The sequence below is a fragment of the Phoxinus phoxinus genome (genome assembly GCF_949152265.1).
Source record: "Phoxinus phoxinus genome assembly, chromosome: 1".
In the NCBI taxonomy this organism is placed as follows: Eukaryota; Metazoa; Chordata; class Actinopteri; order Cypriniformes; family Leuciscidae; genus Phoxinus; species Phoxinus phoxinus.
In genome coordinates, this window is record NC_136876.1 from 48,880,057 (window position 1) to 49,011,044 (window position 130,988).

At 38.3% G+C, this 130,988-nt stretch overlaps 6 protein-coding genes across 10 annotated transcripts; 2 read left to right on the forward strand and 4 right to left on the reverse strand.

Annotated features, from left to right (window-relative positions):
• Positions 1-23,373: 23,373 nt before the first annotated feature.
• cenpx (centromere protein X) lies at positions 23,374-31,892 on the reverse strand. The gene is made up of 5 exons (XM_079622582.1): positions 31,170-31,892; positions 30,967-31,018; positions 26,922-26,975; positions 26,749-26,837; positions 23,374-23,550 (listed from the first exon to the last, which is right to left on the reverse strand). The coding sequence occupies exons 1-5, from the start codon at positions 31,203-31,205 to the stop codon at positions 23,536-23,538; spliced, it is 246 nt and encodes an 81-aa protein (XP_079478708.1). The 5' UTR covers positions 31,206-31,892; the 3' UTR covers positions 23,374-23,535.
• A 412-nt stretch (positions 31,893-32,304) lies between these two features.
• On the reverse strand, positions 32,305-36,223 carry LOC306994337 (uncharacterized protein). The gene is made up of 5 exons (XM_079604748.1): positions 36,143-36,223; positions 35,901-35,969; positions 35,242-35,337; positions 33,561-33,707; positions 32,305-32,816 (listed from the first exon to the last, which is right to left on the reverse strand). Exons 1-5 carry the CDS (start codon positions 36,149-36,151, stop codon positions 32,751-32,753), a joined length of 387 nt encoding a protein of 128 aa, XP_079460874.1. The 5' UTR covers positions 36,152-36,223; the 3' UTR covers positions 32,305-32,750.
• A 386-nt stretch (positions 36,224-36,609) lies between these two features.
• Positions 36,610-66,619, reverse strand: tmc6a (transmembrane channel-like 6a). The gene is made up of 20 exons (XM_079604734.1): positions 66,503-66,619; positions 62,292-62,396; positions 62,069-62,206; positions 60,590-60,733; positions 58,294-58,402; positions 58,056-58,143; positions 51,874-52,146; positions 50,613-50,779; positions 50,385-50,529; positions 47,098-47,265; positions 45,285-45,424; positions 44,092-44,176; positions 42,388-42,485; positions 42,221-42,316; positions 42,060-42,135; positions 40,735-40,868; positions 38,808-38,984; positions 38,633-38,711; positions 37,597-37,663; positions 36,610-37,483 (listed from the first exon to the last, which is right to left on the reverse strand). The coding sequence occupies exons 2-19, from the start codon at positions 62,383-62,385 to the stop codon at positions 37,598-37,600; spliced, it is 2,277 nt and encodes a 758-aa protein (XP_079460860.1). The 5' UTR covers positions 62,386-62,396; positions 66,503-66,619; the 3' UTR covers positions 36,610-37,483; position 37,597.
• A 1,785-nt stretch (positions 66,620-68,404) lies between these two features.
• syngr2a (synaptogyrin 2a) lies at positions 68,405-76,054 on the forward strand. Its single transcript, XM_079606632.1, has 4 exons — positions 68,405-68,664; positions 70,673-70,910; positions 74,270-74,403; positions 75,546-76,054. The coding sequence occupies exons 1-4, from the start codon at positions 68,566-68,568 to the stop codon at positions 75,738-75,740; spliced, it is 666 nt and encodes a 221-aa protein (XP_079462758.1). The 5' UTR covers positions 68,405-68,565; the 3' UTR covers positions 75,741-76,054.
• Positions 76,055-77,454: 1,400 nt separating this feature from the next.
• Positions 77,455-92,675, forward strand: cant1a (calcium activated nucleotidase 1a). 5 transcript variants are annotated; one of them, XR_013798758.1, is made up of 5 exons: positions 77,455-77,672; positions 83,084-83,734; positions 85,241-85,444; positions 86,569-88,188; positions 89,590-92,672. XR_013798758.1 is itself a non-coding variant. In XM_079622263.1 (4 exons), the coding sequence occupies exons 1-4, from the start codon at positions 77,471-77,473 to the stop codon at positions 86,937-86,939; spliced, it is 1,428 nt and encodes a 475-aa protein (XP_079478389.1). In that variant the 5' UTR covers positions 77,455-77,470; the 3' UTR covers positions 86,940-92,674. The 5 variants fall into 5 exon arrangements, 3 of the variants coding, with proteins under 3 accessions (XP_079478389.1, XP_079478390.1, XP_079478391.1); XR_013798759.1 differs by lacking the exon at positions 77,455-77,672 and adding an exon at positions 79,558-79,682; XM_079622263.1 differs by having other exon boundaries at positions 86,569-92,674.
• A 13,748-nt stretch (positions 92,676-106,423) lies between these two features.
• On the reverse strand, positions 106,424-110,152 carry LOC307007134 (galectin-3-binding protein A-like). Its single transcript, XM_079628833.1, has 5 exons — positions 109,996-110,152; positions 109,520-109,726; positions 109,298-109,429; positions 108,941-109,202; positions 106,424-107,708 (listed from the first exon to the last, which is right to left on the reverse strand). Exons 1-5 carry the CDS (start codon positions 110,066-110,068, stop codon positions 106,634-106,636), a joined length of 1,749 nt encoding a protein of 582 aa, XP_079484959.1. The 5' UTR covers positions 110,069-110,152; the 3' UTR covers positions 106,424-106,633.
• Positions 110,153-130,988: the final 20,836 nt, after the last annotated feature.

Consider the following 130,988-nt stretch of genomic DNA (forward strand, 5'->3'; position numbering starts at 1 on the left):
AAGACAATGAGTAGCTACAGAATATCCAGGTATACGTTTATTTGTCTATGGGAGTCACCGTGTGATGTATAGCATTGGTGTGTCTTAAAGAGGTGGCCATTCTGAACTGAGCTAGGCTGTGATGTTTCATGATAGACTAATTTAAATGTAGGCTTTTAAGACAATGACAACTTTGTGTGAGACCGAAATTATGCCTTGTGTTCTCGCATGAATTGGCAGGTGGGGAAGAGAAATGAATGGCAGGTCAAGTAAAAAGGTTGTGGATGGAGACTTATTAGTAGTATTTTAACCACAAGGTGATCAGGGCTTGGAGGAGAATCTAAAGAAGAGCATTGGGCATCCGTATGGTAAGCCCAGACAGTTCTTGTAATATGATTCACAAAAGAGAGCCTTAGGTCATCTAGAGTAACACACCTCAAGACATCCATCTGCTGAGATTGAGATTTTATAAGTAAGTCTCTTAGGGGCGGAAGAGGAGCTTGAGATGATGAGTATACATCCAAATGAATATGTTCAAGAGTTATGCAGAAATCCTAAGCGATAACATAGATGTAGAAAAAGGAGGTGAAAGCTAAGTTGAGGGTTGAGGGTCATGAGGGATAAGGCTAGTGCGCTTTTGGACTGAGGAGAGAGGTCTTAATGCGGGGGTGTCCAAACCTGCTCCTGGAAGGCCACCCTCCAGCTCCAACACACCTTCCTGGAAGTTTGCATCTAGAGACCTTGATTGGTTCAGGTGTGTTTAACTGGGGTCAGAACTACAGCCCTCCAAGAGCAGAGTTAGACACTCCTGTAGTAATGACCAACTTTAAAGCATGAATGACATGCTCACTGCATTTAAAGCATGAATGACATGCTCATCAGCCTTGATAGGTTAAATTTGATTGGTTTGATTTATTGTGAAGCCAGGTGGATGCACAGAGGAAGAATGTGTTAGTCCCATGGATGCTGGAGGTAGTGGGGGGGAGGTAAAGAAGAGATGGTTGATTGGAAGAATGGTGTCATTGCTGACTGGATGCCTTAGAATTTGATTCCTGAGAGGTTTGACCAATGATCCAAACGTATTTCAGAATAAATGGAAAATCATATATTCATTCAGTTATTTTCAGATTTGTAAACATCTACTCTTTTACCTAGAGTGTGTGTACACATGCAAACTCAATGCACTTTACTCTGAGCAATGTGCATGTAACATTGGTACTCAGCGGACACATGGTGCATGAGTCCACAAGACAGACAGTTTAGTCTCCATGATGATCAAAGCCAGGAAAAGGGTGGAAACATGAGGGTGCAGAAGGAGACACACTCTTTGACTAAATGTAAACCACAAGTGAGTCAATGGCATTCTTTATAACACACAAGATGAAGGAAAGAAAAAGAAACAAAACAGGATGAAGGACACAAAACATCAAACTTACTGTACAGTAATTTGAAAAAAGGGCTGGGTTGCTCACTCTTCTGTAATTAGGCCTTTCACATTGGTTTTGGTTGAATTAAAAACAACTATTGCAACTTTGGCACAAAACTTTTTTATACGTCTCTTCAGCTTGTGGTGAGGGATGAAAGGAGAATCTCCAGACCAAGTTCTCCTGAAAAGTCCATCCGACATAAAGCAAAGGATGCAGGCAGGGGAGCCTTTTAGGCCTTTGTCTTTTGTGTCTCTTGACTCTTGAATCAAATCAACATTCTCTATTATTTTTCCCATTATCCCATATTTATCCCATATATTGTTGACTTTCTTTATCAACAGTTACTTCTCCAAAGAGAACCCAATTGGCTCACCCTAACTCCACATTCTTTAAGGTAATGTTAATGTTGGGCAAAATATATAATTTTGCTTCAAGGCAACAGAATTGTTTGTTCATATGTTAAAGTAAATTCAGACTCCCTTACCTCAGAGGATCCAGCCTGGACAACTGGGACCAACCTGGAACCCGCATGCAAACCATGATGGTGGAAAAGCGCATATCTGTGTCTTTGCCTGATGTCAAGCAAACAGTTGAGCTCACATTTGTCGCTTTAATGTCATTAGTGCCGAAGCTTCTGCTGAGAGAGAATTTGGTATGACAATCATATTCAAGTATTTCACAGAGTGAAAATCTGTTGACAGTAGTTCAGACCAGGGGACTGCAAGGCATTAGCTGTGGTTCTGTGGTTTCTCCCTCAAAGTAAAGCTCCAGGGCAGCTTTCTGAGTTCAATCACAACTTGTGTGCCACTTCCAAGGGCACGTTTGAAATGACAATGATACACTGACATCAGGACCTGATTTTTTTTTTTGAAAAATGAAGCAGAAAAATAATAATGCTACAATAGGACAGAACCCACTGATTTTCTAGGAAGACTAGTTGTTCTCTAGGCTAATGGGTCCCCTTTTTTCTGGTCTTTTTACATCGTCTAGACATCCTGGTCTTCCTAATGAGGAATGATCTTCAAATGTCTTCAAAGGGATCTTATGATGTATAATTAATAACAGAAATCAGTAATTTGACAGTATATAAAACACCCAATAGATTAGGAAGCTGTTATAGCACGCCAGGATAATTTTGGGAACTTTAAATACATGGCAAAAATGTACTCACAACCTGCAAAAAAAAAACACAAAAAAAAACCTCTCAGTTCTCTAAAGCTGACTGTTCACACTGTGTATTGCAACTGTTTAGATCCGATTTGTGTGTCCCATGCCGCTCTTTCGTTTTCTGGAATATCTGCATTGGTTTCTATGGCAATTATGTTGCGTTGGTAGGTATACACCAAAAACAACAACAACAACAACATGGAGGGGTTTGGAATACATATGTTGTCTTGATGTACACTATGCGTAGCCTCCGCACTGGACTACTGCATCTTATGAGGCAGCGGCAGAAACGTAGGAGGCTGGTATGCGTGGCTTTATTCCGGGCTGTCGTCTCTACCTGTCTCAACTGTATTGTAATTTTCTCCTCGACCGGCACTTTGCAACAACACAATCTTGTTTCTGCAGCAATGTTCAGCATGTTTCCTAGAACAACGTCTGACGTTTACGCTTTACTTGGCCTGAGAAAGTGACAAACCATGTGAAATCAGGATTACAAACCTTTATTTTCTGCCATAACATGCCTTTATACACGACTTTGCCAGGTCTGTTTACCTCTTGGAACTTAGGATAGGAAACAGGGATGGAAAAAGTTTTACGGCTATTTTTAGCCCAACATTCCTCTGTTTGTGCTCTTGTCATTATACGGATCATTAGACACCAGAATCGCCTCTTTACAGACACGTGCATGTCTTGTCCACATGAATAACACGAATAATGGCCTCCTCTGCATATGGACATGTGCACGAATGCCAGTGCATGAATGTAAACGTTTGCATTGGACAATACAAAGCATGTAGACATCAAAGCCATGGACAAAATTCCTCATTCCCAAGAGTGTCTCTGTATAGGCCATAGAAGGCTGTCAGTGTCATGTTGCTGCTCTCTATGTGGGTGGTCTTCGTGAGAGCCTGTTTCATCCCTCTGTGAACATTCATTGTATCCGTTGCATGAAATGAGACACTCCTTGTCATTTATCTGCAGGGTTTGAATTTGATGGTGAGCCATGCAGATACTATTTTGCAAGGCCACTTTCACATTGTCCAATATGGGTTTGCATTTAGTGTGAGGGTGTTTTTTTGTGTGTGTTTTTTTTTTTTAAGTAAGTTTCATTTCCAGATGGCTTTTTTAAAATAGTGGATTGTTTTTCCATGCTCAAAATGTTAAGGTTAGTATATGAAATGAGTAGATATAGTAATAAAGGATTACATGAACATGCTTCGAATTGAAACGGAGTGTTAGTCAATCCACATGAAGTGGTTGACAAATGTACAGCAGGTGCACAGCAGCATCCTGAGAACTGCAATCTCTTCTGAGATGAAACCTCCTCTAGAAAAGTTAATTGGCCTTCTTAGTTTGAGCTGCTCAAAGGGAATGTGGATCATTCCTGCTCATTTCCGATGCCTGTGACCTCATCAGCGTTTGATATTGGAGAGTTGGATAATCGAGAGAGCTTTGATCTCCTTGGCTAAAAATAGAACTAACTTATCTGGTTTGTCCAATGAGGTCCTACTTCTTGCTTTGGGCAGTGTTGATGTGCGAGTAAGATAACTAAAGGACAAAGACGAAAAAAGGTGATTGAAAGACATTCACAGATGTGGCCAAAAGAGCCATCTCTTATCTTCCACCGTTCAGCTGGACTACCAGAATAATTACTTTCATCAAAGTGGATCCCTGACCGTGACACTGTCCCCAGATGCTAACCATGATTTTACATTCTAGAAGACAATAAACATCCTTGTTGATCCTGGAACAGGACTACTAATTTCATTCTACAACATAAGATACATCAGAAATACCCAGATTATATTATCCCTGATTATTTGTTATTTACTGCATGCATGGTTTTTCTGAATGTCAGCAAGCACCATTCGTTTATTTTTAGAGTGAAAACTGCACATGACAGTTCATGATTTATACCATGTTTTTGCTCAAAACTCACTTTGAGTGTTTGTAATAACTTCCTACTGCGACCTAATGTGGATTATATAGCTTTTTGTAATAAGATAAATGCTGCACCAGTTTGGTATTCTGCATGCCTTCCTTGTTATACAAATAAGTCAAGTCTCCTTTGTGTTACATGACCCGCCCTATAGGAGTCACCAAGATTAATTAATGGCTTACACAAACGTATATTACACACACAAGGACACTTTACTCGCACAAATTACCCAAGCAGAAGATGAGCATTTAAACTACATAAAGGCAATATCAAATCTAACAAACAATCAAACACACAAAATAAACTAAAATTACTTCTTTATGCAAATCAAATCTTGTTAACTACATAGCTAATCAAAAATAGCTCAACTCTGCTCAAACCCTAAGCATGTAGCGTCCTCGTAATGCAGTAGTAAACAGTGGAACAAACAATATATAAACAAAAAAAAAATAAAAGAAACAGGTATGGCCCAAAGGCCTTTCCCATTTATCTTGGCCCAATTACCAGCTCAAGCTGCCAGCTTGTATGTATGTATCTATTACTAAAACAATGGTGCTGCCATCTTGGCAAAACCTGCAATAAACCTACGCTAATAAATGGCAAATCCAAGAAAAAATCTGTAGCAACCCTTCCATCAATACAACAAGACCAAAGTACAGGAAAACACCAACTTCAACCTCTCTAAATGCTGTTGAAGAAAACACAATTAAATCATCCAAGTATAACAAAACATATTGATACCAACAGTCTCCAAAAATATGCTCCATGAGACGCTGAAAAGTGCTAGGAACATCCCACAACCCAAAATGGCATCATATTGAATTGAAAGCTGTCTTGGCCCTATCTTTTTTTAGCAACATCATCCTGACTGTAACTATTGGCGTATACCATTAAGTGCCGTAAACCATTTTGCCCCGGTTACACAGTCCAAGGGCTCTTCAAACTGCGGCAATGGAAAAGCATCTTCCCTGGTGTTTGTATTTAAAATAATTTTAAATACCCCAAATAGGGCAATATAAGCCATTATATTATATTGAGTGGCTCTGCACACTGGTGGGTTCTAGTTTTCCAGCTGAGTTACATTCTGCTTTGCTGGACGTGCACAAAAAGCTGCCTTTCAGACAGCATGTGATCGCAAATGTAGTTCTCTTTCGTGGATTATTGTGCTTAAATGGTCAAAAATATGTCAAAATGCACGTCCTGGCGAGTATCCATGCAAACACAGTCAATTATGTCTTAAAATAAATGAACGTAACAGTTGAGAAAGCAATCGGATGTGTTCCAATGTATTTGGTATCATGACAACACTACCCACAGGCACAACTCAGGTTCCTTTAAATAGGTGTCACCAAGATGTATTGAAAGGCTAGCTTACACAAAAGTAAATCACACACGAGAGGATGCTTTACTTACACAAATTACCCAAGCAGAAGACGAGCATTTAAACCACATAAAGTCAAGATCAAATCAATCAAAAATCAAACTAACAAAAGAAACCCATAATGAATTCCTTATACAAAACAAACCTAGTGAATCACAGTTAATCAAAATAAATTACATGCAAAAATAGCTCAACTGCTCAAACCCTAAGCATGTCAAGGAAAATTTCCAGATTAAAGTGGTGTTTTTGTCCTTTCTCATTCTCGTATTAAGTAATACCCCCTATAGATTACATTAACATTTCCCAAAATGAAAGCCTTCCTCTCCCTACACCACAGCTTTATTCTGAAGAGACTGTTAAGTGGTTGTTTATTTGAGCAACGATGCAATCAGAAGGCCAGTTTCTCCAAACCTCAGTAGTATCTTTTCCATTCTCCCCTACCCTTTCCCTTTCACAGTCTCTTTCCCCACCCACCTCTCTTTCTTTGAGCTTGATCATTATCCAAAGCCTCCGTGTGACCATTCCTGCCCTGGGTTCTCTTCTGATGTGGTTGACGTGATCCTGAAGTTTAAAGAATAATGAGTAGATTTCCATGATTAGGCCTCTAAAAATAAACTTGTCATCCCCTCACCGAAAGACCTGTTGGGGGCCCACTATAAGTATGTGTATTAGCACATTTATTTAATAGTAAAGTGTGCGTAGTTTAGGCTGTTAAGTTGTGGTCTGATTCATGAAATTCCACAGTCAAAAACAAAGTAAACAACATTACACATGTGGCAACAATACTGAGATGTGAATAAGAGACTCAGAACCTGTCCTCACCTTGCCATGCAAATGTAGTGATATACACTGTCAAAAAATGCTGTCAGTGGTCCCAGAATGCACAGTTGGTTGAAGTTTTGTTTTGGGATCTCTTTATGCTGTTTGAAGTTGCTGATGGCTTCATTACACTCTATTAACTCCTTGAGCAAATGACCATTTGCATGCCGACACTTTATTCAACAAGTCTCTGTTTTGTATATGTCTCCTGACTCATATCGCTCCAGGAAACTGTTAACATGGGCTTGGTCCCCTCTAAAAACAACACCTCCTCTTTTCTCCACAGTTCCACAAAGAAGAAGCGCCTTGTTTTTCAAGTGGTGGTTTTCCGAAGCCGCAGCATTTGATGTGGGCTTCCCTTAATCGCACAACACGCTCTCTAAACATGAAATGCATTAATTTTCTCCCAGACATTTTCCTGTCGCTGCTTTTGAACATTGTTGTGCAGTCTTAAAATAGAGCGAGGGACAAGACAATAAGGGAGACTCAAATGAAGTTATTATTTTTGATTGTGTGCATCTACCACTTAGTACTACAAAGGGACAGTGAACCTCTAATCCGAGATGGGACGCAAGCACTTTGTAGTCTTAATATCTTTCTTCCTTTCTGTCCACATCACTGGTTTATGGCTGCTGCGTTAGTATTAAACTAGGGCCTTGGAAAGAAGCCTACCATTAAGACAGAAATGTTGTGCTCTTTGAGGTCTGGACTTTTAATTACAAGCTGGGCCCGGATGGAGGAGCGTCTCTTTCGTCGGACTGAATAGAGGGCTTGCACAACATCGGTTGGCAACCTGGTGCCAGCGTTAGAGCGGCTGGACAACAGACAAGGATGTCTTTTACGAGGACTAGAGTCTTCCTTGAGAGATCAATGCAAATACAAATCTCAAAGATTACCATCTCTATTATACTTGGTAATTTGGGGGTTGTCATTAAAGTATTAGTGCGCTTAAAATTCATATTCTGTCATCATTTACTCACCCTTTGTTGTTCCAAACCCTATTACGTTCTTTCTTCAGTGGAACACAAAATGAGATGTTTAGCTAAATGTCCAGAGTGATCCTGCATACTCTGAAAGTGGAAAGAAGTTCATACAAGTTGTGCATTATATAAAATTTTACCTTCCTCTCTAGCTCTCAAACTTTTTTCATTGAGCTTGAAATTGTTCAACCAGCCAATTATAGATCATTCTTTTTTTCCACTCCTAGCTTGTTTCCTTTCCAGAAACCACGTTGGGAACTCTGTTTTAGATTTTAATTTGTTTTGGGGGGGGAACTCTTTAGCTGTACCCTGGATCCTTTGATGTTGTTGCCTGGGTGCTACTGGACAAAAGAGTCTCCCATCAGCTGGACTTAAGGGCAGGGGGAGCTGGTTAAGAGACAAGAGAGGACACACTGCGAAAAATAAAGAATCAAAGCAATACCTTGGGGGGGGCGGAGAACTCCATGTGAGACTAAACTATGTGTCCCATCTTAAATCTGACAAGAGGCTTGCATGATGCCTTTGTTATTTTATGCTCTTTGTTTGCTGCTTGCTTTTGTATGCAAGTGGGAGTGAGTTGTGTTTATGTATGTAGGCGTAATATACACAAATGCATTCCTACACAAAAGCAGGTGATATGAATGCGCCGCAGCTGGCGATTTGAGAGGCGCTGGCCTCCTTTCATGTCTTAGTGCTGTTCTTTGGTACAATGTTTATGACCTCTCCCACAGTAGCAGGGTGCATGCCCCTTTATTGGATGGCTTTATGTTTGTGCCCTGTGCCCCCTGGAAATAGAGCCACTTATGCCACAGCATCGCCTCACAGACCCATCATGGGGCTCATGCCTAGTGCTCCTCGCACCCCTCCCGCCTGGGGAGATAGATTTAAGAAGCTGCCTTTTAGCAGAGCTGGCATGACATTTAATTTAGTGACAACCTCATTAAACCTGGAGCCATTTCCATAGAGATCAGTTTATAGGTGTAGTTACTCGGTGTTGAATGGTAATTAAAGTCATCAGCAAAGTGCAGATATGGCCTCTCAGGGAGGACTTCAAAGAAAGATAAAGATTAAACACTATTTTGAATGTTTAGTGTTCCCAACAAAAGATATAGTATTGACAATACCCATAGTAAAACATCTCTGCAAACTACAAAGAGGTAAGGTTAGAAAAAACTTTAAACTACAGCCAACTCACATTGTCTTCTGAGGTGTGCATCCAATTGCATTTACATCTAAATGACTAATCATTTGGCACTTTAACAGTACACAAACCTATACCACTTACGGTGCTTTTACAGATTTATGGTGCAATAAAGGTCCTTTAAAAGTGGAAAAGTCTGCTAATGCTGTTAGATAAAAAAAAGGGTATGTGGTTTGCCAGGTAATTTTCCATAGTAATTAACAGATCAAAGTATGACGTTCCTCTACTCTGCAGTCCTCTCAGTGTATGCTAGTATACATTCTCTGTTTCTCCACATACTGAAGAGTAAACATTCACGAGATGTTAACAGCTGACCGAATTCCAATAAGGATTTTAACCTGCATGGTCACAATAAAGCCCAGAGTATACTTCGTTTTTTTACGCATATCCGAAGATCCACTTACGCTTAGTGCGCATGACACAAATTTCGCCACCAGAATAGTACGCACGTGTGCCGCCCAATTTTTGGAACCCCACATGAGCATTGAATTTGTTTCGCAATAATCAGTTGGTGGCTACACTGGATTGGGCCGATGTATTTACAGTTGACAAAGAGGACATAATTCTGCTTACCTCATCTCATAAATGATAGTTCATCCAAAATGCTCACATTTTTAATTGTCGTAAATACACTGTATTTTCTTTTCAACCATAAATACACAAAAATGAGATGTTAGGCAGAAGGCTACACTAAGAAAAGTCTATAAAAATAGGGTCAACGTACTGTTAATATGAAGACATTTTCTGCATTGACTTTTCACACATTGATTTCTAATTACATATTGCATACTCGCTGTTGTGTGTGTGCACTTGGATGGGTGAAATGCAGAGGACAAATTCTGAGTATGAGACACAATACTTGGCTACACGACACATCTTGATGAACCAAAGGTGATTTGAACATGAATGAAAATGAGATTCCAGAACTATGGGGGGAAGATTATCAATGAAGAATGATGTAAATTTCTGTGCATTCCTTAAACAAATCAATTGTATGACCTCAGAAGACACGTTGCATTTTGGGGTGAATTCTTCCTTAAATATGAGAGTCACTATAGGACCAAAGCACAACTCTAACTGCAGTATGCTGTCGAGAGATTAAAGTGAGGGGATCGGTGCATACAGAAGCCAATCTTTGTTATAAGTTTTTATGATCCGTGAGACTTCAAGCACTCTGTTTATCTATCTCTTCTTCTGTTACCACATTTGAGGTTTTCCCGTCTATGATCATGTCTTTCGCAGTATATGATCGACTTAAGTAGTTTATTCAGCTGTAGTTGGACAGGTCTTGTTTCCCTGTTAAATATCACGGATGCATAGAAGGGCAGGACTCTTTAGATTGCTTTGTTTTAACATTGTTTTAAGGGGCCTTGACTTCCTTTTAATATTATAGCAATATTCCCACAATCAGAAGAGATCAAGGACGATGATATAAATCTACCAAGTCAGCATGTACTCAAATTCTTAGCCTCAGAATTGATGTACATTTTTTTTTTTTGTGTGTGTGTGTGTCTTGTAGCAACACTACTCCATATGTTTATTCATAAAACTAAAGACTGTAAAAACAAAAACATGCCTTATTGACCATTACCACGGATTGCAACATATTCAGCCCAATAGGCGTTTACAAATCTGCTTCCCTGCTGTTTGTTCTTCCTAAGAAATAGTAATCAAAGATTATGCTGAACTACCTTACAAGGTCTTCTTTCTGAGTGTTTTTTCTTCAGTGTGGTATCAATCACTTTTGACTTTGATGTTATGCTCCCTAAAAGTATAAAAATGTATTTTACTTTAGAAATTAAAAACAATCTCTTAACATTTTAAGGACATTGGATGAATACGGTTTAGCTTGTATCTGGGTAATTGTTAGTATTTTAGTGTACTGGACACTCAACAACAAAATCTGGACTGGCATGGAAAGCGCCATGGTTTGAAGCCTCCACAGCTCAGTGCTCTGAGTTCCTGAGACAGGGTCATAGCTCACTGGACTACAGGGGCACTTGTGTAGGGGGAAAATTTGGCCCTTTCTTTCCGAGCAGTCGGTCATACATACAGGAAATTGTTCTCCCATTGATATCCTCTCAGAAGCTTCTTGCCAAACAAAGGTGAAGAAACACTAATTTCCAGGAGAGCAGGAGGGTTCACCAGATACATTACACTCATTTCCAAAGGGAACCTTCAAACAACCCCCATGACATGGTTGAGTAGGGCAACTACTTTTTTTGCTGTAAGGACTTGTTCAAATATACTCATCTCCTGTGCATGCTAATGTTCAAGCACTTTGATTTGGTACCTAGATCACAGTCACTGTTCCACCTCATATTGTCTTTTAGTTTCTGGTAAAGGACAGGCTGGAGTGTTGTGGAGTAACTTATTAAAGGAGTAGATCACTTTATAATTAAAATTTTCTGATCATTTTCTCACCCCCATGTCATCCAAGATGTCTTTCATTCTTCAGTCGAAAAGAATGAATGCATTTTCAATGCAATTTCAAATTCAGTGCAGATTCAAAGGGTTCTACACGATCCCAGCCGAGGAGTCTTATCTAGCCAAACCATTAGTCATTTTCTTAAAAAATTTAAATAGATACTTTTTAACCACAAATGCTCGTCTTGCATGTCCATGACTTCAAGCATTATGTAATCACATTGCGAAGGTCAAGCGGTAACCTGACGTAGGCAGAACATGTAGGGCAGGGCGAAAAACGTAACGTGTGACCTTTCCAACGTGATTACATAATGCGTGAAGTCATGGACATGCAAGAGGAGCATTTGTGGTTAAAAAGTATATAAATGTTTTTTTTCTTTTATTTAGAACATGAACGATGGTTTTACTAGATAAGACTCTTATTCATCGGCTGTAGAGCGCTTTGAAGCTGCACTGAAACTGCAATTTGGACCTTCAACCCATTGGTTCCCATTAAAGTCCACTATATGGAGAAAAATCCTGGAATTAATTTCTTTTCGACTGAAGAAAGAAAGACATGAACATCTTGGATGACGTGAGGGTAAGTAAATTATCAGGAAATATTCATTCTGAAGTGAACTAATCCTTTAAAGTAATTCACTCTCATTTCTACTGTTTTGCCATCCTGTTAATTTTAGCGAATCGGATGACCCAGACTTAAGCCCAAAGTTTGGTTTTCACATGAATGTTATAGGGAATGCGTGTGTGCTTGACATATATTTCATAATCAGCATAATATTGCGCATACAGCTCGACTTTTCTAACCGTGCGAACTCTGTACGCTCAGCTCGCACATGTGCTTTAATTAGCTGGTCCACAAGGTGGCAATACTGGCCTGGACCGTTGTTTCACTGGCACGAAATAAACTGTAGAGACAGAACAACATCATCACACTAGAGGCAATAGATGCCCGTGTCGACAGGAGTTTGTGTTGGGAGTTAGAGATACCCGCAACTAGTTAAAAAGAGTAAGAATAGATTTAAGGAGTTCACCACAAAGCTGAAGTATACTTCGGGCGTCAAGCTGATCTACTTTTTAAAATTACGAGTAGTTTGGAAAGCTTCAGTTTCAGTTATAGCTTCGGCAGAGATAGCTGTTGGGTGCCTCTCAATTTCTCAGCAGCATTCATGGATGCATGCCTGACTAACATCTGGATGTGCGCTTGACGGCTCCCCAGACAACACCACCCTCCCTCCCCCATTATGCCAATTCATGTCCTGCTCTCTGTCCCAGCATGTTGTGAGATGTTTTTCATAGCCAATAGCTAAAGTCTTTTTGTTTTATGTACAAAAAGGTGAACGCACAGGCGGCTCCTTTGAAGGCTTTGCAAATTTATTGCTGTTTTTCCAGCGGGCCGTTTTTTAAATTACAGCTCATTGAGATTGGATCTGCACTGGTGCTGTTTTTGGAGTGGGTTTACTTTTCATGTCTGGGAAGGAGTAGAACAGTCAGATCAAGGAGGACGCTGAGTATGAGGGAGGACGGGGCCTGTATACAGAGGTTATTACCGCATTTAACTATTTCCTTTCACATAGACTTGCCTCATCGGGTTATATAGCCATATAATTACACTATAGCATCATTATACCTGTGCTAATATAATTATGGGTGGGAGTACAATCTACAATCTTTTATCATGGTATGAGTAGGCTAATCATATTTTACTGTAATTATTATAATATAAGTTATCACTTGAAATTCAAATGAATAAAAAAAAAAAACATGTGGTAGACTACTGTTAGTTAGATAGTCCAGTTAATAAAACACCTAAATGCACTTTATCTCATTTAGATATCTTACTATTTGAAACTTTACCGATGCAGTTCGGCATCATTGAAAAAAACGGATTAAAGTATGGTCACATTATGTAATACGTAGTTTAAAAAAGAAGACTCAAAACAGTAAAACTTATATTATCAAGGACATATTTTTTTACTCAAAATTTTGATTGGAAAAGGTTTAACAATGCATTTTACTTTAAAATACGGTAAATGTTATGGTTTCTGGAAGAAAACTATGAAATGCTATATCATTTACAGTGGAAAAACAGTTTAAGGATATTCCCAGAAGATGAATATCCTTATATAATACCTTATATACTTAATAATATATACTTAATATAATACCTGCGTGATATCACATATGATTGTACTTCATTGAAATAGTTTTATTTCTTTGATATTTACAAAGTGATGGTAAGGGTAAGTTAATATGTACAAAGTAAGGGTGTTTTGCGTTATGCTTTGTTATTTAGTTAATGTTTATTGCATTATTTTAGTGTTGTGTGCTATCCTGATGGTGTTTTGTCTTCAGGTGTATGACCCTGTGCACATACAAACAAGTATTGTCCATTTTTTATGGACAAGATCATCGACCGTCTGCAGACATGTCAGAGTGTTTCCACAGATCAGTATTACTCAAGAACTGTTCTAACCATTATCTGACTGTTGACTTGAGAGCGAACTGCTATACTTATGGTCATCATTTAATATACTGTATACATATCGATTGTATAAAGCACTATGGGTGGCCACTGCTATTGACTTGAGAACTACTGCCATCGGATCACCACTATACTTCTGATGTGTTATATCTGTTCTACTTTATACTTCTGACATCAGAAACACATTTTGCACCCTTTCTGAAACCTTCGGCAGACAGTTCTCAGAGTGTCGAACCTGTTCATACTGTTATTAGTTCAGTGTAGTCTTGGACTATTTGGAGCGCTTGAGTTTGCAAAATCGGGATCATATGATGGATATTCTCAAGAACTGGTTCAAAAGAACAATTTGTTTGCAAACCGGACATCAGGTTTTACAAGTTGTGAAATATGCAGGCACCAATATGCCATCCAGTAAACATTATCTAAGTATTATTTTTTTTACAGTGAATTTCGGGCAACCACAGTTTTTCTTTTGTTTGTTTTTTAGCATAAATTTGATAATATAGTACTTTTTACAGTGTACTGTATAATAATTGTGCCCCTTAATAAGTTAATTTCCAGTCTGTAAAGCAGTCCTGCCTACTGATCTGCAAATTCATCTTTGCGGTTGGCACATTATTTCTGCCGTCGCATGGTAAATATCTTCATGGATGGCCATGTGTTAAACTACTCTGAACCTGTCAGATGTGCCATGTGAGTAACAGTTCTACCCTCCTACTCCCTCAAACCAACCTATTTCCAACAGCTCTGCTTTATTTCAGCTCTGATGTCAAGACAGGTTGGTAAATCACCCCTGCCGCTCACTCTTTGTTTTATTAGATTTCCTGCCACAGAGACGTAAAAGAGGTTTGAATAGCGTCTCCTTGGTCTCTTGCCATGAACAAAAAAAGAGGCCTTGCTTTTAAGTACCTAAGTTTTTCCTTCTTAACTCAACATTTTGATTCTTTTGAGGTTTTATGTCTTTCTATAATAATAAATATCTTTATATCCAATACAATTTAATTACACAACAGGTGTACGTACTAACCACAATAAGGCAAAACATTAGTCACTAATATTAATGTAGAGTGTTCACATGCCCAGTATTTCACAGCTTTTTGTGAAATAAGTTTATGGTCACCATTTGATATACAAAGCCATTTGGCGGGAGTGTGTTTTCAGCTCAGCAGGCAGATAAACATGTCGCAAGGAAAATCTCTGCTTCATTTAAAACACCTGTGAGTGGTCCAGTAAAAACAGCTAAACTCATCCTCAGTTGGTGTCTCGTGTATATGATCATTGTAAAAAGTTTGCACTGGCCTCCTTTAGGCAGACCAAGGACAGTTCATGTCAATCTAAACGTATAAAGCACCATAAAAGTATAAAAATGCAATATTCCTAGCCTTTGTGTAATGAACAGATCAAAAAGAAAATGTATTCACTGAAAATCTTCTCCTTTGTTGCAATTCTCAAATCAAATTGTGATGTTTGATGACAAGAACCAATAGCATTTGACACTATCATTTTGTAGTCCATTTCAGAGCTACAGCAGTGAAAGATGCAAAGTAAATCCGATTAACTCTTATGTATTTGTTTCACGAGTGAATAAAAAACATTTCTAAATCAGTTTGGAGAGTTTACTGTGACTTGGGATCAGTACCAGAATCAACAACTCAAATCGTCGATTCCCATCCCTAGTGAATTAAGGCTTAAATTTTGGTCATAGTGAAGCATCGTGGTTTGAGATGACTTGAGGGTGTAAATGGGGACAACTTTTCTATCTGGGTAAACTTTTCCTCCAGAATTCCTCATTTACCATAACTGTGATGCATCACCTGTAAAATAATATGAATGCAGGAAACAGTTACAATCCAACAATACAATCCACTTTCTCAAACAATGCTGCGGTAACCTTTGCTCTAACGGATGAGGTCTAACTATGGTGTGACGCCATACTGTGTCCACCACAAGCTCCCTGCGGGCTCCTAAAGAGATTTCAGTCATTAGTTGCTCCTTTTCAAATATCACCAGGCCGTCGCCCTTTCATGATCTGGAGCACATGACATTATGATGCACTAGGTCTACTAAGCTTTGGACAAGTACAGGGCCTCTGCAGTGGTGTTTTCAACCTTTGAAGGGCCTAAAAATAGAGTGCTCTGCTAACCTCCAGTCAAATCACTTCTAATTTGGGTTACCCGTCGCCCCAGTCACTCCTAACCTTCTGACGTCACTCGAGTCAATGCAGCTCTTTATTTTTAGAGGCCTTCGCAAAACTAATTGAAAGACGGGAACTTACAGGCTGGTGTTATGTAAGGGGATTACCTTGTTACTGCATGCGCCTCGGGGACTTGCTCAGTGGTTACTAGCAAAGGAAAGGGCAGAGTGCCTCCAGAAATAGCCCAGTCTACAGCCTAATTGTTCATCTCTTGTGCACTTTTTCCCCTCCTCAGCTGCAAGCCAAGGTCGGTGACCCCATCATCCACCTCGCTTGTTCCGGAAGAGTCTTTTCCGCCCCCCATGGCTTCAAGAGCACCAGCCAATAGGTAGAGCACAGCAGAGGTCCGACCTCAGCCCCAGACAAACAGCCAAGCGCCAAAAGCACTTAGCAGTGATCCCAGCAAAGTGCCCTATGTCAGAAGCTGCCAGGTATGTTCTTATTAGCACAAACACAGAGCCTGAGGCTCCCCATTGAAGCCAAGCCAGTCTTTGGAGGAAGGCCCCTCAGAGGCCAGGTCATACAGGCTTGCTTGTTGCCCCAGGTCAGGTCACAAAGGCAAACAGTGAGCTTCTCTCCAGGCATTAATATAGAAGATTTTATGTAGGTCTTTCCAAATTCATGAGATGTTTGGTCATACTGTGTTCTACACTCTGAATCAATTCAAAGGCTAATTCTACAACCACTGGAAATTGACTAGTTTCACATTCTCTTTTAAAGGGTGCGTTCACACTTTTTAGTTCGAATTCTCTTGGTCCGGACCAAAACAGAAAATAAAAAAGATCCGAAATCGCATACTTCCCTACTATACAGTAGGTGAAAAGCAGAATGTGATTAAAGTAGTATGTCAGAATTTAAAGAACTCAGTAAAGAGTAAGGGAAAAGTACCCGGATGAGCTACTTCTTCTGGTGAGATTCTAAAGTGTGCATTAGATGAACACTTTACTATCCCATGAGGCCACAGAAGAGGATTTGTGAATGACAGTGAAGCAATGTAACTGACACTGGTAATGACAACATGGTGGATGTAGTACTTCTAGATTACATTTCATACTACACACATTCATACTATATAGAACATACTTTTTTAGCAGTTGTGAAGTAATTACTTAGTCAAAATAAGCGCCTGCTCAAGAGAGTATGCGATTTCGGACACAGCCTTAGTCCTGGTTAGCATTCACACTGTCATTTTTAACATCGAACCTAAAGAACTGCTTTCATGACGTATATTTTGCAACGGAACTTGTCGATCATTCAAAACAATGCCCATATTATCATATGCTTGAACATTTGATGGTATATGATGGAGCTGACAACTCGTGAAGAGCTCATAAAATGTGTAAAGGGGTCAAAACAGGGGCAGGAATTCCTCCATCACACACACAAAGCAAGATCTGCAGTGAGGAGACGCGGTTCTGGTATGCTTCAGGTATGCTTGAGAATCTGTCCTTTTTAGGGTCACATCTTGTGACATTATATCCTGTTTTTGGTTCATTTAGATGTCGTCGGTTCGTGTTGTGTTCACATTTCAGTTGAACCGCACCAGAGTTTGTTTGGAAGCAGACTGAGACCCATATTTTTCAGGGGTCTCCGTCCACACCAGGGTTCAGATGGCAGCGTTCACACTTATTCAAACGAATCGCACTAACAGAGCAATCGCACCAGGGTTAGTTTTATTCCAACCAAACCTGCCAAGTGTGAACACACCCTAAATTATGTAAAACTAAACACATGACCTGCCAATAAAGATAGCAATTGTTGAATTGCATTTTATCTTATTTTATTTCATGATTTAGACAAGCTTCCTGCTAATGTAGAGCTTGGAATAGAAAAGAAACTGTGCTGATGCAAACCCAACTGTTTCAGACTGACATCATCCAGCAACAAAGCACACACAGTACAGCTCTTTAAAAAGTTCCACTTGCACCATATTTAGACATATCATTCATTATGTACAACACATATACATAGCTCTGCATTCCAAAATGCCTTATACACTGTTTTCTTGTTTCTTTCTTCAGCATATTTTCTTTCAAAACAAGGGGCATTAGGCAATAATACTGTCTTATGAGAAATTCTATTCAAGTTCTAGTCAAATTTATATCAGCTTATTGAGGTCTGAGTTCAGGGCGAGACCAGAGTAGGACAGAGACCTGAAGAGGACTGAATTGGAATGAATGAATCCCGGTTTCACATCAGTGACACATGAACCTCCACAGCACGCACACACACAGTGCGCACGGGTCCAGAGATTCGAAAGCACAGAGAGAAGCATATGCACGACAAAACGTATCCGCAGTATTGTAAAACTTGAGACAAGACCAAATCAAGACTGAGACCAAATGCACAGGAGTTCATGAAAATATGGTCTTGGACTCTACACAGACTCAAGACTGAGTCCTGTCTCAAAAACTACAACACTGCCATTAGTGTTGAGAGGAATGTTCTATGCTCAAGTTAAAGCAACTGTTCAAAAATTAAAACTGTCATCATTCAAATAGTGTCGGCTCTTCGATGAATTGCTTCTCTTCCTCTTTTGTAAGTCGCTTTGGATAAAAGCATCTGCTAAATGCATAAATGTAAAAACAGTGTACCTACAGTCAGTGATGATCTACAGGAAAATGTTGAAGCTATTTGTACTTCTGTCAAGACAACTCTGTGAGTGTTTGGCTTGGTAATGTGTATGACAATCTTGATATGTTTGGTTTTGGTGGAATAGATCTGCTATGCTGCTGCAGAGCAAGTACGGGACTTGCTAATGAATAGTTCAGCCACGAAACTATTCGCGTTCGGATTGGTTCACCAAACGTAATGTTCCCAGCCAACCGATTTCACATATCCATCAACATGTCCCTATATAACCTCATCGTATCAAAATAATGCACTATCGCTGCGCGCACTGCAACTTATTTTCCTACCCCTCCACCTCCCCAGCACCACCTGCCTAGATCTGCTCGGGTTAGGGGTTTCCCTCTCTCTAGCAGCAGCAACATTAGCTCCAGCAGCAGCGTAGCGAATCTAATCCGCCAAGACCAAGACATGCTGCTGCTGTACAATATACCGTACATGAATTACCCGTAGCAGATCTATACAGGTGGAGCTGGGGAAGGTGGAGGGTTTCTGAAAGCGCGCTGCACTGCTACAGCAAATGCTGATCGAGTATTTGAAGGATGTTCAGCGAGCTCATTGGCTGCTGATACAACAGGAACCAATCAGCCGTGCCCTATAGAGAACGATGTGATTGTAAGCAGATTGGGTTGAGGAGCGACCAGCCAGCGTCATCTAGAGTTTCATGAGAGAACTTTTAATATGGAGCAACCGGCTGTGAGCTCGTTGTTAGACTTCAAAAACTTGTATACTACTTTATGATGAATTGAAAGTAATTAGAAAAAGATGCATTTTATAATTATTATAATGTTAGTAATGATACAATTGCATTTGTAGATAAGACAAACACAATCAATTCACGCATACATGCATATTCTGAATTAACAACTATTCTGAATTTCAGAAGTAGATGTCTAATTTGGTAAGATCCTTTCAATGAATTTCTTGTTTTGTTTAGAAAACCATTATGAATGGCTTGTCCACTTCTCTTATCCAGGTCAAAGCACTTATCAGCTGTCTGGAGGGGAAGCATATCAGAGAAATACGGCTTGTACGTTTCTCACACAAAACTAAGAAATGGCTTCAGAAAACTGGGGGAAATTATTTACAACGTAACAACGTAGTAGTTATATTGTGTGAGAATATTTACTGTGCACATAAGCACACAACTTATTGAATGTGCAACATTAATCTTTCAGCTTCGATGCTGTGATCATGTGAAGTGGGTAAGCAAGGCAAGTCATTCAAGTCAGTATAACTTTACTTAGACAAGTAGTTGGACAATTTTAAAGCTTAATGTTTTACAGATAGCGCTTTAACAAAACCTTTTCTTCTATTGTTACTGCATTACTGTAAATTAAGTTCTTGCTTTAAGAAATGTGATGGAGGAGTTGAATTTCTTGTTTTTTAGTGGTCAACAACACCAAAAATGCTGTCGGTTAACTTGAACCTTCATCCCTCCAACTATTCCAGTTGATAATGTCTTTGCCAGAAGTGACAACCCGATCAAAATGTACTCTGCGTTATGTTTTTAATGAGATTTACGAATATATCCAAGGGACACTTTTGGGTGAAATCCCATGGAGCTACTGTAGAAGATTGATCTCCTGACTAGTCAGAATGCCACGCCGCTGTAACTCCTGCATCCATAACATCATATCTAATTCACTGCTCACAAACCACAGACCTGAAAACTGACTTATGTGTAGACCCATCTACTGCCGAATTGGAGACGGATCAGTCTCTGTCTCGCGCAGCGCTCCAGAGCTTCTCCAAAGAGTCTGGAATGGCTGTTGACACTCCCAGTCTTTAATGTAGGATCAAGAAAAGCTTTAAGTCATTACTCTTTTCAACCCACCCCTCCATTCTTGCCTTAACTACTTTCAAATGTTTAATAATGCTGCCTTCAGAGGTAATTTGTTCCACTAAGATGCACAAAGAGTTGCAATGATCACATATGCCACTAAAATGGACAGGCTACAACTTCGTTCTCTCAATAGACACATACCATGAAGATGTAGAAAGTGATCAATTTAAATGAATTTAGTGCCTTCATAACATTAAGCAATCATCATTACCAAGACTGCGGATGAGTGGTACTGAACACAAATCTGTAACGGAATCAGAAATTTGTTTTTAATCCTGCATAATTAACAGTCTTTTAGAATAATCAGTTGTTTGAAATGACTCCCAATGACTCATATAAGTAAGCAAAGCTGTTCTTGAAAGACAGAACCACCCAAGGTAATTAAAATAAGATGTTTTTGCTATTAAATGGAGCTTTTTTTCTTTTCTTTTTTTTTTTTTTACAAATGGTAAATAAGCCATATACACGGACTGATGGATCTCTTCAATGATTTCCAGCGTAAGTATTTTTCATCCGAGGTAAAAAAAAGCTGCTTGGACACGTTTGGACAAACCTTCTAAAAGAAAAAAGTTCTATGTTCACGGGAATAACGAATGCAAGATAGATAAAATAAGGGCAATTATGCTAGTGAGAAATAATTCCAATACAAAAATTTAAAAAAAAAAAATAAATACAGTAGGCCTAACATTTATCATTTACCTACTACTAAAGATTAATTACCAAGTTCGAAGTGAACTGAAGATGTTTGATTTTAGAGAGCATTTATGTTCATTCATGTATATTTTTTTTTTACAGTCTATGTTCATTAAGCACAAAAGTATGTGATTCCCACATTTTGACCAGAGATGTGCATGATTTTCTCAATTTTATAGACATATTGGCAAAACGCAATTTCTAAACTATAACATCGGTTAAAACATAAAACGGATAGTTCCAGTCCTTGATTCTGATTGGCCAGTAGCGGCTATGACCATAGACATGTATAAAGCCTTTATACATGTCTATGGCTATGACCGCTTCACTATCGGTCTTTGTCAGACACGTGGGTTTGTTGTGTGTGACGTCACCGCGCCGCCATTTTTGAGGTATCGCTACTGATTGTCCATTTACCAAAATGTTTTGGCAAGATGTTTTAGGATTCATTAGGTCTGAAATCTATAATGAATGTGGTCCATTCACACGGTCCATACAACAGCATAGGAAGGATGTGGTCCTAGGCTTTGTTGATTTTGACCAATCTAAAAAAAGGTACTTTTTATGTAATTAATCTGATCATGTTACTAGCAAAGTTCCATATCCATAAATCGAAATATCTAAATGCTAAACCTCTCTTTCTTATATTTGTGAAAGAACTTGAGTTGTCTGAGGACATAAAAAAGCCTAAAACATTATCTGTTTGTAATTTTTTTCCTTTTTTCAGTGTCAAGTAATTCTCATAATTTGTTAATGTTTAATTTATATTATTCCCCCCATTGTTTAATTTTTTTTGTATTCTGTTATGTTATTACTTGTGTATTGTTTTAAGCATAAAAAAACACCCCTAGCAACCACTCTTAGCAACGTAAACATGTTTGTTCTCATTGATATTGTTCATTGAAGCTTATAAAGTACTAGAATTGTGAGAGATCGAGTAAGCGAGTGTACCTGCATTTACAGTAGATCTAGCATTTGCCTTCAGGTCAGTCGGTCTTATGTCCGCTGCGAGATCTTGTCCTTTTAACAGTTAAGGGGTTTTCCCATGCATTTGTGCATAAAGCCAATTGCGTCTTTTCCGTGTTCACAAGTTTCGGTCCTTTCAATATAAAAGTCTTCTCTACTGACTGACTGACTCATGACAGTCCGCCATCTAATGGAGAAATAGCCTAATGTAACTTTTGTTTCTGTTCATGGTCAGGGACTATTTTTTCCAGCGGAAGGAAGGCTTTAAATAATTTTCCTTCATGAAAGTTAAAATTGATATTTGTTGCCTTTAATATTTGTATTGTGTGGGAACCGTTTTATAAAAGCAATAAGGTACTCGAGCCTAGTGCTGTATTCACGATAACCGTGTTACTTACATAGCTGAACATTTAAAAAAAAAAAGTATATTCACTAAAGAAATTAATTTTCCACACCTGTAAATCACAATTATGAAACATCCGAGTATTTTCAGGCTTTCCATTAAATCTAGACACCCCAATTTAAGCACATAGGCTTGGTATGTATCCAACATAAAAGCAATATTTTGGGTTGCTCTTACTTACAGGATCTAACCAAATCCAACATGTTGATCTTTCCTTGTGCTCTGCTTACCCAACAACAAACCCATGCAAACATCATTCACTACCGGGACCTCTCCGGCGGCAGGTTAGCGCAATTATCAGCGCAAAATGATGAAAGAGCGGGAGCCCCCTCGAGCGACTCCACGTCTTGTTTATTTACCCTCAAAATTACACCCCTCTCTCTTCCTGTGTCATGTTCCTCGGCTCCAATTTGTTTTGCTTCCACTAAAAACTGAACAACTATGCGTGTGGTCGCCATAATTTTAACAGGCTGACACTCTCTCCACACACACACACACACACACACACACACATTCCGCCCTGTTGCCCTCTCACCTCCGTGACACCTTTAACCGCAGCACTTTGCAGGACAGCGAGGGGAAGGAGGGGAACTTCAAAGTGGCCGGAGGGGGTGCTTCTTTTTCCTGCCACTTGTCATCATCTAAGGGTCTTTGCTGCCTCCCTTATTACTTTAATCAATCCCAACTGCTTGGAGAGGCTTTGATGGGGGCCGAAGCAGAGCATGCTGGGAGCACCTGCCGCTGAGCAGAGCACAGGTGGCCCGCAGAGACTCCAGGCCAGAATAACAGCGCTGTTGTTACCCACTGATTTATGCACATAAATAAACCACTAAACAATATCAACGTTCAACGGGTTGAGCACCAGTAAAATAATCATTTTATTAGTCATGCATTTCATACATGCACACAGTCAAGATAAGTGTGCTGCATTTTGTAAATATGCAAAAGTAACGTCCAGCAGAACTGGGTTGCGGCGCCATCTGCTGGTTTCTCCACAGCCAAACTAGAAGTCAAGAAGCTGCAAAAGGAAAATGAGACGTTGTGAGAAATCATGATGGTTTTGCTAGTATGCAGTCTGACAGATCGAGAGCATTTTAAGGTTTAGGAAAAGCACAGACACACGGCTAACTGTACAGAACTGTTAACGTTTATCAAAATCCAATCCGCTTTAAGAAAAACAACCGTTTTTAATGAGTCCATTGTTTGTTCAGTAATTCAAAACTAATTATGTACGTATACAGCACCGGTCAAAAGTTTGGAAACATTACAAATGTTTTGAAAGAAGTCTCTTCTGCTCAACAAGGATGCATGTATTTAATCAAAAATACAGTTAAAACAGTAATATTGTGAAATATTACACACAAAAAAAATTGTTTAGTATGTATTAAAATGTGATGTATTCCTGTGATCAAAGCTGATTTTTCAGCATCATTACTCTTCAGCGTCACATGATCCCTCAGAAATGATCAAGAGACATTTATTATTATTATCAATGTTGAAATCTGTTTTGTGTTGCTTAACAATTATGTGGAAACAATGATACCATTCAAACATGTGTGGCAAGATTTTTTAAAAAGAGAGAATATCATGCTTTCATTCATCAAGGAAGCATTAAATTGATCAAAACTGACAGTAAAGACATTTATAATCTTACAAAAGATTTATAATTAATAAATGCTTTAATACATTTAATTAAAGAAATTATAAATGCAAATAAATTCTGTTCATTTAACCTTCTATTAAAAGAATCCTGATAAAAGTATCACAATTTCCACAAAAATACTAATCAGCACAACTGTTTTCAACATTAATAATAATAATGTTTCTTGAGCATCAGATCATCATATTACTGATTTCTGAAGGATCATGTGACACTGAAGACTGGAGTTATGATGCTGAAAATACAGCTTTGATCACAGGAATACATTGTACATATATATATTACAATAGAAAACAGTTATTTTAATTTGTAATAATATTTCGCAATATTACTGTTTTTTTTTTTTACTACATTTTAATAAAATAAATGCAGGCTTGGTGAGCAGAAGATACTTTCAAAAACATTTAAAAAGAAAATATTATTTTGATGGGTACTGTGTAAATACTGCTTATAAATATATATATTTTTTAATTATTTAGATAGTCAAGTCGAGCTAATAGTGAAATATGTAAAGATTGAACCATTAATTCTTAGCAGAGGGCCAAATAACATGACCACAGTTTATTAGTATAACTAGTCAAACTTGCAACAAAAAGTCATATGATGCTATTTTAAAAGTTCATTAGTTGTCTTTATTGGTGTAATAGAATAGCTTAACATGTTCTAATGTATAAAAACAGATTGTTTTCACATAATGTACATTCTTGCAGCACCTCTATTCCCAGTCTGTCGGAAACAAGCCGATTTATACAAATCCCCTCCTTCTGAAAAGCTCAGAGTGCTCTGATTGGCCAAACACCTCAAGCGTGTTGCAAATGTAACGTCCCCCACCATAAACATGAGCTTCAGCTTCTAAAGCGTTTGTGAACACACTAGGGGTGTAACGGTACGCAAAAATCACGGTTTGGTACGTACCTCGGTTTTAAAGTCACGGTTCGGTTCATTTTCGGTACAGTAAGGGAAAGAAATGCAAAACATTAAACTGCTGGTTGTTTACTATAAACTTTTTTTTAACAATTTGTTTACACTTTTTTAAACACACTTTTTAATCAAATATAACGTTAGGCTAATAAAAAAAAAAGATATATAAAAAAATAAAGAAGAAATAAAATACTGCTGCAAAGTTCTCCACTAAATAAAATACTCTCAAACCAATATTGGCCGTGACGCTAGCTAGCGAGAGGCTGGGCTAAAGCGAGCGTGCCGTGTATGTGGTGATCTTTATTTATGCAATATTTATGTCCGAGCCCGACCCGAGAGTTAAAGTCCAATTTTTTTTTTCTCATACTAATGACACATGTACGTTTGTTTGTGTGGAAAGCCGCTTTTAACAGAAAGGCATTCGGAAATGTCCACAGATGTGCGCATCAGCGGTCTTAACACAGGCGCGCTTGCACGTGTTTCGTTGTCACAGCAACATAAACAAATTTCCGCACACAGGAAGACAGATGTTATGGTAATATTTTACATGTATTTGAATCACAAAAACGATTAATCAGATTTAATCAGTGCAACGCGGAGACTTCCGACACTTAATATGTTCGTGTGGAAACTCGGAATTGACGCATGTTCCGCACACAAAACTAGCCTAATTTACGTGAAAGATTGCATTCGGTACACATGTGCACCGTACCGTAAGTCCTGTACCGAAACGGTCCGGTACGAATACATGTACCGTTACACCCCTAGAACACACTGATCATAATAATGTTTTACCGTATCAGTTCGAACTCCAGCCAGATTCAGATGTCCTGCTCAGGAACTAACTCTGATTCCTAATATACTCGATTTTCAAAAGGCCAAACAAATCGGGTTTGCTTTCGCATCCAAACATGCAGTCTCCGATACATGGCGACAACACTTTAATTCACTGACTTCGTGCCTTCGGTCTTTGTTAATATTATGTTAATCGTATTATGTTAATATTTCACATTGGTGTCTGGATCAGTGTTCTTGGTTAAAATACAGTCTAACCAAAAATTATTCAGACACCAGATATTATTTTTTTAATAGTGTGTGCAGGACACTATAGTTCATTTATGTAAGTGAGGATAGCAAAATAAAGTAAACTGTGACATAGTATACCCAAAAAAAAATCTTCATACAGTGACTATTAGTAAAATTTATACAAATTTGGGACCACAAATGATTCAGACACTTTGACCTGAGCATGTGTTTTTTTATTTAATTGCTAATGCTCTTTTTACACACACACTGAACACAATGAAGCATTGCTTGGTCACTGGTTGATCTAAACTGGTATGATCTAATTGTGTAGTTAAATTTAACAGCTGACAGATATTCAACATAATTCATCAGTGAGACAGTCCAACAGAAGGACGGACAAAACCAGTCAAATATCAACTGATTTCATAACTCTTGTCAGATTTTCTAAACTATAGCGAATAAACTGTGATAATGTGAGAAATTTTGAAGGTGTCTGAATAAACTTTGGTTTGACCGGCACTAAAGGACAACATTAAAAAGCATCATATGACTCCTTTAAAAATAGCAATAGATCTCAAACACAAGCAAAAAAAATCAGACAAAACTCACCAACTGTGGCAGAATCTTCTCGAAGTGCTCAATGTCGACGGTGTCACAGTCTTCACTGCTGGCCTGTTTCACAGCTCTGCGCGTCGCCTCTGTAGCACACACACCATTCTCACATTAACGCTGAGAGAAACTACTGCACTGTATCAGACCGTGACCGGTGGCGTCTGTCTTACCTTCAACAAACACCTTCAGCATCTCCGTCATGAGGAGCACAGCATCACCACTGACTGCAGAAGAAAACTTCATGACTCAACGCTGATCTGAGAACAACGTTTTGTTCCTGAGTAACTAATGTTTCTGTCTTTATCCGACTCCTCACACTTATGTGAACATGGACCACAAAACCAGTCACATTGGTCAATGTTATGAAATTGAGATTTATACATCATTTGAAAGCTGAATAAAGAAGCTTTCCATTGATGTGTGGTTTGTTAGGATGGGATATGTAATATTTGGTCGAGATACAACTATTGTAAATCTGGAATCTGAGGAGCAAAAAAATGGAAACATTGAGAAAATCTCCTTTAAAGTTGTGCATTTATGTTCACGATTGTGCTGCATTCACTCACAGAAATACATGTTTTATATATTTACAGTTGGAAATTTACTAAATATCTTCATGGAACATGATCTTAATATCCTAATGATTTTTGGCATAAAAGAAAAATGTATAATTTTGACCCATACAGTGTATAGTTGGCTATTGCCACAGATATACCCGTGCGACTCGTGACTGGTTTTGTGATGCAGGGTCACATGTGCAAAGCTACAAAACTGCACCAAAAACTAGCTCAGTGAAAGTGAACTGGAACGGGAACCAGCTGCAAGTGATCATATTGCTTTAGGTGTTCAAATGTAAGGGGAGATTTCACAAATACATCAGATTAAAAACTAAACTGTACTCAGAACACTTCCTGAGAGATCATATATCATCTTATATAAAAGCCTGATTCCAACACAGAAGTAAAAAAAAAAAGAAAGAAGGTAATTGCAAAATTTATATCTCACAATCCTAAGGAAAAAAAAGTCCAAATTGCAAGTTATAAACTCACAATTTGTTTTATTTATTTATTTATCTGATGTGAGAGAATCAATTAGCTACAAATTCTGTCCTAAAAATTAAAACGTTTTTTTTTTGTGTATTTATATATACAAAATAATTATACACAATACACATACATATATTATTTAAACACAAACTTTTATTTTGGATGCGATTAATCGTTGCCCATCCCTAAAGGTTGGATATATCGATACTCGAAACCATGGTCAGCGATTGGCTGGCGGCTGCACTCTTTCATTGTCAATACAAGATCTTCACCAAAAACTCATGCATGGAAATAAATGTTGTGATTTTACATTTAGCAGACGCCTTTATCCAAAGCGACTTTAATACAGCAAACGAGTCAAACAAAGCAAGAAGTGCTCAAAACACAACGTCTCAGACATTGCTAAGAGTAGCACAAGCCAGACAAGAGAGAGATTTTGAATTTCTGGACCTTTATAATGAAACAGCCAAGCGACCAAAACAACTCAAAAGTTATAATAGATCAATAATATTTCACGATTTCTAGTATTTCTACAGGCTTTACATTTTTAATTCAACGTTGTATTTAGCAATTCACTTCATTTTAAATGTGAAGCAGATTTGTTATGTGACAACATTAACTAAAGTTTCTTTTTTACTAAGTTAACTACATCAAGCCACTCCCATAATATCGGTTCACTTTAATGCACTGCAATACAATTATTAGGTAATTATTCCATCACGAATAAATCCCTCAATGAGTAAAACTGTCTGTCTCTATGATAAGACCACACAACATTATAATATTATTTGCAAATGTATTTTTAAATCATATATTATTGTTCCTGGTTCAATAGTGTGCTCTTGTAAGAAAGTAGCCGTGGCTTTAAGCATCACCTCTGCTTAAAAAGATAATATCTAACCCGGTTTAAATGAAATAAGGATGGATTTTTTTAAACTAATCATAACTAACATTAATTTTTATTGCAGGAACAACACTCATTATGCTTTTGAATCTTAAATGTTTCCAAACCCTTTGGTCAAAAACTTGTGACTTATGTGAGTGTAAAAATAACAAATAGGGGAAATGAAACTAGACAGATGTTTAGGTTTGAAGTCTAAAGTAATCGAGAAAACAGAGCTTGCTTCTGCCTAGTAACAGAAGGGCTTGCATATGAAGAACCAATCAAATTGTAGGGAGATTATTATGTAATGCATCATGTCATTTTTGCCATGCTCCTATTCAATAAAAACTGTTGTGTTCCTGTTTACTGGTGGGATTCTCTCTGAAGTTTGTCTGAGATCCTCCGGCCGCTAGAGTATAAATATTATTGAACGGGGTCGTCGATTGTAGACTAGACCCAGATAGACTTTAGTCAGGTGCGAAAGAAGAAGAAACTCTACCACAGAGCACTTTGAGTTTGTGGACCTGTTGCTATGACAGCAACTCCAGGATGAGCTTCGAACAACCAACCAATCCTGGATCATGTCCAAATCATCAACAGTAAAATCCAGAAACCCAAGTAGGAAGAGAACACATATGTCTGCAAGATGTCTGTTAAACGGCACCTATTATGGAATTTAGAAATGTAACTTTCATGTAGTGTGTAACAGATCTAAGTGAACAAAAACATCCTGCAAAGTTTGAAATATGAAAGTGCACCGTATATAAAGTTATTGTCTTTCAAAAGTAAGAGTCGACTCAGAGTCATTTTTATGAATCGTTAGAAGACCGAAGCTTTTTCTCTGACTAGATGACGTCAACTTGTCAAGTTATTTGAATACGATACGCCCACTTATTGCGCTCCAAGGCCAGCAGGAAAACATCATGGCGACGAGACGCTGTGTTCTGAAGTGCGACTCAAAAGCAAACTTTTTTCATCTGCCCAAGGAGGAGCATTTGAAGACTAAGTGGCTACAATTCATATATACAACTATACCACAGAAGTATAGTCCGAGCCTTGTGCTTTGTTCGCGCCATTTTGAAGACAATTGCTTTTTAAATGCAATCAAACTTGGATTCGCGAGCCGCTGATATTGAAGGAAATTCAGTTCCAAGTGTATTTGCATCAGCTTCCTTCTCCGTATCACAACCTGTAAGTGTTATTAATAATTGTTGCTTTTATGTTTTATGTAGCATGCTTAATCATTATTTTGTTTGTTGTGTAAGCACCGTTTAGCTTCTAGGTCTTCAATGGCAATTGTATTGAGATATGTGAAGTGTTTGTCGTTGTTTTCGGAGTTGTCTTAAAGAATAGAGTAATACCTCGAAGTAACATAACTGCATTTTTTTTTTTTTTGTAAAAACGTTATGTTTATGCATCGGGCTAACGCAAACAAAGACTGATTGTGCTTTTACAATATGAACTCTGGGCTATGCTCGCTAACATAACATTAAATTCTTTATCTTATTTTTAGTTTTTTACTACAAACTAAAGCAGTGGACTATAATCATTATTATAACACGATTTAATTGATAAAAGCATCATTGTACTCCGTGTTAAACAATAAGTATTATCTCTGTAAACACTGCTGGGTCATCTGACCAATCAACGCAGATTACCATCGCGCAGAGGAGGGGTTTGGAAAAATGAGTCGTTGAACGAATCATTTGGGAGTCGGTGAGCAAATCAGGTAAAAATAAATGCATATTATACGACAACAAAAGGGTTTTTTGTCATTGCATGCATGTAAAACTGTTGTTGGGGACTCCCTTAACAACATTAGGAACATTTTAAATGTCATAATAGGTGCCCTTTAAACATCACTTCATCTGGATAGCATGTCAGTTTTACTGTACTCTTCTAAATCATAAACATCTTAAAGACATTTTCTAAACGTCTATTTGACATCTGACAGGAAACGTCCCAGAGACGTATTGCAGATGAGAAGAAAAATACGTCTTCCAGATGTAAACACGCACATCAAATATACGTCTCCGATGTACGTGTGCTATCAGATGTTTAGCGGGGTTTGATTTTCGTTTCATTTTCGTATTAAGTAGCAATCCTGTCCACAAAGAAAATGAAGAACAAAATGATGATGCGTTTTGACATTATGATCAAAAGACGGCGAGATTTTTATTTTTATTTTTTAATTTTGACACGCAGGGACGTTTTAAATGCATAACAGTTTCACCACATTGACTGACAGGTGAAGGTGAACCCTGCGCGTGCCCGACTGTTTCTCACCTTTGGTTTTGTCCTCCTTGAAAGAGCGCGTCAACAGTTTGGCAACAGTCTCCTAAAAAACAGAGGGATGAATGAGGAATCAATGCAACGCCGTGGCATCGTGAAAAACGCTCATGACCCAAAAGGGTTTGACTTGCTATCGTATCATGAGGTGTATGTTAAAGACCCGAAGACGTAAATAGTTAAACGTGTTGAAAATATACCTTTTTAAACGCGATTTCATTTCCCGCGTTTGCCATTCTTTCCCGCTGTCGTCATAAAGGCTCCAGGAACGTCACCGGTGGGATCGGCTTCTTCTTCTTCGTGTGCTGCTGGATGCTATATTGGATATTATGAGGCTATTGCTGCCCTCTAGCGCACGACAACTGAACGGAATCACACGTGGCCTTCAAACGTTTATGGATGTATATTTGATGGGGAAAATACATCTTACATTTTAGAGCTCCTTGGTTTGAATATCAGCGTTATCCAACTTTGCTGCTGCATTTGTAAGCCTAAATGGAAAATGGCCATGGTGTGTCTGCATGGTTGTTTAAGAAATTAAAAGCTACACTCCATCAAGTTACTTTAAAGTCAACAAACAGTTTTTCACCCGTTTTTTTAATTTATTTTAGGCTACTTGTAGGGTTCAAACTGACACAGGCTATTTGCCTTGTTTGTGTTTTGACAGGAATGTCATGAATGTTTAAAATGGTGCAGATTTTTGTAATTCAATCTGCATGTCTTATTTAACGGAAGTAAAAATAAAATAAAGATTGTTGCATTAAAATGGTCAGAATTTTACTTCTGTGACTACATTTCTAGGCTACTTAATATGGAGTATAACAACTTCTTCCTTAAAATGGGAGTCAGAGACCCTAAAATTGTCAGGATGGTTTTGCACCAATTGTGCACAGTTACTCATGCACACACCTATCTCTGACACTAGGTGGCGCTATAATATGACAATTTGCCTTTGAATCATAACTCTGGAACCCTAAGGGCGATAGAATAAGCTAAATAATTTCCCCCCAGAACAAGCAATACAAAATAACCAGTTTTTTCCACCTATATATTTTTTCTGCCATTCTGAACCTAGAAACGCACGTATGTCTTTGTTTTTAGGGTAAACTTGCAAGTGCAAATACTTTATCAACCAAATATGAACACATTTGTTTCCATGAGCAAATGATAACTGGGCTAAACAAGGTGATGCAACAAATGCCCCTTTACACTAACAGGCTCTTCAATAATTATTTATGTGGGCATAATATTATCTGAAGAGGATACTTTAATAATAGAAACTGAAACCGCTTGAAGATTTTTTTTTTTTTTAAAGACAAAACTAAGATTAACATTCTCATTTCAAGTCATTTTAATCTTCACGAATTCAGAGGAAAGTGCCATAAAAAAATACTTTTCACAGAAGCACTCATGTAGGCTATATAAAAATAACAAGTATTACACTGTTCCCATTTATATCACATTCAAACTCTAATTAAAATCTCACTCCGTTGTAAAAGCTGAAATGAACCCTCAAGTCTATATAATAGGTATATACTTTCTCAACAAAAAGACACCAAGAACTGAGGATACATTTATTCAACATCTTAGGCATACATGCCCCTTCACAGTATAGGGCATTACATAGACATTAAATCAAACAGGATTTTGACAATGAACGTATAAAATTACACAATTTACATTGATTTACATCAACATTTATTTTACATTTCTTCCAGTAAAAGGATGAGGTTTAGTGCAGATCACTCCAAACGGCCGCTGTCCTCATAGTCCTCTATAGTTCACCCACAGGTTTGGCTGAACGGAAGACGATGTTGAGGAGTAGTGAACTGGCTGTCAGACCGGTTCTGGACAAACAGAGAAATAAGTAACTTGATTCTTGGCTAGTCAATTGCACAAATAATGACCAAAAACAGCAAGAAACGCATTGAATTAAATGAGAAATTTTTAAGTAAAGACTGAAAGTCTGCTCATGACTATTCAGAGATGTACAGTCCTGCTGCCAGGTTGAGCCAATCACCATGTAACCCAGGGGCGTGGCTAGCGGGGGGGGGTGGGGGGGGTGGTGGTGGTGGTGGTGTAATGGTGTAAAGAGGCACTAAAGGCCCACCGCAATTTCCACCAATTTTCTACCCCATACTGTAACATCTACTGAGGGTTTCCAATGCAATAAACTGTACAGTGAACAGTGAACATTGTGATGCCACCGCATGGGACTACTGGTGGTTCATGACAACACTGATTGACTGATCGCACCACAAGAATATACGGTACGCAAACAGTCCCAAACCCGTCATATGACTGGCTCAACCAAAAAAAAACTGTGCTCATGAGCAATGATGGCAGCCTGCGGGCATCTGCCATTGAGATGAATGGATGTTATTGGATTGGGATGTTGGTGTCCCCTATGCCTTCTTATCTATCTTAATTACTTTAGCAGGCTCCTCTTTGTCAACCAGACTAATCAGAAATACCATGTTTGGCTGGTGACGGATATGGCTACGCTGGTCCAACATAAGCCAATCTGGACCAGAACGGAGGTCTAAGCAAGTGGTCTAGGCCTCCTCGCGACAAACAGTATTTGGACTCACTTTTGGCGTAACAATTTTGTGGACCCATATCGGAAAACCTCCGAGTCTGTGTGTCCTGTCCGCTTTGGCTGCTTCAGCTGCCTCTGGAGACGAGTATCTCACGAAGCCCACACCCTTCGGCCATCCCGACGACCTGTCGATCGTGAGCTGTTCATGGAGAAAAGTCTACAAATTAGTTGAGCTGCAAACGCATTCGTGATCCTGAATAAAGCTGAATAAATAAGCTTTCCATTGATGTATGGTTTGTTAGGATGGGATATGTAATATTTGGTCGAGATACAACTATTGAAAATCTCTAATCTGAGTATGCAAAAAAATGGAAACATTGAGAAAATCTCCTTTAAAGTTGTGCATTTATGTTCACGATTGTGCTGCATTCACTCACAAAAATACATGTTTTATATATTTACGGTAGGAAATTTACTAAATATCTTCATGGAACATGATCTTAATATCCTAATGATTTTTGGCATAAAAGGAAAATGTATAATTTTGACCCTACAGTGTATTGTTGGCTATTGCCACAGATATACCCGTGCGACTCGTGACTGGTTTTGTGGTCCAGGGTCATATTCAGACATTACAATACAGATCTTTAAAGATACAAGATAATGAAGGGAGGCAAAGTATGCTATACACTCTCTAAGAAATGCTGGGTTAAAAACAACCCAATTTTTGGCGTTTTGGCAACCCAGCACAGGGGGTCTTAGCGAACGGTCAATTCTGAGCTTTCTCCCTGGTTTCATGTCTCTTGGTTTTGGATTTCTTGCCTGTTCTGTGGATTACTCTTTTGTTGTGTTTGTTTGTATGGACTGTCTGTGTTTGACCTTGCCTGTACTTTAGATTACCCTGTTCAATAAATTCTGCATTTGGATCCTCAACCTTTGTGTCTCAGAGCAGTACGTGACGGGCAGATTTAAGTGCAGGGTAACTTTAATGATGATGGTAACAGTGCTGCCAACTATTTCATGCTCAACAAGTCTCTACATGTCTCTAGGTGATGTAATACACCACTTGTCAGACACACAGCTGGGAACAATGAAGACTAATCATCGACACAAAAAGGTACAAAGGACAACAAACATGGCAAATGAAATCAGGGACACACTAGAACATAAAAGTCCAGGGCACATGTGACGCCCGATCACAAAACCAGTCTGGAGTTGCACGGGTATATCTGTGGCAATAGCCAACTATACATTGTATGGGTCAAAATTATCGATCTTTCTTTTATGCCGAAAATCATTAGGATATTAAGATCATGTTCCATGAAGATATTTTGTAAATTTCCTACCGTAAATATATAAAACATGTATTTTTGTGAGTGAATGCAGCACAATCGTGAACATAAATGCACAACTTTAAAGCAGATTTTCTCAATGTTTCGATTTTTTTGCACCTCAGATTCCAGATTTTCAATAGTTGTATCTCGACCAAATATTGTCCTATCCTAACAAACCACACATCAATGGAAAGCTTATTTATTCAGCTTTTGATGTATAAATCTACATTAAAATTAACCCATGCGACTGGTTTTGTGGTCCAGGGTCACATATAATGGAGACAGGAGATGTTTTAGAGTCTGTGGGGAAAGTACGCATACATTGTAAAATGTTCATAACATGCCGTGTAACACCTCTGCTCTGTTCAAGAAATGCGCAGTTATAAGTAGGCTACTTACATCAGTTTCTGTAATTATCCCGAACTTTCGAAAGTGGTCGTGAAACTCAAGTTTGGTCACGTGTGGATTCAGATCTGTCACAACAATCCCATGATCCTATGAAGAAAGGTGAGATCAATCAAATGTCATCTACTTTCATCCATCCATTTTACAAACCCCGTATGTGTATGTATTACAGCATCTCAGGCAAAAATCTTAAACTCACTCTCCAAAAATACTGAAGAGTTAAAGACTTTGTAAGCCATTGTTTATGGAATGGCACTCAGATAATATCCATAACCTGAAAGTTATCATTGATTTGGCTAAAATATCACACCTATAGCCTCTGTGTCGACTGCAAAACAAATGTGATTGTGGTCCGTTTCTTCTTTCTTCTTCTTCTTTGTATTAGAGTGAGGCTCGTTTTGCCTGTCAATCATTTTGAAGGCTCAAGCTTTAGTGGTTTATGTGTTTTTCTGTTATGTTTTGTGGATTATTTCTGCCCAGTTTACTACTGTTGTTGAGTTAATATCACAGTTATTTTAATAGACATTTTATTTCATATTATTGAGTGTCCCGCTTAGTTTGAATGTGATAAATGTTCTCATAAAAGGTAATAAATAAATAAAAAAATGAATTAATGAATAAATCTATTAATTTTTAACATTTGGTCAGCTTACCCATTCTCCAGATTTGAGAAATTCCTTATGGTCTTCAGGAAGACGGATGTATAAACGTACCTCTTCCATCTAGATACAGAATGAATAATACAAGACTGAGGCAACATTTTTAAGCTTATAAACAGATGAAACATAAAACAAGCTAATTAAAATAAAACCTGCAAAATTAACCAATTAATAACGGATGCAGAAAATGTAATGTAGTGTGAAAAGGCGAAATTACAAGAGGAAAATAAACTCACGCTGCGCATATCCTCCTCAGATACCCGAACTGCTGTTGTAGTTTCAAATGGTGTGTGTTTGGAGCCAAATAATCCAAAGTAGGCTATATCTGCTTTTATAAGGATTTGAGAAACTCCTCCCACAGAACTTCAGAAGCTCGGCCAGCATGTGACACTTGTCTTACAGGTTATTAGACAAAACTTCCCCCACTGCCCAGCTTTACTACATTACCGCATAGTGTGCATTACACTCTCCTCAAGTACAATGACCTTAGCAGTCTTCGTGAAAATGAAATACCAACAAATAAATTAGTCAGATTTTATCACAGAATCGATTAAAAAGAAATGAAAAAAGCACAGCTATGTTTGTAGGAAACAAAAATACTTCATCATGGAATGCCACATTTGACCAATCAGACTCACGTATTTCAGAAAGTCGTGTGATAAACAAGATTAGTTGTTTTAAAAAAAATCAGTAATTCACAAATAATTGTCATTTACAGTTGCATTTATTGATTGATCGATCTTAAACCTCCAAAAGACCGCCGAGAGATAAACTCAAGTAAATCTCAACATACCAAAATACATTTATTTCATACTAAATATACTTCAAATCACAAATATCACTTAAGACTTACTGATATACAATTATAATTCAACTTTATTTGGAGTATTTCTTTATTGCACGATGCACATGTCTTAATATTAAACCTTAAAATGTGTGTTGTATTACTATAGTATGATCTCTGTATAATATAATTTGAAATGTAAAGTGTATACTTGCAATAGTTTCACTTTAACACAATCAAATACACTTAAGTTTATCTTTAGTTGCACCTCAGCACTGTTTCCGGATAACTAAAGTACATTAAGTACAAATTAGTTGTTACAAATTAGCAGAATTTTAGTATACCAAAAAGTACAATTGCAAGGTATTTTAATTAATTACGCATATAAATATGTAAATGTATCTGTAGTAAACTTAGCACACTCTTTTTTTTTCAAATGCAGTATGTTTTTTTCACTATAAACTAAATATTTAAAATTATCATCACATTTCTCAACCACACAAACAAATATATAGATATAGAACTAACAAAAATATTTCCATAAGCAAAAATGAACATTGTGCATTTCTAAATATGTGTATATGATTACATGGCAGTGGCACTACTAAATATCAGTGTCATTTGCTAACTCCAAAATGCAGTGGTAATCTGAGTTATGTCTGCTACATAAGTGGCACCAGTTTTTCAGGTTTTATGTTTTTGCCACAATGTATTCTTCCAAATGAGTTTTCTGTAGAATCCAGCCTTCCTGGGAAATTCAAGTAATCCGCAGGTGACTCGGTCATCGAAACACCTGTTCACAAGAAGGAAATCAACCACAAGAAAGGTTGTGTAATTTGTTTTCATCTGTCAAACATCCTGAATGCATAAGACAAATTCTGCTTTAGAGGAAGGACTGAAGCTCACCTCACCGAGCACGCGCCTCATTAAGGGCCTGTAGTTTAGCTATGAGGAACTTCTTATCCTCACCCTCCTAAGTAGACAGGAGAGATGTTGGCAAGAAATCATTAGGCTGTGAAAACCCTAACCCATGTTTAGGTATTTGAACCCAAACCACTAACCCCAAGTTTTAAAAGATCCCATACCGTTTGTATTAGAAACCTCATGCGGTTTGTATTGAGAGTGGTGTGTGTGTGTGTGTGTGTGTGTGTGTGTGTGTGTGTGTGTGTGTGTGTGTGTGTGTGTGTGTGTGTGTGTGTGTGTGTGTGTGTGTGTGTGTGTGTGTGTGTGTGTGCTACAAATTTTATAATCAAACTCATTTATTTATTTATTTTGTGAAGAAACAGCAATCACATAGCAACACCCTGACAACAACTCAGAATCAAGGCAAGCACCACTCACAATTTTCTGTATAAAAGTTGAAATGCTATTCTCATAGTGTATAGTGCGTCATTTGGGACACAGCTCTTGATTATGATTTGAACTGTCATGGTATTCAATATTACATTTAAATTCATTATATTTTAAATGTACTAAGTGCCCAAAAACATTATATTCAGTTTGCACTTAAGTATATTATTCCGTAATAAGTACTCTTGCGTAGGGCTGTAAACGATTAATCGCGATTAATCGAATCCCAAATAAAAGTTTGTGTTTACATAATATATGTGTGTGTACTGTGTATAATTATTTTGTATATATAGATACACACACACATGCATGTATAGATTTAAGGAAAAGTTGTTATTTATATATAAAATTGTTCTATTTATATATAATATAAATCATATAAAAATATATATGCAGTATAAATGCAAATATTTCTCAAATATATACATGCATGTGTGTATTTATATATACAAAATAATTATACACAATACACACACATATATTATGTAAACACAAACTTTTATTTTGGATTCGATTAATCGTGATTAATCGTTTACAGCCCTACTCTTAAGTATGCTAAACTGTACTTTTCCACAAGGGTTATAATACTCACATGGTCTATCTGTTCTTGTAACCTTACAATGATCAACTTTTGGCCATCCAAAAGTTGCATGTGAATGTATATAATGGTTCTGGAAAGGGATGGAGAGATGACAGGTTAAAAAAAAAAAGGACCCAAATCTGATTCACACTTCACCCAGGAGTCCCAATGAGCAAGGGAAACTCACAGGAACAGGCCTGCAAAAATGAAGAGGAACAAAGGGTTGTCCACCAAGTGAATGTACGCCTTGCTGAGCCAGTCCAGACTGGGATTCGAGTTCCCCAGCCCGCTGATCCACTGCTCGCCTAAGAGGAGCATGTTGTCGAAGCTCCTGAAGGGCCCACAGTGTGACGAGGGCTTGATCCTAAGAAAACAGAAGAAGCAAACAAAACACTCTGGCACTGTAATGTCTCTTTGTTATTGAAATTATTTGCTTTGTGTTCAGGACATATGGATGTGCGTGTGTGTGTGTGTGTGCGCGTGCTGAAACATTCTTCTGAATGTTTAGTGTTGAGTGAAATATCCCTTTAAAATAAAAAAAATGGACTATTTTACCAAAATGGGTGTGGGTGTGTATTAATGCTTCTTTTAATGCTTGTTTTTTCTAGATGTGTTCCTTTCCAGATTTAGCCATGTCCTGGAAACATTGCAAAAAATATGGCTGCTGGCTATTTAAATCTAGCGGGTTTGGTGTCTCGTGTCGCAAATACAATGATGCTGGTAGTGACGATCATAGATATACATAATAAAGGCTAGATGTCTTACGGCGGGCGGAGTCTCTAACGTCATCACCCGGCGGCCATCTTGTCACAGGCAAGCTTTCTGGCGGGCTCTGTGGTTCCTGATGTAAGGCGAGTGATCTGCACGAACACAAATCCTCTTATCTCGCTGAAATCTTGACGGATTTACAAACGGTTTGGTTTCTTACAAACGTTATTAACGTGGCTATAATTATGGATGCTTGAACATGTTGAAATTTAATTTTATAATTATTCATAAGTATGCAGTGTCATAACTACATCTCTGATGTTTATAACAAACCAACCCGTTTGAAAATCGGTTGGAAATTGAGCAAGTTATGGTTATTTAAAAAGTACATGCACCATTAAAACACAATGTTACGAGTGACCGAGCTGACTGTGACAAGATGGCCGCCAGGTGTGGACGTCGATCTCCATTGGCCAGCAGCGCGGACGAGACATCTAGCCTTTATCATGTATATCTATGGTGACGATTCTGTCTGACCAATCAGTGATCTGCAGTGTTTTCACGTCACATTTTAGTATCGTACCGTACCATGCAGTGGAATATTTTTTTTTCCTACTATGGAAGTCAATGGGTACAGACTACTGTCTGGTTACTGACATTCTTCAAAATATCTTTCTTTGTGTTCAGCAGAAGAAATAAATTAATACAGGTTTGAAACAACTTGAGGGTGAGTAAATGATGACAGAATTTTTATTTTAAAGTGAACTATCCCTTTAATTGACCCTTCGCAGCGAGCTTGATTGACAGGTGATCTGACCAATCATACTTCACCATCCACCATTTTGTCCGACAAAGCAGTCAGGAGAGTTAGCAGATTAACATGGGAGGATTTGAACTTGAGAAGCGGAGTGTACTGACGCCTTTCCGCGGTTAAAACAACATTCCTTCTGATGTTCATTCATGTTTATTTGATGCTATAAATGAACTAGAAGGAAGAGATGATCGGTTCACGAGCAGCTTTAACTGAGGCGACACAGCGATCTGACACACACATTAAAGAGCCACAAAACGGTATTTATTGTTTAAATTTCTGTAAAAAAAAAATGACCAAATTTGAAAGGTGAGACTTTGTTTAATACGTTTAATTACAAAAGTAACCGAAAAGTAAGCTGGTCTGTGTCTGTCAGTGTGTTGTCAGTGTCTCTCTGATCCGCGATGTATTTTTCACTGCGTGAGAACATGGTGTGGCGTGAGAGTGGCGTGGCTTGTCGGACATAGCAACAGTAACTAAGGGGGGCGGGTCTTTGCGAACGGTCACTTAAAACAAGCAAAATTATCTTCCAATTTATTGGAAATCCTTTTTTTTTTTGCAGTGAAAGTGAATGTAATATTCTAAAGAGACAAACCTCCACATTGTATATATGACACACATAAGGGCCCCGATGAAGGAGGGTAAAAACAGGAGGCTGACGAAGAGCGTGCTCATCTGAGTGGCCCTCCAGTGTTTCCTGGGTGCATGGAAGTTCTGCATCATACTGGTCTATAGAGGGGGAGACACATGCCCTTACTTGACAGAGGATATCCTAATAATATCAACAAAACATAAAATGATTACACTGTTAAAGGACCACTCCATTTTTTTGGGGGGGGGGAAATAGGCTCATTTTCCATCTCTCCTAGCAGAGTTAAACAGTTTTACCGTTTTCTAATCCATTCAGCCGATCTCCGGGTCTGGCGGTAGCACTTTTAGCATAGCTTAGCATAGATCATTGAATCTGATTAGACCGTTAGCATCTCTCTCAAAAAAATTACCAAAGAAATTCTATATTTTTCCTATTTAAAACTTTTCTGTAGTTACATCGTGTACTGACAGAAAATGAAAAGTTATGATTTTCTAGGCCGATATGACTAGGAACTATTCTCTCATTCCTGCGTAATAATCAACCGTACCAGCAGCGTAATGATATTATGCAGCGCCTGAAAATAGTCCCCAGCTCGGTAACTTCCAACGTGACCGGCACTGAGTTTGTAATATCATTGCGCCTGCAATCCTTTCTATTCACGTGAATGCCTCACTTTGCGTGTCGCAATGTTTGAACCCAGACCACTACTCAACAGGTTTTTGGTAGTTTAAGTCCATTTAGGCCTACTAAAAAAAACTCCCCCCCAAAAAATGTAAACTGAATTGAAATTGAAATATGAAAGCGCTATATAATTAATTAATTCATTCATTCATTAATTCATATAAGCCTATGTTACAAAAAAAAAACAGCATAGAAACCATAAAATAATTAGACCACTATTTACTTGCATCAAGCAACTCTGTTGTTATTTTTATAGTATAAATATAATTGTAACATTTAATTTATTGCCACACTTTAATATGTGAAACTGATGACGACACACTCGTCTGATCTTCGGCTGACAAATCAGACAAATTTCATTCCCGACCACGTGAAGAAATCGAATATTCAAGCTGTTTATTAATTTTTCTACCTCATAACGAAAATGAAAAATCAAGCTGATTTTTTTGGAAAAAAACGAGGAAAAAAAAAACCCCAAAAAGGAACTGTTTTCTCATTTTCTACTTTCAATATTAAATCAAAAAACAAATGAACGAATGATACTACATCTTTACAATTAGAGGCAATAAAGTCATTAAACTTAATCTCCTATCCTCAATGAACTGTCATCCAAATGAAGCCTAAAAAATACAAAAAAATATCTTGACCTTTTTGAAGTAGAACAAGAGAAACAGTTTCACAATCTGTACTGCAGGCAACAGCGGTGAAAACAGCACGCCGAACCTAGAACAAGAGATCGCAGAAGAGACTGTTAGTGTCGTGCCATCAGAACTAAATGTCATGTTTCTTTATGAGAAGGTGACAGTACCACACGAGCGTTTGACCATAGATGAGCTCCAGAACATCTCGTGCGATGTCAAACTCCAGTTTCCTTCTTCTCAACGTGAAGTTTCTAAGACACATCCTGAAGGGGCAGAAAGAGTCAACAACCCCAGCTAAACATCACTGCCATTATATGGGGTCGCGAGTACTTACCCCCACAGAAACTCGGCAACGATGATGTGCAGCATTGCCACTATTAGATCCATTAAAACCAAACGATAAAGCTCTTGACCAACAAATGTCTCCCAGCACTGCAAGTACACAAATGAAAAACAATCCTGCTTTATTTCATATTCAACTAATAATCACGCTCAAAATAATTCATTGGTTTGAGTATAAACTGAAATTAAACTAATTAGTTCAGTCAAATTAACTTTTATGAGTATTTAGCACTTTATTTTTCTTTCAAGTTCACAGAACTGATATATTTAAAGTAAACTGAACCGTTTCATTGTTTTGAGTTTTATGAAACTATTTATTTTAAGTTAGACGAACTTAAGTTTCACTGAAACGGCTGGGATGTCTATTTCCCAGCATGCTTTGCCGATGGCACTTGGAATGGAGAGTAACTGTTCAGTGGGAGATTTAGTAGTGATTAATGTTTTGTTATGCTAATTTAGAAGAATTTCTGTTAATGTTGGTTTTAGGATAGTTACCATCATGGTGATAAGTGGTGCATACGCTTGATTTGAGAGCAAATAAATCTTTAATACTGTGCACTCATACAGCAAATTCTTCTGTATAACCATAGACAGTATATAAACTGGACACAGCGACCCCATAGGTTTCAACGGAGAGAAATGAAGTCAATTAGAAGCACTCACTTCCTGATCGCAAGGCGAACTGCGCAGGCTCAGACTGAGCTTGACGACGTATGTGACGTGAGCAACCTGTAGGTCTTCTAGTAGCTGTGCCGAGAGAAATCTGAATCATTCCCTTCCGAATCCCGCAGAGACGGAGAGCGTGAGCATTAGCTGTCCATGAGCTAGCAGCGGGAGCAACTTTATCACTCTCTATGGGCTTCTCTCTTGACTTTATGCCTCCACGTCCTCCCGATTGCTTGCGAGCTTCTCTGCCTGTCCATACGGTAATTTTTCGACTTGTGCGACAGAGTCGCGCGGTTATGACGCAATCGTTAGCCTATTTTTACAAAAACTGCTTCTACGGGGCCATAACGTAAGATACAAGGTAATGGAGCCTTTTATACATTTTCGTGTTTCTTTAGAAATAAACAATGGACAAACGGTGTCTTTAAACGCCTCAGATGTAAAGTTATTCGCTGTCAAAGTGACGCCAAAATGAATGGGAGTCAATGGAGTGCTAACAGCAGGTGGGGGTCCGCTAGCCAATGGCGGCGCCCAGGTCGCCTTCAATGTCTTTCGGAACACTGCCCCCCTTTGTATAACATACTATAGCTAATATGGTAGCAAATTAGTATGTTAGCAGATTAGCTTTTTAAAGCTAACTAAATTTATACTAATAAAAGTGTTCACATTGAGATTACATGAACATATTAAGTTAATTGTATGAATTAGTGTACTCATACCAATTGTTCTTAACTTGAAATGTTTAAGTACAAAATAAAAATCTGCTAGTTCTGCTTACTTAAAACTTTGAATTTCATAACTTAAAAAATTTGAGGCAATTGATTGTTCTGCCAACTTTAAAATATATATATATATTAGAAGGTTTTATTTTTAATTAAATGTTCATATTCTCATAAACCCTACAAACAAATCAGCAAATGAACTGTGAGCTGCTTGATCAATATTGCTTTGAATAATTTTGTAGAAATAGTAACAACAAAGTATTACTGCATCTTTAAAAGATGTCTTCAGGTTTCATGATTTTGGTCACCTTATGGTCTTTCTTGCTGTCATCGATTCTCTGGAGCCAGTAGTAACACAACACACTAAAAATGCAGCCCTTCAACAACAGGTTCCTGTGAAAGAAGAAACCGAAAGGTTTTGACTCTAATAATAACAACATCCTGTCTTGAACTTTTGTGAACTGAACAAATATATTATTTGACATCAGTTTAGTTATTAACATATATTTAAATGACAAGCATGTCCAAAATAATGAAAACGAGATTTTATAGACATCTAGTTTCAAATGCAAGATTCTTGTACATGTAAAGTATAAAGTATTACATATTTTAGCAACATAGTAAGGTAACACGTCTTGTCTTACACATATTATGAATATCATTAAGTTTGGTGTAACGCTCAAATCCACATAAGACGAAGACGATCATAAAATTACATTACAAACTCGGCATGTCAAGCCAACATGCGAGACGAACAACCGACAATGAACAGGAAACAAAACGAAATTTAAGTGGGGCCTACAGACACAAACAAGGTAATAAATCACACACAGCTGAACCACACACACGTATAATGACGGTGACAATGTAACAAAGGAGGAGCGGGAAAATGGACAAAGGAAAACAGGAACTGAGGAAATACAAACTAAAAGTCCACGAACTAAAACAAATTTTGACATTTGGGGTTTTACCATTTGACATGCAATTATAATTTTTTTTTTTTAAGAAAAGTTTAAAAACAAACATAACTGCTTATCAGAGGCCCACACAGAAGAAAATTAATAGTTGAATAAAGTCGTTATTTTTGTTTGTTTTTGCGCACAAAAAGTATTCTCGTCGCTTGATGAACTTAAGGTTGAGCCGCTGTAGTCACTTGGACTATTTTAAACATTGTCTTTACTAACTTTCTGGGCCGGCAAGTTTCAATTACAATAGAAGCCTATGGAGGAGTGAGCCAGCTCTCAGATTTATTCAAAAATATCTGTTCCCAAAGATGACTGAAAGTCTTACGGTGTTGGAACAACATAAGGGTGAGTAATTACTGACAGAATTTTTATTTTTGGGTGAGCTAACCCTTTAAAGACAAGCAAATGAAGCATGCTAAAGTTGCTTCCTGCTGCGCTGAATGCAAAATGCTCAAAGCTCACGGCGGAATTAGACAGGAAGTGAATGAACAGTTAGTGAAAGAATGGTAAGCAAATAAGTAATTGCTGTCCCTGACCTTACAATGGACACGTAAATGTGAACACTTGGGGAGTTGTAATTTTCCCCCCTGGATAACTTGTTGAAGAAACCAGGCAGTAGATGACTGAGGCAAGACACGACCAAAGGCACGGTCAGCAAACCCTCGGGGTCGTTTTCCTGAACAGACACGGTAAAGACATGCACACACAATATATCAGATGAAGTATTCAAAAACAATATGCCAGATCATATGAAGCCCATTCTAAGGAAATGCCATTTCAGACTGAACAAAGAATTCAGAAATGCATTTTTTTTTTATGTAACTTGATGAATGGGGGAAATTCTGCACATTTGCATTTACAATTGAAAGAGTTTTATTTATTACTTATTTTGCATTGCACACTGAGCAGAGAACTTCAGTTTATCAATTGCAGTCTCATACAAATGCCTTTTTGTTTTTGTCTTTTTAATTTGCAAAGGCTAAACTAAAACACCCTGAAAACATTTTGCGTATCAGGAAGGCAACAGTAATAATAAACAAATCTTCAAGACGTGGAGTCTAGATGATATCTGAAGAAAACAGTTACGAAGAGAATGCAGTAGAAGGACCCATACACACTGTAAACCCAGATTTTGTTTCTAATTAAACTTACGAGTGATCATTACTTATTATTTTATGTTTAGTAAAAACCTGCTATCATTACTAAACAACATTAGTTGATTGTACTATTTAGCTGAAAGATTCATTGCACTAATCAGGTTTAGCAGAGATAACTTAGTATGTTTAGTTGCATAAGGAAGGGGAGGGGGCTAAAACCTGCCTGGTCACGTGAAAAGACCCGCGTCTAACGTGGCACAGGCCTTGGCAGCAGACGGTATTGAGAATTAACAGAGGTTTAGATGTTGATGAATTATTGTTTAATTTAGTCACCATAATGGTGACAAGTGTTGGCTTTAGTTGGGCCATTGACATTTGAACATTAGTTATTCTCTGGCTGCTTTAACTGTGTGTTTGAAAGGCACATTTGGTATAGCAAAAAAGCCAAGAGTAAGTAATCCAGTGACTATGACTGTGTATTGATGTTGTCATCAATAAAGATTATAAATCAGTAGCACCTCATTTCATCTAGAGTTTAATCTATTATTGTCTGGATCTTTCCATATGATTGATATGAAAGACCTGTGAATTTTTTTTTCACCAGGAAATCCAACAGAATTCTTATAATTTGAACAGTTGAAAAAAACTTTTTTTAAATGCCATGTTATTTAGTCACACATAGACATCAACAATCAGCATATGAATCTCAACAATGGTGACACTCAAATGAAAAGTTTAGTTTCAGCTTGTGTAAAAAGTTAGGGTTCCATGTTAATACAACTCAACATGTTTAGTTTCAGCTTGTGTAAAAACTTAAGTGGTATAGGGCAACGGGTTTCCACGCGATTTGCGAGTAAAGTCAACTAATTTTGGTTAAGAGTGGAAATTAACACTCAGTTAAGTGAACTTTATTGTCCAAGTACATTAAATAATCGTCAAGTTTGGTGAACTAAACAATTTAAGTCAAGTCTACATAAGCACCAAGTTAAGTAAACTTAAATATGCATGTTTTGTGAGACCCAATTACTCAATTAAATTGAGGTAACGAGTTTACTCAAATCAATTGAGTTCAATCAACTTATTAGGGTTTTCAGTGCAGCTTTTTGCAATGTAATGAAGCAGCAAACATAACTGGTGTGTGTGTGAACAGGATGTGACTAGTCTTTTCCACCATTATTTGTGTGATTTATTAAGCGTTAAGCTTCCTGTTGACTTCCTGTTGTATATTTGACACTTATGACCAGACCCTTACCATACGTCCGCCCTGCTCAATGTAACGGTGTATGTAGTAAACAGCCATCATGCAGCCAACAATGCAAAGTAGGCAAATGGACCACACTAGTAAGTGTACACTCAACCAGCCCAGTGTTGAACACAAGCTCCTCTTCTTTTTTCTGCAGCTGAGCTCTGACAGCATTTCCTAGAACACAAAAATTCAGCAGAGTGACTCAAATCTATGGTACGAGTCCACTAATTATTATGCATTGTTAAAGCGGAAGTGTGTAAATGATGCACCACTAATTGTCTCCAAACAGAATTGTCCATGTCTTCCATTGTTTGAACAAACATGGTGTCCTACTTTCCAGCAATGGTTTTGCTGATAATGTCAAGTCAGTTGTTAAAAAAAAGAAAGAAAAAAAAGTGTTGATTGTGCTACAGTGTTTAAACTTTTCAGAAAGTCTTGTGCAATGGGCTTGGAGGAAGTATTTTACATTAAACAAATGACAACAGAACTTTATACTGGTCCGTCATTGATGAAAAACTACACAACAAATGAGTAACGCAATATTAACATTCCAGTAACTACTTATTTACTAAGAAACCCTGATTAACAAATAAATAAGTAATAGCACTCTACTGAATGCATAGTTCACTATAGCTAATCAAAAACTATTTTTTTTTATAGGAAACTAAAACTACACATCACTAAAACCAGCATAAGGTTGTTGGTGGTTTCTGGGTGGTTAGTGGTTGACCGACCAGTGGGCGTTTGGCTTGAGAAGGGTTTCACTGCAGGCTGGAGATCTCAAAGCTTTCAAGGGGGGGCAGGATCTACAAACTTATAGGGAGACCTTAAACCTAACCCTAAAAGCTTGGGTACACTTCATTCTCCACATTTCCCTCCGTATGGTGTCAAGGTGCACTCCATTGAAAACCTCATTGGTTCTTGTAGAGGCTCAGACGTGCTGCGTAACACGAGAATGAACCTCAGTGGTTCTCACACGTCAAGTGAACATGCTTGTGCTTACGTTGATCATATCAAATGATATGTTATTGTGTATATGGATTTTTATGTGCCTGTTTTTTTGTTTTGTTTTTTTGTCTACACACCTCATATGGACTAATTTGAAGGCATGGAGAGTTCCTATACCCTTCATTTAAAGGGACAGACATTTTTGCTCACCCTCAAAAAGTGTCAATTTAACATGCTATATAAAATTATCTGTGGGGTATTTTGAGCTAAAACTTCACATACACACTCTGGGGACATCAGATTATTTTACATCTTGTGAAAAGGGCATTATACCACCCCTTTAATATCTTATTTTATCTTCGGTTGATTTCATAAGGCTGAAGACAGTTGTAGTTCTTGAGTTTTTCTTTCCTTCAGTGATTTTGCTTGTTAACAGCAGGTGTTCATCACTAATGCCCAATCATCACTTAAGTAATCGCTTACTGGAATGAATATCTTCTTTTAGTTTTTAAAATCTAATGAATTAATGTAATCGGTGTCCACAAATGTAATGAGTTAGCTTATCTTATAGGATTTGACTGAGTGTGATATTGTGAGCTAGCAGTAACTACAAGCGCTTAAAAGTTAATTAAAAGTTTGTAATTTCACTGCTTTTACTCAATAAAGTGAACTTTCAGCTATATAAGATATTTGAATGCAGTGTAAAGTTTAATTGTGTATTAAGAAATATCCTTGTTTTAGTTTTAATTAGATTAAAATAAGTTCAGAGTACTCATAACTATTGTTTTTTTTATGAACTTAATTGAATTGAGGTAATCGGTGTCTTCAAATGAAATGAGTTAGCTTAACTTGTTGGGTTCTACAGTGTATAAAGCAGTCAAGTCTCTTCAGAGATTAATTTAGACTAAACTATTCGATTCATATAGCCTGGGTGCCAGCCTGAACCCCGCCCACAACATTTTTTGGTCGGGAAGTTCGGTCTGGACTTGATCCGTTGAGGAGTAATTATGCTCGGCTCCCAGAAGGCTGAGCCAATCAAATTGCCAGGGCGGGCTTTAATCGATGACGGACAGATGATCTACGGTTACGTAATCACCACGTCATCGAAGAGCGGTTGGGTTGAATTGGTTTTCAACAAAGACGACTGCAGCTGGAGAATTGGGATGTTTAGATTCCGCTATCGCGTCTGTTTTAAAAGAAATCGACAGCGCATTCATTTTAAAAGACGAACAGAGAACCGTACTCAAGGCATTTGTCGATTGGAAAGATGTGTTTGCCGGCCGTCCTTCCTACGGGATACGGCAAAAGTTTAATTTATCAGCTGGCTCCGAATGTCGCTAAGAAGATGGGACGCAATGAAAACCAATGGAAGGGATGTGCTCACGATCTCTTTTCTCTGAAGCCTCAGATGAACATCTTCAGCCAGCTCTCTTTCGTCGTCTATCCATCTTTTAAAATCAGTCAAGTCACGTTGCAACTTTGTTATAAAGTTGAGACAGGGCCGACAAATGCGAGAAGATTTATTTGCTTTATTGTCGAGATCTAAGCCTAAACCGAGAACTTGTTCGTATACATACACCTTTTGTATTTCTCTCAAAAATGCTATTCGTGCTTGTAAGTACTCCGCGAATTCTTAAATTCTTTTTACAACAACGGCAAAGATTGTTTACACTCATTAATTTACTAGTTCTTCCAGCGTGCATGCAGTTGAGCTCTGTTGACAACTATGCGTTGCTCTGATTGGTTGTAGGTCTATCCAATTGAGTGCAGAGGGTTTTTTTCCCCCTGGTTCGGTTAAGACACGCCTCATAATAAAAGCCCTATGGAGCAGTATCAGACTCACATACTGACTCAGGCTACGATTCATATGGATTAATTTTGCAATTTAAAAAAAAAAAACGTTTTAAGAGTCAAATTTGTAGTTGCGTGTACTGTCAATGGAGCGACATATATATATAAATTTAATTCAAAATACAATGATCTGTGTTCCGGAGATTTAAAAAAAGTTTTACGAGTTTGGAAAGACATGAGGACGAGTAAATGATGAGAGAATTTTTATTTTTGGGTGAACTGAAGGTAAATATTAACTATTCTAAGAAACGAATATGCATCTTTAGGGGTAGATAAGGTAAAAGGTTGTGCCTTCAAGAGTCCTGCCCCAGTGATAAGCTGTTGTACCCCTAAAGGAATGATTTTGCACATTTATTTTTTCTGACAGTGCAGAATAGAACATTTTATTTAACTTTATTGTTCATACATGTCTTCAAATATCCCAACATTTGTGTATGACATACTGTAATTTAATTATTAGTGCTGTGGAGGATAAAAGTCATATTTCCACAAACCTTCAGCTGAGTGCAGATGTTCACCGCCTGCAGTTTAACAGACCTTTTCCTGCAGACGTTAAAATCCCAAGAGCAGAAAACCTTTAAAGCTAGGTTACCAGTAGTCTTCAATGTGCAGAAACTCTTTCCGAATGATTTAGACATCCTGAAAGGAAAAAGAAAATCTGATTGAATCAAGCTTACGATGTGGAAATGAATTAAAACAATGAGTACGGAAAATAGACAAACCTGTAAACAAGCAGTACACATGTGACAAACATGCCTGTCCCAATAGTAAAAATATATGCCAGGGGTATGTTGTAATTGTGAGGACATGTTTTAGTTTTATCTTGGCAATGTCCACTTGTGGAGTTGGTATAGTGGCCATAAAACATGACAGAGTTTGTGAGAATGCCCTGTTGAGAGAGAGAGAGAAAAAAAAAAGCATTCGGTAAAGAGTACAAGTAATATAAAGCAGGGCATTTATATTGGCACGGCCATTACATATTTAAAACAGTGATATCCTATACTAAACATAATCTTGACAAACTATCATTTGAAAGCTTACAATCTCTACATATTTGGTGACTGATTTTTAAAATACATTACAGAGGAGCCGTAATTTATCAATTTGCAACAAGAATATGTTCATACTCCTAAAGCGTGTTCAGACCTTTATTTTGAAATAGTGATGAACATGAAAAATCATGAAAGAATGGTAGAAGCCTCAGTTTGTTTTCATGCCAAGAGTTCAAAAGATAGCATCCCTTCAATTCTTTTAGAAAAAAAGGTCTGAAATTTGTTTTAAATATAAAGAAAGAAAAAAAGTGTTCTTTTTGTGTTTCTTAGAGGTGGAATTCATTTCAAAATCTGCTAAACTTTCAATTCTACTTCTGAATAGGATGTCTACTTCATAAATTGTATGAAAATTGTAAAAAATAATGGTTCAAATCACACAACATATGGAAATGGAGGCGCCCTTATATGGGCAGTAATGTCAACCAGTGGAAAAGTTTGGTACTGCGCCCAAACTAAATCTCACTGAAAGCTTATTTTTTTGAGATATCAACCTAAAATTTGAAACAACTTTTTCAGATTTTTGGCTTTGATTTTTTTTGCATTTTTAGAGTCCTCCGGGTTTTGAAAATATATATATTTTTATATAAAATATGAATAATACATGTTTTAACATTGTACATTTTCATAAACTCAAACTTCTATAACTTTTTTTCTGTTTAACTTTCTTAATTTATTTCACTTCTACAAAAATCTGCCAAATGTCTTCTTTAAAACAAGACCAATCTTACATCTATTCCAAAGCATTCTTGAATTACAACCATTTAAGTTCGAAATGTGCATTTTCATGTCTATTAAAAAAAAAGGTGGTGCCGCTTAAGGAGTTAAATTAACAGGGAATGTAAAAGATTTCCCTTGCCCAATGAATCATCTATACCACAGAGAATGGTGACACTAATATAAAGGACTTGCTTTTTAAAATATACATCCTCACCTTTCCAGTAAGCATCCAGAGGTAAGCGTTTTCATCTTTTGTATTCATTCCATTATCTTTTGGAGGTGGAGGTGAATTTGAGATTTGTGGTACGAGCAGGAAAAGGCCGTTGATGAGGAAGAAGAGGATGTTGTAGAGTAACAGTCTTCTGAGGAAGATGAAATAGGACAGGATCCCGGTGCCAAAGCGAGCGCCGATGTTTTTAAGCACTTTCTGCCAGAGCTGTATGGATATCTGCTGTGAGAGTCTACCTAACCAGCAACCACACAAAACCTATCAAAAAGAAGTGCACGCATGTTTTCAATATTAACCTCCAGAAATCTCAATTAAAATGTTTAAAAATGTCATTTTCAACTGTGATTTATATACAAAGAGGGTGTAAATTGGTGTCACCCTCACATTGTTAAAGCAATGAAGACACAAAACCAGTCATCCAAATGTCTTTTTTATTATTATTATTAACTATCATTTGTCTTTGTCTTTAGTATATCCTTTCAGTTTAGCATGTCCTAGTTAAGCTGCGTTTCCACCGACATTACCAGAACCTATTTGTCCCAGGAATGTTTTTCCCAGGAACTTTTTTTGCCGGTTGCTGACTGAGTTTACACCGCGGTCTAAAGTATTGGCAGAGCCCGTCTACGGAGAGCCTGGCCACTCCCTATTAAGTCCTATTGTACCGAATTTTGGTTGTAGTTCCACCAGAGTTCCACTGGGGGCGATCGCCCGAGTGCAAAATTAATAGGAGTCTATGGAGCTAGACGCTAAATTTGTCTCTTTCACCCGATTGCCGTTGAGAAATCTCAGATTTAATTGTAGGTTTTGCAAGTTCAACATGGGTTATAGGTCGAAAGTTGAATGAACGAGTGCTTATGTCCTTTTCGATTTCTTACAGGTTGAGTTGTTGTTGCCCAAAACACGCTAGCATTCTGCTAATGAACGCTGACTGGTCAGTGAAGGACTGATTACGACCAGAGATACCGCTTGATGGCATCGTGGCATCCAAAGCGGGACCAGAATGTCTTCTAGCATAAACTCTTCTAGCACGTGTGTTTACCTGTCATCTGTGTTGTGTGTTTACCTGTGTCAGCTGTGTTGTGTGTTTACCTGTCAGCTGTGTTGTGTGTTTACCTGTCAGCTGTGTTGTGTGTTTACCTGTGTCAGCTGTGTTGTGTGTTTACCTGTGTCAGCTGTGTTGTGTGTTTACCTGTGTCCGCTGTGTTGTGTGTTTACCTGTGTCAGCTGTGTTGTGTGTTTACCTGTGTCCGCTGTGTTGTGTGTTTACCTGTGTCCGCTGTGTTGTGTGTTTACCTGTGTCAGCTGTGTTGTGTGTTTACCTGTATCCGCTGTGTTGTGTGTTTACCTGTGTCCGCTGTGTTGTGTGTTTACCTGTGTCAGCTGTGTTGTGTGTTTACCTGTCAGCTGTGTTGTGTGTTTACCTGTCAGCTGTGTTGTGTGTTTACCTGTGTCAGCTGTGTTGTGTGTTTACCTGTGTCAGCTGTGTTGTGTGTTTACCTGTGTCAGCTGTGTTGTGTGTTTACCTGTCAGCTGTGTTGTGTGTTTACCTGTGTCAGCTGTGTTGTGTGTTTACCTGTGTCCGCTGTGTTGTGTGTTTACCTGTCAGCTGTGTTGTGTGTTTACCTGTGTCAGCTGTGTTGTGTGTTTACCTGTGTCAGCTGTGTTGTGTGTTTACCTGTGTCAGCTGTGTTGTGTGTTTACCTGTGTCCGCTGTGTTGTGTGTTTACCTGTGTCAGCTGTGTCGTGTGTTTACCTGTGTCAGCTGTGTCGTGTGTTTACCTGTGTCAGCTGTGTTGTGTGTTTACCTGTGTCAGCTGTGTTGTGTGTTTACCTGTGTCAGCTGTGTTGTGTGTTTACCTGTGTCAGCTGTGTTGTGTGTTTACCTGTGTCCGCTGTGTTGGGTGTTTACCTGTGTCAGCTGTGTTGTGTGTTTACCCGTGTCAGCTGTGTTGTGTGTTTACCTGTGTCAGCTGTGTTGTGTGTTTACCTGTGTCAGCTGTGTTGTGTGTTTACCTGTGTCAGCTGTGTTGTGCGTTTACCTGTGCCAGCTGTGTTGTGCGTTTACCTGTGTCAGCTGTGTTGTGTGTTTACCTGTGCCAGCTGTGTTGTGTGTTTACCTGTGTCAGCTGTGTTGTGTGTTTACCTGTGTCAGCTGTGTTGTGTGTTTACCTGTGTCCGCTGTGTTGTGTGTTTACCTGTGTCAGCTGTGTTGTGTGTTTACCTGTGTCAGCTGTGTTGTGTGTTTACCTGTGTCAGCTGTGTTGTGTGTTTACCTGTGTCAGCTGTGTTGTGTGTTTACCTGTGTCAGCTGTGTTGTGTGTTTACCTGTGTCAGCTGTGTTGTGTGTTTACCTGTGTCCGCTGTGTTGTGTGTTTACCTGTGTCCGCTGTGTTGTGTGTTTACCTGTGTCAGCTGTGTTGTGTGTTTACCTGTGTCAGCTGTGTTGTGTGTTTACCTGTGTCAGCTGTGTTGTGTGTTTACCTGTGTCAGCTGTGTTGTGTGTTTACCTGTGTCAGCTGTGTTGTGTGTTTACCTGTGTCCGCTGTGATGTGTGTTTACCTGTGTCCACTGTGTTGTGTGTTTACCTGTGTCAGCTGTGTTGTGTGTTTACCTGTGTCCGCTGTGTTGTGTGTTTACCTGTCAGCTGTGTTGTGTGTTTACCTGTCAGCTGTGTTGTGTGTTTACCTGTCAGCTGTGTTGTGTGTTTACCTGTGTCCGCTGTGATGTGTGTTTACCTGTGTCCACTGTGTTGTGTGTTTACCTGTGTCCGCTGTGTTGTGTCTTTACCTGTCAGCTGTGTTGTGTGTTTACCTGTGTCCGCTGTGTTGTGTGTTTACCTGTGTCCGCTGTGTTGTGTGTTTACCTGTGTCAGCTGTGTTGGTGTGTGTTTACCTGTGTCAGCTGTGTTGTGTGTTGTGTGTTTACCTGTGTCCGCTGTGTTGTGTGTTTACCCGTGTCCGCTGTGTTGTGTGTTTACCCGTGTCAGCTGTGTTGTGTGTTTACCCGTGTCAGCTGTGTTGTGTGTTTGTTTACCTGTGTCCGCTGTGTTGTGTGTTTACCCGTGTCAGCTGTGTTGTGTGTTTACCCGTGTCAGCTGTGTTGTGTGTTTGTTTACCTGTGTCCGCTGTGTTGTGTGTTTACCCGTGTCAGCTGTGTTGTGTGTTTACCCGTGTCAGCTGTGTTGTGTGTTTACCCGTGTCAGCTGTGTTGTGTGTTTACCCGTGTCCGCTGTGTTGTGTGTTTACCCGTGTCCGCTGTGTTGTGTGTTTACCCGTGTCAGCTGTTGTGTGTTTCCCTGTGTCCGCTGTGTTGTGTGTTTACCTGTGTCAGCTGTGTTGTGTGTTTACCTGTGTCCGCTGTGTTGTGTGTTTACCTGTGTCCGCTGTGTTGTGTGTTTACCTGTGTCCGCTGTGTTGTGTGTTTACCTGTGTCCGCTGTGTTGTGTGTTTACCTGTCAGCTGTGTTGTGTGTTTACCTGTCAGCTGTGTTGTGTGTTTACCTGTCAGCTGTGTTGTGTGTTTACCTGTGTCCGCTGTGATGTGTGTTTACCTGTGTCCACTGTGTTGTGTGTTTACCTGTGTCCGCTGTGTTGTGTCTTTACCTGTCAGCTGTGTTGTGTGTTTACCTGTGTCCGCTGTGTTGTGTGTTTACCTGTGTCCGCTGTGTTGTGTGTTTACCTGTGTCAGCTGTGTTGGTGTGTGTTTACCTGTGTCAGCTGTGTTGTGTGTTGTGTGTTTACCTGTGTCCGCTGTGTTGTGTGTTTACCCGTGTCCGCTGTGTTGTGTGTTTACCCGTGTCAGCTGTGTTGTGTGTTTACCCGTGTCAGCTGTGTTGTGTGTTTGTTTACCTGTGTCCGCTGTGTTGTGTGTTTACCCGTGTCAGCTGTGTTGTGTGTTTACCCGTGTCAGCTGTGTTGTGTGTTTGTTTACCTGTGTCCGCTGTGTTGTGTGTTTACCCGTGTCAGCTGTGTTGTGTGTTTACCCGTGTCAGCTGTGTTGTGTGTTTACCCGTGTCAGCTGTGTTGTGTGTTTACCCGTGTCCGCTGTGTTGTGTGTTTACCCGTGTCCGCTGTGTTGTGTGTTTACCCGTGTCCGCTGTGTTGTGTGTTTACCCGTGTCAGCTGTTGTGTGTTTCCCTGTGTCCGCTGTGTTGTGTGTTTACCTGTGTCAGCTGTGTTGTGTGTTTACCTGTGTCCGCTGTGTTGTGTGTTTACCTGTTTCCGCTGTGTTGTGTGTTTACCTGTGTCCGCTGTGTTGTGTGTTTACCTGTCAGCTGTGTTGTGTGTTTACCTGTGTCCGCTGTTTTGTGTGTTTACCTGTGTCCGCTGTGTTGTGTGTTTACCTGTGTCAGCTGTGTTGTGTGTTTACCTGTGTCAGCTGTGTTGTGTGTTTACCTGTGTCAGCTGTGTTGTGTGTTTACCTGTGTCAGCTGTGTTGTGTGTTTACCTGTGTCCGCTGTGTTGTGTGTTTACCTGTGTCCGCTGTGTTGTGTGTTTACCTGTGTCAGCTGTGTTGTGTGTTTACCTGTGTCCGCTGTGTTGTGTGTTTACCTGTGTCCGCTGTGTTGTGTGTTTGTTTACCTGTGTCAGTTGTGTTGTGTGTGTACCTGTGTCCGCTGTGTTGTGTGTTTACCTGTGTCCGCTGTGTTGTGTGTTTGTTTACCTGTGTCAGTTGTGTTGTGTGTGTACCTGTGTCCGCTGTGTTGTCAATGCCTCGAGAGAAAAGAAACTGCAGAGCGCTGAAAGCACCGAAGTGACTGAAGGATTGCCGTAAAGCAGCATCTCTGGTCGTACGATGTATGACGTCATTGACATGTTAAAAGACTTTTTAAAGCAAATAAGTGACTCTAAAAAAATCTAACACCCAGCAATGTGTAATTTCTTTGCATCTCCTTCCGAATACAACATTCAAATTACCAGACAAAAAAAACGATATCCTGAGAAAAGTGGGTTTTGAGGGGTATAGCTCCGTAGACCTCCATTCATTCTGCACTCGTCCTGTGAGCGCCCTCATATGGAGCCAGAGTGGAACTGCAACCAGTTCAGAAGCCGGAAGTTTACAGAGAGTGGCAGTTCTCCCCTTATCAGACATTCTCTGGTATCGGGAAGATTATGCAAATTAGTCTGGTGATGTAGAACTGCGCGCGACTGCTCCTCACAGTCTGTGACGGACAGTAATCAGTTTTGAGCGACACGTTAATATTAAATATGGAGGAGATTCAAGCTGTGCTGCTTTTGTCTGTGATGCATTGGTTTACTAACGAGATAATTAACAAAACGGCAGAAAAGAGACGAACACTGATAGTAAAGCCTATTCAGAGTGTACCTTTTCATTGCGGATTGCCGTTTCCAGTTCCCGCTGGATTTCCTCTTCCGCAAATACGCTTATTGACCTGGTCGTCGGTCCAGTGGTCGTATTTTTTATTAAATTCCATATTTGCAGACAGACAACTCTTACTGCACGAAGTCAAGAACCGCGTTTTTTAAAAATGGCGGTTAAAATAAAATCAAAGTCAACCAATCAAAATGCGGCGTGAACTCAACCAATCAGCATGTTCCCCCGAAAGTTCCTGAACTTTAAAAAAGTACTACCTCGCAAGCAGGGACTTTCTGAAGGGGAAATATTTACCCGCAACTTAATTTAGGTGTAGTTTAGTTTACTTTACTTAATTTAGTTCCTGTGGTGTAAACACACTGAGTACAGTACCACCCCAAAGTGCCTATTTCCTGGGGAAAGTTCCTGCGGTGGAGATGCAAGGTACTTTTACATGACAACAATGTACTAAAAACAGAAAAGTTTTTCATGTACATAAATGACAAAGTCGTCAAAACGATCCCCGTTCACACTGATCCGTGGAGACGACTAAAACACTGTATTATTCGTGCCAGGCCAGTAGTTGGTGATGTCACTTAGTAAATAAACACTATGCGCCTGTAAACTGAACACGTAATACGCCGTTTTCACAAATTCATGTTTTTGTAGTTTACAGAGAGATAATAACGGTATCGGTCCGAATGCAATGTATTTTTCTTTGTCTCTGTGTACCTACTTGCGCAGACATCACACACGTCGTCAGCAAGTTTATTTAAACACTCTTCATGGAAATGACCAGATGTAATAAATATATAACTAGATATATAAATAGAAAGTTACTGTGCACAAAGTCACCTTCAGGAAACAAGCTTGAAACTGATGGCAGCACAGGACTCTGTTTTCAGAGAGAGGCTGTTCAAGCTCCCAGCCGAAGCATAAAGCTCTAAAAAAAGACATATTTAGATAAGGTTACACAAAGACATTTACAAAGAAATTAACAATTTTAACACAAAGAACGAATTAATTATTTCCTAAATCATTTTTTTAAAGATGCACTGGTATGTAAAAGTCAGTGCTATAATGATTTCTGTACCTGATCTGACGCTTCTCAGAGACACTAAGAGGCATTTCACGCAACAGACGCACACATTCTCCAGCAGGCAAATCTTGTAGTTTACTCAGCAGCTCCTCATTTTGGGTAACTAGGACCAGGACACAGAAACAAAGTCAGTGTCAGTTTACTGAGGTCCACTTTAATGTGAATAAAGTTTAAACATTTGCACATTTTCTTCTCTCTCTTTCTTGTTGCTATACAAAGTTCTGTCATGAAACTCTAGATGGCGCTGGCTGGTCGCTCCTCAACTCAATCTGCGTGCAATCACATCGTTCTCTATAGGTCACAGCTGGTTGGTTACTGCTCGCTAAATATCTTTCAAATACTTGGTCAGCATATACTGCATCGTGCTTTCAGAAACCCTCCACCTTCTCCAGCTCCACCTGTATAGATCTGCTACGGGTAATTCATGTGTGTTATATTATACAGCAGCAGCATGTCTTAGGCTATGTTTACACGGAAACGATCTGAAGAGAAAACGCAAAAGTAGCATTGCGTTATCACTTTTTATTCTGCGTTTAGACGAGCGCTATGGGGGGGAAATCTGCGTGCATATGGTGACGCAAAAGTGTGTGAAATTGGATGTAGTGTGGACTCCAGACGGCTAGGTGGCGATGTGAAGCACTAAAAGTGAAAGAGACTCTGACACAGTTTTTCACGCTTAATACGGTAAAGCTGCTGCTTTAACCCTCGGTGCTCTTCGCGTGTCGCTCAAAAATGACAGATTTTTTTTTTTTTGTCAATGAAATTAACACTATATTTTAGTTTGATAATGTTTTGTTATTTTCCTGTACTGTTGCAACTTCAAATCATGCAATTTTGACTTTATATCTCCCAATTTTGTTATAAAGTCAGAATTGCGAGATATAAACATGCAATTCTGAGATAAAATTCTGAATTTCGAGTTTATTTCTTGCAATTGCGAGTTTGTATCTCACAACTCAGACTTTATAACACACAATTGCGACTTTATCACGTCATGATTCCTGTCTTGTGTGGCCCTTTTGTTATTTCCTGTCTTGTGCCACGTTTAGAAGTTCTTGGTAGTTATTCTGTAATGCAGGGTGAACTCAAGAAACAAAGTTTGGATCCAAATGCAAAATAGTTTAATAATCAAAATAAACAAACCATAGCCGAGAACAGAATGAGAAATGAGAAACACCCAACACACACATCCATGTAGGACAAGACCTGACCAAGAACAAAGGAAACACAGGGGTTTAAATACACAGGGGCAAACAAGCTTAACAAGTTAACAAGACACACCTGGGGAAGACTAATGTACTGGCGCATGCCTGTGACATAAACACGTACGCGACGAGAGCCACCGTGAGCAGATCGGTGCCTTCACTGTCTAGCAGACTTTTGCGTTTTTACCCTTTAGATGGGAATGCGACGGTGGAGCGTTTTTAAGATTTCCACTCTGGAGGGTGGTTTCACTTTTTTTGAGTTTTAAGCTCCAAAAACGACGTCGCCGTCTAAACGAAAGGCACATCTGATAAAATATATATACGTTTTCACCCGCGAGCGTTCTCGTGTAAACAGGGCCTTACTTGCTCACAGCAGCCTGCCGTATATGTATTGGCAGTAGCAATTCCTGTACTTGCCCTGCAGCAGCGATAACAGTAGCAGAAGCAGCAATAACCAACAGTCGGAGCTTAGGAGATCTATTCTGCCAATGCCAAACAAATCAACATTTTCATATCCATTACCATGCCAAACAATGAGAGAGTTGTCATGACAGAACTGCCTTTAAGACTTTTATATAAGAGTGACAATCACAGAAATGTACTGCATTTCATTTTTACAGGAAAAAGCTGTATAATAATACACCATAAATACTGTAGAATTACAGTACCAGTAGTTTACTGGCGACTCTGCTGCCAGTATTTTATTGTAAATTTGGGAAAATACAGAATTATACTGCATTTCATGTTTACGGTAATAAGTCGTAAAATATTTTCACAGTATGAATAGGCTACTGTAAAATTACAGTAAGTTGTTAGTGACTCTGCTACCAATATTTTACCGTTATTTTACAGAGAAATGTTTTACAGTGATAAGAGTGACATTAAATTGCAGACGTTTAGAGCGAGTCGTCTTTGCAGTTCAGTTTCGTTAAACTTTTCCGCTGGGGAGGAAGCTCTGAAAGTTACGGTGTTTCGCACCACATTTTATTATTTTATCTTAAAAGATCAAGGAAAAGTGATTCCTCGTGATATGAGCCCTGTGTGATTGAAACGATTGGCATTGTGAGTGTTTTACTGCTGCACACCATCATTAGCGCAGTCCTGCCGCTCTGTGAACACATCCCGGTTTGCAGCGCTGGAAGTGGTGGCGACAGCGTTAGGCGCTCGTCTTCTTCGCGGTTTGGTGGATCGGCTCTGGTTCTGGGAGAGCACAGCCGTCTGATTCCATCCTGAGAAAAGACACTGTACACTTACTATGTGTCCGTCACAGAATAAAACATTTTAAAAGATAATTGCGACTTTTTATCTCACAATTTCGAGTTTATATCTCGCAATTCTGACATTATTTCTCAGAATTGTACGATATAAAGTTGCAATTGCGTGATTTAAATCACAATTGCGTGTAATAAAGTCAGATTTCCGGGAAATAAACTTGCAATTCTGACTTTTTTTCTCGCACTTGAGATTTTATATCCCCCAATTGTTTGTTATAAAGTCGGAATTGTGAGATATAAACATGCAACTCTGAGAAAAAATGTCTGAATTTCGAATTTACTTTTGTATCTCACAACTCTTACTTTATAACACACAATTATGACTTTATATCTGTCATGGTTCCTGTCTTGTGTTCCCCTTGTCTTGTGTGGCCCTTTTGTTATTTCCTGTCATGTGCCACGTTTAGAAGTTCTTGGTAGTTATTCTGTAATGCAGGGTGAACTCAAGAAACAAAGTTTGGATCCAAATGCAAAATAGATTAATAATCAAAATAAACAAACCATAAACGAGAACAGAATGAGAAATGAGAAACACCCAACACACACATCCATGTAGGACAAGACCTGACCAAGAACAAAGGAAACACAGGGGTTTAAATACACAGGGGAAAACAAGCTTAACAAGTTAAGACACACCTGGGGAAGACTAATCAACATGAAAAACTACAAAGAACTACAAAACAAGGTCCACACAAGACAGGAATCATGACAATATCACGCAATTCTGACATTAAAACACAATTGCGACTTTATATCACGTACTGTAGCTCTGTTACAAGTAACTACAAGTAAATGAATGTATAAATGGCATTGCATTTGATAGGAAAATAAAAAGTGGCATTTATTTTAAAGAAAGACCGTGCATGGCAATGAACAGCTAATGTGATTCTCTACACCTGTGTTACTCTGCTATAGGACACCTGAGTGAACTGAGGAAAACTGACTGCATACATGCACTAGAAATCACAAGATGATTAAAAGAAATCACAAAAGTCAGTTCAGAGGAAATTTCCAGAATCATTCCATGTGCATTTAATTGTTGAATGTGAAGAGTACTTGCAATACTTATATTGTAATTTAGCATGAATTATATAAAAAGTGCATTAAAAATGATTGACGACGGTCCTTTGAATTAGAGCGGAAGTAAAGTTTATCTAAATCTGCTTATTCACCAGGGTTAGTTTGCAAATACTATTTTATTATCTTTGATGTTAAGTTATGTTTTTGAGTAAAACAGCCATGATTTTAGGTTTAATATGAATTAAAGTTCTTTGGGAAACATTCTCTCACTGATGGAGCGACTGGGCATGGAGGACAGGACCCTCTGTGTCGAGGAGGACCAGCTGTTCCTCTGCAGGCTGTGTGTGTGTTCGGGCTCATGGTGACGCTGTGCCTCCAGGTCTTCTCCATCCCCATCAGTCAGATCAACTACAAGACAAAAACAAGTCATTACTTCCCTCCCGTCTTTTATTAATGGGATTTCCACCAGGCTGTGTGTGTGGTGTGTGCCCACATCTCACTGCTCTGTGTGATCTCCCAACAGCTTCCAGCTCAATCAGGTCTTCATATCCATCGGGAATCGTCTCCATGATCAGGGATGCAGCCATTCTGTCTAGAGCTGCGCATCAGAGGACAAACTGTATCAGAATCAGGAATGAACTTCCTTATTACAGGGATACTTCACCCAAACATGTAAATTACCCCATGATTTACCCTCAATTCATCCTAGTGTATATGACTTTATTCTTTCAGTCTGCGGGAAACTAGTTATTTTAGTCGATAAAGTTTTAATAGATGCACTTTTATGATGGATAGATGCACTTTTATCATGGATAGATGCACTTTTATCATGGATAGATGCACTTTTATCATGGATAGATGCACTTTTATCATGGATAAATGCACTTTTATCATGGATAGATGCACTTTTATCATGGATAGATGCACTTTTATCATGGATAGATGCACTTTTATCATGGATAGATGCACTTTTATCATGGATAGATACACTTTTATCATGGATAGATGCACTTTTATCATGGATAGATGCACTTTTATCATGGATAGATGCACTTTTATGATGGATAGATGCAGTTTTATGATGGATAGATGCACTTTTATGATGGATAGATACACTTTTATCATGGATAGATACACTTTTATGATGGATAGATGCACTTTTATCATGGATAGATACACTTTTATGATGGATAGATGCAATTTTATCATGGATAGATGCACTTTTATCATGGATAGATGCACTTTTATCATGGATAGATGCACTTTTATCATGGATAGATGCACTTTTATGATGGATAGATGCAGTTTTATGATGGATAGATGCACTTTTATGATGGATAGATACACTTTTATCATGGAAAGATACACTTTTATCATGGATAGATGCACTTTTATCATGGATAGATGCACTTTTATCATGGATAGATGCACTTTTATGATGGATAGATGCAGTTTTATGATGGATAGATGCACTTTTATGATGGATAGATGCACTTTTATGATGGATAGATGCACTTTTATCATGGATAGATGCACTTTTATGATGGATAGATGCAGTTTTATGATGGATAGATGCACTTTTATGAAGGATAGATGCACTTTTATCATGGATAGATGCACTTTTATCATGGATAGATGCACTTTTATGATGGATAGATCCACTTTTATGATGGATAGATGCACTTTTATCATGGATAGATCCACTTTTATGATGGATAGATGCACTTTTATGATGGATAGATGCACTTTTATGATGGATATATGCACTTTTATCATGGATAGATGCACTTTTATGATGGATAGATGCACTTTTATCATGGATAAATGCACTTTTAACATGGATAGATACACTTTTATGATGGATAGATGCACTTTTATGATGGATACATCCACTTTTATGATGGATAGATGCACTTTTATCATGGATAGATGCACTTTTATCACGGATAGATGCACTTTTATGATGGATATATGCACTTTTATCATGGATAGATCCACTTTTATCATGGATAGATACACTTTTATCATGGATAGATGCACTTTTATCATGGATAGATACACTTTTATCATGGATAGATGCACTTTTATCATGGATAGATACACTTTTATCATGGATAGATGCACTTTTATCATGGATAGATGCACTTTTATCATGGATAGATACACTTTTATCATGGATAGATGCACTTTTATCATGGATAGATACACTTTTATCATGGATAGATACACTTTTATCATGGATAGATGCACTTTTATCATGGATAGATACACTTTTATCATGGATAGATGCACTTTTATCATGGATAGATACACTTTTATCATGGATAGATGCACTTTTATGATGGATGGATGCACTTTTTATCATGGATAGATGCACTTTTATGATGGATTGATGCACTTTAATGATAGATAGATAGATGCACTTTTATTATGAATAGAAGCACTTTTATGGACTTCAAAACAGAAACATTATAAAGCTTGGAAGAGACAGGGCATTTTTTATATAACTCAGATTGTGTTCGTCTGAAAGAAGAAAGACATATACACCTAGGATGACTTTGAGGGTGAGACGAGTAAATCATGGGCTAATTTAAATTTTTGGGTGAACTATCCCTGAAAGGTGCAAAATTTGCATGGGATTTATTTCCCAGGGCCTTTCTTACTTAAATAAACCACATGGATGAATCATAAAAACAAAAAGTGTGTCATTCATGTATGTTAAAATCAACATCAAATACACAAGCTATCACAACATGCCGGTAATAACTGCTCCTCTATATATTTTTGATAATTGTGCATTACTCATGTTTGACTAACCTTAAAAAAAAGAAGTGCTTTTCATTGAATGCACACGTAGTGTATTAAAACTTACATTTACGTTGTAAAAAAACAGACAGGGCTTGACATTAAAGGAATAGTTCACTTGTTCAGTTCATAAGTTGGTAACCGGACAGTTGATGGACCCCATTGACTTCCATAGTAGGAAAATGAGAGAGTAAATTATGACAGAATTTTCATTTTTAAGTAAACTAATCCTTTAACACCCGCGAAATGCGTGTGGATTTCAGCAGTGGCGTATAATATAAAAGACAATAATATAAGTAAAATGTCAAAATGTCAGTCTTGGTGAGTATTCACGTAAACATAGTCAGTTGTTTTAAGTGAATGTAAACAGTTGAGAAAGAAAACGCATGTGTAACAGAACAATGGATCCGTGCGTCAGGTCTTAATAAACCTGCAGCCAAATTATGAGATAATATTAAAGGGGTGGTTGATTATGATTTCACTTTTCTAACTTTAGTTAGTGTGTAATGTTGCTGTTTGATCATAAACAACATCTGCAAAGTTACAACGCTCACAGTTCAAAGCAAAGGGAGATATTTGCTTTTAAAGAAAACGTTTTTTAAGGACTACAACAAACGGCTGGTAGGAACTACACGACATTCCTCCCGGGTTATAGACATCACCAACCCTAAAATTTACTAAAAAGCCCCGCCCCCTGAACATGATTTATAGATCATCATGACAGAATATGCTAATAAATGACTAGAAGATAGCTACTGACATAATCTGCATAAATTCACCAACTAACCATTCAGAAATGTCCTGTTCTTCTACATGTTGTCACTTCTTCTTGAGTCTCTCCATCATTCTGACTCCGGTTTGAACATAAAAGGCTACATATTATTGAAATGTTCAGTGCACACTTGAAGCTCCGCCCCCTGTGCCAGGAGCAGCAGCTCATTTGCATTTAAAGGAACACACACAAAACTGCATTTTTGCTCACCCTCAAAAAGTGACAAACATGCTATATAAAAATGTCTGTGGGGTATTTTGAGCTACAACTTCACACACACACACACTCTGTGGACATCAAAGACTTATTTTAGATCTTGTGAAAAGGGCATTATACCACCCCTTTAAAGTCATCTTTATGGCAGTTTTTCTCCATGGTATTGGTGTCAAAATTATGGCCAGTGAAAATGCTGAGTGGCTAATAACTTTGGAAAACCACTAGAGTGGCTGGTGTGCAAAAAAAGTGAATATCAGGCTCTGCTTGCAGATAATATAATATTAACAAAATAAAAGGCCACTTAATTATACATATAGAAACTACACTTTCTTAACACACTTTTAAATAGTGCACTTTGTAATCATGTCAAATTATTATTTTTCTTTAAAGTACAATACATTTGAACTCATTGTTTTTTTTTTTTTATCGTGTTTTAAAGTATACACTTATTTTGATGTGTTGACTAACAAACTAAAGCACAAAAAGTACTTGATTATGTACTAAATTACAACTTCATCATTACAAATGGCATTAAAGTATATTTTACTGTGCCATAAATGCTTGTCAGTATAACAGTAACTTTAACCATATTTCAAAGACAATAGAAGTATAAATATGCTCTGTTCAACTAAAAAGTATAAGTTAAAATAATTTCATTTAATATCAATTTGAACTATTTTAATTTAATTGCAATTAACATGCAATTAAGAGTCTGAAAACATTACATTAGGTTCGCACTGAAGTATATTCTAAGTAAATTATTTCCGTAACACATACTTTTTGCTCTAGAGCTAATTTTAGTTTGTCCATCCATCAAACCACTTAATCTGCTCATTCAACAACACTTTAGACAGAAAAGGCAGATGTCTGACGGCTGTCCTCAGTAAAGCACCAACGAGTATGATACTCACCTTAACAGCTGCTGCTATACAGAGTTTCAAATGCAGTCTAAAGAAAATATATACGCTGCACAAAGTTTGCATACGTATCAAAAATATGAGCGGCTCGTTGTTTCACGTTGTGAGAGTGAGCAGAAACACTTCACAGTTGACAGACTGCATACAAAGTGACAAACCACAGTCAGCCTAAGGAGGAAGAAACAAAAGCGGGCTTTTTTTGTACCATCTTCACAAGCAATACTCTTATGCAAAGAAAAAAATACAATACTAGTGTATATACTTACCTATATATATATATATATAGATATAGATATGAATGATCAATGTATTAAATTATTTATATAGGATAATATATTGTGTTAATATATTACAAAAGGATTACAAATACATAAGGAATTGCCACTTTTCATTTATTGAAAAATATCTGACAATATATTTACTATCAGAATGTATGTCATTTCATTTTCAGTAATATACGTCATAATATATAAATATATACAGGTGAACCTCGTGAAAAAGTTCATTTATTTCAGTAATTCAACTTAAAAGGTGAAGCTAATATAGACTCATTACATGCAAAGTGAGATATTTAAGCATTTATTTGTTATAATTCATGGTTTACAGCTTATGAAACCCTTTTCACAATGTTTGGGGTTTTCATAAGCTGTAAACCATAATCATCAAAATTATAACAAATAAAGGCTGGAAATATCTCACTTTGCATGTAATGAGTCTATATAATATATTAGTTTCACCCTTTAAGTTGAATTACTGAAATAAATGAACTTTTGCACCATATTCTAATTTTTAGAGTTTCACCTGTAGCCTATGAGGGTAAATTAATTATGAATTATTATACATTGTAGGTGAACTATCCCTTTAAATTAAAACTAAAGATTAATAGCGCCATCTAGGGGGCTATATTCACTAATATACATCCAGTACAGTGTTTTGAACGATTAATTAAAAAGAGAACAAACTAATAAATAAAAAGTCTTAGGGTGTTTAAAGTGAACATTGTAAAGTATGATAAATGTGTCTGTGAATGAGTGACCACAGAGTGAGTCCACGTGGTCCTTCAAACAATACTTCTTCAGTTAGAGATCACAGAGAGCTGGCTGTGTAAACTACAGAGGGCAATCCTTGTGTGTAGAGTGATGAAACCTCAGGCCTACGCCCTAGCAAACAGCAGAACACTGGAGAACTCCTAGCACTCATTAATATTTCAACTCTTCATGCCATATGTCAAATAGCTAATAAAGTATAGGCCTAGATATAGATAGATAGATAGATAGATAGATAGATAGATAGATAGATAGATAGATAGATAGATAGATAGATAGATAGATAGATAGATAGATAGATAGATAGATAGATAGATAGACAGACAGACAGACAGACAGACAGACAGACAGACAGACAGACAGACAGATAGCTGAAGGAGTGTGCAGGATCTTGTGTATAATGTAACATGGGGGAAATATGCCACCGGGGTAAGATGAACCACCCCTCACCTTAATGTTTTTTTCCTGGGACAAAACCTCATCTCAGCACTTTTGATGAATATGCTATTTGTGTAATTTCATCTGAATACAACATGTGAGATAGATAGATAGATAGATAGATAGATAGATAGATAGATAGATAGATAGATAGATAGATAGATAGATAGATAGATAGATAGATAGATAGATAGATAGATAGATTGATAGACAGACAGACAGACAGACAGACAGACAGACAGACAGACAGACAGACAGATAGACTGATAGACTGATAGATAGACAGATAGACAGATAGACAGATAGATAGATAGATAGATAGATAGATAGATAGATAGATAGATAGATAGATAGATAGATAGATAGATAGATAGATAGATAGATAGATCATGCTGTTTTAAACTGACTGGCTGCCTGAGGGAGAGTTCGCATTGACGTGACGTGTACTTCCTTGAAGGGCGGCGCACTACTTTCAGGAAACAAGTGTGAAAGTAATTTTAGCATATTATCACGCTGGACAGTTTGCCGAATCTGTCGGCCATAAAGACGGGCTAGAGTCTCAGTAAAGCGGTCATGGAGTCGAGTGCGTACGGGGCTTCGCTGGCCGGTGGGGCCTTTGATTTCTGGAGCTTTATAAAGCAACCGCAGACTATCGTCAGGCTGTTCTGTTGGGTGAGATCTAAGTCATCGTTAGCTAATCGAGCTAGTTCTGCTATGTGAAAGTTTATCATGTTATCACCGCTGGCCTCAAACTGTGATGTAGTTTAATGTGATGATGTTCGCAAAACAAAATACTGCTGTCATAAGTTGCAAAGCACTGACCATATGGCAGCAGTTTGAGAGTTTGTTGTTGTGGTTTGCCTCGTCATGTGACTCGACAACACGGATAACATTATCGAGATGTCATGCCAACATCAGCTGAGCTCTAGCGTCTTTTTAATACTTTCACGCTTGCTTCTTTCTTTATTTATTACACTTATTTATTAATCACAACCAGTGTTAATCTAAACTGTACTTTTCCGTTGAAAAAGTTAAGCAAGGGATTACCCTTGATATTCCTGTAGTTTAATTCCAGTTACTTCAGATGTAATTGCTTTAAAGTACAGCAATTCTAGTGGATTATTGTGGATTTATAGCTTAGTGGATTTAGCATTAAAATTCAAAGTTAAAATGTATGTTTTTAATGTAACCTTCTCTCTCAACACACTCTAGTTCAGGGATAATTTATGCAATTTATATTATTTGAAAGAATTAAAAGTCTTGTATTGTTTAACTGGTTGAGGTTGATGTGTGATTTAGAAAGTAATTAGTAATAAGCAATGCAATACATTATCGAGAGAGTAATACAGTAATCTAATTGCACTTTTGAAGATTTAAGTACCCAACACTGATCACAACTATTGTACATTGCATCTTACAGACAGTGGCCCACAATAGTATTGCGACATTTTAGCCACGCTTTAAAGTGCATGAATGTGTTTTGGAAGTCACCATGAAATCCAAATTGACAATGCTTATTTTTCTGTGGACTATTGGGGGCTTTCGCAGCGGGTAGTTATAGGAACTTAGTTTTAGGAACTAGCCACCTGTGTGGTTCCCTGAGAACTAATGGTTCCCATAGGAACCTTTCCTGGTTGCATTCGCACCGCCAGTAGGATCTCTGAAGTGACATAAGACACGCTTGTGGTTGGGACTTTTATTTTGATGGCGCTGATAACCAGAGCCTGAGCTCATAGTGCTCACATCCTCTGTGTGTTCATTAGTTTACGATCTGTCTAACACATTATTAGATATAACTGTTATACATAGAAAGGAGACCGTGATGAAAAGTTATTAGTGTATGTCCAGTGTTGCTGAGCAGAAATACAATCATGTTTATCTTGGTCCCCTCAAAGTTGCGTTGGATTTTCTCTATTTGGCTCTGGTGTTGGGTTAGACCCTTCTCTGAAGAAGTAGGCGCTAAATTAGTTTATCCAAAAGGAGTTCCTAGAACTAAAATCATTCCTAGTTCCCAACATCCGGGAACTTTAGCCAATTTTTCTAGGAACTATGAAAAGGTTCCTCCGGTGCGAAAGCCCCTATTACGATGTTTATTATAAATTATTTATCTGTATCTTTATTTTTCTATTCATGTGTCACTTTAATCAAAATAACGTCCCCTCCCTCTCTTCTCTGATGATGTGTTTACTAGCGTGAGGGCGGGGCAACCTGTCAATCACATGAGATCCACCAATAGCAAACCACAACCGCCCAATCAACTCCTGATGGACAGAATCAAGTCCCGCCCCACATTTGCTCTTGTTCCAGATATACGTCACAATAGGGGAAAAAAAGACATCTCATGCTGACTTTGAGAAAGATAGTGCAAGCACACTTTTCATGCTAACTTTTTTTTTACATTTTAAAAGTTAAATCTTTAGGCAGAAAGAATTAAAACATGTGTAGATGCCCAAATGCTGGTATACTTCTGCTTTTGCTGTATGGTAATGCACTCTATTGTGTGCTTTACTGTTTGTTTGGTTAGCCTACTACTTTTTTTCCTTTTATAACCAAAGTAAACATCTTGTGAGACCGCCACACCTTCACACACACAGTGTGTGAACTTCTGTTACCTCTCAATAGCAGTTTGTATGTGTTATTCTGCCGTTGTCCCTAATGCCTCTTCTTCTTTCCACCGCAGCTCTTCTCCATAGTGGTGTTCGCTACCATCCTTTCTGAAGGCTACGTCAATGAAACGCATGATCCAAACGCTAGTTGCATTTTCAATGGGAGTGATGGTGCTTGCAGCTATGGAATTGTTATCGGGATTTTGGCTTTCCTGGCCTGTGTTGTCTTTATTATTCTGGATGCCCTCTTCCACCAGATAAGCAATGCCAAAGAGAGGAAGTACATTGTCTCGGTTGATCTCGTTTTCTCTGGTAAGAAGTAGTACAGGTGTTTGTTTTTTTATGATCGGTGTCTAAGAGCCACATATTTGCTTCGATCTAAAACCAAGTGAGCTTGAAAGCTAAGTTCACACTGCCAGCGACTTATAAAGCGACATGAATTCAATCATTTTCATTGAGAGAGCCGGCGTCGACAACTATTGCCAACTAGATGTGGGCGACATGCAAAAGTTAAAGGAACACTCCACTTGTTTTGGAAATAGGCTCATTTTCCATCTCCCCTAGAGTTAAGCAGTTTTACCGTTTTCGAATCCATTCAGCCGATCTCCGGGTCTGGCGGTAGCACTTTTAGCATAGCTTAGCATAGATCATTGAATCTGATTAGACCGTTAGCATCTCTCTCAAAAAAATGACCAAAGAAATTCGATATTTTTCCTATTTAAAGCTTGACTCTTCTGTAGTTACATCGTGTACTAAGACCGACGGAAAATGAAAAGTTGCGATTTTCTAGGCCAATATGACTAGGAACTATACTCTCATTCCTGAAGAGTCAAGTTTTAAATAGGAAAAATATTGAAACTCTTAATTTCCAGTCACTTACCGAGCTGGGGACTATTTTCTGGTACGGCAGCAGTTCCTTGATTATTACGCAGGAATGAGAGTATAGTTCCTAGTCATATCCGCCTAGAAAATTGCAACTTTTCATTTTTATTTTCATTTTCAATTTAACTGTAGGGGAGATGGAAAATTAACATATTTCCAAAAAAAGTGGAGTGGTTCCTTTAAGAGAAGTTTAACTTGACGAAGACAATAGAGCTCATGTAATCCATACATTACCAGTCAAAAGTTTTGAATCTGTAAGATTTTTAATGTTTTTAAAAGAAGTCTCTTCTGCTCAAAATAACAAAACAAAAAAACAGTAATATTGTGAAATATAATTACAACGGCTGTTTTCTATGTGAATATATATATATATATATATAGTAAAGTGTAATTTATTCCTGTGATCAAAGCATCATTACTCCAGTCTTCAGTGTCACATGATTCTCATTATTATCAATGTTGAAAACGGTTATTTACATTTTTGTTTCAGGATTCTTTGATGAATAGAAAGTTCAAGAGAACAGCATTACTCTGAAATGGAAAGCTTTTTGTAACATTAAACACTACCGTTCAAAAGTTTGGGGTCAGTGAGAATTTTTATTTTATTTTTTGGAAATAAAGAAATCAATACTTTTATTCATTGATCAAAAATTACAGTAAAGGCATTTTTAATGTCACAAAAGATTATATTCAGAAATAAATGCTGTTCTTTTGAACTTTCTATTCATCAAAGAATCCTGAAAAAAAAAAACTGTTTTCAACATTGATAATAATAATGAATGTTTTTTTGAGCATCAAATCATCATGTCATTCAACCTATTGTAAGTCGATGTACCATCACAAGAGACTTGGAAATATATTATTAAGGTTGAAAAGTAACCTAGTGCTGCTTTAATATGATTTCTGAAGGATCATGTGACACTGAAGACTGGAGTAATGATGCTGAAAATCCAGCTTTGATCACAGTAATACATTACACTTTACTATATATTCACATAAAAAAATGTTATTTTAAATTGTTATAGTAACTTTTTTGCATTTTTAATCAAATAAATGCAGCCTTGGTGAGCAGAAGAGACTTCTTTTAACATTAAAAATCTTACTAATCCAAAACTTTTGACTGGCAGTGTCAAGCACAGATGGATGCCGTAGCGGCACACACGTTTCCTCCAGATTACTAGCAGCATAACAACTGATTTAATGTCATAATACCCATATTTCTACTTCTCATGTACACTTGTTCTTAAAGGAGAACTCCGCTCAATTTTAACATTGAGCTCAATTTTTAGTAAATTTGGAGTGCTGTCAATACAGAGAACAACGACAAAAATCAGTGTTGATTTGACACAGTGTTATCCTCTTTTTAAAATGTGCACCCTGTTGACTTGAATGGGGCAAGTTTTAAACCTGCTTTTATCCTCTTAACATCCTTGATGTGTCAGTACAAGTGTCCAGCCATGTTGAGTGATTCCTTCAGAGTGAACACGGTGGATCTGACTGCAGTAGATGTGAAAAATATTAATAAAAATGATGTTAATTCAACAAGCGTACACACCTGTATTTACTTCCTGTTTTCGGTCTAAGTCCAAACTAGTCGACTGTCGAGTTCACGTGCGTGATCATAGGTAACTAAGCAACAGTGGAGACTCAGACTGACAGCTGTCAGCCGAAGACGGTGCTGTGTGGTGTTTGGAGAATATCAGCTCTGATGGATATTTGTAAAAAAAATCATCTTCGTTACCTATGATCACGCGCGTGAACTCGACAGTCGACTACTGTGGACTTCCACCGAAAACAGGAAGTAAATACAGGTCTGTGCGCTTGTTGAATTAACATCATTTTTATTAATATCTTTCACATCTACTGCAGTCAGATTCACCGTGTTCACTCTGAAGGAATCACTCAACATGGCTGGGCACTTGTAATGACACATCAAGGATGTTAAGAGGATAAAAGCAGGTTTATAACTTGCCCCATTCAAGTCAATAGGGTGCACATTTTAAAAAGAGGATAACACGCTGTAGGCAACACTGATTTTTGTCGTCGTTCTCTGTATTGACAGCACTCCAAATTTACAAAAAATTGAGCTCAATGTTAAAATTGACCGGAGTTCTCCTTTAAAGGGATAGTCACCCAAACATTTAAATTCTGTCATCATTTACTGACCCTCACGTGGTACCAAACACACGATGAGAAGTGTGTGTGTGTCGTCGAAAGACAAATTAAGATATTTTTACTGAAATCTGAGAGGTTTCTGTCCCTCCATTGAAAATGGTTCCATTGAAAACCAATCAAGTGGTTTAATCCAAGTCTTGTGGAGAGATGTGATCGATTTATATGACGAACAGGTTTTATTTAGGGGTTTATTTGAATCATGTCGTTCCAAACCTATCAAGACTTTGTCTTCGAAACACAAATTAAGATAATTTTAATGAAACCTGAAAGGATTCTGTCCCTCCATTGAAAGTCTAAACCAACCAAAACTTTGAAGTTGTCGGAAAACGAACCCATATGAATCGAGTCTTGTGAAAAGATACAAAAATTTGGGTGTTTATTTTTACTTTATGACTTGACTTTTTAGGATCAACGTACGCTATAACGCACATCAAATATGTTTAAACAATATGGTATTAAATATGTGTTACCTAAAATATCTTCATTCGCTTTTTGTTTTGAAGATGAATGAAAGTCTTTTGTGTTTGGAATGACTTGAGGGTGAGTAATTGATTACAGAATTGAAGTTTTTTGGTAGAAATGACAATTAAAGTTTCTCTCCGTTCTCTCTTCAGCCGTGTGGACGTTCCTGTGGTTTGTGTGTTTCTGCGTCCTAGCCCACAAGTGGTCTAATAGTAAGAAAACAGGCGTCCCAGGTGATGCAGGTCGAGCTGTGGTGGCCTTTTCCTTCTTCTCCACGGCCAGCTGGGTGAGCACATCTCACTTTATTAACGCTGCGACACACCTAGCGAACGTTGAAGAACTAGCGGCGACGAAAGCTGACTGTGTCTCGGCCAAAAAGCTGTCTCTCTCTTGCAATCCAACACGGAAGTGACTGCAATTCATCGACTGGCCACTAGAGGCAAGCTGCAAAAGATAGTCCATCCCATAGACCCCCATGTTAAAATGCCCAACTTTACAAAAAAATGTGTTTACAGCCTGGTACAAAAATTGGTTTTGGTCTAAATAGCTTTAAGCTTTATAACTCATCAGTTTAAGTTATATAAAGCCTTAAAGTTGTGGATAATTAAGGGCGTGGCCACTTGAGTGACAGGTGGATTGTTGCTGATGTCACTACTAGTCGTTTGTCTGTTAGCGTTACGTCACCTCAGCTAATCCGCCTCTGTAGCATCACTGCACCTCAGCTGAAACCTGCTCTAAACTCAATGGTGCAGTATTTTCTTTGTTATTTGAAGAGCGCGTTAGTAATGTGAGCCTATATGCGGGTCCACTACGCGCGTACACTCAGCTTATTACACACACACGCAGTAGCGCACGAACATGCCAAAACATTAAAAAGGATAGCAATGTAAAAGATTAGAATTGGGTACATAAAGATATGATGGAATCCAGCTTTTACCTCAAGCACGAACAGATCCGTTTGCGCTCTGGAGACGCGTTCAGTCTTTCCGCTTGCAAATTGCGTCGTGTAAATAGCGAATCCGCCATGGCGCGAGCGCAACTGGCTTTTAAAGGGAATGGTAGATGAGACTCTGATTGGTTTATTGCACGTTACGCCCAAAACACACCCTTTACTCATTAAGAGAATGGAGACCACCCTTTTAGACCATGCGCCGGGAGCGCCGACCATTTGTCCCGTCGTTAAACTAGCAGAAGTGGATTCGGACACACTGTGCGCTTTAGACCATGCGCTTACACCGTTAAAATAGGGCCCTAAGTCACTTCTGGGTTGGATTCAAGAGAGAGACCGGAAGGAACACACACACACCGCAAAAACTGGTTCGGTTAACCGTGCGCTTGGTGTGTCAGGGCCTCGAGACGTCCTGTTGCTGCCGGATGGCCTCACTGTACATGTGATTAACTGAAACCAAATGATCCTTCTTTCTCTAGGGACTGCTTACTGTGTTCGCGTTTCGACGGTACCGCCAAGGGTTGATGGAGGTTAACCTAGGCTACAACGATCCCGTCAGTGACCACACGTCCCCGTACCCCTCCGCCTATGCCGGCGCTCCAGAGGGTTACCAGCAGTCCCCGTTCACCCCCGCCTCTGCGGGAGAGAGCGGCTATCAGCCTCCAGCGTACTGAGCGCATTTTAACACGTCTCAGAGGCTCACCGTGTGGACGGATTCATACGCTCCACGTCGGCTTTGTTTTCTTTTCCATAAGAGTTTAAATTGTGACCTGGGATTGACACTTGGTGTGCTTTTGCAAGTGTTTATTTTCATGTTTTGAAAAAAGTTATTTATTTTTTATTTAGTTTGGATGCGAATGCTAAACTTAACCCCGAGTGCAAACATTCTTTGAACTTTTTTTTTTTTTCTCCCCCAAATTTAATTTTGACAAATAGATTCTACACCAGCTGCCATTTTTACATCAGTGAAAACATAGACGTTGCTTAATAATACACATAATCTTTACTATAACTCCTTAAAGGTATGCTTGTTTCCATACCATATTTAAACAACATAAAGTGAACAGACTCTGTGTGCCAAATACATTACCACAATGAAGTAATTCCTTAAAAACACAGCGTTGCCATACATCACATTTGTTGAGAACTATGCACTAAATCTATTGCCAAATGGCTTTATTAACGGAGGATGCTGAGGCTGTTAGTCTCACCGAGGCTGGAATAGGTAACTGATGAATAGTTAGATTGATGTTGTGAGCTAGGAAATGATAAACTACTGTAAACACGTGCTTTAATTTTTATTTGTGACAGACAATAGGCTTTGTGTGGATGATAAGCCTTATTTTTGTAAACTTTAAGCACCTGAGTTTTGAAGTGTTAAACAATCATAAAATGTAATATTGTTGATGATTTCTAGCAGTAAAATCTGCTCTTTATGTCAGGCCAAATTCACTGCAAGATTTCTACCTCTTCCTATTGAAATTGTGCCTTATTTTGAAATTAATATCTAGGAATTGAAATTCGTTTCAACATTGACTATTTTTGCATTGACTGTTTTTTTTTATGGTTCTCTTCATTTTCCTAAAATTAACACATAAAAACTTAGAATTTATCTTAGTTGACCACTAAATTTAATTTGTGTTTTGCTTAAGGTAGTGAAATTTCCTTTATTTTATTTTCACAATTCTGTCATAGCACATAATTTTGTCTTTCTGTTGAATTTCTTTGCAACTGTTATTGTAACAGCAGTTATTGCAACATTTTTTAAAGGAAATGCTGCGCAATAAACAGTTGATTCTTTCTGTTAACAAATATCAAAGACTTGAGTTGTGTACCAAATGACGCACTTATACACCATGTACTAAACTGTGTAGTGTATACATGCCTTTTAAGTTTTATTTTATCAGTCAACGTTGGGAGTCTGATGCCTTTCCCCATGTTAAATTTATATCTAAATATGTTAATATTTAAAAGTAAATGCACTTTCCTCTAAAGTGAGGCATTTCCCCTCATATTACCCTATGTATTGCATGTCTGTAAAATTACTGTTAAAAAATGAAACTTATGCATTCATATTTACGTTTCACAACTAAAATCTAAATATGGAATTAATTATTAAATGCTAGTATTTATCAGAGAGGTCTCAATCTCAAACAAACTACTCTATTAGATATACTACAAGGTTAGCATGTTCAAGTTACAGCCCCTGCTGGTCGATGCATTGAGTTGCATTGTTATAATAATTAATTTAGTGGAGAAATAAGATGCATATTTATCCATAAAATTCCTGGCACCTTTTGATTGGCACTTTTTCTTATTTTACTGATTGCATAATTGGACGTGTGCAACGTGTGGTTTAAAGCATTGCTATAAATGCAAATGTCTCGTTCTTTTTCAAGCATTTATGCGTAAAATGTACGCAAGTGTGAGCGGAAAGAACTGGTGCGAGGCGAGCACGCTCCCGATTGCGGAAGTGCACGGGTCGCGCGCACTGCTGAATGGACCCGTGAGGAATGATATCTACAGTATAGTTCACGAGTCGCGATTTAAACTGATCATCAAAGTTCATTCACTGGTTCATTTCAAGCCTTGTCTCCCACTCGACAGTAAGTAGAGTCCGCTTGCTAACACTTTCAGCTCTAGAGGAAGACAACACTGCACTGTGTTCACGCAGAAGCTCGTTTTAAAGCTAGACATGGCACTGTAATGTGGGCCAAGCAAACACTGACTTAGTGAAATAAAATGCTAATTAATTAAAATAGAGAAATACCTTAACTGTGAATGTTGTTTGAAAGCCATTCATTTATAGGCAATGTTTTCATATCGCTATGAATATAATGTTGAGGAATAGATGGACTCTTGTTTAATTTTTTGTATAACTACATTTAGAACAGATATTTGACCGAACAGGTAAGTAAAATTAATTGTAAAATAATAATGTGTTTTATTTATCTTTGTTTAATATATGTCAGATTGATTCAGGAAGATAAGCACTCTCTGATTGGTCCAGCAGTGTTTGTTTACATCACGTGATTAAAGATTTTGCTAGTTAAGTTCTGCTCTAATTAATTTCTTAACTAGTTGGTTGTGTTTTTGCATTTATTAAATCCATAAATAGCTACTTGGTTGTATTTTTGTATTGTTAAATCTATAAATAGATAGCTCATGGTACAAATCCTAGTCCTTGACTAGCTTTTATTCTTAAACTTTTATTCTTAACTGATAAACAATTGTATTTATTTCTGGTTTTATACGACGTTGCTGCTGAATAATCCAGGGTAGGAACTGTCTCAGTTGGAGAGAATCAATACAAATAATGAAATGATAAATTAAAAATTAAACATTTCTGAATGTCTCTCCATTACATTTATACACATCTTCTGTTCAGTTTGGGGAAATTCTTAAAAATACACGTAAAACAATGTATTTAAAACGTTAAGAACATAAAATGTGATAGAAATAATATCGAACACACACATGCCATCTGATACAGAGTTTACATATTTGATCTTTAAACAAATCGATTGCTATTTGTGGACAAAAACCAACATGAGAGTCACAGTCAGTCATCAAATAAAGGGAAATAAATGCAATACAAATAAATATTGTGCAGTTTCGTTGAACCCTTATCTTTGTGATCAGATATGCAAAATGCGGTCATTGCCAAAGGGTTAGAAGTGCAACGAGTGTTTTGAACTTGCTCAGTATTATTTATTGAACAAGAATTGATGACATTCCTGAGTTAATAATATGTGTAATTTTAACTAAAGTTAGCCACAAAGTTTTTTTAATGAAATAATTTAGTAGGCTATATGAAGGGACACGTGATGCTATACAGTACCACTCATTTGAACAATTATGGGTAACACTTTACAATAAGGTTCATTAGTTAATGTATTAACTAACCATGAGCTATACATTTGTTACTGTATTTGTTAATCTTTGTTAACGTTAGTTAATAGAAATACAGCTGTTCATTGTTAGTTCATGTTAGTTCACAGTGCATGAACTAATGTGCACAAGATTTTAATAAAGTATTAGTAAATGTTGAAATTAACATTCACAAAGATTAATAAATGCTGTATACGTGCAATTCATTATTAGTTCATGTTAACTAATGTATTTAACTAATGTTAACTAACGAACCTTATTGTAAAGTGTTACCCAATTATGCAGAGTAACTTTATGTAGCCTATTTAAAAAAAATAAGCTTAAATAGGTCATTTACAGCATTTCCTTAATCCATGTATATTAAGAGAAGTCGTTTTTTTTTAGACTTTCAGTTGTTAACTATTAACATTTCAGATAAACAACTTGTTATCAATCTACATTCCTCAGGTATAGTGCTTTGTGGTCTGTATTGTTGGGGTGATGCACATTACAGGCTTATAAATAAGACCAGAGCTGCTGCTAACAATTATTATAAGTGAGAATTGTGGCACACTTTTTAAACGGACTAGCTGGTTTCACATCAGAGCTGTGGTATCCGGCTGTACCTGTTTGCCTACCGTCCGTTCGCCAAGCCACTCCTTCCTTCCCTCCACGTCAACATTGTTCATTTCCTACGCTAAGTGTTGCCGTGGCCTCAGTGGATCCTGTCAGACTTTGACAAGCTGGTGAGTGTCTGGTGCTTCGAGTCCAAACAATGGTTGTGTCTTAGGTAGGACTGTTTTAAACACTTGCTTGTAGTTTTTGTTATTGATGCAATCGTCTGTTTTTAAACCTTTAAGCTTAGAAAAAAAATATTTTTGAGAATCTACTGGGTTAAATTAGTTTTTTAGAAACTTAAGAAGAGGAGTCATGCAGGAGAGATTGAAATAGCCATCTGTATATTTCTAACCCTTTGCTCCTGTTTGTGTCAAAGAATAAAGTGGCTTAGACTGTCAGTTAAAGGGAGCAGTGGAGAAGAAACAAGGTTGCTAAACGGGTTTGTCACAGAAAGGGGATTAAAAACTTAAACTAAACATGGGTTTGTTTATGTAGTAGTATTCAGTGAAGTGATGTAGTTGAGTGTGACAAAAAAAGAGCCGAGGGTCTCTACAAAATCAAAATGCAAGAGGTCACAGAAGACGCATTTAAAACGCCTGTTAAGTAACAGATAATGTACATGTTGTTATCTCAGAATAAACCCCCAACAGGAAGATCCGGATCAGACATCAGCCTGAAGGGGTTTATTCTGAGATAACAACCGGATGTACATTATCCCGCTTATTACACGGCTACATGCCACATAAGTAAATATTTAGACATGAAATATTAACTTGAGTTGAATTTTTTTATTAGCTCTTTAAACACAAAGCTTCTGCGGAGAAAGCAGTTGGTAGCAAGCGGCAAGTTCAAACTAGACGGACATTTAAGGGATATACGGTATACATACCACTTATTACACAGGATTTCACTACATAAATAATTATGGAGATAGAGATATTATTGATTTTAAATTAATCCAGCTGCATTTCTATGAAACGAGATTGAGTCTGCGATAACCGGATGACATAATTAATTAACTGTACACAAAATATTGATTTGAGTTTTAATATTTTGTTAGACCACCACAAACTCAAAACTTCCACGAGGAAAAAAACGTTCCTAGCAAACGTATAGCACAGATTTCAGTAACCCAGATGAGCCCGTGTTATCAGTTTTTACCTGGAAATCACATACCGCTGGATGGAGTGCAAGACGCGCTATATTGGTCCAATGAGGGTTTCCAATAATACGGGGAAGGTTTCTTGCGTGTTCCGTCTTTTCTCATGACAAAGTATTTTGGGTTAAATAAGACATATTCACATATGCAATTATCTCGTTTTAATCTGACTCCATGAATTAAAGGTTTTGATAATATCTGCATCACTAAAAGTGAGCGAATGTTTGACTATTAATTTTAAACTATGAAATGAACAAGATCAAAATCAGTTTGAATAATCAAAGGTAACAATTTATTATGTCAGGTATCAGGTCGATTGTCTTATCAATTCAAAGATAATCAATACAAAACATGAATAAAGAGAAGAGATGCGAACCCAACCTGAATAAATACATGAGGCTGGGAGTGACCGAGACCATCATGGGCCAGTCTGGATACAGAAAGCGCCCCGATTCCTCTGCCACACTCCATTAAATAGCCAAAACCTCTTTCACATGTTAACAATGGGAATTTACATTCAGAGTTGACACATTTTGGGGGTAGGAGACCATTTGCCTAGAGACAACCTTCCTTTGTGTGCCAGTTTCTCTAAACTTCTCAACCTGATTTCTTTTTGTTTAACTTAGTTGGAAATGAGATATTTGTACCACTCACTCTGAGACTTTTTAAATTATACTAAACATAATAATCATTCACATTAAACCACATATATATTCTTGTGTGAGTTTTTAGGTGTGAGAGGGAGTGAGACTGCATGGGGAGGTCAGATGTTAATTTGCAGCAAGGTCCTTTGTCTCATAGACCAGTCTATCTCTCAAACCAGTTTTTCCAGTCTTACATGGAGCGATTGACCAATCAGAATCAAGTATTCCACAGATGCCTCATTTCCACCAAAAAAAGAACTGGTTCGGAACTGGTGCTGGTTCAAAGTTGGTTCAACTTGCGAACCTTCTCAGAACCTGTTTGTTTTTCCACTGACTAGAGAGCCCAGTGAACGACGTCGTTATGTCACTGTGTACGTGGCCATACGTCTTAGCTTTCCCAGAAACGCTTGCGCCAACTTCAAGCATAACAATTACAATGGCGGACTACATTGTCTTTCTGCAAATGTTTCTTTGCGATCCTGTATTGGGGTCAGAAGAAGTCGTTTAGAACACATTTGTGCTGCTCGTCTGGATTACTATAGACTATGGATTACTATAAAGGTCACAAACTTTCCCGTCATGTTGTTGGTAACACTAAATAACCCCGCCCCCAGCCCCCGACGTAAGCATGACGTGGTAAAAGAAAGGTTCTAGTCCAGCAAAGAGTTGGCGCCGCTTTGGAACCAATTTTCCTGGCCGAGAACCGGTTCTTTGGCTGTCGAAACACAAAGAACTGGTTCGCGAGTAGGCACCGGCTCCGAACCGGCTCTCAAAATGCTTTGGTGGAAAAGGGGTAAGTGCCGTGTCATAATACCTGGTAACGGTAATGGTACATGTACGTCTTAGGGTTAGGGTTAGGTCCACTATCACTTGGTCCACTGAAAACGCAGCTTTATACCAGGTGAAAACAGGTTTCTCTCTTACCCCTTTTCCACCAAGGCAGAGCTGGTGCTGGTTCGGAGCCAGAGCCTAGTTTCAAATCGGTTCTTTGTTTTTCCACCGCCAAAGCACCAGCTCCGAACCAGTAAAACTGGTTCTTAAGTAGCACCAAATCATTGCAGGGTCTAGAACGGAGCCAAGTAAGAACCGCTTGCGTCAGGGGCTGGTAGCGGGGTTACCGTGACCAACAAGACGAATAGAAACTTGTGACCGCCATTTTTAAATAGCAGCTAGTCGAGCTAATAGCAGCTCGATTATAATATCCGTCTATGTAAGTTACGGCGAGCTGCACGAACGCGTTGGATTCCGATGTATTTTTGCAATCCCATGAGGATCCATAGTATTGTAACGTCCGTTATTGTTGATGGCTTGTTCGAGATGCATCGGAGCGGCGCGGACCGATCAGAGCTCCGGGAGTATTTGGAGAGCATACGACTCCTTGTGCTTTTGATCGCTTTCGCAGTGCTTTAATGTCACGCGGCGATCGGTCTGCGAGAAGCCGAACCATCTCGAACAAGCCTGGTGTGTTTTTGTTTGGCGCTGCCGCGCTAGCGTTGCTGGGCAACATGAGATGTATACACAGTGACGTAAGATCTGGCTCTGTTTAGGCTCTCTAGCCTGTGGAAAGGCAAACCGGTTCTTAGAAGAACCGTCAGTAGAACCAACTCCGAACCGGCTCTAGCTCTAGCTCTGAACCAGCACCTGGTTCTTGTTGGTGGAAAAGGGGTGTCTCACTCAAGTAAAAGTGTCATGTTGACCCTAACTATACTCTCTTTTCCCTGTGTAGGTCCCTCCCTAATGCCTGTTTCTCCAGGCTATGCACTTCTTAACCATAATGAGCCTATGAACTCTCTGCGCATCTCTGTTGGAGGGCTCCCGATGCTGTCTTCCATGACCAACACCACAGACCCCCGCTTCCGCATCAAATGGAGAGCCATTGTGGTGGTAGCATCAGCGCTAGCCCTCGTCCTCCTCATCTACATGCAGCTTTTGCCCTTTCACCCCCATCCTAGTGGCAGATATGGCTCAAAGTTAAACCATCATGAGGTGAAAGCAGAGGACCGCTACAATGACACGTACCCCCTCAGTCCACCAGAGCGCACGGCCCAGGGCACGCGCTACCGGATAGGGGTCATTGCTGACCTGGACACAAACTCTCTCAGTGACAAGAAGCTGACCTGGTTTAGCTACATGCTAAAGGGTCATCTCCTGGTGTCGGAGAGTGGAGATACAGTGGCTGTCGAATGGGATCAGGAAAGGGTGGTCTTGGAAAGCCACCTGGCAGAGAAGGGTCGGGGCATGGAGCTCTCCGAATTAGTGGTGTTTAATGGCAAACTGTACAGCGTGGATGATCGTACGGGCGTAGTTTATAACATAGAAGGACTTAAGGCGGTGCCCTGGGTTATACTGCCTGATGGGGATGGCTCTGTTTCAAAAGGTTAGTGTTTCTATAGTACCTCTTTTTCCACCAAAATGATGCTGTGACCTCTCTCTCAGATCCATCCAGAGTTTTCAACGGACTTGAGAGCCTTGAGAATGAATACTTTAATCTGCCCCCAAACAAACAAGCATTGCTGTCTTTGTTTGACTCAAGTTTTTTCTCAAGACCCCTATTATGCTATTTTAAAGGTTCCTTTAAAACTCCTTTCAAAATTTTATTTTGAAGGTCGCCTACAATATGTTTACATGCATCTCAAGGTCTGATTGGTCAAATGACCCAGTCTGTTGTGATTGGTCTACTCTGCTCTGATTGGTCAGATGACTCAATGATTTGTCTACTTTGCCCTGATTAGTCAGATTACTCAATGATTGGTCTACTCTGCACTGATTGGTCAGATGATTCAATGATTGGTCTACTCTGCCCTGATTGGTCAGATGACTCAATGATTGGTCTACTCTGCCCTGATTGGTCAGATGACTCAGTCTGTTGTAATTGGTCTACTCTGCTCTGATTGGTCAGATGACTCAATGATTTGTCTACTTTGCCCTGATTAGTCAGATTACTCAATGATTGGTCTACTCTGCACTGATTGGTCAGATGATTCAATGATTGGTCTACTCTGCCCTGATTGGTAAGATTACTCAATGATTGGTCTACTCTGCACTGATTGGTCAGATGATTCAATGATTGGTCTACTCTGCCCTGATTGGTAAGATGACTCAATGATTGGTCTACTCTGCTCAGATTGGTCAGATGACTCAATGATTGGTCTACTCTGTTCTGATTGGTCAGATTACTCAATGATTGGTCTACTCTGCTCTGATTGGTCAGATAGCTCAGTCTGTTGTAATTGGTCTACTCTGCTCTAATTAGTTAAACGGCCCAGTGATTAGTCTACCACTTACAGTGCACGTCAGCAACCAAACGACTATTACCATATCTCAATTTCAGCTCTTCCTCAGCAATTGTACACACAGTGACACGAACAGTTACGATGGCATTGATTGTATCGTATCAATTCGAGCCCGAGTCCTTTTCATTTGGAAGTGGATTTATTTTCGCAGTGCAGAAAACAGCATCTTCTCGACATGTCAACAGCATAAACCAAACTTTTTCATCCTCAGCTACAACTACATTGTTAAAAGGGTAGGTCAAAGTAGACATTGTTTGTGGCCAGCCAGTGAAGGATATAATTACTGATGACTCCTTTCAGGCAGTTCAGAATCAGACATTAACTTAATTTATTGTGCACTTTGATCTTTGAAACTTTGCAGACCTTTGACATACACAAATAACTAAATTAAACACCGCATGGAAGGTACACTCCAAAAAAGCATAACCAGGGCTTTTTAATTTACCACCCTTAAGCCAGCATGAGCTGACTTTAGTGTAATGGTCAGAAACTACTGAAATGTATGTAAAATAATGAATCCAATTCAAAACAATCAATTTACATGATATCTGATTTCAGTTGTGGTTTCTTCTTTGGGGTCTCTTACACAGGGTTTAAGGCAGAGTGGCTTGCAGTGAAGGACGAGCATCTGTATGTGGGGGGTTTGGGGAAGGAGTGGACCACCACCAGTGGAGAAGTGCTGAATGACAATCCTGAGTGGGTGAAAGTGGTGGGAATCCACGGAGATGTGCAGCACCACAACTGGGTTCCTAAGTACAACTCTCTCCGCAGAGCTGCAGGCATCAGTCCGCCCGGTAAGCGACAGCCATTCACTCTCGTGCGTATTTGTAGTGAGCAGTAAATATTGTTATGCTTGGTATTTTAAAAATGACAATGATCTCTCAAGAACTTCTGCATTAAAGGGATGGTTCAGAGTAAAATCAACCTAGGGTCCTTTGCACCGCATGACCTCGAGCCAAACCCTAGCCTGGGTGGTGAGGGGGGGGGGGGGGGGGGGGTGTTTGGCTCGATGTCATGGTGCAAAGGACCCTAGGTTGATTTTACTCTGAACCATCCCTTTAAGAGCTCTTCTAGTTTTAAACCTCTGGTGCTCTTTGCGTGTCGGTCAAAAGGACCAATATTTTTTGTCAATGAAATGAATGTACTATATTTTAGTTTGAGTCATATTTTTATTTCATGTTTTTGTATTTTTAGAGGATTTTTTTATTTTTTATACTATGATATTTACGCTGTATTTATAATCCATTTATTCACTTTTTGAGCATAGACCTGAAAATTACATTTCCAACTTAAACTGTCGTAAATCTTGAATGCTTTAGAGCACAGACTTAAGTTTGATCTCTATTCAAAGACGACGCTTGGCAGATTATTGCTGAAGTGAAAAAACCAATAAGACAATAAGCACGGATGGAGACGTTCCCAGAGGACCTTAGTTTACTTATATAGTGCTTGATACTGTACAAATTTCTTTTAATAAGCTTTACAGTGATAAATTGTCCACTCTGACATAAAAAGACTGTGAGCCAGAGTGGAAAGTTGACAGGGAAGTGGCTTTTGACCAATTTGGCTTTATTAGTCTTACTAAATATAATTTATTTAACAGCATTCCTAATTTAATAAAAAATGTTTTACACTGGACTACACTCATTATTGTTGAATAATGAAAGTTAGAATATATTTCTATAGAACATCAGGCTTTAGTGTCTCCAAAAAGATCAAGGAAAATGTAATCCCATGTGTTGTGGACCCTTTATTGTTCAGAAAAATAGGCTTTATTTTCTTCATGGAAAATGTGACTGCTTTTCTTCTTCTCAATTTAGAGTAAAATATGGCTTGTATGACACCGGCTTGAGAGATTCACTAGTACTCAGTCTCTTAGATTAAATGCTTAATTTCCAGTCCTTGCTCATTTCCTCAGGGTACCTCATACATGAGTCTGCAGCTTGGAGCGACACATTGCAGCGCTGGTTCTTCTTGCCGCGGCGTGCTAGCAGCGAGCGCTACGACGAGACGGCAGATGAGCGTCGCGGCACCAACCTAATGCTCAGCTGCTCCCCAGACTTCCAGGACATTAAAGCGAGAACCGTTGGGCCCATGAACCCTACACACGGCTTTTCGTCCTTCAAGTTTGTCCCCGACACAGATGACCAGATTATCGTTGCCCTGAAGTCTGAGGAGGATGCTGGGAAAATTGCCACTTACATTGTGGCATTCACCCTGGACGGCCAAATCTTGCTTCCTGAAACAAAGATTGGAGATGTGAAGTATGAAGGACTTGAATTCATTTAGTGTGAAAGGGATTGCCTGGAAGTAAATACGTGCCAAGGACTGGTAAATACATTCGTTTAGATGATGTACATCTAGATGTGGACATTGAGGTGTCTTTAGGTTGAAATAGTTCAATGACGTTCAAGTAATGCCAACTGACTATTGGCAGACATTGCTTAAAATGTGGTTGTGGTTATTGAGACTGAAGAAATTAGGACTCTTTATTGTTTTGAGAGACTTATCTGAGCCTTCATCAAGAGTTTTTTATTTCTTTTGGGGTTTTTTCACTACCATTTTCAGCAACAACCTATAGTGGTTTCACGCCAGTACTGTACTTGCGGTGTAATGAATGTAACAGAATGAAGTGAAGTGATAGACTATAGTATGTGCATAAAATAGTTCACTCTACACACATTATTGCGATTGCCATGTGGTCTTGTGGATGTTTTTTTTTTTTAAATGATGCATTTTTGTTTTATACTTTATTGATCAAAGTATTTCAGCTACTTTTTAAAGGGCCCCTATTATGATATTTTAAAGTTACCTAATGTTTTGGAGCCTCCTACAACAGGTTAACATGCATCAAAGGTCAAAAAACTGTTTAATTTTCTCATAATATACATTTGCACAACACCACATTTTCAATGATTCTCAAACGACTCGCTAAATGAATCAATCTCTCTAAATCCCTCCTTTCCGCGAGCTACTCTGCTCTGATTGGCCAGACAGCTCAGTCTGTTGTGATTGGTTTACCGCGTACAGCATGTGTCGAAAAAAAAACTCCCATTGCCATATAACGACAGCGTCCTACAATGTAAACTAAACACAGTAACAAACAATGACCATTTGACCATATCAATGCAAGCGCGAGTCCGATGATGAAACACTAGAAGAACTACAGTTATTAAACACGAACCTCCATCGCAAGGACAACTCGAGCGGGACGTTTCAGTGATACGCTACTCAGTTTGAGGTACATTATGAGATGTTGCAATTCTTCACCATCAGCATTAACAAGTGCATGTCCATCAACTGATTATTTTACTTGTACTCATTTATTTACAGAGTATGTTTCTAATATATTGCGGTGAACACGTGGAAACTGTATCAATAACAGTGCATGTATGCAATGTATATATAATTTCAGTAAGACAGTAGCCGCGTTTCCATTACAGATTTGCGCAAATGTTTTGCGCTATTATCTAAATATCGATAAAAAACGATTGCGAAATGACGGCGTTTCCATTAACCGATGTTATGCGACTAAAACGTCCTTTTTTCTCTCGCGATAAGTCATTCCAAAAATCACGGCAACGGACGTTGGTTTATATGATCTCACAGCCACCGCATTAGACATTATTATTATTAATGGAAGGAGACGTACGTGTTATCCAAGCATTAATGGCAGGGAAAGACCCTTATACTCCGAACGCTATATAAGGAGTTTCTGGGTGTTTCGCCCTCATTTCTGCTCTGAGGTTTTGATTGTGGCATTTCTTTGAGGTTTAGAATCCAGTATTCCTGTTCCCTTTTTAAACCCGTAATTGAAAAACGAAAAATGAACTGTTGTCTTTTTAAAACGCAAAGTTGAACACCAAAATTTGAATTTGAACTGGCTACACCAACTGCTGCGCCAAAAAGTCAATATCGACGAATTTTCAGATTTGTGTTTAATGACTTTTTTCCCCTTTATTAAACATGTAAAATATTCACAAATTAATATGGAAAACATGTTGATTTTACTGGTTTTCTAAGGCCAAATTAGAACCTGGAATTGACATTTTCCCGCAGTGCTGAATAAGAGCCATTAATATTATTAAACTATTGTTTTCTAACTCGGCTAAAAACATCTCCATCTCCGCTGTTAAGCAGATGCGCTTTTAGAGAGAAATGGTCCTTTCATACGGATTACTTAATCAGAACAAAATGTATTCGCTTTTGATTCGAATTTGTTCGATTTAAAGTGGACATTTCAAGCTTTAGCTACATAGGCTATATTTTGTTTCAGTTCTCGCGCTCCAGTTCACAGAGATCATGAAAACGCGCCTGATTGTTTTATTTTATTTTACAAAAGCACAACGTTTTCTTGTTATTGTTTACACAAATAAAAGTAGTTACAAATAATGTATTATTATTTTCTGTATGACCAGAAATTATAGAGTATATTAAGTTGTTTCTCTGTTAATAGGAAAATGCAAGTGTTCGCGTCCGCGGCTCCGTGCCATGCAGTGCGCACTCCACACTCCACACAAACCCTTAATATGCGTCAAAATCTTGTGTTTATTTGTGATAATCTCAGCCCTGTATTATTATTGTCTAACCCGTATTATGAATGTCATTTGACGAATTGCTTTGTTCCTTTTTTGGATAAAAGCGTCTTCTAAATATGTAGCCTAGTAAATGTTATAATAATGATGATAATTATTATTATTTGCGTACACAGACCCCAAACACACCACGTCAGGTGACTGTAAATGCGCAAAAACTATTTCCATTGCAGTTTTGCGAAATATTGCTTTTTCAAATTGCCTGAAAACACCACCTCATGCGGGCGTAAAAACTTTTTTGCGATAAACGAGAGTTTTTGCGAAATTGACGTCTTTCCATTGTGCGTATTTTCAATTCACAATTTCAATTTGCGCAATTTGAAGGGTAATGGAAACAAGGCTAGTGATAACACGAGTTAGCCAGTTAGCAGGAGACCTACACAATGTAAAACTCAAAACTAGTATTTTGAACACCGTCTTTCAAGAGCAAGCGGTTTGCGAATCCTGCATTGAACTCCGATATTTGAGAAGCAGTCGCCAGTAAAATAAAGGTAACAGGAATAGTTTAGGATTACACTGCTGTAGTGGTTGGTGAAGATTCATTTTAAACACAGATTCTTCACATGCTCGTCCTTGAGCACTGAAAAAAAAGTATTTACCGTCACATTGTAGAGCACAGCGCCTCCTCGACATGATGCTGTCCAGAGTCCACAGGAATCAGCGGCCGGTTTGAGGTTTAAGTTTCCCTGGTGTCTGCGCGCTAATGTTACATCTTGACGTCACGACGAAACGGCTTATGACTCGTTTGAAAAACAATTAATTTAATTGACTCAGAGTCGGCTCTTACTTTTGAAAGACAATAACTTTATATACGGTGCACTTTCAGATTTAAAACTTTCACTTAGAGCTATATTACACACTACATGAAAGGTCATTTTAAAAAATCCATAATAGGGGCCCTTTAAAAGAAATCTAAAAAACAAACTGATCCGTCACAAAATGATGAATGTTATTTTTCATTAATGCGCCACAGCTATTTATTTGTTGTTGCTTTTTTTTTCTTCCTGAAAACAACAGATTGAAGGTTTTTAAGAAAGCTATTAGTGCACCTGAATTTCTTTAATTGAATTGTTATAATCAGTCTGTTAATATGGTTTTACTGGATTTTGCTAAAATTAAAAAATAATCACATTCATTAGGAAATGCTGCACAAACATAATATCAGAGTAATGGATTTATTCATTCATAACTGTTTGTAACAAAATTACATATTGGGGGTTGGACACAGAACTTTTTTTCACTCCTTGAAACTGATCTGATTAATTTCTCCATTCTCAAATATTTTAAATTTAACAAAAATATGAAGTGTATTTTCAAAATATAATTCGTTAGTCAAATTCTAGTTTCTTTTTGTGAAAAGAAAAAAACCTAATAGCTGTAAAGTTGGACAAAATTAACTGGAAAATTGGATTTGTAACCATTTATTGTGGTATGTCCAACTCAAACAATTATTTAAATCAGTGTTTCCCAATCCTGGTGCTGGAGGACCCTAACACTGCTAATTTGACACACTTTTGAGGTCTTGGGCTGTGTCTACAGCTATTTGTAGCGGTGTCCGAAACCATAGTGGACGTTATCGAGTGCACTTATTTAATCCCATAATGTTGAACACACTGCAATAACAAGTGTACAACTGATGTACACTCAGCGGCTAGAGAATACCCATAATGCACTGTGAGAGTCAAGGGCTGAATGAATTCCCGCTTCTGACCAGAAGATAGCGCCACGACTGAATCATCCATCCATCCATTTTACAAATGTATTTTCCAATGTGGCTACAGGGTAATATAATACAGGTATACATTCCTTTTTAATTGATTATTAAATAATTTAATTACGGTTTATACATGCTAATTTCCATGTCAGAGTTCAAGATAAATCTTTTCATCACTACTGGAGCTGCCAGTTTGCTTGGTTACAAATGGTTATTAAACAGCAAGTACAAACACTAGTCCAAACTTCACTCCTTCAACTGGAGTATATAAGTGGAGCACTGTAGGGAATAGTGAATGAGGGTATAGGGGCGATTTTGAACACTTTTTGTGCAGTACTGGGTACTCCAGGACCAGGATTGGGAACCATTGACTTAAGTGTTATTTAATATATTTTAGAGTGCAGGCCTTGGAGTCCTGGAGCAAACTCCTTCCGGCAAGGGTGAGGCCCTACAAGAAGGGCCAGAAGGGGAAATCAAGATGCATGTTTGGGGCCGTATTGTGAGATGAATCCGAAACTAGCAACCAACCAAAGGGCTTGCTAGAGGAGAAAGAGCAGAGAGGCATACAGACACCAAAAGTGATCAGCCACAACATTAGAACCACCTGCCTAATAACATGTTGGTCCCCCTGTGCTACCAAAACATCTCATGTTGTCAACTAGTCTCTCCCCTGTGAAGGCCTCCTTCCCTTTATACCTCTATATAGATAAAACGTTGTCTGGATAATTCCGGTTCACGTGGCTACGCAGACGGCATAAACATTTCTGAATTATAAATTCTGAATATAAAGGACTACGCGCCTGCACACATATATATTCAAACGCGCATAGGTTTGCGCAGAGAAAACGGATAATCGTTTGCACCTTCGGACCTATTTCAGGGAGTGTGTTCTCGAGACACCAGGCACTTTTTGTGCGGATGGGCGGCCGGGGCGTGTCGAGGGTTTTCTGTTAGAGCGGTGTCGTGTTGGCGGCCCCCGAGTTGATGACTGGTGATCTTCGCAACTTCACTGTTATTTCTATTATCACTGTAAAGCTGCTTTGAAACAATCCATACTGGTAAAGGCACTGTATAAATGAAGGTGACTTGACTTGACTTATGTATCGAGACATGGACTCCACAAGACCTCTGAATGTGTCCTGGTATCTGGCACCAAGACATTACCAGCCGATCCTTTAAGTCCAGCAAGTTACAATGTGAGGCCTCCATTGATTGGATTTGTAGGTCCACCATATCCCATAGATAGATGCTCAATTGGACTGAGATCTGGGGAATTTGGGTAGTAACTGATTACATCTAATCTGGATTATGGATATTTGTAATTAGACTAAAGTTGATTTTTATTGATTACATGATTACATGTTATTCTCACAATGGTAGTAAATTATTCATAATTAATTGATTCACCCTATTATCTTTTAAATGTTAATTTCTATAAAAGTGTACTGCTTATATATACGCCCTCCAGATTTGTGGAATTGCAGACTATGTCACTGAGAACAAAACTGAGACCCATCACACAGCATTTGGCTGCTGGATTTACAGAAACTTTTCGTGTTTTCTCAAAATTGCAGCATTGCATATCTAATCAATTAAACAAATTATATTTTTTTATCTTTTGTAGTAAGTTTTTATTTTGATTGTTTTTATTTTGTTATTTAATTTCTTAATAGCTTTTCATTAAACTCACAAACCCCCTGCAGTTCCATCAAGAGTCTGGGGAACCCTGAACTTATGTATTATTTAATGCACTTCATGCTTTTGATAGAAAAAAAGGAAAATATTTTCTTTCTCTTCTCTCTCTATATTTTTATATCAGTGTGGTACAAGATTATCCTAATCAAATAAATGTGATAAACGTGTTAGGTCAAAAATAATCTACAAGTAGTCTGATTATATTACTTTAAATGTGTTATTGTAATGGATTACGTTACTAACTACAACTTTTGTCATGTAATCCGGAATCAGTAACCGACTTCTATTTGTAAGTAATCTACACAGCAATGGTAATTTGTAGGCCACCTTGAACCCTGTAATGTTCTTCAAACCCTTCCTGAACAATATTTGCAGTGTGCCAGGGTGCATTATCCTGCTGAAAGAGGCACTTTAAGTAGCTGGTACATATCAAAGTGACGTCCACATCAATGCCAGAACCAAGGTTTCCCAGCAGAACATTGCCCAGACCATAACACTGCTTCCTCCCATAGAGCATCCTGCTGCCATCTCGTCCCCAGGTAAACAATGCACATGCACCCAGCAATCCACCTGATCTAAAAGTAAATGTGTTTCACCAGACCAGGCATTCTTCTTCAATCTTCATAATGGTGTAAATGGGTTTTCATGGGCTTTCTGACTGAACTTTGGCATCCATGTGCAGCAAATTCCATGTTCTGACACCTTTCTATCATGGGCAGCATTATGTTTTTCAGCAATTTAACATAAAATAGCTCTTCTATGAGATGTGTTTTCTTTACACACAATGTAAAGAAAACCTGTGAAATTTACGGTAACAAAACGTCAGCTTGGATGCCAGTATTTTACCGTAAAAAATATGGTAGCAACCATACTTTAAACTTAAATTTAGCGCAAAAAAATTATAATTACACATCAGCAGGACTTATATGAGTGGTAAAAAAAAAAACATCAGCTGTGGTTCCCAGTAATTTACAATAAAAATACAGTAGTAACTTTTTAGTTTTTACGGGACAACCCTTATGTTTCATTAGCCGATAACCATTATCATTCATTTTCACTATAGTATTAAATTTGCTTTATACATTTGTAGTATACACCAAAATAATGTAAATAGTAAAAAGAAAACCACATAATACCTCAAAGTTCACCACAATCAGTGTTCCATATGTTGAGGCACACATAATTATAAAAAAGGTGCACATACACACAAACACAAAAAAACATCATGGTGACACACATGACTCCAAATAATGGCATAAAAATTCATGAAACAATATATAATGTAATATAAACCCCAAACGTATGTTACTGATAACAAATACTAAGAATAATCATAATTGTTTAAATGAAATAACGTCAAATGTGAAGTGTCACGCAGGGAATTCTGGGAATGTCAATTTCAGAGAAAGAACTAGAAAAAAGAGAAGAGACGAGCAGAAACACAAGAACTACAACTGACTTCAGCCACAGCCTTAGAAGAAATCAATTGAAGATAAAATACATTCAATCTCTCAAGATCTCACCAGAGGATTAAACAACTCCACAAACAGCATTACCAGCTTCACTTATTACTATCCAGACTGACTTTATTTCTGTCATAGATCTACAGTTCTGTTTGAGAATTAACAGAGGTTTAGATGTTGATCAGTGGCTGCTTTATTGGGGTCTTGACCCTTGACTTTCTAACATGAGTTTTTTCTCTGTCTGCTGTTATTCTGTGTTTATACAACATGTTGGTTATGGCCAGAACATCAGAGAGAAAATGAATCCAGTGATGTTGGATATGTCTTGATTCAATGAACTCATAAAGTTTTATTTTTGATAATAAATTTACATTATTGATTGCAGTAATTCTATGATTTGACAGTAAAAGATCCATCAGTGTTTTGATAATCTGAAGATGTTTAAAAACATTGTGCTCAACACACAATTTGCCCTACTGTAACTTTCAGACATCAAGAATCCGCGTATGAATCTCAACAATGATGATGAATAAAGTGCAGTGCAGGATTGGAGACATCAATTGAAACACATCAATATCTCCCAGCATGCATTGCAGCATGAATAAATTATGCTGAATTACCTTAGTATTTTCTTTTATTATTATCATCTACTTGTATTTTAGCTTTTTAGCTTTTTAGTAGCTTGTTTTGTGATGTTCAGAGTTTTATCTGATTATTTTGTTGATTGTCACCGTTGCTGAGATTCATACGCTGATTCTTGATTTCTGTGTTCGTCTATATCAGTGTTTTAATGATGGGCAATCCAGCTCTTTTTTGTGAGCCGGCTCATTTGACTCAGCTCACTGAAATGAGCCGGCTCTTTTGACTCACAAACGGAAAATATTTCGGAAAATAAATAGAAATATTTCTACCATATTTTTTACGGTAAAGTACTGGCAACCACAGCTGCCAGTTTTTTACCGCAATCTTTACATCCCTGCCGTAAAAGCTAAAATATTACTACCATATTTTTTACGGTAAATCACTTGTAACCAGCTGGCAGATTTTTTACTATAAACTTTAGTTCGATGCCGTAAAAACATAAATATTTCTACCCTATTTTTTTACAGTAAAGAACTGTCAACCACAGCAGACAGTTTTTTACCGTAAATTTTTGTTAAATTGTTAAAAAAAGGTACGGTAAATGCAACGGTAAGAAAACGTGCAGTGTTGTGGGTCCTTCAGGACAGGTTTGGGAACCACTGCTTTAGACGGTCTGAAGTCGTGCCAGGGTAGAGGAGTTTCTATAATACAGAGTTACAGTAGTCTAAGCAAGATGATGAAATTGCATTTATAACATGTTAGAAAACTTGAGAAGGGAAGTTTGGAAGAGAAGGGGGGGAAAGCAAGATCTGACAACAGAGTTTACTTGCGCATCAAGTTTAAAATCACAATCAAGCAGTGCTCAACCGCCTTTGCTAGAGCTACAGTGAACAGGCTTTCTAAGAGAATTAGCTTGGCAGCAAAGAGCTGTGGGTGTCCTTCTTGTCCATGATCTGAGGTACTGATGGCTGGGAACTGCCTCCTCGGCTGTGACTCGGACAACAGATGGCTATCAAATAAAATGAACTTAGTTCTGACTTTCTGTATTGTGTGAATTTAGTTAGACCGATCTCATTGCACTGCATGCCCAGAATATGCTGACAGACTGTTATTGTTTAAATTCACATTTTGCAGTAATGAAACTTGAAACTCAAATGTAGCCTTCACTGTAAAAAAAATAAGCTTGAACAAGAAAAAACAAATCTTAGAACTTATTTTCCCTAGCTTTTTCTTATTGACTCAACCTTTGTAAATAACAGTTATACGAACTAAAAAATAAGTTGTCTGTGATACAAAAAACGTTTAGTTGAGTCAACTTGACATAATTTGTTTTCTGGAGGGGTGCAACTATTATGTAAACAATCCATTGTAGTTGAGCCAATTCAACATTTTTTGTCTATTGGAAATCATTTGGTCATCACAATTTTTGTGATGAGCGTTTCCTTTGGTTGGGCAGTTTGACTCTTGGAGTTTTTTGTGAGTTTGTGGTCAACAGTGTTTCGTAACAACATAATTTGTTGTTAAAAAAAAGAAACCAAGATGATCAAGATTTCAGCCTCATAAACTAATCTGATTTCTGACCAAAATTTATTATTTTTTATTAATGTTTTACCAGCAAAACTTTCTTTCAGCAGATCAGACATTCTGAATTCTGATTTTAAAAATACGTTATAAGGGAAAAAAATCCCACAATGTAGTTAAAAATCTACATTCAGAATATATGATCTGTCACGTTATAGTTTTGTTGGTAAATTTAATATATCATTCACAAATAATAACTTTTCAGGAGTAAAAATAGTGAACTATTTCCCTTTATGATGCTGTTCTCTTAATCATCTGATCATTTTTGTCCATGGCTTTCTTTACAACAAATAATGTGTTTTGTTAAACACTATTACAAAGACCACAAATTCACATAGAACATTAAGAGTCAAACTGCGCAACTCAAGGAAACGCTCATCACCAAAATGGTGACCAAACACTTTCAATATAAAATCTACATCTTATTCTTAATAAGGACTTCTGTTTACAATAGACACATTTTTTTTTTAATTGCTCAACAAAAAAAAAGAAAAGATTTGTTACAGATTAGTTGCATCTTTCCAGAAAACAAATAATGTCAAGTTGAAAAAGCTAGGGGAAATTAGTACTAAGTTTTTGTACGAGATTTTTACAATGTGTATTTTTGCTGAACCAACACAACAAAATCAGTCAATTCAACTTTTTTCAAGTTGTGTCTTTTACAGTGTGTGGATGTTTGCTGAACCAACACAACAAAATCAGTCAATTCTACTTTTTCAAGTTGTGTTTAAATTATGGTTGCCCTCGAATGTGATAACACAGCGTCTGATACAAGTTTCACAATATTCCACCTGATTTGGTCCTTATTTAAAGGAAAGGCAAGACGTTTTGTTACTCATTCAGCTGAGAATTGTGTTTCTGTCTCTGCTGTTTGCATATTTCCAGCATGAGAAGAATCATGTATCTTCTATTGCCTCTACTGTTTCTTGATGTTTCAGCACAACGTTGGACTCCGTTTGGTAAGAAAACAAACCTTTTCTTTTTACATTTAAAATACATTGTTTGCAGTAGTTGTATCTAGAGCATTTTCATATTGGACCCACTCACTTTTACATTCAACGCTGTCTGTTCGCTTTTTCAGAGCGCAGTCAGTCAAATCCATTCAACTTGAGGAATGCCCTAATGAATAAAAGTCCATTTCCGCTGAAATCGCTACATTATATTTCTCAACGAGCCGCAACTGACGAAAATAATCGCCCGTTGTACCCTTCCAGTCAAATATTGTGTTGCAAACATCAATAACAGCTTTAAATTGTCACTGCTGATGGCATCAGCGTGTTAATCCACGGATGGCAGTGCATAAAAGCTGTGCACGACGTGGCGGCAAAGAACAGGCCGACGTGAAGCGGAGTTTACTTGTTTAATTAAAAGGCACCAAAATACATGAAATGGCATTTACTCCAGTAACATTTTTCTGGGGGAGGACCCACCCACTTTTTTTTTTGGCTTCCGACGCCTATTCGTTCTTATAACAAAAATCTGTTAGCTGGGATGTTTCCAAGGTGACAGAGTGGCGATCACCATTGTTCTCAAATGTGAAACTGACCAGCGTCAGACTTTCCCTCATCTATTCTAAAAAAAATCTGTTAAAAATGTTAAATGTAAATAGTTATATGTTTTATGTTCGACATGCAGGGCAACATAACTTCACCCTTTCCTCTTTTTTTCTGCTGCCCATTTATTTTGTGAATACATTTAGGGTTGATTTTTTCTTATATTTAACCCTACTTATGTGACCTACAGTTTTTATCCTTAACAATATTATTTATTTTTATTACGAAATCACAAAATTTTAATCTCTTGAATATGTTTCTTTCTAAATTTCTTTATTTTATATCCAAACATTTTCATCCACAAGCAAAAGTGGCTTACTGCTTTGTTTTCCTCTTTTTCTTCACTGTTAGACCTTACCGGGTTTTTTTACAGTAAAATACTGGCAACACTGTTGCCAGTAATTTACTGTTATTTGTACAGTTATTTACTGTATTATACAGTTTGTTACTGTAAAATGCACTAAATTAAAATTTGACTTAAAACTAATTTCACTTGCAGAAACCGACTGCCTTAAACTGACCAACTGTAATTTAAATGTGTAAAACTAAAATGTGTAATGCATTAATAATGTGAGAAAAGAGTTAAGAACTTCCATTAGAAACCATTAAAAAACTTAAGTACATAAAAAGATTTCCACTGAACCAGCAATTACATTTTGTTAAATAAAGCAACATGCAGCGTATCATCAATGTTTTTAGATCTTCTCCTGGACTGAAGCACAGGCTCTACTCTTCAGCACAATGGTGACCCAAAAAACAAAATTTTACAGTAAACTACTGGCAACAGTGTTGCCAGTATAAACCTGTTTTATAACTTACAGTTTATTACTGTTAAAATACATTTTGTGGGTGTGTCTTTTTATCTTACACTGTTAACCCTTTCAACCCCACAGGAAAATCCACACTACAAAGAGTAAAAAGTTACATTGATGCAGTGTTGCAGTGAGATCATTAAGTGAATATGTAAGTGATTGTTGAGCATTAGTGATGAACACCTGCTGTTAACAAGCAGAATCACTGAAGGAAAGAGGAACACAAGAACAGAAAATAGAGAAACACAAGAACTACAACTGACTTCCAGCCATAACACATTATTACACGTATTATTAACCAGTTTGACTTTATTTCTGTCATACATCTACAGAAGTAGTTATTGAGATGTTTAATTGAACATGTTTGATTTGCAGTTACCATTATTGAGATCAGTGTTTGCTTTAGTTGGGTTGCTGATGCCAACACATTATTTTTTCTTTTGCTGCTTGAGCTGTGTTTTTGCAAGTCACACTTGTGCACAGCACACACACAGTTCGTGAATGATTGTGATTATATTCACTATCATGACAAAATCATTATGTGGCCTGTCCATTCACTAAGAAGTTAGTTCTCACTCATTCAGAGTTTAATTCTCAATCAAAAGTGTTACGTTACCACCACTGTGAAACAACAGCAACAATGACTAGTTTATTTGTAACACATGCATAACCAAAAAGAAAAGAGCTACACTACAATGCAGAAACACAGAAATATCACAAATTAGAACATGCATCTCAACAATGGTAGGAATATATATATTTTTAATTATTATTCATGCAGCAGAGCATGCTGGGAGTTTTATACTATCCTGGTACCCAGGATGCATTGCGACATGAAACTTTTGATCATCACCATTGTTGAGATTCATACGCTGATTGTTGATGTCTGTGTGTGTCAGAGTCAAGCAGGAGTTAATACAATTTTAATGCACTATATGATTTCAAAAATTTTCAGTTGACCTGATTTCAGAAATATTGCTGTATTCCATGTTGTCAGATATATGGTATTAAATTAAATTTTAAAAAGTAATATATCATGTTTAATTTTAAATCCACAAAACCAAAAAATCCTGATAAACTTCCCCTTGACTTTTCTTGCTGTAACAAATGTGCTTTATACACTCACTGTTACAGCAGCCGAAGAGAGATGAATGAACGAAGTTTATGAGTTAAGGTACAAGACACCAACTAAAGCAAATACTGATCTCCATCATGGTGACAACAAACTTTATTATTAACTAAATCCCTGTTCATTCTCAACAAGAACTTGAAATAAATAATGTTAAACTGGTTTCACACTCAGTGTGGCTGGAAGTCAGTTTTAGTTCTTGTGTTTCTCTTTTTTCTGTTCTTGTTTCTCTGTCCTTCAGTGATTCTGCTTATCAGGTGTTCATCAGTGTCTCAATTCACTCACTTCTTTTCATTCAAGTGGACTATATTAGTGAACTAATATAGGGAATAGTGAATGAGGGTATACGGTGTGATTGGGAAAACAGCCTCTGAGTGTCGACTTTGAGCGCTGTTAATTCACAGTATATTCCTGTAGGTATATCCCTGTATATTACTGTTTTAATGGAAAATGGTATGATATTGTAAGAATGTGGGCTTTTTCTACAGTAAGGGCTAACAGTGTTGTTGAATTTAACTCTCGTTTCATCCCTCAGGCCTATAAATAACAAAAAATGCATTTTTAAATGTATTATAATGAATTATTTAAGAAAATATATATTAAGATATTCAACCTTTTTTCCTGTGTATAATCTTTAATAATTTCCTGGAAAATCTTTTTTCCTGTGTATAAAATCTCATATTATGTATGCAAACCCATATATATATGTTAAGAGGTATATATATATACCTCTTAACATCAGTAACTCGACAGCCCTAGAACGGTTTTCCTCAGCGTTTGTAATGTCTGCACAAAGGAGACAGCTGTGTGAAGATTCACCACTGGAGAAAACTGTTGATTTTATACGCATCATTAATATAAAAAAATAATATTACCCCAGAATGAATTGCTTTGCTATCGCACCCCAAAACATACAATAATAACAACGATAAATGCTGACTAATTCATTATATTACCTTTTACTGAAAATTATATAATTCAATAAAACAAACAAAATGTAATGTACACTGTAAAAAGTGAAACATTGGATTAACTTAATAAAATTGAAGTAATTCATTCACAATAAAGATTTTACATTGACCTAATGTTCAGAAACCATTCAGTTCAAACTAATTTTCTGTCTTTATTGTGAATGATTACTCCAATTTTATTAAGTTAATCCAATATTGGTAACGACAGAATTTGCGCCCATAGTTGGCTCTGGGAAATGCACACTCAGTTTGACTTTATTCTGTCATAAATCTACAGAAGCTCTAAATGTGAGAAATAACAGAGATTTAGATGTTGATCAGAGACCATTCTCCATTCTCTCCAGATCCTTCAAGTTCCCAGCTCCATGTTGGTGCTTTTTCTCTTCAGTTCAGCCCAGTCGTTTTCTATGGGGTTCAGGTCAGGGGACTGGGATATTTAAGGCAGAAGCTTAATTTTGCTCAGTGACACCTTTTTGTGGTGATTTTGATGTTTGTTTTGGGTCATTGTCCTGATGGAAGATCCAACCACAGCCCATTATACGAGCCCATCAAGTTTTGATTTTTTTTATCTGTATTTGATAGAACCCATAATGCCATGTATCTGAACAAATTGTCCAGGACCTCTGGCAGAAAAATAGGCCCACAACATTAAAGATCCAGCAGTATATTTAAATCGCACACATGAGGTGCTTTTTTTATCCCTGTATACCAATTCCCATCTCGTGGGTTTGCTGCAATACATTTTTTTTATCTGACAATAGAACATGTTGATGAGCGAATATGATCTTTCTTGAAAACCTCACAAACAACTTGTGATGGATGGGGTTGTTTGATATATTATTTTAAGGCTTTCTGACCTCAAGACTCAAATTTCTGCAATTTAGCTGTTATCCTTGGAGAGTCTTTGAACACTCAAAACTATCTTCCTCGCTGTACATTAAGACAAGACACACGTCCTCTTCCTGGCAGATTCGTAACATTGGAAAATCGTAATTATTGCCCTGATGGTGGAAATGGGAATTTTCATATTTCAAATGTATCTATTTTCTTACAGCCACTTTCTATTTCTATTCTCAACATTATTTTGCACATCAGAACTACCCAGCCAGCAGAGCCATGTGGGGCCCACATGGGTTTGACCTGGGTTATCTAACTGGGACCCATACAGTTTTGCCCCCAGTTTCCATGTAGGCCCCACATGGGCAAACCAAATGCAAATAACACTGCTCAGTGTGCACACTACAGGCTGTTAAATGTAACACTGATCAGTGTTGGAGTTAATGAGATAATTAAGTGATTGAATAATGATTGAGCATTAGTGATGAACACCTGCTGTTAACAAGCAGAATCACTGAAGGAAAGAGAAACACAAGAACTACTTCTAGCCACAGCCTTAGATGAAATCAACTGAAGATAAAACACACTAAATCTCTCAGGATCTGATTAAACAACTCCACAAGCAGCATTACCAGCTTCACTTATTACTAACCAGACTGACTTTAGTTCTGTCAGATGTCTACAGAAGTTCTTATTGAGAATTAACAGAGGTTAAGATGTTGATGATTTATTGAAAATAATAGTTTGGCTTGATGCCACCATTATGGTGATCAGCGTTTGCTTTAGTTGGGCTCTTGACTTTTTAACGTTTGTTTTTCTCTGCTCAGTTGTATCTGATTGTTATGTTGAGAACAGCAAGAGAAAATGCTATCAGATGCTGTAAACTGATTGATGATAAGAATATTATCATCATGTAGTGGCTTATCTCACTAATATTGTGTGTGAGTTTTATTGAAACTGGTCCCAGTTAGATAGCCCAGGTCAAACCCATGTGGGCCCCACATGGCTGTGCTGGCTGGGTATATTCTTTGGTTTTACTCATTGATGGATGATTAAGGGAAATTGGCCTTTGTGTTACCTCATATTTACTGTGAAACAGGAAGTCATGGCTGGACAATTTCATGTTCCTACCCTGGTGTGCTAAAAAATGTAAATATGAAGGGGAATATTCTTATTTTATAGATATATTTTACTCATAATAATTTCCAATAATTGTCGTCAACGTGTTTTGGAGAAAAACATTTATTTCATAATGTGATTTTCACCCCACTTTTTAATTGTCTTACTTCAATGAAAGGTTCGATTTTTGTGCTTTTTTTAATGCAAGATCAAAAAGATAAACAATGCAGATTTATTTTCACAGCTATCTTTGATCCTATTTACCAAGGGTGACAATTCTGACCATGACTCTACATGATTCTTCAACTGCTGGAAATATTGCAAACAGCAGAGACAGGAATACAATTCTCAGCTTAATGAGTTACTAAACATGCCTTACCTAATGACCAGATCAGGCCAACTATTGTGAAATTTGGATAAAATGCTGTGTAATCACATTTAAAGGCTACCATAAGTTTCATTTCATGAAAATGCTCAATTTTGTAAGTTTCATTATTGCAACATATGCATTTAAAACAAGAACTGTCTGTCAGCACATCTGCACAGCAGAATCCCCAGAGTTAAATTTACTGTGCTCAGAGAACATTTGGTCCCTCTCTAGAGAGAGGTAAAATAACTCTGAATCAGAGTTAAGATTAATGAGATACTTAAGTGATTAATTAAGTGATGATTGGGCATTAATGATGAACACCTGCTATAAACAAGCAGAATCACTGAATGAAAGAGAAACAATAAGAACAGAAAAAAGAGAAACACAAGAACTACAACTGACTTCCAGCCACAGCCTTAGGCCATGTCCACACTAATACGTTTTCGTTTGAAAACGTATATTTTTCTCTCCGTTTTGGCTTTCCGTCCACACTGAAGACGGCGTTTTAAGTCAACAAAACCGTAGCTTTTGAAATATTCTCTCCAAAGCAGATAAATTTGAAAACGCCGTTTTCACGTTGTAGTGTGGACTGTGAAGCCGGAGGTAGTTGAAAACGATGACAAAAGTTTAGTCATGTGATCCATGCTGCACCAATAGATATTCTTGTTTACCGGTATTGTGCCTGTTATGTGCTATTCACTTTTACACTGTTGCTAAAATGTTACTTTGCACACTCTTCATATCACAGTACTGCAAAGATGACAGAAAATGTACTCACATTTGCTGCTGTCCTGCGGCAATACAGGAGAGCAGTCGCGTTTTAGACCAAACATATGGTGACTGAGTGCGACCTGGACGCATCAGTGAATGGTTAGATATTTTGCTAAATAAAATTATCCTGTTAGAAGAATTGCGCGATAATTTGATTATTTATTTTTCCATCTCTATCATCTCAGTGATCTTTTGTGGGGTTTTAAGCATGCGCAGTAAAGGTGAATTTAGAGTTTTCAGGCGTTTTTCAAAAGTTTCTCATCCACACTGAAACGTCCGAAAACGCCTGAAAACGCTAGTGTGGACAGAAAGAATTTATTAACGAAAACGCTGTTTTCAAATGTCTCCGGATTAATGTAGATGTAGCCTTAGATGAAATCAACTGAAGACAAAAGAAGACGTTAAATCTCTCAAGATCCCAGCAGAAAAGGATTAACAGCATTACCAGCAAACCAACAAAATATCAGTGTAATGATGTTACATTTTAATGTTGTATGGATGGACGTTAACATTACGATGATTATCAGACGTTGGGTTTTGGTTACAATACAGTCAGTGTTTGATGTCAATATGCTGTCCCAGTCAATTTTTGATGGGCTGTCACTTGGGCTCTGCATGGGCAAACCAAATGGGGCCCATGTGGAGCCGATGGACAAATGTCTATGCCCATGTATTTTAGCCCATTGGGGCACATGATGGGTCCACAGTAGAGGGGCCCATTTAGATGTTCATTTATATTCATATTATATGGTTTCACTTGGGTCGCATATGGGTGCTAATAATGGGGCCAAGTTAGGCTACAAACACAAAACCCTTATGGGGGACACTGATCACACTGGACCCACAAATGGCTCCATTATGGTCTATCTATCTATTATTTTTTTAAAGATTCCAGTGGGAGGACTGTTAAAATTGTTAAATATAGCTATATATATATATATATATATATATATATATAGCGAACCTAGTTTTCAAACTCTTGACTGGCCGGAGCAAAACCCCGGTGAACATTAAATTACCTCACCATCAGTGAGTTTAACAGAGGCTTCTTTTAATCTTGCTTGGTAGGTTTGCGTTATGCAAAACTACTCATTCACTAATTAATCAATTATAAATGTAATTATACTTTTAATTAATTATACATTATACATTTTCTGGACATCATTTAAGATACTCTGTTTAATGAATTTTAGGGTACTCAGTACAAAATGCTCAGAATAATAGTGGTGGGCTGCTTGTCAGAGTAGTGCATGAAGTGATAATATTATATTCAATGCTTTACTCAAGTGTCACAATTGTAATGCTTTTGAATAAATATTTTTATGTCAAAGTCTTTTCAAAGCAAATATGGATGATTGTGGTTGTTTGTGGTTAATTTGATTAACCATTATATCATGCAATTAGTGAATGGTTATCCTTTCCCTTTTGTATCCACAGAATGACGACCAACAGAGTCCTGCAGGAATCAAGAGTCACAAGGAATAAGTGTTCTTTGAGAGTTTTACATTGAATGTTTATTTTGATAATCCATTGCATGCTTCTTTAAAAGCCTTAAAGGAGAACTCCGGTCAATTTTAACATTGAGCTCAATTTTTAGTAAATTTGGAGTACTGTCAATACAGAGAACAACGACAAAAATCGGTGTTGCCTACACCGTGTTATCCTCTTTTTATCCTCTTTTTAAAAGCAGGCAAGTTTTAAACCTGCTTTTATCCTCTTAACATCCATTACAAGTGCCCAGCCATGTTGAGTGATTCCTTCAGAGTGAACACGGTGAATCTGACTGCATTAGATGTGAAAGATATGAATGAAAATGATGTTAATTCAACAAGCGCACAGACCTGTATTTACTTCCTGTTTTCGGTCGAGGTCCACAGTAGTCGATTGTCGAGTTCACGCGCGTGATAGGTAACTAAGCAACAGTGGAGACTCAGACTGTCAGCTGTCAGCTGAAGACGGTGCTGTGTGGTGTTTTGAGAATATCAGCTCTGATGGATATTTGTAAAAAAAATCATCTTAGTTACATATGATCACGCACGTGAACTTGACAGTCGACTACTGTGGACTTCGACCGAAAACAGGAAGTAAATACAGGTCTGTGCGCTTGTTGAATTAACATAATTTTTATTCATATCTTTCACATCTACTGCAGTCAGATTCACCGTGTTCACTCTGAAGGAATCACTCAACATGGCTGGGCACTTGTAATGACACATCAAGGATGTTAAGAGGATAAAAGCAGGTTTAAAACTTGCCCCATTCAAGTCAATAGGGTGCCCATTTTAAAAAGAGGATAACACGTTGTAAGCAACACCGATTTGTGTCGTTGTTCTCTGTATTGACAGCACTCCAAATTTACTAAAAATTGAGCTCAATGTTAAAATTGACCGGGGTTCTCCTTTAAAATTAATACTTTGGGTCTGGCTGACAGTGGATCTTCATCAGATCAGATTTGTCTGACCATGGTATTGAAAGATCTCTGGTAATTTATTCCAACCAAAACGCAATGTCTGCCCAACGTTGAAGTCCAATGTCTTGATGTTACATTGACATTAAAGAGGAATCAAACTGACAAAGATAATGTAAGTTGTATATTTTTATTTTTGAAGTGCATTTTTATTGCTAAAATAAGTCAAAAGTTTAAAATCAACAAACATTTCTGAGAAATCACTCAAGAATGATTAACATGAATAAAAAGAGACGTGATAGAATTGAATAGAATCAATTAAACTAGAATCGAATGAACTGAAATGCCTGTAGTAAACTACAGTAGCCAAATGTAACTGTGCAGTCAGATATACTCTGGACGCACAACAAATCTAAAACTGTAGTCATCAGGACAGGGGTTAGGCAGACCCATACTGCTGTTATTTGGAATCACTGCCATGCTGTTCTTAAATTCTTGAACATGAAAGATATTTTTTTGATTTTTACAGGTGAGAATCAATCTGTTGCTGAAGCGAATGGTGTTAGTGTAACTGTTCTGATTGCCACTGGCGGTGAACCTTGCAACAGGAAAAGATTTACATGAAACACCATAGTTAGAGCATTCCTGGGCATTACGAAAAACCTGGGCTTGCCACTGGACCTTCTGTTCTTTGTAAAGAGCACTAGGGTGTGCAGGAGTGGAGAAGGTAGGGACTTGCATAGGGGTTCTGATGGGTCGGCCATATGGGTCATATTGTTGCTGGCCATACCGGTTGTAGTTCGGGTAATTGATAGTTGGGGTTGTGTCATTGATAAATACACTCCACTCTTTAGCAGTGTAAATTCTGGGCAGATAATCATAACTCATGTTGTCCATTTTATTCCTGATCTTAGAGAAAGGCAGAGCATTGAACTGAAAACCTCTGAGAAGACCAGTTAGGTACAGTTTCTCATGATTCTGATGGAGAACACTTGAGGAAAACTGTATTTCATACAGTTTATCCACTGGGATCAAGAGGAAGCGGATGTGATTCAGGAGGCTGGCCTGTTGTTCTGAACTAATTGTATCACTTTTGTCTCGGATCCATCTCTCCAGAGCTTCAAGAAGAGAAGCTTCATCCTTCACAACCAGGTCTGAGCGCTGCAGCAGAGCGTCCATCATGTTGAAGGAGATGGTCTTCCACAGCGGAGAGCTTATGAGGAACTCACAGTTCCAGGAAAGATACTGAAGGACGTTCTCCTGCAGAACAAGGTCACCTGTGCGGACGCCATACTCGTACATTGATACCTGCGTCTGGAAGGTGATGTCTTCGGGAAGGAGTGAAGTGAAGACCCTGCCAACATCCTCCATAAGCTTCTTCACCCCGAAGATAAATGACAGCTGATGGAGACATTGAGCTGAAGTGCTGGAAACATCAATCTTACGTGTGTACAAATACCTGAGAAAACAGTTCAGACACTGTAAACATCTTTCACCCATAATATATTCAGTAGAATTATGATATGCACACAGCAAAATCCCAAGTGTTAAATTAACACTGCTCAGTGTTTATACGAGTCCACACTCAGAGTGTTATAAGTAACACTAAAGCAGTGTTAAAGTTAATGAGATAAGTAAGTGATTGAGTGATTATTGAAGACACCTGATGTTAACAAGCAGAATCACTATAGGATAATTTTTTTAATTTGTAATTTTAAGTCACCCTTATCATAATCAGTGTTTGCATTAGTTGGGCTCTTGACCCTTACATTTTTAACTTTAGATTTTGTGTAGCTACTGAAACCAAATGAACAAATAGAAAAGGTGATCTGATGGTGTTGGTTGTTTTAACATAATAAGTCACTGAACTAATTCAGAACATAAATTCTGAGTTAGGTTTGCTTTATTGATTATAGCAGCACTGTTCTTGTGTAGCATTTTCAATGTAATCTAAAATATTTCTTAAACTTTTTTTTTTTTGACACAGGCATCAAAAATCCACCTGTAAATCTTAACAATGGTGACAATTATAAAGCCTGTTGCCGTGCATTCAGCGTGAATAAATAATGAGCTTAATTGTCTTTTCCTTTATTCTTACTATTTTATTTTATTTCCGCTTTTTGTGACTTTTTAGTAGCTTGTTTTCTTATGTTCAGAGGTGATCTGAATTACCATTGCTGAGATTCAAATGTTCATTCTTGTTGTCTGTGTGTCAAATTTTTTTTAAGTTTGTTTTGTATAAGAACAACATTTAAGAAATCCTTATGCTGTAAATATTATAATAAAAATTAGCATAATAAAAAAAATATTTTGCTGTACAAGGACAGTGTTGCCATAGGCAATAAAGAAAACTTAACTCAGAAAGTAGGCTCTAAATTAGTTCAGTGATCCAGGTCAAAAAAAGTATTATGTTAAACATAATTAACACCATCAGATCACCTTTTCTCTTTGTTCATCTGTTTTTTATTACTCAGTTACAGCAGCCAAATAAAATAAAAAAATACTAAAGTTAATAATGAAAGGACCAAGAGCCCAACTAAAGCAAACACTGATCACCATAATGGCGATCAAACAATGTTCTCCTTCAGTGATTCTGCTTGTTAACATCAGGTGTTCATCAAGAATGCTCAATCACCACTCAATTAATCAATTGGATTGAGCTACAATTTGAAGTGATATTTAGAAATGTACCTAAGAAAAGCAGAGGCATGAGGATGGCACGTCTGGCTGACATCCACTGTGAGGTTTCTGGACTCATTTGTTATGTTTAGTTCTGGATAAATCCTGAGGATCATACTGTGCACACAAACGGTCAACTCTGCCTCTTCACTGAGGTCTCGTACATTAATGCTGAAATCACAACCATCTCCACTGTCAAACAGAAGACCAAGATCATCAGACAAACCCAGACTGTTATCCACAGAGAACTGACGATTGCTGGTTATGTTTGCACCTGCAAAGAAAATATAATAAAAGAGGTTGAAACAATAGAAATAATAGAAATACAAGTGGACAACTGTAAATATATCTAGTAGTTGAATGTCTTACCAGTATCACAGATCACTCCTGCATCTTCTTTATGTGTGCAGTCACTAACACCCCAGCCTTTGAAGCTGCAATCAGACAATGAGCTTTCTGAACCTTTACAGGTCATGTCATCCAGCCAGACTGGACCAGAGCCTTGAAAAATCAATAAAATTGTGTTTTAAAAAATAAGACAATTATTGTTATCATAGTGTGTAACAATAAAATGGACTGAGGATCATATACCTTCACCATATTGTCCTCCAGGAGTAACTGAGATTGCTCCAGGGAAACCCATCTGACGACACACCACTTGTGCTTCGGCCACGTCCCATCCGTCATCACAAACTGTTCCCCACTGTCCATCATGATAGACCTCCACACGACCAGAAGAAGGAACTTTCCCCACCAATCTCACTCGGCCCTCCTGTGTTGGCTGCTTTGGACTGTAACCTTCATCCAGCAGCAAAAGATGAAAAGGTTAATATAAAAAAAATATTTGCTCAGAAAGTCAATCAAATTTGTTGTTCAACCTCAGCTAACTGTGCATTTGTTGTTGGAACAGGAAGACATTTGGTTGTAAAATTCCAATACACCACTGACTGTTTAAGACTGTATTAACATTGTATACATTTTTATGAAACTCTAGATACAAATGCTCTAGATACAAACACTGCAAACAATGCATTTTAATTGTAAAAAGAAAAGGTTTGTTTACTTACCAAACGGCGTCCAACGTTGTGCTGAAACATGAAGAAACAGTAGAGGCAATAGAAGATACATGATTCTTCTCATGCTGGAAATATTACAAACAGCAGAGACAGAAACACAATTCTCAGCTGAATGAGTAACAAAACGTCTTGCCTTTAAATAAGGACCAAATCAGGTCAAATATTGTGCAATTTGTATCAGGCGCTGAGTAATCACATTCGAGGGCAACCATAAGTTTCATTTCATGAAAATGCTGTATTTGAGTTTCAATTTTCATTACTGCAAAACGTGAATTTAAACAAGAACAGTCTGTCAGCATATTCTGGGCGTGCAGTGCAAGTGAGACCAGTCCAACTAAATTCACACAATACAGTAAGTCAGAACTAAATTTATTTTATTTGTTAGCCATCTGTTGTCCCAGTCACAGCCGAGGAGGCAGTTCCCAGCCATCAGTACCTCAGATCATGGACAAGGACACCCCCAGCTCTTTGCTGCCTAACTTGATGCGCAAGTAAACTCAGTTGTCAGATCTTGCTTTTCCCCCCTTTTCTTCCAAACTTCTCTTCTCCTTATTGTTTTCGAACATTTTATAAATGCAATTTCCTCATCTTGCTTAGACTACTGTAACTCTGTATCATAGAAACTCCTCTACCCTGGCACGACTCCAGACCGCCTAAATTGTCCTGTGACCTGTCAAGGGGTGGGATATATTAGATAACAAGTGAACAGTCAGTTCTTGAATTTCATGTTGGAAGCAGGAGAAATGGTTAAGCGAAAAGGTCTACGAGACTTTGACAAGGGCCATGCTTTGTTAATTGCTTAACAATATGTTTTATAGTATAGTACCCTTACTAGAAGGAACCCTCTTCCATTGTTTCTGGAGCTGCTCGACAATACAACAATTCTGGATAGGCGTCCAAAGGGAACTTGAGAGCATATTTTGCTGCTCATTACAATTAGGACCAAAGACATGTTTGCTCGGCATGACCCAGGAACTCTCGTCCAAATTCCAAGAGGCCCACCTTCTTCAAATCTTACTCCACCAAATCTTACTTTTAACATTATCATTATTTCACAATAATTTGACCTGAATCACTCAAGGCATTTAGTGCCCAATTTGTGAGTTACATTTACTTTATTAATTATAGCAGCACAGTCCTTGAAAAGCATAATATTTTTTACTTTTACAATGTAATCCAAATAACTTCTTAAAACTTAATCGCATACAAAACAGTTTTTTCTTTTTTAAACACAGACATCGAGAAACAACATGTGAATCTCAACAATGGTTACAATTATAAAGCATGTTGCAGTCTGGATGCCACCAATCAAATCTCATTCATGGCTCCCATCATGCATTGCTGCATGAATAAATAATGAGCTTATGTTCAGAGGTGATCTGTTTGTCACCATTGTTGAGAGTCATACGCTTTTTCTTGATGTCTGTGTGTGCCTACCTGAAATACTTTTACAAAGTTTTTGTTTTTTGTAATTGACTTGATCATTTGTATTTAATTGAAAAAGGCATATTCTACAAGGACAGTGCTGCTATAATCCATAATGTAAACTTGAAATTATACTCATACTTTCAGAGCTTCAGACCAACTATTGATTATGTTAAAGCACAACCAACACCATCAGATCACCTTTTCTTTTTGATCATCTGGCTGCTATAACTGAAATATATCAGCCAAACATATTCTAAAGTTAATAAAGTAAGGGTCAAGAGCCCAACTAAACTAAACACTGATCTCCATAATGGTATCCATTTTATATTAATTTTCTCCTTCAGTGATTATGCTTGTTATCATCAGGTGTCTTCAATAATGCTATATCATAACTCAATTAATCACTTAATTATCTCATTAACTTTAACACTGCTTCAGTGTTCATTTAACACTATCTGAGTGTGGACTCATATAAACACTGAGCAGTGTTAATTTAACACAGTGTTAATTTAACACTGTGCCGAACGCATCTTTCCGCGGTCACGGAGTAGTTTGAAAGTTTGAGAGACGGAGGGGGGCACGGAATAAAATACCCGGGCCTTAATATCCTCCGACTGAGAGCTTCGAGGCCATAATCAAACGGCGCAACCTGATATTTATCTTTATTTCACAAAGAATAGCATGCGTGTTGATCCATCTGCTAAATTGTGATCGATCGGCTACTTGACAGCTTCATTTAGGCTTTTAGTCCAAAAGAGCGCATATTTAGAAACATCTGGATAAATTAGGCTATCATATGTTCACGTCTCATTGCTTTACAGAGAATGATACTTTCTATTATTTCTTTTTTCAGCGCAGTTTTGAGCGCTCTCTCCACTGCCATCACATTACAGGAATAGGCATAGCCTATAGAGATTGCTAATGTGACGTCACCAGTGACGTATTACCAGTGGTGAACGCAAAGCATTTTGGGAATCCGCGGCACAAACAGAAGGCGCCAGACTTGATTGCATGGAGGGAAGAAAGCAGTGTACAAGATGCCGTCTACCTGCTGTGTTGTAAAACTGTAATAGCCGTTCTCACGGTAGAAGTGGCATACAGCTTAAGGACTTTATCGGTTTCCAGCGTGGAAAAAGCGCTGAGTGTTTAGAGGGTGACAAAAGCACAATGTTGTGTTTTATTGCGAGTGTACACAAATATAAGTAAACACTTTGCAGTTCTGTTTGAATTATGTCCTGTATGAACAAAATGACGGAGTATGCTTTTATGTTTCCTCTGTTCGACGCCCGCGACCCCTCCCCTCTCTCTCTCACACACATACACACACACACACACACACACACACAGTGCGCCCGCACCCGCACCTTTCTCTCTCTCTAGCGGGAACACACGCACACTCCTAAATTGCAATCTTAACATGAATTCTGACTGCATGCTGCATGCAGATAGACGAAAGAGTGCGATGAGTGTGGTGCTTAAAACAGTAGGATACCTTTGAGACTTGGGCCTGCTGCAGCGACTTGAAGTTACTGAAAACTTTGTGTGTGTATGCACTAACATTTAATATAATGTAGTTATATATAACGTTATATGGGTGCTGGAAGTTGGGCAACAGGTTGACGTCTCCTGACCATTCACTATGCTCATAAGGATCCAGTCCTTTGATTCCCTTTATTTTCTCCTCGTATCTCGTCTTTGCATTATGATTTAGCTTTAGGCGGTATGGTCCGACAATGTTATCTTTAGGCCGCTGCATTTTGTAGGATTAATGTTTTTCACACTAATGTTTTTTTTTTTTTTTCATGCCAGAAAGCAAACCTGCTATGCCAGCCCATGTAAACTGGCCAAACATACCCATAATTCTTTGCGTTCTGATGACGTTGCCGCCCAGTTGGTCACATGTCTTAGCGATCTCTATATGAAATGCACTCACGGTGGTTGAGCGTGGTAGAGTTAGTTTTAGGTTCGATATTCGCCGAACATTTATTTTCCCTTGCCACTGTTCTATATACACTGTAAAAAAAAAACTGTTTCGGACTCGGACTAGTAGTAGCTACATGATTAGACGGACAAAATCATATTTTAGGATAACTATCCTAATGACTGCAGGCTGATAGTCATGTTTGTTTATTTATTTATTTTTCTGGTGAAAGTGTCTTGCCTCAGGCTATAATGCAAATAGATTTTTCAAATTTGCAGATTCATCTATGGTTGATTAATATTATAATATTAACGATATATGGCTAATACCTACCACACAAACATTGAATTGAATTAGCAAATATATTATGTAAAACAGTAGCCAATAGACTACTATAATGATGCTGGCTTGTAAACATGAGCTACGCGATCTTTTGGTGTTTGAAAAAAATAAAACCCATGCAATTATATTAATATGACATGCTGACGTATATGCCACTGTACCTGGAATGAAGACATTTCACACACAACGCAGTTAGTCTGCCCAAGACGTGAGGACTACTTCTGCAGAGTTTGGGGGTATCGACTTGTCAACAAATGCACGTATATCCCCTGCTGTAATCTGATTATTGAAGTCAGTGTGTCTAAGCGAAATTTTTTTTTTAGAAAAACATTTACGAAATATTTTGGATCATATTGAAAATGCTGAAATTAATTTGCTCTAGAATCACAGGATTGCTGTAATCTACAAGGTAAAGCTAACGCTGTAAATGAGTTTTGTGATTCAGGTCAAATAATGACTGTCCGTACATAACCAACATAACCTGATCACCTTTTCTCTTTATTCATCAGGCAATTATAACTCAAGTACAGCAGCTGAACAAAATCTAAAGAGCCCAACTAAAGCAAACACTGATCTCCATAATGGTGGCTTAAAATGTAGATTTTCTCCTTCAGTGATTTTGCTTGTTAACATCCGGTGTCTTCAATAATGCTCAATCATCACTTGATTAATCACTTAATAATCCAGCCGTGATTTAATTCACTGTTAATCAATTTACATATTTTTGTCATGTAGCGCCCCCTAGGCCTATCTCCTGGTACTAAAGGGCGTTCCTGGGTTCTTAAATTAATCCTAGTTAACTGTATATATATATATATATATATATATATATATATATATATATATGGAATTCTTGCTGACTTCCTGTTTAAATGTCTGCTTGTTTATCTTTACATGTGCTTTGATTAACTAATAAACTTTTAAACCACAACCCTGTGTGCTTACTTTTGTGTAACTGACTTAAACCATTTTCACATGAAATATGATTTGACTATTCAATCTATTACTCAACGATATCTTACACTAAATGAATACTCAGGACTCAGTTATTAAAATGTTAAATAAAAATAGTGTTTACTGAATAAATAAAATATTAAATTCAGAAAGAATTAATTCTCAATATAAACAAAATAAAAATAATAATATACAAGTGTATTAAATGAAGAAAAGTATACAACAAATACTTACTAAGGTTATTGAATAAAATTAAATCACCTCAAACCTCAAGTTTGAATTATCCTCAAAATGTAAAAGAAATCAAAAGGTTACTGTACCTCAATAGCCTCAAAATGTAAAGAGCTTAGAAACTCGTTGGCTACATTAACCTTACTTTAGCTACCATTCAACAATAGACTACAATACAGTAGGCTACATAACACATCAACATGAAACACACATGCGGGCCCACACGCACACTCACACGTGATTCACCCACCCCAGTTCTAGCCGGCAAATGAGCTAAAACCTAACCGTTGCAGGCCTGGAGCGACGCTTGTGTTCGGTGTGGCCAAACAAAATGACCTCTTCACTCCCTTTGGAGCAAGAGAAACAATTAAAGATACCTTAATCCCAAGTGAGAATTATCTTCCGTCGAATTACCGCACCGTCACGAGCAGGCAGTCTGTCACACGCGATGTCCATGGACTGGAAATCACTCACTCGACAGGCATCCTCTCAGCGGCGAGATGTTAACTTTGGCAAACGTCAATAACTAAAGTCTTCGGTTTCCAAGTTCACACTTCAGTCCGATTGTGTGCACAACCCATAAACAAAAACCAACTGGCAAATATACAACGTTTGTCACGTTCTATTTTACAGTTTAAACACTAAAGCACGGAGCAAGTCATCGATGCAACTTCTCCTCAGCTATTCATTCTCTCCCCTCCCGCGGTTTGCGACCTTTTACCTCACGTCATTCCCAGCCTACAAAAGTCATACAATAAAATATATTCTACCACCAAACATCGAAATATCACATGTTACATTACACATTTCACTTTACCAATGAAATTCTTTAAACAAAAACCCTTAGGGCCCTATCTTGCACCCAGCGCAATTGACTTTGAACACCGACGCATGTATCATTCCTATTTTGCACCCGCGCACAGCGGACTTTTCCCTCCACAGACGCACGTCGGTAAATTAGGGAATGAACTTGCGCTCGCGGGGGCGGTTCAGCGCAAAGAGGAGGCGTGTTCCGGCGCAAAACTGCCCTGGTGCTATTTTCCAGTTTTAGAAAGCAATTGCGCCATTGACCAGGATAAAACCAGTCTAAAGACAATGGCGCGTTGCGCGTTAGTGATGTGGTATTTTAAGGGCGCGTGCTTGGCCATAATGCAGTGTGTTAACGCGCATCCACTTTGATTCTCTAATAATTATAAACAGACGCAGCAGTTTTCATTTTTGCAAATCATACATTATTACAAGGAAAAATATTAACACACAAGGGAGGTTGTGTCCGTGAAGATGTGAAAAAGATCTATCTAGATTTTTTTTTTTAAATCTAGATTAGGCTACACATTTACCCAAATTATACGCCTGTTTAGCTAATTTGAGTGAGTTTCTCCCATCATCCCCAGTTTCACTTCTCTGTGTTTTACGGCCCTGACGAGAACATCGGTCTCTTTGGCTGTGAACTGCTCCTGGCATGCGCCGGCAAACCCGCCGTTATAATAGCAATCCGCCGTGGAACAAGCGCGTCTGCTCTTAAAGGGAATGTGAGAGGACGCTCTGATTGGTTTATTTCACGTTACGCCCAAACCACACCTATGAATAATGAAGCTACTTCAGACCAACCCCTTTTAGATTTGCGTCGGGCGCAAGAGTCGTTTATCCGCCGGGAAAATAGCAACAGCGCCGGGATCCGCCCACAAAGTTACTTGCGCTTTGCGCTTTGACACTTGCGTTTCAGATCGTTAAAATAGGGCCCTTAGAATAAATTTCAACCCATACTTAAAACAAACACAATTGTATATCAAAATACAACTCCCATAATCCCTTTCCTTTACCCAAATGAATAGAATGGAGATGAAACTATAATAAATTTGCTTCTTGCGCTTACTTCTAAATTCTAATTTTTGTATATCTTTAATATTATTTATTTAGTCATAATGTGCAATTATGAACTTTATGTAATTAAGTTATTTAGCACTTAGAAAACTTATATGCTTTTTAGCACTGCGCTACACCCTCCCCCTTCTGAAGGCTAGCATGTCCTCATGCGCTATCATTTAAACATGAATAAATCCTCTTCTTTCAGTGCAAGGATTAGCAAGAGAGCATCTAAAACATTGGGCCATGGGATGACACCAAAGTGTTTTGCACTTCCTCTTTTCAGGCTCTTGACTTATATGAACCACAGTAAGGGGCTTATAGACTGGCTTCCCAGGCTCATCATACGTAAAGCGTGTCACAGGTTTTACCTGCCTTTTAGGACGTTTTTCACAGGTAAGTTCTTCCACAGGCACTTCATCTTCAACCACTTCACACTCAGCAGGATGTTCTCCCCCTTCAGACTCTGAGACGTCCACAGGGTCTTGTTTTGGTTGTAGACTACTTCCTGCTTTATCATCCACAAGTGTTTCTCTAGCTTCTCCAACTCCTTGAGCATGGCTTTCCTCCAAGTCATCAGCCACTAGGGTACTCTCAGGCAAGATTTCTCTCTCAGGAACAACAGAAGGTATTGGTCTGAACAGTTCACTCACATCCTCTCTCAGAGGGAAATACGACACATCATGTTCCTCATCAGATGAGAACTCTTCAAATCCATCTTCAGCATTCATTTCCCTGACTTCCTCCTTCCTTGTTTCCTTTCTTACCCGCTTCTGATCTGTTTGGGTTCTGGTCACAGGGCGATGAGGGGTCTGTTTGCTCTCTTCGGGGGTCGGCAACCTCACAGACTCTCCTATGGGTAACAGGTGGTCTCTATGCAGTGTCCGTATACCTCCCATTCCTCTTTCAGGTTTCAATCTGTAAACAGGTAAGTCTGGCAATTTCTTCACGACGATGTATGGCAATGAATTCCACTTATCCTGTAACTTGTGTTTACCTGTCAATCCCAGATTCTTTATCAACACTCTGTCTCCTTGCTCCAGAGTATGATGTCTCACTCTTCTGTCAAAGTTTTTCTTGTTTCTGTCATGGTTCTTTTGTGAAGCGTCGGATGCAAGCTTGTACGCATTTTGCAGTTCTTTTTTCATGCTCTCCACATACTGCTGGTACTTCACTGCATCCTTCCCATCAGCAGAAGTGTTAAAGCATACGTCAATGGGCAAGCGGGCTTCTCTTCCAAACATGAGTAAGTATGGCGAATAGCCAGTAGCCTCATTCTTCGTACAGTTGTACACGTGGACTAGTTGACTGATGCTTTGACTCCATTGTGACCTTTTAGCAGGATCCAAAGTTCCTAGCATTGACAGTAGCGTCCTGTTAAACCTTTCTGGTTGTGCATCACCTTGCGGATGGTAAGGTGAGGTTCGAGACTTACGGATGCCCAACATCACACAAAGGTCTTTGATAAGGCGACTTTCGAAGTCTCGTCCCTGATCGGAATGGATTCGTGAAGGTAATCCATAATGCACAAAGAATTTCTCAAACAGGGTCTTGGCTACAGTCATAGCTTTTTGATCTTTGCACGGGAAAGCTTGGGCGTAGCGGGTAAAATGATCTGTTACGACCAATACATTTGCAATCCCTCGGGAGTCTGGCTCAATAGATAAGAAGTCTATAAAACTAGGTCAAGCGGACCTGTACTTGTGATTTGACTCAATGGAGCAGCTCGTTGTGGAATTGACTTCCTCGCGATGCATCTCCAACAGTTCTTGACGTAACTCTCAATTTCAGTGGTCATTCTCGGCCAGTAAAATCGTTCCTTCAGGAGTTCAGTCGTCCGTTCAACTCCAAGGTGTCCAGTGTCATCGTGTAGGGATCGCAGGACCATCCGACGGTATTTATCAGGTAAGACTAACTGTTGTCTTTTGTCTCCAGACTGTTTTTCCACCACTCTGAAGAGAAGGTGATTCTTCACAATCAGCTTGGGACTTTGTCTTTGCAGGAGCACTATGCTTGGATCTTGATTCTTGGCCATAGACTGAAGCTGGCCAGTCTCGACTGCTTTCTTTACTGTGCCTATGATTGAATCTTGTTCTTGAGCTCTTCTCAACTCATTGTGGCTCAATTGTTCCAAGTCACTTATCTCCAACTGTGTCGGACAGGCATAGATGCTAGGAACACTCTTGGAATTGGCTCCTAATTGATCTATAAGTCTGTTTGACTCAGTTTGCAGGTATGGAGTGGTTATTTGGCAGATGGCTTTAACCCCAGGGGAAGATATCTCATCCCAGTCAGGGGACACTTCAGTGGATGGTAACTGACGGGAGAGCAGATCAGCATCAATGTTGTGTCGACCTGGTCTGTATTGAACTTTGAAATCGTAGGTAGCGAGAGCTGACAACCATCTATGTCCAGTTGCATTGAGCTTGGCCGTTGTTAGGACGTATGTGAGTGGGTTATTATCTGTTCTCACTGTGAACTTAGCCCCATAAAGATAATCATGAAACTTGTCCACGATCGCCCATTTCAATGCGAGAAATTCCAATTGATGAATGGGATAGCGCTGCTCAGGGCCACTGAGTTTGCGGCTTGCAAAAGCAACAGGCCTCAGACCATCAGGATATTCTTGATTGAGGACGGCGCCTAAACCGTTCAGACTTGCATCTACATGGAGTACATATGGTTTTGATGGGTCAGCAAATGCTAGCACTGGGGCATGAGTGAGGCAGTGAATGATATTATCAAATGCCTTGGTACACTCTTCGTCCCAGCGCTCCCCAAAAGGCTCTCCCTCTTTGAAGTAATACTTCTTCTCTTGGGCAGCCTTGTGCCTGTTCTTAGGAGGGTAGCCCTTTGTGAACTCAGTGAGTGGTCGAACTATGGCTGAGTAGTTCTTAATGAACCTTTGGTAGTATCCGCAGAATCCGAGAAACGATCTTAAAGATTTCAGATCTGTAGGCAACTTCCAGTTCTTGACAGCACTCACTTTCTCAGGATCGGTGGCTATTCCTAATGCAGAAACGATGTGTCCAACATACTTTACTTGTGGCTGACAAAACTGGCACTTGTCAAATGATATTTTCAGACCACACTCTTCCAGTCTGTCAAGCACTTTAAGTAGTCGTTCTTCATGCTCCTCTAAGGTTCGTCCGAATACAATTATGTCATCTAAATAGACAATCACCTGGAGCAGATGCATGTCACCCACGGCTCTCTCCATCAACCGTTGAAAGGTTGCCGGGGCTCCAGTTATGCCTTGGGGCATCCGTTGAAATTCATAGAACCCTAGAGGACATATGAAGGCTGTTTTTTCCCTGTCTTCTTCACACATGGGTATCTGGTAGTACCCACTCCGGAGGTCTAGCACAGAAAACCAACGACTGCCGGACAGGCAATCCAAGGCATCGTCAATCCGCGGAGTGGTGTACTGGTCAGGGATTGTTCTGTTGTTTAACATGCGATAATCAATGCACATGCGTACACTTCCGTTCTTCTTTCTGACAATTACTATTGGCGACGCATATGGACTTCTGGATTCTTTGATGATGCCTGCTGCCAGCAGGTCTTTCAGATGGCGGCGTATGTCATCTATATCCGCTGGGGCTATGCGTCTGGATCTTTCTCGATACGGTCTGGGGTCACTCAGTCTTATGTGGTGCTCCACACTCTTGGCGAGACCCACATCCCACTCTTCAAGAGAGAATGCATTACCTCTTTTAGACAGCTTCTGACGCAGCCTTTTTCTCCAGACCTCTGGAATCGGAGATTCACCAAAATCAAACAACGTCTCATCAAGAACCTTGGATGTAGATTTTGGTCTCTGGGCCATCATAACTGTGTCAGTGGGATACACATGAGCAAGGACGGTTCCAGCCAACATAGTAACTTCTCTCAGTGTCTCATTTCTCAGCAGTACTTTGAAACTGTTGACATTTAGCTCAGATGATATTAGCACCACCGGCTGAATGAGCACTCCAGCAGGTAGTGTCACAGAAAGAGGTGTTTCAACCATGACTATGTCTTTTCCTAAGGGTTCCCTGCATCCAACTTTGCAGACGACATATCGTTCACCTCTGGCTGGAACAGATAGAGGACCTGGACCCATCCATTTGACTTCCCCCTTGGGCTCTTCCACATCCATCTCTGGGCTATTGGAGAGTTTCACTTGTTCTGTCTGTGGTAAAATTCTAAAAGAGCAAGCCTGTGAGTCTGAAGTGTCAGCATCTTTGCACAGAGCAGCTAAACGATGGAATAAGTTGGCATTTGTCCCAATGACGACAGGAATATGGTCTGGGCCACTTGGCTCGGGACAAACTAATGCTAACACAGAGAGGGACTCACTCACTCCTGTAACTGTGGCTGGAAATTCCACATCTACTACTATGTAGCCTTGATATGGGTAACTGGAGGAGCTCAAACCCCATATCGAAAGACCAGTGATGGGGTGGATGGGAACATTGGGCAAATATTTATTTTGCCACTTGTCGAATATTATCGTGACTTGAGATCCACTGTCCAATAAGGCATTACATGAATTGCCATTGATCTTGATGCCAATAGTGGAGGCAGGACCTACCAAACCACTAGGAAAGTTGCTTTGAGCAGCTTTGTGAACATGGCTCTGCAGTAGGCATCTCTGCTCACAGTCGGATGTGGACTTGGCTCACTCTTCCCACCCTTGGCTCTCTTTAGTGAACGGAGCAGCTTTCTGATTACTTCCTGGGGGTTTTCTGATTCTTTGCACTGGCTGGCAATGTGCCCATCACCACCACATCGGTAACAAAAGAAATCATCACGGCTGACTGAGGGCCTGTTTCTCTCATAAGAGCTCACAGTTTGCCGCTGAAATGTCTTTCTTCTTGGGGTGGCACTGCCCTCTACATTCATTACAGTCAGCTGTTTTTGCAGTTGCTGAACTTGAGTCTTCAAGCTCTGTACTTCAGGGTCTATTCGTGCTTCAACACTCTCAGAAGTCATCTTAGCTTTCTGTTCTGGGGCTTCAGGTAATGCCGGGGCCTTTCGTGACTCTTCCAGCTTGGCACGCAGCTCCTTGACCTCAGCTTTCAATGCTTGAATCTCAGTGGGTTTTGGTGGTGGCGACACTTTAGGGATCACAGGTTTCACTGTTGCGTCAAGCTTACACCGGGCAGCTTAATTTTCCTCCTCCTCACGAATCTCGTTCAGTAGTTTCAAGAAAGTAGGTGGGGACTCTTTTCTCTCTCTCAGCCGTAACTTCAGCAACATAAAATCGGACTCTACTGCGCCACGAAGAAGTTGCTCAATTCTCACCCGGTCAACTTGTGTAGGTTGTAGTCCACCTCTCTGAACTACTTTGCTCAATGACTTCTCCATTCGACGGAGAAACTCAGACAGTGCTTCACCGGAGTTCTGGCGAAGAAGTCTGAATGCAAAATACAAATCTTCACCTGACTCTGAAGTCCCAAACGCACTTTCAAGCGCAACAAGGTACTCAGATGCACTAGCATCACCATTAGACAATCTAACTGCCTTGATAATCTCAAGGGCAGGACCCTTTAAGCTTTCAACAATGCGCTTACGCTTCTCCTTTTCAGCACAATCACTTTCTGCTATCATCAACTTAGCTTGCTCTATCCAATTCTCCATGGTTTCCTCTCCCGCCGGGGTAGGCACCACACCTGAGAAGACACGCAGTCGCTTGTAAGCAGTGGAATCACTAGAACGCTTTGTTGTCTTTTCCAAGAGCTCACCAACTGCACGAATTACTGCTTCAGGAGAACTAGTAGGAAGAGGGGAAAACAAAGCTTGGACATCAGTCATGGATTTGCCTTCGTCTTGTAGAAGTTTTCTGAGTTTTGCTGAAAAATCATCAGGGCCAGGCTCTTTGTCTCTGACAACCACAATCTTCCATGGAGGATCACCATCCTTAGGTAATACCTCAGCAGGGGCACGAGAAGGATCAATCTGTTCACGACATTCACACAGCACCAGCAAACTTGTTTTAGCCGGACCTTCTCTCGAAGAACGAACACGTACTCTGCCAAATATTTTCACAGTTTCAATTGTGCTCTCAATAAAGTCTATGGCAGCATCAGCTGGAACATCCAACAACAGCAATGCATGATCGGGCTGAACCAATGCATCGTTACACCAATCCAGCAGCTCTTGTTGCAAAGCAGAACTGTTTCCCAAATCCTTTTTTTTTTCTTCACACTCCAGATCAAAGACAGCAATGTAAGTTCAACTTAGCACTCTCTGGAGCATCATCAAAGTTAACAGGAAGGAAATTACAGCAGAAATCCCAGCGGTGCCTCCATTTTGTGTAGCGCCCCCTAGGCCTATCTCCTGGTACTAAAGGGCGTTCCTGGGTTCTTAAATTAATCCTAGTTAACTGTATATATATATATATATATATATATATATATATATATATATATATATATATATATATTAGGGGTGGAGCCGAACCCGAATACGGTATTCGGAAAGGCACAAATAACGTGTTTTTTACAAATACTTATTTTGAACAAATACTTTAAAAAATATTTGTATTCGGGAACAAAAAAAACTTTATATCAAAAAGCTGTGTTCCCTTATGAGACCGCAGAGCGTGCACGCCCGGATGAGTGAGAGAGTGACGGACACAGGCTGTCCACACAGCAACAGAGAGCGCTCGGCTGAGCGAAAAAACTCTTAACTCCATCACTATTTTTGTTGAATAGATTTCTGTACCTTAACTGGGTTCCTGAGGCAGTTTATAACTTTCGGGAAGCGGAGTTTGATCGGGAGATTATTCCATTGCGCTGCATTATTGACGTCTGCAGTCGGGCGCTCTCATGTTTGCTCTGTTTACGTAACGTCAGCTGTTTAGCGCGGTAATTTAGACAATAGGCTGTTGACAGAGTAACGTTAACGTTCGGTTAAAAAGTTAAAAAATGCTTGTGTATTTGTGTCGAATTGTATGCACATGTGGGAGTTATATGGTACGTTTAAGTTACTCTGTCTTTTGCAGACAGCAAGGTGTAGGCTGTATGCTTCATAATGTTCACAATGGTATTTTATAGTTGTTGGTTTAACCACGGATGAGGTAATGGCTGTTATGTTATTTTCTTTTCAATGACGTTGTTTCATTGCTGGATTTATGGAAAACCAATGTTGCATAATTATTATAATGGATATAATTAAAGAATACTTACACTAACGTAAATTAGAAGGGTAACGCAAAAAAAATTTTTTTTTACGCCTATTTTGAATTTTATCCGAATACAAATACAAATACAAATACTTTTCCCCCCTCAACAAATACAAATACAGATACAAATAGCGGCTGCTTTGCACACCCCTAATATATATATATATATATATATATATATATATATATATGGAATTCTTGCTGACTTCCTGTTTAAATGTCTGCTTGTTTATCTTTACATGTGCTTTGATTAACTAATAAACTTTTAAACCACAACCCTGTGTGCTTACTTTTGTGTAACTGACTTAAACCATTTTCACATGAAATATGATTTGACTATTCAATCTATTACTCAACGATATCTTACACTAAATGAATACTCAGGACTCAGTTATTAAAATGTTAAATAAAAATAGTGTTTACTGAATAAATAAAATATTACATTCAGAAAGAATGAATTCTCAATATAAACAAAATAAAAATAATAATATACAAGTGTATTAAATGAAGAAAAGTATTCAACAAATACTTACTAAGGTTATTGAATAAAATTAAATCACCTCAAACCCAGTTTGAATTATCCTCAAAATGTAAAAGAAATCAAAAGGTTACTGTACCTCAATAGCCTCAAAATGTAAAGAGCTTAGAAACTCGTTGGCTACATTAACCTTACTTTAGCTAAAATTCAACAATAGACTACAATACAGTAGGCTACATAACACATCAACATGAAACACACATGCGGGCCCACACGCACACACACACACTCACACGTGATTCACCCACCCCAGTTCTAGCCGGCAAATGAGCTAAAACCTAACCGTTGCAGGCCTGGAGCGACGCTTGTGTGTTCGGTGTGGCCAAACAAAATGACCCCTTCACTCCCTTTGGAGCAACAATTAAAGATACCTTAATCCCAAGTGAGAATTATCTTCCGTCGAATTACCGCACCGTCACGAGCAGGCAGTCTGTCACACGCGATGTCCATGGACTGGAAATCACTCACTCGACAGGCATCCTCTCAGCGGCGAGATGTTAACTTTGGCAAACGTCAATAACTAAAGTCTTCGGTTTCCAAGTTCACACTTCAGTCCGATTGTGTGCACAACCCATAAACAAAAAACAACTGGCAAATATACAACGTTTGTCACGTTCTATTTTACAGTTTAAACACTAAAGCACAGAGCAAGTCATCGATGCAACTTCTCCTCAGCTATTCATTCTCTCCCCTCCCGCGGTTTGCGACCTTTTACCTCACGTCATTCCCAGCCTACAAAAGTCATACAATAAAATATATTCTACCACCAAACATCGAAATATCACATGTTACATTACACATTTCACTTTACCAATGAAATTCTTTAAACAAAAACCCTTAGAATAAATTTCAACCCATACTTGAAACAAATACAATTGTATATCAAAATACAACTCCCATAATCCCTTTCCTTTACCCAAATGAATAGAATGGAGATGAAACTATAATAAATTTGCTTCTTGCGCTTACTTCTAAATTCTAATTTTTGTATATCTTTAAAATAATTTATTTAGTCATAATGTGCAATTATGAACTTTATGTAATTAAGTTATTTAGCACTTAGATAACTTATGCTTTTTAGCACGCGCTACAGTCAGTAAAGTTATCTACTGTGCTGCTGTATTTTTTTGCAGGAATTCTCTGGCAACCACAGCTGCCAAATTATTTTTTGTAAAAACAACAGGATTTTTTTGTATAAACAAACTTAAAGCTACACTGTGTGATTTTTACCCCCATCTAGTGGTGAAAGGGTATATGACCATCCAGTGAATATTAGTTTCTGTTCCTCTCAATTCCGATTTCGTTTTAACTCCTACGGTGGCCAATGTAGTCCAAGATTAACATGGCTTCCAGTTCGACCTCGTCCATGAGTATTCCTTCAAGTGATGAGGTTACTTTAGAAAACTATTATAATTTGCAGTAATTTAATTTGTCAGTTAACATATAGGTTATGACATCTATGTAAAATGAATAATAGTTTTATGTTTTCGTAATTTTTTTACCATTTCATTGCTAACATCAGCTATCATCAGTCCCAGACGAATGCAAGCTATTCTTAGTAAAGTAACTTTTATCAGTGCTATCGTTATTCTGTATATTGTACGACATCACTAGCGTAAGGCAACGTTTACATTGTAGGCTATATAATTTTCTCCGTGAGCAGAGATCAGTTGATGTGACGGAGGTGCGAGGGAGAGGTAGAGGGAGAGGGAGAGGAAAAAATAAAAACAGGGCCGGTGCCAGTGAATTGCGGAGACGCGAAAGGCAAAGCTTGAATTAACGGTATGTCCCTCTTTGGCTAATGTACTTTCAAGATGGAGGGGCAACATGGCGACCGACATTCGAACCCCTCACCCGTATGTATTTTCAATGGCATATTATACACTCACGAGAATACTTTATTACTTGAACGAAGTAAATATACATTAATGAGCACATATATTTTTGAAAGAACTAAGTGGATCCAAGTGGATGCTGCACATTGGTGGTGGTTGTGGAGATTCCCCCCTTCTATGTAAAGCGCTTTGAGGTCTCAGATAAAGCGCTATATAAATGTAACAAATTATTATTATTAAGTGTCTTTAGCTAAGAATAAACTAAAAAAGTTACACAGTGTAGCTTCAAAGTCTGTATTTATTACAGGAAACCCCTGTAAAATGTACAGGATTTTTTTACAGTGACTGTAATTTTTACATAATGATTCTGTAACCACAGCTGCCACATTTTTTTTGTAAAAACGACAGATTTTTTTTTACATTTTTTTTTTAATTTTCTCCTTTGGTGATTCTGCTTGTTAACATCAGGTGTCTTCAATAATGGTCACTTACTCAATGAATCACTTAATTAGCTCATTAACTTTAACACTCTTGAGTGTTCATTTAACACTCATATTTGAACACTTTACACTCTTAAGTCATGAGCCATATAAACTCCCAGGAGAGTTCATTTAACACTGGAGTTTTTGCTGTGTTATTATAATTTATATAATTGATATATAAATAAATAGACAACCTCTCAGGTTCACAATTAAATTTATTTAGTGAAAACTATTTTATTACCTCAATTTGCATTGTTTCATTAATCATGTTAAAAGTACAAACTTGTAAAGTGACTTACATACTTTTTTGGTATTTTTAAGAACAACTGACTAAAACTTTAGTTTTTACAATAGTTGCATTTTAATTAACAAAATTGTTTTGTTATGAGTAGGCTATTACAGTATTTCTCTGTTTTCGATACCAATATTTGTAGTTTTAACAAAGAAATTTGATTATAATCAAAAAAAATTGTTGTAAATATAACAACATATTCTGTTTATTAGTTTACAAAAGTTCACCGTGATTTAAACAAAAACTATATGGTTTGGGGTTTACAATGCTTTTCTGTAGGGATTTTACATCGTTTTTCTGTAAATTTCACGGTCCATTTTTACACATTGTAGGGTTGGCAGTCTTACAAAGATATATCCATAGCAGAATTAGTTTTAACAGTAACCATTGTATATCGACATGAAATATTCATTCAAAATCACCTACGTGCGCTATAGCTGCATATGCTTTGACGCGTTGTGCATGATGCCCAAGGGAACGTCTGCCAATTACACCAACTGCGTTAAACGTAGCCTATTTGTATTATTTAAAATTACTTTTAACATTTAAAAACAGACGTTTTCAAATTCCAAAGCTTGTAGAAGGTTTCTATTGGCAATACTGACTTAGGCTACAGCTTTGGTAGCCTTGAGTAAATTAACTCTGAGAAAAGTATTCATAAAACATTTAAATATCAGTTGAGCCTGTTTACTTTCTTCACTGACAGATGAAAATGAAAAGACTATCAGTCAAAGTTCAGCTTTAGGAGGGGAAGAAAGAGGGCAGGGTAAGGAGACTGAGAGAAAAAGAAAGATGGAGATGAGGAGAGAGCAGGTATTTGTTTGTTTTGTTTGTTTTATCTGGATCCCCATTAGCTTCAGCAAAGTTAGCTATTCTTCCTGGGTCAATCTACCATGTGACAATACAATTTATGACATCACATCAGGGGCGGAGCGGGGGGGTGGCTAATTGGGCTTAAGCCCCGAATGTTTTGTCAAAAGCCCCGAATCTTTTAGGTTTTTTAAAATAACTTCAACTTTGTTCCATACCTTCTCAGTCTTTCTGACTGGAGCGTCAAAAAATGAAACAAAAGCTCTATTACCGTGCGTGGTGGCGGACGGTAATGCATCGCGCATCACTCAGCTTGTTTGCCAACTGCCAATAAAAACTAACGAAGAATATAAATCTTCTTCTTCGTCGTTGTCATCAGGGGCTGGCGGGCTATTGTATGTTTTCACCTGCGTAGTAGCGAGCTTACTGGCTAACCGGCTGAAGTTAATATTATGGACATAACAAAGTTTTTTTATATGGAACACTAACTGTAAACCTCACCGGCCAGAGAGAGATTCAGAAGCAGCATCGGACGAACCGCGGACAAGTGTATGCTGCGTTCACACCCGTTCACACCGAACGTGAATAGAGCGTCTGGCGCGAGTGATTTCAATCTTTAAGTCAATGTGAAGACGCGTTTACGCACGTCTGGAGGTCCTGCAGCGCGAATGACGTTTAGCACGGCGCGGCCGCGAATTCACCTCATTCGCGCGTCCAGTTTTTTTTGTTTTTTTTTACTGAGTAGGCCTAACTATCATCATTTTTACAGATAGTGTATAGATTTTTAGCCGTTCTATTATCTCAAACAGCCTGAAAAAATAGTGCATTTAGCTGACGTAAATGGTAAAAAAATCTCCCCGGGGGAGTATGCCCCCGGACCCCCCTAGGTTTGGGCTAACGTTAAGCCCCGAATGTTTAAATCATCTGCCTCCGCCCCTGCATCACATTACACACCATATGCACAAAATATTACACAACATTTAAAATACATATTGTACAGTTTTCAAAGTACATGGGTTACATAAAAACGTTCGACCCGAGACGTTTCTGCTTGCCTCATTATTGTGTTCCTGTAGTTGTTTCACATTCCTTCAGTGATTCTGCTTGTTAACAGCTGTTTGTCACTAATCCTCTATCACTTAATTACTCACTTAATTATCTAATTAACTTCCGCACTTCTTCAGTGTTATTTTAACACTGTGTAGAGTGGACAGATATGAACATGAGTGGTGTTAATTTAACACTGGGGATTTTGCTGTGTTGCATACATAAATTGCCAAGGCGTCATCAATTCATAGTCCTTACAGAAGCTGGCGAGGAGTCTTCTATGAGCCGACCAGCATCTCCAGTCCAGTTGTTCCCTACCATTTGAACTGCAGAGCGGACATTTTATCAAGAGAGGTGTAGGCCCCGTTTACACGTACATGGTTATTTTGAAAAACGGAGACATTTCCCTTTGGTTGTGCCCCTCGTTTACACGCAAACAGAGAATTCTCCTCTGAAAACGATTCTTTCTAAAAACTCCGGCCAGAGTGGAGATTTTGGAAAACTCCGTTTGCACGTTTGCATGTAAACTGAGAAAAACAGAGTTTTAGGCAGTCGACGTCCCAGTATGCAACAGAACTTGCACTGCGTCAAAAGTGCGACCTATATTTTCGGGATTCTGATTGGCTAAGTGGGCTTGAGCTTCTCGTTACACTGCCACCTAGAGGTTTGGCATGCTCTTGACGGCATATACACGGGTTCGTGTAAACGAACACTTTTCTGAAAACGGAGAGGGTGAAATGTCCGTTTATGAAAATAACCGGCTACGTAGTCTACAGAGAGTGGAGGTTACACTCCCAGACAATGATATAGAGCAGTGGATTTCAAATGGCGGAGCGGGACATAACTGTGCCATTTTACAGTTTCTACAGTTTAAAGTGGGCAGTGCGTCAAAACAATGGAGCGGTACACACCATAAGTGCTGAGGGTCGTTTATGATAATTATCTTTTGCGCCACATCCTCTAATATTTTATCTAGAGCCAAACGCGCTTCATTCAAGCCATGGGCGTAGGTTTAGGGGGGGACGCTAGGTACTAGTCCCAATCAATATTTTATAATGACAAAATTGACCCCACCAATATTTACTCCTTTTTCCTTTATAGAGAATTACGAGGCAGCCGCTGTGATATTACATGCGCTTCCTGAGGGCTGAGGCACACGCGCGCGGTCTCTTGCTCTCTCTTCCTCCTCTCTGCCGTGCACGTGCTACGTGGTTTGGAGCACAGTCTCTGTCTCGCGGGCGCGCTCGCTCTAGATTCCGTGAGATTTTAACTAATTCGCGGGCATCAGTGAGCCTCTATCAAAATGCGGGAGACTCCCGGGATGTCTGTATTTCTATACTGAAATAATATCGCCATTATAATTATTGATTTTCATTAGGCAATTTTTTTGGTGCCCCCTCAGCTCTTGGTGCCCTACGCACAGCGCGTGATGCGTGTGATGGGAGCGGTGGCGCTGAGCATATACATTTAATAAAATTAGGGGGAAAATGCCCTTCATAAAGGTAAAACATTTTTATTCTGATAAGATTGTTTTCCAACAGTGACGTAATGAAACATTGACAATTTAAGTTTGAAGAGAGTAAAGCCTCGTAGGCTATTAAAGAAATGTAATTTTGCCAAAAGAAGAACTTTTATTTTAAATAAATGTTATTTTTAAATCACCCAACTACAGTTTGACATTTTACCATATTATCATGCTTAACACTGATCATTTGAATAATTGTAATGTGATGATCAGATATCTAGGCTAAATCAGAGAATATCATAGGTTTGGTCGGGTGGATTATTTATTTTTAACAGCGGATTCTGGTGACTCAAAGTGCACCAGATTAATGAATTTATCTTTAAAATGTACAAAATTTTCTTACGGGTGGGCATGCCCCCAGACCCAGGTACCGAGGTCCACCCACAAAAGTACTGTGGAAAACACAGTAGGCTATATGTTGGTATATGAAAAATACAAGTTAAATTTTCTTTTTAATAAAATACATCATCAGAATTTTACCAACTCCGCCTAGTTTTGAGCCAGGAAAAAACCCTGCTGCAGCTATTGGATCGATTCCGACG

Coding starts and splice junctions, on each gene's coding strand:
- LOC306994337 (XM_079604748.1), bottom strand. Junction 35,338..35,900: donor TTCTCAAATCTGGAGAATGG/GTAAGCTGACCA, acceptor CTTTCTTCATAG/GATCATGGGATTGTTGTGAC. Junction 32,817..33,560: donor ACAAAATTGTTACGCCAAAA/GTGAGTCCAAAT, acceptor CTGTTTGTCCAG/AACCGGTCTGACAGCCAGTT.
- LOC307007134 (XM_079628833.1), bottom strand. CDS start 110,068: ATGAGAAGAATCATGTATCTTCTATTGCCTCTACTGTTTCTTCATGTT. Junction 109,430..109,519: donor TGGAGGACAATATGGTGAAG/GTATATGATCCT, acceptor TGATTTTTCAAG/GCTCTGGTCCAGTCTGGCTG. Junction 107,709..108,940: donor CATGCCTCTGCTTTTCTTAG/GTACATTTCTAA, acceptor CTGTTTTCTCAG/GTATTTGTACACACGTAAGA.
- cant1a (XM_079622263.1), top strand. CDS start 77,471: ATGCGTAAAATGTACGCAAGTGTGAGCGGAAAGAACTGGTGCGAGGCG. Junction 77,673..83,083: donor GCCTTGTCTCCCACTCGACA/GTAAGTAGAGTC, acceptor TTCCCTGTGTAG/GTCCCTCCCTAATGCCTGTT. Junction 85,445..86,568: donor TGCAGGCATCAGTCCGCCCG/GTAAGCGACAGC, acceptor TCATTTCCTCAG/GGTACCTCATACATGAGTCT.
- syngr2a (XM_079606632.1), top strand. CDS start 68,566: ATGGAGTCGAGTGCGTACGGGGCTTCGCTGGCCGGTGGGGCCTTTGAT. Junction 70,911..74,269: donor GGTTGATCTCGTTTTCTCTG/GTAAGAAGTAGT, acceptor TTCTCTCTTCAG/CCGTGTGGACGTTCCTGTGG. Junction 74,404..75,545: donor TCTTCTCCACGGCCAGCTGG/GTGAGCACATCT, acceptor TTCTTTCTCTAG/GGACTGCTTACTGTGTTCGC.
- cenpx (XM_079622582.1), bottom strand. CDS start 31,205: ATGGCAAACGCGGGAAATGAAATCGCGTTTAAAAAG. Junction 31,019..31,169: donor ATGAAATCGCGTTTAAAAAG/GTATATTTTCAA, acceptor TCTGTTTTTTAG/GAGACTGTTGCCAAACTGTT. Junction 26,976..30,966: donor CAAGGAGGACAAAACCAAAG/GTGAGAAACAGT, acceptor TTTCTTCTGCAG/TCAGTGGTGATGCTGTGCTC.
- tmc6a (XM_079604734.1), bottom strand. CDS start 62,385: ATGGCTGCATCCCTGATCATGGAGACGATTCCCGATGGATATGAAGAC. Junction 62,207..62,291: donor ATCACACAGAGCAGTGAGAT/GTGGGCACACAC, acceptor TTTGTCTTGTAG/TTGATCTGACTGATGGGGAT. Junction 52,147..58,055: donor TTCAAGCTTGTTTCCTGAAG/GTGACTTTGTGC, acceptor TCTTTTTGATAG/GTTTTGTGTGGTTGCTGGTT.